The sequence below is a fragment of the Dermacentor variabilis genome, chromosome 5 (genome assembly GCF_050947875.1).
Source record: "Dermacentor variabilis isolate Ectoservices chromosome 5, ASM5094787v1, whole genome shotgun sequence".
NCBI classification, from domain to species: domain Eukaryota; kingdom Metazoa; phylum Arthropoda; class Arachnida; order Ixodida; family Ixodidae; genus Dermacentor; species Dermacentor variabilis.
The window spans coordinates 14,727,656-14,871,834 of record NC_134572.1 but is presented as its reverse complement, the minus strand read 5'-3'; the positions used below and the strand labels follow the sequence as shown (position 1 = coordinate 14,871,834).

Genomic DNA, 144,179 nt, shown 5'->3' with positions numbered 1-144,179 from the left:
AATGGAATGAAGAAATTAAAGTGGATGAAAAAACAACATGCCGCAAGTGGGAACCGAACCCACAACCTCCGCATTTCGCGTATATATATATATATATATGCGCTGATAAGGTATAGTAGTACTTTAAACTTGAGGTGGCCATTCGAGAAATGAATTCTGCTCATAGTTAGTGATACGGCATTGCGGTACTAATCGTTTGGCTTTGTGCGAGCTTATTCCTGCATAGGTGAATCACAGACGCCTTTTAACACAGTCAAATTGTGTGGACTCGACATCCAGTGCATTTGCTGTTTTGCATGTAACAGATAACTCACCGTCATTGGCATTCACTCTGTGATTCGTTCTTGAAAAAAAGAAAAAGAAAGGCTGAAAATTGAATGCATGGAACACTTTGAATAAAACGGTGTTACCAAGCAAATGGCTTCATGCTCGTTGTAAGGGTTTAAGATACTCGTGCGAGTGGCGAAGCACAGCAGTACCTTTGTTTATCAATTAATGGGGTGATCAATGCTGCCATAAAGAAAAAAAAGATGCATTGAGTAAGTCTCAGCCGGAACTGATGATTTAGAATTGTCATAAGATTGCGTCGCTTCGAATTTTCTTTTAAGTTATTCCACCACACGCACACACAAAAAGCTTATAAGCGCCAAGGGCCTCTGTAAAATAAAAAAAAGGTAAGTATAACATATTTAAAAGAAAGAGGTGAAACGTGTTTAAAATAAATTTATGTTAAGCTTATAACTTTAAACTCGAAATAACTTTGTGGAAAGCTCCGCAGAAGAGGGCTTGAGTGTCACGCCACACTCGGAGCTGTAAGAAAATAAAATTAACTTAAATTTAATTTCTGCAACAGAGATGTATCATATTATTCGTTTTGAGTTAAAGTGCGGCACTCCTTGATGTACATACGAAGCCCTACTAGGGTCAGCATATTGGAACACTTACGTTTTCCAAAAGTTTCCCTCTCGGCTAACGCACACGTAATAATTTTTCGTGTCTCGCTGTCGAATGGCAAACTTCTCGCTGGCTCGAAGACAGCCCGAGCAGTTCCTGTTTTCAAAAAAGGGCACTGTCTAATTCTTAGTAATTACCCCCCAATTTTATTGTTATCATCATGTTGTAAAGTATTGGAGTACACAGTATCAAAGAAAATAATGAGTTCCTGGACGAGCATTCCTCCCTGACAAAATTACAGCACGAATTCCGAAAAGGCCACTCAGCAGTTATTTAGTTAATCACAATTGTCCACATACTAGCATCATCTCTTGATAACAATGTCCAGATGGATATGACCTCCTTAGATTTTAGCAAAGTATTCGACCTTGTGCCTCATGACCGCTTAATATTTAAATTAAGACATTTTGGCTTCTCAGAAACATTAATATCATGAATAGCTGCATGCGTAACCAACAGAAAATAGTTTGTGGAAATAGATGGGCAACACTAAGTTTAATTCTGGGGTCTTAGGTGCCAGAACCACGATTTGATTATGAGACACGCTGTAGTGAGGAACTCCGGATTAATTTTGACCACCTGGGGTTCTTTAACGTGCACCAAATGCACGGTATGCGGGCGTTTTTGCATTTCACCCCCGTCGAAATGCGGTCGCCGCGGCCGGGATTCGATCCCGCGACCTCGTGCTCAGTAGCGCAACGCCTTATAGCCACTATGCCACCGTGGCGGGTCGAATGGGCAACACTCAGAGTGTCTTCCAGAAACGTCTGAGGTACCTCAGGGGAGTGTCCTGGGTCCCCTACTGTTCTTGTTGCATATTAACGACACTGTAACAACTGTAGACTGTCGTATTAACATATGTTTATTTGCTGACGACCGTGTTTTGTACCGCGAGACCTGTACTAGCGATGATCAAGTTGAACTTAACACTTGCCTTAACAACATACCGGTTGGTGGAAAACATGGGGAATGTTTATTAACGAGGAAAAAACTGGTCCTTCTTGTCACGAGTAAAAAAACTACCATGTCTTAACGCTTACACTCTCGGTTCTTCCTTCTTACAAGAAATTTCAAGCCACATATACCTGGGCTTTACTATCACTAATATCCTGTCTTGGAGCATGCACAGTCATTAAGTGTGCATGTTGGTCTTTTGAAAACTATGCTTACAAAGACACATGCTACACAACGTACGCCTCTTCATGCACTGGACTAATCAGTTACACTGCTATGATCAGACCCACACTTGAATACGCATGTGTTGTTTGCGATCTGTATACCAATGACAGTATTAACAAAATTGAACCAATTCAGAGAAAAGCCTTCAGATTCATTTACTTCAAAGTACTCTCGGCATGATTTCCCGTCCCAAATAATGAAAGATAACGCTATCTAACCCGTCTACTTACGCAGAAATTTTCAGCGAACTCAACTCATATCCTTCCTACAGTCTACAAAGCTTGCTGTATATGGACCCTAATGAGAACCCGTCACCACAACTAGAATAACACGACATGTCGAGACGCATTCCTTAACACCGTACTTCGCAAGAGGCGATACGTTTAAGAATTCCTTTTTTCCCAGAACTATAACCGAGAGGAACAGTATAAAATATGTACCAAATATCCACATTGAGTAACCTACTTGAAATATTAGGTATGTGTTCTTTGTGTTGTCTATCCTGCGGCATAGTTATACTTTCTTTTTTCTTGCCGACCCTGCTTGGGCCCGTTCAAAGCCTGCAGTATGTAATAAATAAGAAAAATTTAACGAAGTAGAGTAGCTGATGGTTTACCTGTGTTCCGAGCAAACCTCACGTCAGTTGGAAGCCAAGAAGTTAACAGTGAATTAAACAAAAACAAGGAAGTCTTGGGGAAGACAGCTTTTGCCGCAGAACTATTGAAGGTAAATCAGATTAACGGGCAAAATATTTGAATAAAATGGTGTCCTCTCAAATCTAGAGAATTCTAGGGACTGTTCGGAAGAAATTCAGGAATGCTACGGCATTGGAGGTCAACAACACCGCTGTACCCATTGGTAATGCTTGGGTATTAAGCACGTGACGTACTTAGTAAATAATAATAATAATAAAAACTAATAAAATTGAGGCATTGGTTGGGCAGAGCTTTGTGCTGGCTAAAGAAATTGTAGTCTGATGGCTAAATGAGGGTGGAAACGCAGGACAAATGTCGTTTCCAGTGAGATTATGGTAGTCAGGAGTTGAGCGTAGTATGAGAAAGACGCGTGTATTTTAATCCTCACTCAGCGAGAACGGGTCGTTATGTGGCGCACGGAATTGTCGCGGCCTCGGATGGCGTTATTGCGACGTGTGTGGCGACGCAAGATTCCTGGCTTGTTTCGCAGCCTAAGCGCTTCTGCAAATGATCAATCGTGAAAAGAAATAAATGTAAAGTGATTTCCGGTCTGGAGCTAATAAGCGTCATTACGCGGGGAGAGAGCGTCGCGGTTTGAGTGTATTCGTTACTACAAGGAAATTTTTTTATCGTAAATTGATTCAACTTTTCCGTGTAGCGTCGAGAACCGCCATTCTACATAGGCTTACGGCAGGCTGAATGTGTGTGGTTTAGTGGCGCAAGGGCCATATATGGCCAAAGAGCGCCGACGGCAGGCTGCTGGCGGCCGTCGTATTTCTACGCCGCAAGCATTATGTCGCGCATGCACTCGCGTGGCTGAGATATCAACGAACGTGTTCGTCGGTGTACTTTGAGGTGCTCCTCAAATAAGATGTAAATTATTGCACCGAGGTTTTGTTATTGCACCGTGAAAGGAAATGATGATGATTGATTAGAAAGATTTGCTATCCTAATCGGTAACACTACTAATGGTGCGAGGAGAGGAGGGGTAGCCCATTATACGGTCTCATTATAGGATTGAAGCCTGAGCTATTTAGTACGACGTTAGGAACGCTAAACCGACGCGAAAAGCACGCACGGGCAGCGAGACGTCCCGTCCCTACATCTCGCTGTTGGGCTTATTGGTGTTGCATCATAATTAGGCCCCCGTCTTTGCCTACGTTGTTCTTTTGTGTCCGTCTATTAACTTGCGCTAAATTATCATAATTATAATCTCGCTTTCTGTCCGTTCACTTGCCGTTGCTTTACGAGCGCTAACATTCTGATCGATTTGTAGGTGTTGATAGAAGAGTACTATGTTAAAAGCCAATGAACGGGCTAAGATGTAAAAGGCCTCACAAGCACCCGCATATGCTTGAAAAGGAGCTCTCCGAGAAAACGTGTCGGTGCCTTTCTAGAGAGACCATGTTTGATACGGTCACTTCGAGTTCGCCGGGATAGCCGTGCAGCGTTGATTTTATCTGCATCGATCATTTTTTCCAGCATTCGTTTTCATTTTAAAATTTATATGCAAATATTACAAACAATCATTTAAAGAGCAGTCTTGAGCGACAACATAGCGATGACTGGCCTTAGCATGTGCCTTTTTACTTGGACACTGGGCTACTCGAGTGAAAGCTCTTAGGCGCCGCCCTAAAAAAAAAAAAACACAATTTGACAATTGCCAAAAATTGACGTTTTGCAGAAGGGAAGCAACGTATACGAATGCGTAACTGTTCGCTAAAGCCAGATACCGCCGTTACATAAACTGAATCAGTTAGAGCATCTGAAGGGGACGAATGTGCTATATAAGTGTACATCGCACGTGAAGTTGTTACAAAGCTCACGAGTCTTTTTCAAAAGTCCTGCTCATAAATTAGTGGTACACTTCAGAGCGCAGTTTCCTTGAGATGTCTCAATGGATAAAACTTACAGAACTGTGTTGTCATTTTTAGTTGCCGAGTTACAGACTCGTAAAGTGATACTTGAATTTCCTGAAGAACCTTTAAAAACAAATGGACAGCTCTGATCAAAAATTTCCCTCCTACAGTCGGTATATTAAAAAAAAATTACAGCAGCAAATCTCATCCAATCCAGTGCAGTGGGTTCCGAGCCAAGCGATTTCTCCGTTCTCACATATTTACTCTGTAGATAAGAGCTTCTCATGGCAAAGCTACCTCTTAATAAACCACAGCAAGACAAAAGCGAAGCGGAAGAGGTGCAGTTTACCCGTGGCTGCCGCGCAGAGAGAGAGAAAAAAATGAACTTTTATTTTCTGAAACAGTAATGCGAGTCAGGACCCGGTTCACCCAATAGATGGGAGGATTCCAGGAACCCTCTGGCTTGGGTTGCCTCCTTGGCCCTGGCGACGAGACTGCGCTGGTCGCCCAGGTCGTCAGAGGGAAGCCTCGCCTGCCACGTTTCAGCGCTGATAAAAGCTTTATTCTTGCAAAAAACTGTAGGGAAGCGTCGGCTCGAGAAACCCCACCTACAGCACTTCGCGATACTATGGGTACAAACCTGCGACGTTGTCGGCCCAGAACATTTCGGTATATCCATTTAATCGCTGTGTCATCACTGCAGTCTGCGGCATAACAGCATTTCGTGGTCGGTGATTATGTATAGCTCCTGAAAGTTGCGCAGATATGCCAGATATTTAAAGAATAATAATAATATTTGGGGTTTTACGTGCCAAAACCACTTTCTGATTATGAGGCACGCCGTAGTGGAGGACTCCGGAAATTTTGACCACCTGGGGTTCTTTAGCGTGCACATAAATCTAAGCACACGGGTGTTTTCGCATTTCGCCCCCATCGAAATGCGGCCGCCGTGGCCGGGATTCGATCCCGCGACCTCGTGCTCAGCAGCCCAACACCATAGCCACTGAGCAACCACGGCGGGTAGATATTTAAAGAATCCGTTCGAAGTTCAAATGAGAAATTTGTGCGGCAAGCTTATTCATGCTACTGCACTTGGGAAACGTAAACAATAGAGCGCGTGTTTGCTATAGAAGTTCTTGCGCTCGGAACGTTCGTGAGGAGCGAAGTGTGACGCTGGACGTATTCGCGAAAACGGCTGGCCGATAGCAAGCATCACTTGCAAACGAAAGTCTTTTGACTCTGGCCCGAGATGTTGGAGGAATCTTTCCGTGCCACATTATTCAGGCAGACGGCCGTCAGTGGCGTCTGTGTATTTCACGAACATTGGCAAAGAAAAGCTGCCTTTCATGTCAAGGTTGTGGCACAGAGCAGCGATTATGCGCAAAGAGGAAATGCTTGTTTCAACGTGTGGCGTTTGCAATCGTCACGAAAGTTTTCCACTCTCTACCTTAATGGCTTCAAACTTGGGAAATTCCAGCGCATCCCTTTTCAGAGGAGGTGCCGATAAGTTGCGCACACCGTCCGCACGTGGACCAAATAGCGCAGCTGCATTATATGGCAGCCAGGCACTCTGCTATGAACCTGGCGTGTCTATCTCGTGGCCTAGGTGTGCGTGGCCATTCATTGGTGTCTGTGGGTCGGCGAGGCGTAGCTTGAATTGGGCACTGACGCTACGGTTAGGAACCGCAGCTGTCGCTTTTGTTGTTTACTTTAGAGCGACAGCTGTTGCAGAGTGTGTTGACTCCCTTCCGCATTAAGGGCGTGCGTCTTGCGATTTAAGAGAAAATGCAACCGTCAGTATTAGTCAAACACGGTAGTCAAACATCGCAGGAGGACTAGGAGGCATTTTATTTACGCCATAAACAGCATTATCAATGCGAAAATAAGAACCGCTGTGCGCGGTTTTCTAAGTGGGCAAGTTTCTCTTTTCTGGAAAACAGATGAGTACATACTACATTGCAGTCCAAAGACAGCACCTTTTGTCACACCTATGGTATATGTCACTTCTGGTATCCATCCAGGAATTCTGTCATTAAGACAGTTCTCCAAGATGGCCATTCTGCGTGCTTGTTTTCTTTGTTTCTTGTTCCTTTGAGCCAGATTTGCGATAGACGCGCCGAAAAGATGCTTCACCGCAGTATGAGGGTATGGCAATTGACAACTGTGTGAATATGGTACGTGAACAGTACCTAGAGAGAAGCGTGACCTAAATATGAAGGGAATAACACAGGAAGGCACCAAGGGCGTATACAGCATTGAGTCGGTGTACTTGTGATCCGAAGCCTACACAAGGCGCAGAAAACTACCTACGTCACATGCTTTTCCCTTTTCAGAACAAAGGGCTTCTCAGACAGAACCACGCGTCTAACTCGCGAAACCCGGGCGTCTTTTACTATGCCCTTTCCTGATAATGTACGAGATCCGTACGTGCGTATAAGCCTGTTGTGCGCATATCACACAGGGCACACTCCAAAATTCTTATCACCGTGTATTCTCTTTGAATCTCCGTGACGTATCTCGCTCAGCTCGCACTATCTTTGAGTAAATATTGTCGCGAGATATCGCACTCAGGTTAACGGTGTACATATCGCACCACTCACCTACTTGCCCGTTCTCGATTGTTTTCTTTTTTTTTATATGGCTATCAAAGCTCAGTTCACTACAGGAGCACTCGTGTCGCCACGACGCGGTTTCGCCTCCTGCAAAAGCTCTCTGCAACGGAAAGTCCACGTTCGTGAAAAGGCGAGAGCCCGCGATAGTGGGTCTTGGACATATTCTCGCGTGCGCAGAAAAATGCACGACGGAGCGCGAGCGGCGAGCCACATGCGCCCTCATCAGCATGTGTTTCCCCGCTAGCACGTTACCGCCTCGCCTGATGGTCGGCCACTGCAGCGTATAACGAAGCGAGGCTCCTCCACGGACTTTCCATGGGGATTCCGAGAGCCGCGGAGGAAGCGCATTAGGTGTCCCAAAGCATTGCGCTTTCGTGGTTCGCGGTGTTGCCGACCTCTTAAATTGCATGTTTAACAGCTCCTTCTTGCGGACAAAATTGGGAGATGAGACTTAATCATGCATTTGCACTTGCAACTACAAAGGTAATTCTGAGATTTGCAGATCGCTAGTGGAACCTAAGTGGAACCACGCGTATTTCACGTGTCCGGTGTTGCTGAAGTAAATAGTTATCAAGCATTCTCAGTGACGTTCATTTTGAAGACTCGCAGGATTGCTTCATTGCTACCTTTGGCTCTAAAGACAATGCACCTTTCTAAGCGGAGATGGTGGGGTGCATATACAAGCATAGTATATGCGATGGCGTTGTGCCTCCGTGTATATTTCTGCACGTTAAACCTAAAGACGTACACATTTTGTCAGCAGAAAAGAGCTCTGCAATGATTCGAAAAATTCTAGGCTTTGCCATGCATCTCTTCGTTTGATTCAGCGCGATACTAAGGTTTCTCCTGCAAAGCAAGCACGGCCAAGAAAATCAGCGCACTTCAGCGATTCCTTTGGCGCTTTGGTTTCAAACGGACATCATTTGGTCTCAAACGGACATCAAACAAACATCAACGAAGCCACTGTCAGACTTCCTTTGGAAGACTAGTGCTTGTCCTGAACTCTATTGATGCTGGTTATACCGTGTATGGTTGTGGTTGTTAGTTGGGCAGGGTGCATGCGTCTGCACTATGTAAGCATCACTTACCCTTAGCACGCTGAGCGAATGTCCAGGTAACCATCTCTGTCACCCATTAAAGAATCTCTCTTTCTCAAACCGAGTCTGAAAAGTTTGAAAGCAATTAATAAGGCGTACACTAGTTCCGAAGTTTTGCTTACTGGTTCTTACATGAGGATAAACTTCCCAAGACAACACTCCATGGGACAATGAGAGACGCGCTAATGACCACCTGGAGTCCTCTAATATGCACCTAAATCTAAACGAGCGTTTTTGCATTACGCGCCTACTGGAATGCGGCCGTTCAGACTGGGCATGGAGATCGCGACCTCGCGCTCAGAAGCAGGACATCATAGCCATTGAGCATCGCGATAGGTGTTTCTGCATTTGCGAAGACCTTTCTGTGGCTATGCACGTAATGCTATATGAGGGCTCAGTTTCTGCAGCCAACGCCAGGCAGCCCGGGAAATCGACTTCGCGGCCATTGATATCGTTTCGGATTGGTTGCTTCCATCACTATCGTTGCCGAAAAGAAAAGCATTTAGCTAAAACGGTGAGAAATTACTACAACAAACAAACAAACAAACAAACAAAAACATAAAATAACCAGATTACACGTAACTTTCTTCTTCGGCCTGGTTTTGAGATTTAAAAAGAAATCTTAAACATTTAGACATGGCGCCCTCTCGTTCTGACGTCATGTTTTCGTAATTGCGTATGCCACTAGGCTAGGGATGATGAAAGTCACAACGCAGCCTTAGAAACAAAAGCGTCTTATCACTCAAACTTTGCCATCCAGGTAATCCCGGAAACAAGTGAAAGCCTTTTGCACCATTCATTTGCTGTGAACGTGACGCCTAGCCAGAGAGTGACAGTCCTTTCACAATTGTGTGCGTGATGATGATTATTATTATTATTACAACACCTGTTTGGCTCCGTCCATTTACAGAAAGCTCATCACTAATCGAACGGCCAACTAGGTCTGCCGAAAATGTTGCCGTGAATAGGACTGCATGGGTGCTGCCACGTGCCTTGAGGCTTGTTTATAAGCGTGCCTCGGATTTACCTCAGATGGTGACGCTACCACTAGCGTACAATTTTTGCGCAAATACTAAACATGATGAGCTGAAACGAGATCAGGCAGTCATTTCGCTCAACGAGGTTATCATATTTGCCTCTAGGCGTGCTCAACAGGGCTATTATACGCGCACTTCGGTCTCAGAAAGTTCTCCGTGATTTGCACGTGTGCTGCCTTCACAACATGCCATTGCGGTTTTACCACCGGCGTATAGTCTCAGCCTGTAAACGAACGGTGCGCAGTAACGGATAATACGGCGCTCGAATGCACCCTTCCTTGCACCGTGCCCCGTTCCGGTATGTCACCCAAGGCGCGCTCGACGTGTGTCAGAAGAGAAGGGCACTTAAGCGAACGACGACACGAATCGCTAGCAGGGCGCATTACTTATGCATTCCGGAAGGGCGCCTCGTTGACGCGTTTGCACCGAGTAGAATGTGTGTCAAACATGTCGAAAACAGCCTCGGGTTTTCTCACGTGTCGGAGGAGCCGCCAGCCACGCGATCCCCCCGTCAGCAATCCAGTAGGCGACGTCAAGCGTTTGTGAATGTTGATAGCTTCTCCCTGGGATGTCGCCTCCCCTCCTCCGCTCCTCCTCCCCCGTGTGCACTGCAGTTGACAAACAATGAGGGAACAATTTGTTGCAGATCATATTTTGTGTTCCAAGGTTATTCGCAAGTTTAATTTGGCTGGTACTCAGAAGTGCATGGGAAGCCGATGTTTTACACATCGCGTGGATAGATCGGATAGCATATGAGGGAATGAAACGATACAAAGTTGTGATTGCAAGTATGCAGATTCATACAACACAGGGAACCATCCTTTACTATGTGCCACCCTGCGCGCTGCTTTTCGTCAGTTTACATTCGTATCTTGGGTCTCAAAAAATGCCATATTTTGTCGATATTTCATAAATATATCACATACATCGTCTCATCGGGGAAATTATTATGCTATAGTGTAGCATAATTTACCTCTGGAGGCTGTGCTTATAGACTTGCCCTTTTCTGCAATTTGACGTGAATGGTATTGTCGGGTTTCTCTTTGCTTGAGCGTGTCGCCTGGGCAAAAAAAGAAAAAAAAAACGAAAAACAGGGTTCGCCGTCTCTCCTGAGCATCCGGACGCTCTTCTGCTTTAGCGGAGCTGATACTTGATAATGTGCTCTGCCGAACAACAAAAATAAGGTCTGCGTGGCGTTTCGAGGGCAGATACGTTATCAGTCTCCCCAAACACTGCTTACGTCACAGCCCACTTGACCGCAAAGCTGCTTTCCCGAACGCGACTGCCGTATTGTGCACACTTGACGTAGCCGATACTATATCCTCTGTAGTATTATCCTCGGTAGCCTTGATTAGCCGAATACTTCTAGTTTCAGCTACCAGCGTCAGAAGTTGTCCGTACCATTTAAACCCGCAAAACTTGACCGTCACTTTAACATACGCCAAGGATGGTGAAGGCGAAAGCCTGCGCGCTCAAGAGACATTAATTAAATTACTTGACATTCTCAATCGAATGCGCTGTTACGTCTTATTACTTGTTATCTCCCTCCAAATGTCGTGCGTTTGAGTGTCTTAATTGACGGCACCTTAATCAACTTACCTTAATTAACATTGCCCTAATTAACACAAACGGTCGTGGGTTCGACTCCCACCGAAGGTCGTGAATTCGAGTGCCTAAATTAACTACGTCTTAATTAACTTTGTCTTTTCTTTTCGGCATGGCGAGCGGCATCGAAGCTAGTTGTGGCACAAGACGACCAATGCGCGAGCAGTGGCACGAGCGCGTGTCTGCGCGAGGCGTGCTCACGTGACTCTCTGTGCAGCACGCCGCGTCATCCAGACCATCGGGGCTATGAGTCACTCAAGGCTTTCGCCTTAATAAATCGCGTACTTGCGTCCGCACAATGTCAGCGTGAAGATGGAAGTGGCCGAACGGACATATATGCATGTCGGGCTTTCCCGCGATACCGGCGGCGTCGGCCGCAGCCTGCCATTGACGACGCTGGAATGAAGTTTACACGGACAGGTCAGCATACCGGAGCTGCACATGCACGGACTGACGAACTACGAATACTGGCGCCTGTGATGGTGTCTCCTATAAGATTAAGGACTGGTTAGTCTGACACTCGTGCCGTGTTGTTGTTGGGAGGGTCTTTAGTGCTTCACTCACGGCCGAGCACCATTGCTTGCTTACATAAGCTGGTGCTGCTGATGAGTGGGACCCTGGAACGTCGCGGCCATTTTTAATCGCATGTGGCAGTGCAGCTTGTAGCAAGCTGGAGGAGCATCCTCACGAAAGCTCCGACTTCGCGCTGCTCCGCAGGAGCAACGTCGAATCTCGTGGACATGTAAGACAGCGAACACAAGTTGGCTTTCCGAAAGTACTACGTTTTGAACTACAAATATCTCTTTTGTTCAAAATGCAGCCTGTAGGGGTCTTTGCTCATTAGCCGCATATAGCGGCCGTATTATGCCTTTCCTTTCAACGTATGTTGTAAATTGGTCAGACATCGGTAAGAGATTGGCGGCTTCTGAGGCCGCTAGTATGCGCTCGGAGTTTGATATATTCAGCGTATAACGTTCTACGTATACATGGGTTATAGCGGTTTATAATGCTCACAGTTCCGATATTATGCGATAAAATGCTTAATTTTATGCATACGAACTACAGTGATACGCTGGTCTTCTTCGCAGTCAATTATCTCGTATATCTTAAGTCAATGGTTGATGTCTGCCTCTATTCTGTGCCTTCCGTTACTGGTGCGGAACTTTACGTGCGCTCTTAGGTTTCCTACAGCGTTCTCCAGTGCCTTCGTTTTGTTTTTGTTTTCTCCCTGTGACGAAGAGTATCCGGCACCGGCCTACACCGCCAACGTATCCTTTAAATTGAAGTCATTAAAAAGGAAATAGTCAATGAACTACACAACAGTTGAACAATTGCCCTTCAGCTGCTAAAGAAAGAGAGAGAGGAAAGGCAGCGGGCTTAAGCACATGCAAGCTTTTGGTTTGCTGCTCTCACTGGGGTGGCGGGAATATTAGTTTAAAGGAGGACCGAGATGGAGAGCAAAGACAATTATAATAATAAGAAAGGTAGCAGGAAGGGGGTTCCAATTGCAGTTGTTCCCACATCCCGGTAAATCACTTATCAAGAAGCGCAGTTGCGCCTGCACGGCCTTCCGATGCGATGTCAAGTCCCGTCGATGTTGTAGAAGAATTCTTTCTCTAGTGAGAAAGTATTCTCACTAGTGAGAAACTTCACTAGTGAAGATTGTTAACCGGCCTATCTGTCGGAGGAAAGAATATATATATATATATATATATATATATATATGATTTATTTCTGCTTCATCACATTATAATTTGCATTTACACCACATAAAAGCAGCCCATGTTTCCGGCAACTGTCAGACACATTTCAAGCAGAACGTGTCCTATCCGTGAGATTCTACGTATAATTTAAACAGCGCCGTGGCACCGCGGTCACGATTTTTTTTTTTACTTGCGCACAAGGTATAATGACTGCTGCGTTCCAATTGGGATAGATTGATATTATGAGACTTCACCTCACTGCGTTATGTTGCTGAACACGAGGTGGTGGGTTCGATCCTCGACCGCAGCGGCTGCTTTCAGACGTAGGGGCAGCGCAAGAACGCTCGCGTACTTGGATTAGGTGCACGTTAACCAAAACCTATCGTCAAAATTAATCCTCGAGACCCCTACTGCGGCGTCTTTCAAACCAGCTTCGTCTATTTGTTGATTTACGATGTTAGGCTTTGTCAGTCAATTGATGAATAAATCAATAATTCTGTTTCTTGTCCCAACTCCAATCGCGTTTCCTTCCTTTTGTTTTATTTTCCCCATTCGCCTTCATTAAGGATTTAAATGTAGTTTTTCCTTTTGGTTCCCGAACTCTGTCAGCTTATTTTACTCACTTTTGTGTACTGCACAATAATCTCTCCTTGTCTACTACATAAAGCTCCCTCTTTCAGCGTTACTTTGCGTTATTATTGTCATTATGCAGATATTATATGATTTTGTTCTGATATTTTTGGATTAGAAAGCATTATTTCAGAAAACGTAGTGCAGATTTTCTGTTTTAAATGTCCGGCCTCACTCTCCACGATAGCTGCTGTCGACATCATAGATGTTCCGCGCAACAGGATATCGTCCAATTCCAAATCAACATGGCACCTAATGATAATGTCTCATCTGTTTGAGCACCGTTGTTGTTTTTTCTGTCTGTTTTCACATCTCCCCCAGTCGTCACGTGGAAACCAAGACAAAGCAAGCGCCGCACGACGCGCCTGTTCGTCGGCGTGGTCGAGGAAGCAACGGTGGGCGTCGTCTGCGCGGACGTGACGGCCGCGCATTCCGGACTCTGCGCGTAAAACACGCGGTTTTGGCGGCTCTGCAGTCCACACACACAGCTCCCGCTGTGGTCGCTTACGCTCGCCGCACGGATATGTTAACCGCGTTACCGCTCGGGCCATCGGGTACGGCCCCGGCGAAGACGAGGATATTTAGTTCGGGGTTCCCCTCAGGGCTGCGCTGGTGGGAAAAGAATGTGAAGGTCCGTCCTCATGAGCAAGCGCTGTGGAAATCACCTTTCGCAGTTGGCGAACGTCCCGTGAGAGACTTCCGTGCAGATATGTCCGTGCTGTCGTGGCCGTTGCCAATGGCATACGTAATATCCACACGTGAAAGACGAGGTGTACTTTGTCTTGCAAGTAAGATCGTGAAAAACTGAACCTGCGATGGTTTCATAAACGTCATCTTTCATCCTTGCCCGCTTTGAATTCGTCCGTGGATGAAATGATCGTCTTTCGTCATAAAGCCTAGTCAAGCGAACCACTTGAGGTGCCAATGTGAGGTGCCCTACAACTTTGTAATTGATATGTTTGCGATTCAAGCAATAATTAAAAGGTTCACTAATTAAAAGTAATTAATTAAGTAATACTTCGTGATGAAAAAAATACTGGCCGTAGGTACATACGACTACGGCTACTATGCAGTCGGTACGATTTCTCTAGAGCTCTTGGCTATATCTTTAAAATCTTGGTCCAAGTTAGCTGGGACACCCTGTATGTATGTATGTATGTATGTATGTATGTATGTATGTATGTATGTATGTATGTATGTATGTATGTATGTATGGATCCTGTGATACTATGCTTCAATATATATATATATATATATATATATATATATATATATATATATATATATATATATATATATATATATATATATATATATATATATATGGAAGCATACAATCACAGGATCCGGCGCAGAAATAATTCCAGGGATAGAAGCAAGTAGGAAAAATAACAGGAATTTACTGAAATTTCGACCAGGGTCCGGTCTTCATCAAGAGTGCGGGTGCAAGCACACAGAGAGTTCTATTTATACATTTTATCAGTACCAAGAAAGAGAAGCGAGCGAGAGGAAACAAAAACGTGAATACAAATTTTACGAACTTGCGTTTGCATTCATGGGTGCTTTCGTTGACTTTTTACGGTTTTCGCTCACTGACATGAGCCATTGCACGTGCTGGTATTATTGAAACCACTACACTTTTCTTTATTTACACGCGCAAGTTCGTAAAGTTTGTATTCAAGTTAAACAAAATAAATTATAGGATTTTACATGCCAAAACCACGATCTGATTCTGAGGCACGCCGTAGTTGGGACTTCGGAAATTTGGACCACCTGAGGCGTATGCTTTGCGACGAGTTTCGCGGAAAGCGGTCTTTCTCCCATAAGTGCTCAGAAGCATGCGGTAAATTCCTCGTTGGCGTCACCTATTCTCCTTGCATAGGCGCGGTACATCAGACACATTTTCTCGCGCCTGCGGCGCTCGTGCTGTATCAGTCATGCCGGATTATACCATTCTCGCGCCTTCCGGCGCTCTAGTTTCAAAATAGCCTCACTGATTTCCCCGGGGGAGCAGTAGGGGCCGTCGTAGAGACAGAGCCTGCTCTCCTGGAACAGTATCTTCGCTCGTGCCGATATTTTCGTTTTGTGCTCTCCGTGACTTTTCAAAGGCATTTTTTAATGGTCCCCTTTGAGCTAAAATGTTTTGAAAGCATGCAATTGCCGAGCATCACCTGCGATACTCACTCGTGCATGCTTACTGAGTTGTTAGTTCTTCCTATTCACTGCAGCTATCCACCGGTGGCGCAGAGCTTGGCGTTCTTCGTTGCGGATGGAAATCGGTGCAAGCTGAAAACACCGCACCGACACGATTCCCTACGTGTGTTGTGTTCTTTGCAAACAGCGCTAAGTAACCTGCTCCTTTTGCGCTGGTTGTTATGGCATCCAAACACGACGCAATGCCGCCCAGATGCCTTCTTGTACTTCGGATCCGCGTGAACGGGCGCATTTCCGCAGTTTGGAGTCCTAGAGCTGGCGCTTGCCATGTCTGCTGGTCGCCGACGAACACACTTTGGCAGCCCAGTACAAAATGGTGCTGGCCGACCGGGCAACCCGGGTGCGAGAGTATGCGTTCGGTTAGTCTGAGGCCGAATCTTATAACGGTTCGGTTGGGGAACCGTTCTTTTGGCCTCACCTGATTGGCCAAAATTTTGATTACGTCACAGGTCGTCAGAGGCAGCGGGGCGGTATCGCAATTTTCGAATACGTCGCGCATCTGTCGATCATCTTCAAAGCGAACCGGTCGTAGGAACCGGAGAAGGGGTAGTCCGCTTTGGGTTCCGTTGCTGTGGCTTGGCTGTTGGCTTGTGACCCTGGCCGCGCGCGCCGGTCGCGCGTCCCCGGAGACGTGCGGGCGTCGCGCGCGCGTGCGTTGGTTGCTTCGGAGGCTATTGCTTGCCTTCGTCGTCTGCTTGGCGTGGCTCTTTCAGTGTCGACCACGGCTGGAAATGCGATGCGCTTTCGAAGAAGTGACGGATAATGAGTTGCACCGCCCTTTCTGGCTTTCTAAGTAGACCTTTTGCAGGCTGCGCTATCAAATGGAGGAGACTCGAGTGCAAGCGTACGAGTGGCCATTCCACGCAGAGGAAGGGATATTGCGCGCTGCGGTTCATCGGCACCGGCCTGCAGCTCCCAGAGCTCAGTCGGACGCGAAGCATTAATCGGAATTGCCTAGATCTCTGCTGCCGGCATTGTCCACAAAGTTGCTCTCGCAATTACTGTGTTGGCCGGTTGAAGGGCTGAGTCAGCTTTGCCGTGACTTCAGCTTCAAAGTCAATGCCAAGGAGATATTTGCATGGTGAGATCGAATTACCAGTGCTATCGCCAGTGCGAATAGCTCGCAGATCGCCGTTCAGCAGTCAGAAGGGTTCAACCTAGGCTGGTTCAGCGCTTCCTTCGTTCGGCTGATAAAACTATACAGTCAGGACGGGAAGGTATTGTGGAGCTCTCTTATTTGGCTGCCCTTTTTTCTCTAGTTCGGGAGTGCTGTTTCTCAATTTCACGGCACAGCGCGCACCGTCAGCACCACACTCTTCGATTTGACTTCGCGCAGGCAATGCAGGGCCCGTATACCGTAATGTTCGATTTAAGTTCCACTGCTTCTATCACGCGACGCGCCGTGGGCTCGCAGGGATAGCGGCAGCGCGGCGGCGAGCGAGTCATGTCCGAGCCGATGACGAAGGGCGAAAAAAGAAGGAAAATTGATATAGTCGGCTAGTAAAGGTGTCCCTAAGAACCAGTTCACGGTTTTGTCGTGCTAGCTACTTGAGAAGTGCTGGTAGTGCGTTCCTGTTGCATGCATCGTGCGAGCTCCTGGTAGCAGACGACATAGCCCTGCGCTCTGCCAACTCCGTGGCCAACTCACTTACGCTTACGATACCGCCTGTGGGCTGAGAATGAAAAAGAATGACATTAATAAATTACTTCTGCATTGCGTAAACGCCCGACACCACAAGTTTATACTTCAAAACTTGGCGTATAATATTTAATTTATATTTTACATTCATTTAGCAAGCAGAAACATTCTGCGATTCCTCGATTAGCTCGTCATATAACGACGTACACTTCAGAGGTGGCACCCTCTCATCTATTGGTCGCGTACTCCCCTTCTTTCACCGCCGGCTTGGGAGGAAGCCTCAGTGCAAAGGTCTGACCAGAACACGATAGCCTCGCAGCCAGGGGCCGAATCTTATAACGGTTCGGAATACGAACCGTCCGCTTCGCCGCTTACGTCATTAGATGTGCCACGTACGAACCGTCCGCTTCGCCGCTTACGTCATTAGATGTGCCACGTACGTGGCACATCTAATGACGTAAGCGGCGAAGCGGACGGTTCGTATTCCGAACCGTTATAAGATTCGGCCCCTGGCTGCGAGGCTATCGTGTTCTGGTCAGACCTTTGCACTGAGGCTTCCACGGGTGCCACCATATTTGGACTACTGGCGCCGCCTAGCGTCTGCTTGGCGGCGACGCCATACTGGACTGTCGTTGCTCAGCCTCAGCGCGCTGCTGTTGCTATCAACAAACAGATCTAAAAACGTTGGTTGCTATCTACGTCTGTGTATCTCCGTATCTTCGGCCTTCACAGAGTCGTCTTGCCACTTTCGTGCTATTCTCACCAGTGTCGAGAGGCATCGGCTACGCATCGAGACGGAAACTTTCCTGCTGGCGGCGAACGTACGACTGCACGCGACTGCCGGATGGCGCCGGGAAGCGTCAGCTCAGCGCTGCAGCTGCTTTCACCCATGATTCTCTATATCTTAAGTCTCCTCAGCGTCGTTTTGGACCTTTAGTGCAAGTATCACCAGTGTTGAGAGGTTTTGCTTTACGCATTACGGCGAATGCTTTCCTGTTTTGAGCGCCAGTGGCTGCGAATTAGTCCGTGCGATTGCGGAAAGGCGTCGATGTCAGCCACTGTGGGCTTGCCGCCGTGAGCCGACATCGCATCAAACGGGCTCCTTCCCCGGCTTGCTCCTGTGGCCACGACGATGAGGATGTTCGCCATCTACTCCTCGAATGCCCCATATACGAGATACAAAGACAGCAGCTAGAACAAGAGCTACACTTCAGCGATCCTCACCGGCCTTTCTCACTCGCAAAATTGCTGGGCCCATGGCCATCGAAAATAGCACAGCGAAAAGCATTGAACGCAACTGAACATTTTTATGCAGACACAGGCGTCCTCAACAAATACTAGGCATTGCATTGAATAATCACACGAAGTCACTAAAACATTCTTCTATTATTTGTAATTATTAGTGCTTGTATATTACGTGTGATACATTTCTTGTAGTTGTGCATGAATTATTTTAACACTGTAATTCTTCATCTGTTTATATGCTCATCGAAGTCTACATCATGGCCGTTTGTGTGTGTTTGTGACTGCTTACGAACTCATTGTGGTGCAACTTGCAATTGACTTTTACACTGTGATGTTCATAGGCGTATATGTGCTGTGGCTTTCTCAGCCTATGAAGTGATTTTTTTTTCATAATTTTTTTTTCATTTTTCTACATTATGTTTTTTATATTGTTGTTTCTGCTATGAGAAAAGGAGTAGCCATCACCATCGTAAGGTGACTACGTCTCTTTCTTTTATATTCATTTCAATAAAATAAAAAGACCCAACAAGGCCAAAACTTAATTGACCTTGTTGGTTCATATTTGCATATTTATAGCCCATCTAAACATTAGGGGCTGACGATGGAGACACAAACAGCGCATCTTACCTACCTCGCGTATCCGAGCTGAAGCATCAGCTCTGGTTTATCAGATGTCCGCTTCCCGTCGATAAAATGAATCGAGCAGACGCGCGACGACTCCGCAGGGAGGAATCCCTTACGATTTACAGAGCTAATCCAGCGATGCTTCAGTACCGCGTCGCAAAGAAACCGATACAGCAAGCACATGATGCAGCCGCAGACCTCTTGCAGAACATTGTGCGTGCTGCACTGCACTTGCTGCATTGCGTTTCTTCTGGCTGTTCGAACAACCGTACACAGTGCAGTGCTGCCCGGACGTTCGCATAGCCTGTGCGGATAAGCATAAAATCGCGAAAACGTCGTGCAGCCAATGCGGGAACTGCGTGCGTTACAGTCCAGCAAGAGATGGCAACTATGAGGCGCTAGCTACTCTCGCTACCGGGGGCCTGATATCCGTTTCCCACTCTCTGGTTCGAGGCTTCCGGTGCAAAGGTCTTATGGTCTTACCGTTTTTTCGTAGGCGCCGCCATATTGTGAGCGCAGTGGCGCCGCCTATGAGCAGCGTCATACTGGTTTGGGTGAAAGCGGTCTTTTGCATGGCAGGTATACGCTCGGCGGTAGGTTCTGGCGTTTGTTTTCGCGGTCGTGCGGTCTGTTTAGCATGACATGCGTCTTCTACGTGGCAAACGGTTCTGTGAGACGTGCTGAAGGGGCTTAAGGCGTCATGGCCGGAATTTCTGCTGGCGTTGAGGGGGATGGAACGCGCAGCGCGATGTGTGTGCGCATATTCGAGTCTACAATCAGCCTCAGAGATCAATTGTGTATTTCTTAATGTTCCAATCATTAATGTGACCTTATTGCAGTATTATCCTCTATTTCTAAGCTGCGGTTTAGGATCCATGAAACATACGCGACGATCGTAACAGCGTGAGCGTGGGTACCGTTCTGCTGCGATAGGAGCTGTGATGTTATACTTTGACAAGCGTTCAAACTGTTCGCTGCAGGTTACATTGCGTGACTACTTGGTTCGACGGATGAGGTTTCCGCCCCTGAATAACATAGTTTTGGCAAGTAATAGCAGCATACCTTACAGTCTGAATTAAGCTTGTCCAGCAAAGGGACTGTTTATGAACTGCGCGAGCGTCCTAGGCAGTGGTAGGTGCTGGATTACATTTATCTTTGTTCTATATACTGCATGGTCCAAGCATACGGCATCAGCGGTTATATAATTATAAACGTTGTGCGGCGTGACTATGCGAGGCCCTATTGCGGCGTTAGCCCGTTTTCTCTTGCTTTTTCGAGAAAGAGGATGATAACCGATTTTTTTTTTTCGGTTGTGTTCGAATTCCGTTCTCTACGAGGCACTCACACGTATTACAGAAATGTTGTCCTCAAAAATAAGCATCGCATTCTTTTTATGCGATCTCATATATTATGTCTGTATGCAGGCCAAAAAGGCAATGCCGAAGCGTACAGCTCACATATGTACCGTGCTAGTTCACCAACCGCAGTTATCGCGTTGTTGAGCAGCGCCATCAGCCTCATGCAGGAAGGCTAGCGTAGACATATGGTAATTTGAAGCCTACTAGACTTGAAATGGGCGAAACGATGCCGGTGCATCACAAATATTTGATAGCGCCTGCCGCTTAGGCGTTCGTGGTTGCCTTAGGTTGGCCGTGCACGAGGATCCGCTCTTATGCTTTATGTTTTACTCCCTATGCCAAGCGATCAGATATTGAGCAGATTTACCATTTCATGCTGCTAATACAGAGACACCGGTTTTCTTTGTTGAATTAAAGCCGATATAAGCAAAATAGTTCACAACACATACACACACAGCGACTGATAATGTGCGTACACCGCGGCTGATAAAACGCGTCACATTTTTGCACCCCCAAGTGATATTTCCGCCTACTGTAGTTACTGATGCACCAAAAGGCTTCCCTGACGACCTTATATGAACGGGCATGGCGTAAATTTCACTAAGTCCCATCTAAAAGATCTCGAAATCGTTCCGCAGCACGCGACAGCAATACTTTCAAGCCGCGCCGCGCCGGATCACCTAAGCCAGAGAGGAGGAAAGGCTCTCCGCGCGTCCTATCCTCCTCGCCCGATGAAACGGTCTATATTCATCAGTTTTTTAAGATCCTGCCGGTGGTTTACCACTCAACGGAAAAGAATTTTTTGAGGTTCCGCTTCGTAATCTCGGGTTCATTTCATGTAGCAGTGCTGTACTTTCACTTGGAAAAACGCTGCTGGATTAAAGGGAAGCTGAAAGGAGCCTGGGGGTGGTCTCGTGCGGACGATGCCCTCTCGGTGAGCGCATATTTCTCCCCTCATCCTTTAAGAGATTCAATACATACAAGCATTTGTCTCGCAAACCAGATTTATTTCAAGGGAATTTTCCACGTCTCAATTATTTCTCTCGTCGTATTCGAGTGCTCATTGCCGTGTTATAGTTTGTTAACGAAGCTTCCCCTCAAGTCTAAATATTGTAAGGCAGTTTGTCGTGTGCGTATCATGGCCACGCATGCTTATATCGCCTTTCCGTTTCTCTACCACGGTTGCGCCTTAAAACCACGGCGCTGCAAGTTTGCTTTCTTTTCCTTCCCTCTTCTCCGCCCTTAAACTGACTCTCTTAACTACTACACGCAGAGGCAAGAAACAGCGCGCGCTTTAGATACTATAGATGAGACGAATATTTACAATTATTATTAGGGTTATAATTATATTCGAGTGCTGATTGCCGTGTTATAGTTTGTTAACGAAACTACCCCTCAATTCTAAATATTGTAAGGCAGTTTGTCGTGTGCGTATCATGGCCACGCATGCTTATATCGCCTTTCCGTTTCTCTACCACGGTTGCGCTTTAAAAACCACGGCGCTGCAAGTTTGCTTTCCTTTCCTTCCCTCTTCTCCGCCCTTAAACTGACTCTCTTAACTACTACACGCAGAGACAAAGAAACAGCACGCGCATGCGATCGCATAGATGAGATGAATACATATATATAGAAAAGCATCAGTCATAGCTCTCGAAGTATAATATAATATAATATAGAATAGCCCTCGAAGATAGCTATTCCGGCGGCTAGCTTCCCACGCTATGCGTGCCGTATTCGCACCTGTTAAAACTTTTCCTAGACGCTAGAACTATACTATTCTTACGCAACCTTGAGCGATCGGAAAGCGCGTTTTCCACGCCTGGCCGGCGGAGAGGGGGGGCTTCGTTCCGGCCGCGAAGCTCTCCACATCCCCGTAAGGAGCCTGGGGGTGGTCTCGTGCGGACGATGCCCTCTCGGTGAGCGCATATTTCTCCCCTCATCTTTTAAGAGATTCAATACATACAAGCATTTGTCTCGCAAACCAGATTTATTTCAAGGGAATTTTCCACGTCTCAATTATTTCTCTCGTCGTATTCGAGTGCTCATTGCCGTGTTATAGTTTGTTAACGAAGCTTCCCCTCAAGTCTAAATATTGTAAGGCAGTTTGTCGTGTGCGTATCATGGCCACGCATGCTTATATCGCCTTTCCGTTTCTCTACCACGGTTGCGCCTTAAAACCACGGCGCTGCAAGTTTGCTTTCTTTTCCTTCCCTCTTCTCCGCCCTTAAACTGGCTCTCTTAACTACTACACGCAGAGGCAAGAAACAGCGCGCGCTTTAGATACTATAGATGAGACGAATATTTACAATTATTATTAGGGTTATAATTATATTCGAGTGCTGATTGCCGTGTTATAGTTTGTTAACGAAACTACCCCTCAATTCTAAATACTTTAAGGCAGTTGTCCTAGTCTCTAAAGCCGCTCGAGTTCACGCTGCTCCTCTGGCGGCCATTTTTCCAAGAAATTATGCCTTCCAACCACTCGACTGTCGCGGACAACACCAGCCCCTTTCCACATAAGTATGAGGCTCGGAGCAGGAGCTATGGCGCTTGAAAGTAACCGCTGGCTTGACGAACCAACCGACTGAGCTACCTTTCCGGGCAACATTGAAGGATCACGAGTTCAAATCACATGTTATGTTCCTTTTTTTTTTTAAAGGTATTTTCCTTCCTTTTATCACTGTACGGAAACCCTCCTAAAAAAAAAAAAATTATATATCCTCAATTATGTGTGGCCACACATGTGCAGGTCATAAATACCAGGTTCTCTAGCCGAGTGCCATCCATGCGGTATAACCGAGCTCAGATTGGTCCACCTTGACTGATCAAATAGGGCACCACTGTAGGTTAAATGAGGCGTACAACTCCTGCGGGACCCGCCGTGGTTGCTCAGTGGTCATGGTGTTAGACTGCTGAGCACGAGGTCGCGGGATCGGACCCCGGCCACGGCGGCCGCATTTCGATGGGGGCGAAATGCGAAAACACCCGTGTACTTAGAATTAGGTGCACGTTAAAGAACCCCAGGTGGTCGAAATTTTCGGTGTCCTCCACTACGGCGTGCATAATCAGAAAGTGGTTTTTGTCACGCAAAACACCATAATTCAATTTTTAATTTAACTCCTGCGGGGACGGTAGAGTATCCGTCTCCAGTGCAAGAGGACCGTGATTCAAATCCCGGTGCCGCGCAATTCTCCTCCGGGAAATACAAAAGAAAAAAAAGAAAAAAAAACTGTGTGTTGAGAAATTGCACAAACAGGCCTGGAGTGCGGCCTGATCCCGGTGACCAGAACCGGTAACGCACTCTCTCACCAGAGCAGGATTGGCCACCCTGGTGCAGTATTTGGCCACAACCTCCTATATGAATACAACAATCAAACCCCGGCCCTCAGTCCCCAGCAGCCGCGAAGCAACTGACCACGGCGGCGGTCAGATCTGTAACGCTGCAGAGGGTGCTAAGAATACCTGGCTCCGGACAGGCCGCCATTGGAATCTGAACCTGGCAACGTTTAACGTTAGAACGCTATCTAGTGAGGCGAGTCTAGCAGTATTATTGGAGGAATTAGAGGGTAGTAAATGGGATATAATAGGGCTCAGTGAGGTTAGGAGGACAAAAGAAGCATATACAGTGCTAAAAAGCGGGCATGTACTGTGTTACCGGGGCTTAGCGGAGAGGCGAGAACTAGGACTCGGATTCCTGATTAATAAGGAAATAGCTGGTAACATACAGGAATTCTATAGCATTAACGAGAGGGTGGCAGGTCTTGTTGTGAAACTTAATAAGAGGTACAAATTGAAGGTAGTACAAGTCTATGCCCCTACATGCAGTCATGATGATCAGGAAGTCGAAAGCTTTTATGAAGACGTGGAATCGGCGATGGGTAAAGTCAAAACAAAATACACTATACTGATGGGCGACTTCAATGCCAGGGTAGGCAAGAAGCAGGCTGGAGACAAGTCAGTGGGGGAATATGGCATAGGCTCTAGGAATAGCAGAGGAGAATTATTAGTAGAGTTTGCAGAACAGAAAAATATGCGGATAATGAACACCTTTTTCCGCAAGCGGGTTAGTCGAAAGTGGACGTGGAGGAGCCCGAATGGTGAGACTAGAAATGAAATCGACTTCATACTCTGCGCGAACCCTGGCATCATACAAGATGTAGACGTACTCGGCAAGGTACGCTGCAGTGACCATAGGATGGTAAGAACTCGAATTAGCCTAGACTTGAGGAGGGAACGGAAGAAACTGGTACACAAGAAGCCAATCAATGAATTAGCGGTAAGAGGGAAACTAGAGGAATTCCGGATCAAGCTACAGAACAGGTATTCGGCTTTAACTCAGGAAGAGGACCTTAGTGTTGAAGCAATGAACGACTATCTCATGGGAACCATTAAGGAGTGCGCAATAGAAGTCGGTGGTAACAACGTTAGACAGGAAACCAGTAAGCTATCGCAGGAGACGAAAGATCTGATCAAGAAACGCCAATGTATGAAAGCCTCTAACCCTACAGCTAGAATAGAACTGGCAGAACTTTCTAAGTTAATCAACAAGCGTAAGACAGCGGACATCAGGAACTATAATATGGATAGAATTGAACAGGCTCTCAGGAACGGAGGAAGCCTAAAAACAGTGAAGAAGAAACTAGGAATAGGCAAGAATCAGATGTGTGCGTTAAGAGACAAAGCCGGCAATATCGTTACTAATATGGATGAGATAGTTCAAGTGGCTGAGGAGTTCTATAGAGATTTATACAGTACCAGTGGCACCCACGACGATAGTGGAAGAGAGAATAGCCTAGAGGAATTCGAAATCCCACAGGTAACGCCAGAAGAAGTAGAGAAAGCCTTAGGAGCTATGCAAAGGGGGAAGGCAGCCGGGGAGGATCAGGTAACAGCAGATTTGCTGAAGGATGGTGGTCAGATTGTTCTAGAGAAACTGGCCACCCTGTATACGCAATGCCTCATAACCTCGAGCGTACCGGAATCTTGGAAGAACGCTAACATAATCCTAATCCATAAGAAAGGGGACGCCAAAGACTTGAAAAATTATAGACCGATCAGCTTACTCTCCGTTGCCTACAAAGTATTTACTAAGGTAATCGCAAATAGAATCAGGAACACCTTAGACTTCTGTCAACCAAAGGACCAGGCAGGATTCCGTAAAGGCTACTCAACAATAGACCATATTCACACTATCAATCAAGTGATAGAGAAATGTGCAGAATATAACCAACCGTTATATATAGCTTTCATTGATTACGAGAAAGCGTTTGATTCAGTCGAAACCTCAGCAGTCATGGAGGCATTACGGAATCAGGGTGTAGATGAGCCATATGTAAAGATACTGGAAGATATCTATAGCGGCTCCACAGCCACCGTAGTCCTCCACAAAGAAAGCAACAAAATCCCTATAAAGAAAGGCGTCAGACAGGGAGATACGATATCTCCAATGCTATTCACAGCATGTTTACAGGAGGTATTCAGAGGCCTGGAGTGGGAAGAATTGGGGATAAAAGTTGATGGAGAATACCTTAGCAACTTGCGATTCGCTGATGATATTGCCTTGCTTAGTAACTCAGGAGACCAATTGCAATGCATGCTCACTGACCTGGAGAGGCAAAGCAGAAGGGTGGGTCTGAAAATTAATCTGCAGAAAACTAAAGTAATGTTTAACAGGCTCGGAAGAGAACAGCAGTTTACGATAGGTAGCGAAGCACTGGAAGGGGTAAGGGACTACATCTACTTAGGGCAGGTAGTGACCACGGATCCGGATCATGAGACTGAAATAACCAGAAGAATAAGAATGGGCTGGGGTGCGTTTGGCAGTGTTTGGATAGCACCGCTGGCGCGATCGGTTGTTGGGAACTCGGCGCTGACGCCCGTGGCTGTACCTGGGTCGCAAGCCCCAAGGGTAGCGTTGGCCTGGCGGCCTGGGGTACAACTGGAAGCATCCGAAGGTCCCGGCAAAGCAAGAGTCGACTGGTAACAACAAAACAACTTGTTTATTTTAACATTGCAAAGAGTTGGTGGTCAGGTTGACCGAAGTAGAGAGACGGGAGAGCACTTTACTCAACAGAAGAAATCGGAGCCCTCCCTTTGGCGTCCGGGGGCAGCTGTTTTTATACTCTCGCAGTTGAGGGCAAGAAGGAACCCCTCAATAGACGAGCACGTGAATGTACAATGGGCTAATGGTGACGCACACTGTCGTAGCGCTGCCGTAGCACAATGTCGTAGCACAATGTCGTAGCACAATGTCGTAGCACACTGTCGTAGCGCTGCCGGTCGGGCACAATGACTGTAATGAGAGGATGATCCCTGCTTTCGCATCGCCTGGTTCGGGCACAATGACTGGAAGGAGAGGGTGCCCCTGCTGTCGCATCGCCTGGTTCAGGCACAATGACTGGAAGGAGAGGGTGATCCTTTGCGGTCGCATCGCCGCAGTCGCGCCTGGAAACACCTGGCGATGAGCGTTGCGGCGACGACGATCGGGCCAAAATGTCTGCCGCCCCGCCGCAGTCGCGCCGGCAAAACCACGTGTCGCAGGCGAAACGCAACAGACCGCCCCGCCGGGGAAAGGAGATCCCGATGGACAGGGGACTGCATCCGCTGTCCGGAGGGATGTCGCTCGATGATGCTCATAACCGAAGTCGGGCGTCCCTCGACGTTTCTTGAGCGCAGCGCACAGAGAAGGCCTCGTTCTCTTGTTCAGGTTCGCACGGGACACTGCAAAGTGACTTCGGGAGAGTTCACATTTTTGTTCTCGTTCCCGGCAAGCGTTAGAACTACGCTGAAACTCAACCGCTCAGTCAGCAAGCACGGCACAACCCTCACTAAGCCCTGCCAGGCTCTTTCCCCTTTTTATACCACTGCCTAGTTCCTTACAGTAGTCTAGCATCACTCAGAACGCGTCCACAAATTGGAAAATTGCACTAGAAAGCATATCATCACTTTGAAACACTAAACAAAAGCAATATGTTAAAAAAAATCCTGCCTCAGGAAGAAAAACATCAGTAACAAACAATTTTGAGGCTGATTCCTACGTTAGGGGCTTCGACTTAAGCCATCGGCGTTACCGTTGAGACTCCCCTTTTTGTAACGCACCTCAAAGGAATATTGTTGTAAAGCGAGGCTCCAGCGCAGGAGGCGGCCATTTTTGGGAGAGATGGTCTGCAGCCATTGGAGAGGGCAGTGATCCGTCTCAATGATAAACCTCGAGCCGGCTAGATAGCATGACAATTTCTGAACGGCCCACACGAGACATGCACACTCTTTCTCGGTGGCGCTATACGCCTGCTCACGACTGGTCAGCTTACGACTAGCATACAGGACGGGGTGTTCTACTTCTCCATTTTCCCGTTGGCACAGTACAACGCCCATGCCTCGCTCACTAGCATCGCATTGAACAACGAACCCTTTTGTATAGTCTGGCGATCGTAGCACAGGCTGGCTTGTTAGGGCACTCTTTAGGGCGCTAAACGCTCTTTCCTTTGTCTCGTCCCAGACGACTGTTTGAGGCTCTGTCTTTCTTAGAGCATCCGTCAGGGGAGCCGCGATATCAGAGTACCTAGGGATGTACCTCTGATAGTAGCCGGCGACACCTAAGAACGACCGAATATCGGTCTTTGTGCGCGGTTGCGGGAAGTCTCGCACAGCGGCCACTTTTATTTCAGAGGGGCGGCGACGACCCTGACCAATCACGTGACCGAGGTAGACAACCTCGGCCTGTGCTAACTGGCACTTAGGAGCCTTGACTGTCAAGCCCGCTTCGCGCAGGCGGGTTAGCACTGCCCGCAAGTGTGTCATATGCTCAGACCAGGATGCGGAGAATATCGCTACGTCGTCTAGATACGGTAAAGCGAATTCTTGCTGTCCCCGCAACACTTTATCCATGAGGCTTGAAAAACAGTATGGCGCGTTCTTCAAACCAAAACTCAACACTTTAGGACGAAATGCTCCCATTGGTGAAATGAACGCCGCATACCTACTAGCCTCTTCTGTAAGTGGAACCTGCCAATAACCCCTGACAAGATCTAGGGTGGAAATAAACTGAGCGCTACTAACTTTCTCAAGGCGCTCCTCGATGTTAGGGATCGGATAAATTTGATCCTTAGTGATGGAATTAAGCCTGCGGTAGTCGACGCAAGGACGAGGTTCCTTGCCCGGTACCTCAACTAAAATCAAAGGGGAGGTATAATCACTCTCACCTGCCTCAATAACACCGAGCTGTAGCATTTTCTTTACCTCAGCCTCCATAATATCGCTCTGGCGGGGTGACACCCGATACGCCTTGGATCGTACTGGCTCTGGGGAGGTAAGTTCTATATCATGAGTAAGCACAGAAGTCCTACCAGGCCTCTCAGAGAACAGACCTTGAAACTCTTGTAATAGCTGGTGTAGTTCGGTTTTCTGCTCGGGCGACAGCGGTGCTTTACTGATAAGGTCACTAATGACTTGACCGGTGTCTTCCCTGTTCGTCACTGAGCCTAGTCCCGGAAGCTCGACCGGAAGCTCTTCAGGAACGTTTACCATCATGCACACCACTGCTTCCCTTTGTCTATAAGGTTTGAGCAGATTACAGTGGTAAACTTGCTGTGCTTTCCGCTTTCCTGGCAGACTTACCACGTAGTTAACGTCCGACAGTTTCTGAACAATTCGTGCTGGGCCCTCCCACTGCACGTCTAGTTTGTTGTTTAGCGATGTGCGCAATATCATGACCTCATCGCCCACCTCAAAACGACGGGCCCTGGCTGTCCGATCATAATAAACCTTGGCCCTCTGCTGGGCCTTTGTCATTGCTTCACCTGACAACTCCTGTGCCCTTCTTAAGCGTTCGAGGAGCTTAAGTACGTACTCCACCACGACTGGGTCGTCGCCCCTACCTTCCCATGATTCTCGAAGCATGCGAAGCGGAGATCGAAGCGAGCGACCGTACACCAGTTCAGCTGGCGAAAACCCCGTAGCCGCATGCGGCGCGGTTCTTAATGCAAACATCACCCCAGGCAGACACAGCTCCCAGTCAGTTTGATGTTCAAAACACAAGGCTCTCAACACGCGCTTCATGACGGAGTGGAGCTTCTCAACGGAATTCGACTGTGGGTGGTACACTGAGCTGTGTAGCAGCTTTACCCCACACCTTTCGAGAAAAGTTGTTGTCAAAGCGCTAGTAAACACTGTGCCCTGATCTGATTGAATTTATGCAGGGAAACCAACTCGCGCAAATATGGACAGTAGTGCATTAACTATCTCAACTGAGCTGAGTTCTTTAAGCGGCACTGCTTCAGGGAACTTTGTCGCTGGGCAGATCACAGTCAAAATGTGTCTGTACCCCGTGGCTGTTACCGGCAGAGGTCCCACTGTATCAATAACGAGCCGTCTAAAAGGCTCCGTTATGATAGGTACCAATTTCAACGGCGCCCTTGATTTGTCCCCTGGTTTGCCCACCCGCTGACAAGTGTCACATGTCCTCACGAAATGGTCTGCGTCCCGAAAACACCCTGGCCAATAGTACTCTTGCAAGAGACGGTCCTTAGTTTTCTTAACTCCAAGGTGTCCGGACCACGAACCCCCGTGTGACAAGCGCAACAGATCCTGACGATAGCATTGAGGCACGATCAGCTGATCGAACTCCACTCCTCGGCGGTCTAGATACTTCCGGTACAGGACTCCACCTCTTTCCACAAAACGCGCAGTTTTCCTGGCGATACCTTCTTTGACATTGCAGCGTATGTTTTCTAGGCTACCATCCTTCTTTTGCTCGGCTATCAAAGCCGACCGGCTGACTTTTAGCAACCTATCAAGTCCGTCTGACGTAGGCGCGATGAGCAAATCAGTAGATAGCTCTTCCAACTTTCCCGTGTCGGGCGTTTCCTCTCCAGTATCTGGCGCCTTTAACGTTACAGACTCAAGTTTATTCAGTTCGGGCGTGCTCTGAATATCAGCTTGCTGCGCCTCTGACCCTTTTTCGTTGTTTGATAACGTCGGCCCCGCAACTACCGCCTTTGCAGCGAGCTCCCGAACCTTCGATCTGGTTGAGGCCTGAACACTAGCTTCACCAAACAAAAGCCCCTTCTCGCGCAGGAGGTGATCGGACCTGTTTGAAAATAGGTACGGGTACTGGGGGGGCAGCATAGATGACACTGCCGCCTCCGTCTCAAGCGCTCCGAAAGGTCCTTCAATAAGCACCTTTGCTACTGGCAGACACACGCTATGAGCTTCCACGGCTTGCTTGATCCACGCGCACTCGCCCGTGAACATATGGGGTTCTACGTAAGACGGGTGAACTACATCCATCGTAGCTGCGGAATCGCGAAGCACTCGGCACTCTTTCCCGTTCACGAGGAGGTCTCGCATGTAAGGCTCGAGAAGCTTCATGTTCTCGTCAGTGCTGCCTATTGAAAAAAACACAACTTTTGGTGTTGTTTCCGGACACTGCGCCGAAAAGTGACCCGGCTTCTGGCACGTATAACAAACGCCCGCTCGCCTCATCTCGAACCGCTTTCTGCGTTTGGCTGCCGCCGTCTCTTTACGTCTGGTCGGACTGCTTTCACTCGCATCCGCACTACGCGTGTCCCCCTTTGCTCTCATGGGTGTGAACTTCGGCCTCTCAAAGTTCGAGCCAAATTCACCCTTTTGACCGTCCTTAGCTCCGCGAGCCCGACGCGTCACAAACTCCTCGGCTAGCTCAGCGGCTTTAGCCACCGTACAAACGTCTGGCCTATCCAAGACCCAGTATCGCACGTTCTCCGGTAACCGACTATAAAACTGTTCTAGCTCGAAGCACTGCAGAACTTTATCGTGGTCACCAAACGCTTTCTCTTCTTTGAGCCACTCCTGCATGTTCGACATAAGCCTATACGCAAACTCTGTATATGACTCACTTTTGCCTTTCTCATTTTCCCGAAACTTCCGACGGAACGCCTCCGCAGACAGCGGGTACTTTTTTAGAAGACTCGATTTCACTGTGTCGAAGTCCTCTGCCTCCTCTCTATCCAAGCGAGCGACTACGTCGGCCGCCTCGCCGGGTAACAAAGTGAGCAAGCGCTGTGGCCACGTTTCCCGAGAGAACCCCTGCTTCTCGCACGTTCGCTCAAAGTTAACCAGGAACAAACCAATGTCCTCTCCAAGCTTAAACGGCCGCATCAGGTCAGTCATTTTGAACAATACTCGTTCTCCTGCACCGTGTGCCTGACTTCCATTACGAGCGCGTTCCATCTCTACCTCGAGACGCTTCATTTCCAAAGCGTGTTCGCGCTCTTCTTTTTTTCTCTTGTTGCTCTCGCTCTTTCTGTTCTTTACGTTCACGCTCTTCTTTTTCTTTCTGTTCTTTAAGTTCGCGCTCCTGTCTCTCTTTTTGCTCTTTAAGTTCGCGCTCCTGTCTTTTTGACCTCTCCTCAATAGTCTCAAGGCATTCCGACAGCTCGTCATCCTCAGCCTCTAACTCAAGAATAGCCTTTAGCAGTTCTGGTTTTCTGAGTTTGTCCGAGACATCCAGACCCAACTCTCTTGCAAGCTCCAACAATTTCGGTTTGCGCAACGACTTCAAATCCATGGCTGCTCTGAATGCTGCTTTCTCTACTGCTTACTATTGTCTTGCCGCAAACTAACCCGGCAGCAACGACAACCACAATTACCAGCTCTGTTTCTGACACTAACAAAAGCCTGGCAAAGCTCAGAAGAAGAAAGTCCCGCACTCACCAAACCTCGCAGGCAGGAATTCCGCGCAGTCGTTCCGCTGCAGGCAACCAGTCGTCACACAGGGCTCGTTGCACTGCTCCCGGATCGTTGTTGAGCTGTTCAGCCTACAGTCAACTGCATCTCTTCGCTGCTGGCCTCCGTTGTCGCGATCTCACCGCTGGCAGACAGTTGTTTGAAGTCGGAGGCGATCTCACCGCTGGCAACCAGATGTTTGGATCGCACCGCTGGCGCGATCGGTTGTTGGGAACTCGGCGCTGACGCCCGTGGCTGTACCTGGGTCGCAAGCCCCAAGGGTAGCGTTGGCCTGGCGGCCTGGGGTACAACTGGAAGCATCCGAAGGTCCCGGCAAAGCAAGAGTCGACTGGTAACAACAAAACGACTTGTTTATTTTAACATTGCAAAGAGTTGGCGGTCAGGTTGACCGAAGTAGAGAGACGGGAGAGCACTTTACTCAACAGAAGAAATCGGAGCCCTCCCTTTGGCGTCCGGGGGCAGCTGTTTTTATACTCTCGCAGTTGAGGGCAAGAAGGAACCCCTCAATAGACGAGCACGTGAATGTACAATGGGCTAATGGTGACGCACACTGTCGTAGCGCTGCCGTAGCACAATGTCGTAGCACAATGTCGTAGCACAATGTCGTAGCACACTGTCGTAGCGCTGCCGGTCGGGCACAATGACTGTAATGAGAGGATGATCCCTGCTTTCGCATCGCCTGGTTCGGGCACAATGACTGGAAGGAGAGGGTGCCCCTGCTGTCGCATCGCCTGGTTCAGGCACAATGACTGGAAGGAGAGGGTGATCCTTTGCGGTCGCATCGCCGCAGTCGCGCCTGGAAACACCTGGCGATGAGCGTTGCGGCGACGACGATCGGGCCAAAATGTCTGCCGCCCCGCCGCAGTCGCGCCGGCAAAACCACGTGTCGCAGGCGAAACGCAACAGCAGGCATTCTCAAATCATGAACAGCAGGTTGCCACTATCCCTCAAAAGGAAAGTGTATAACAGCTGTGTGTTACCAGTACTCACATATGGGGCAGAAACCTGGAGACTTACGAAAAGGGTTCTGCTGAAATTGAGGACGAAGCAACGAGCTATGGAAAGAAGAATGATGGGTGTGACGTTAAGGGATAAGAAAAGAGCACATTGGGTGAGGCAACAAACGCGGGTAAACGACATCTTAGTTGAAGTCAAGAAAAAGAAATGGGCATGGGCCGGACATGTAATGAGGAGGGAAGATAACCGATGGTCACTAAGGGTTACCGACTGGATTACAAGGGAAGGGATGCGTAGCAGGGGGCGGCAGAAAGTTAGGTGGGCGGATGACATTAAGACGTTTGCAGGGACAACATGGCCACAATTAGTACATGACCGGGGTAGTTGGAGAAGTATGGGAGAGGCCTTTGCCCTGCAGTGGGCGTAACTAGGCTGATGATGATGATGATGATGAAAGCTTTTCCAGAAAAAATGAGTGAAGAGCAGTACGCCATGGTTTTCAACCCTCTGAATTCGAATATCCCATCGAAATTGAGCGAAAGAAAGCGCAAACATATTTAATTTCGACGAAAAGTGCAGCAGCAGACACGCCCAGCTCGCGCGCCTCGTTTCCGCCTGTGATTGGTCGGGCGCCTCTTGACGTCAACAATGGTGTTCGTCCGGACCGACTGCTGCCGCTACACACGAAGCACGGTGCAAAGTAGTTCGGTGGTGTTTTGCTGAGACGGTCATGGAAATTTTCGAGAGCTTGCGTTTCTCTGAGGAGTTCAGCGTTAAGTCCAAACTCTACGAGAGCGATCTTGCGCGCGACAGTGACGGGCGACGGCTTCGAGCGACAAAACGGGCCGTCGCTTGAACAAATCGCTCGGTGTTGTCGCTCGATCGCTCGTTTCTAGAAATCTAGAACTAGTCGCCCGGAAATGCTGTGACCGCCTAGCCAATTGTGCGAAGCCGAAACTGGATGTACTTAACTCAAATACTGCTGTTTGTCGCACGGAACGAGCAAACTATTGAATTTTACACATGCAAGAATAAGAACCTAGTGGAAGACCTTCAGAAATATTTTATGCTCCTTCTTCAGTAAAATACATCAACTTAAATTGATAAAGCATGCGTCACGCTAGTTTCGGCGCGTATATTGCTGCCCTCATACCGGGAAGTCGTCGCTCAAAGCCGTCGCTCGCGTGGAGTTCGGCTTGCAGACGACGAGCGAACGCGACAGCCATCGCCTCGCTTGTAGCGCTGTCGCTGTCGCGTGCAAGATCACTTGTAAGGGGTTTATACTTGTACATACTACACGTACGTACATACTTGTACATACTGCATGTACGAGCCGATTGCGAAGAGCCGGCCTCTCCAAGAAGCAAAAAAATGCTGGTGCAAGCACTGCTTTCCACGCGAACAGGGCGAAGTGTTAGCATCTCCTTGTGTTGGAAATGTTCTTTGGCGAGTATGTTTTTTGCTAAGCTGCATTCAGCGTTCCAGTGAGTACGTTTCCGGGCAAACAACTGTAGTGTTATGCTCCTGCATGCCTCCTCGTAGAACGTAAGCGGTGATGCGATCTTCAGCATTTGTGCGCTGCCCCAAAGCTGTCGGCAATCTACACAGACGGTTTAAACGCGGGAAAAGTTTACCGGCTGTTGTAGCACGTGTAGTATAGAACCTTCATCAGCGCGCCATCCGCACTCTACTCGTAACCGGCCAATTCCGTCGGCTACGTGAGATGGTCGGTTTCTTATGTGTGCGAGAGAAGGGGGAGCGCAGCGTCTTGGCGTGAGCAGGCTTTCCAACACATGCAAACTTTACGCTTGCACTGCGTTATGGTAGCTGCATGCAGGCTGTTTCACAACACACGTGCGAATAGAAAATTCGCGGCGCTTGGCGATGAAACCTGCGTCAAGGGTGGGCGACAAACACGCACCTTCCGTTCAGCGTGCTAACTATATTTTTTGGAGAACCCAAAACACGCATTATCGGTAAACTCCGGTAGTAATCGTCACGGAAGTGGTTAGAGCACAACACTTGTTCTTGAGCGCTTGAAGTTGTTTCGCTTCACAGCAGCCTCCCACTTAGCTGAAAGCGTCTTGTCTTGCAGGAACTAATGGAACATCGGAACATCGTCGCGGCCGCTGGTGTTCGTGCAAGCGTAGGCTGCACAGAACGCCGGCATGATCGGCCTACAAGTTCAATTGATGCTGCGCACGTCAACTACCACTCCTATATACACACAAATAAAGGAATGTAGGGTCAAGCGAAGTAGATTAGGACGGCACGCACGCAGAAATAAGCCCGGTCAGGCACGGTCGCGGAGACTGCGAAGGACCGGAACACCAGTGTTGACGTCACTAAGTGGCGGTTTCCGGTCTCCGCTCGCATCGTCAGCGTCAGCAGGAGAGCGCGGCGCTCGACGGGGGGCGGAGCTACAGCGCAATTTTAACCGACGATTGCGTCACTCCTAAGGGAAAAATACCCCCCCCCCCCCAAGTTTTACCTTCATGGTTTATGAGGTTGCCGCATCCGTATATGAGCGTCTTATTGAATTCGACAGACTCTTCAGCTTCCCTTTAAAGCCGCAGAAACATTTGAAGAGCCATCTGTGATTATTTCTGCGAAACAGAACGATTAAATTGTTAACGTAATCGCCGGGTAGGACGCTGCTACTGGTTCCAAATATATATAGTATGCAGAAGCGCTATGCATTTTGCTATGGATAGGCTTTTTTACGTTCTAAAAAGAAATTTCCATATGTAGGCTCATTTCGAAAGAAACAGAAATAAAGGCAAAGAGAAAGATAAATGAGACGCTAAGTTAGTATATATAAATAGCAAAATTCGTATTAAATTAATGTTTTTTTTCTCCAAAGCAATGAAGCTTATACCAACTTTGGCGGATTAACCGAAGAACGGGCTGAATGCGATTACTAGAATAAGAGCTGAAATCTGATATGTGTCCTGAATTATATGATATAGTGAATAATATCTCAACTAAATGAATACTTATAATCTTCATCAAATATCGTGTCTATACCTTTATTTTCTCTTGTTTTCTCTACTCTGACTTGGAATAAAGAAGTTACCGCCATCACACTGCAGCAACGCAACAGCATACGTGTGATACCTGGACGACAACGTTGGCGACCCAGTTACGGTGGTTGCACGAAATTCGGGAACATGGCCGAGGGGTGCAGAGAACGACCAGTATGAGAGAAAGAGGGAGGCGTATTCCGCAGGCGCGTGAGACAGGACGGGCGGCGCGCGTCTCCTTCGTGGATTCGGGTGAAAAGCGGCAGGTGCGTTTCGATACCCGCAGAAGAAACGAAATATGGAAGACCTGGAAAGGCGTCGGCGATGCATCACGGGCGGCCGCGGCGCTTCGCCAAACATTCCGGCAGTACGTACAGGGCAGTTTCAACCGAGCCGAGAAGCGTGTAGGCAGGGGGAAATACGAAAAAAAAAAAAAGAAAAACACGCCGCTTGCGCCATCGAGTGGCCGGAAATGTGTGTGGACATATCTTTCTCTTTTTTGCTTTTGTTTTTCGGTTTTTCAATGACTTCGGTTGGGCGGATCAAAAAGTCATATTGAAAAAAAATGTTCTGGTTGTTGTTCGTTTCACCTTGTCTGCTCTTCCAAAGAATTGCGCTGCTATCAGTAAACTCTGGTGGCTGTTTCGTAATCAATATATAGGCCCGCCTGCATAGGCGACTCAGCGGCTATGGCGTCCTGCTGCTGCCGAGAACGAGGTAACGGGTTCGCTTACCAGACCAGGCGGCCGCATTTCGATGAGGGCGAAATGGCAAAACGCTCGTGCGCTTAGATTTAAGTGTATGTTGAAGAACCCTAGGCGCTCATAATTATTCCGGGGTCCTCTCCTATACGGCGCCCGTAGTAAAACGTTACGAAGTTTCCAGACGTTAAACTCCACAATTTACTTTAATTTCTAACTTAAGGAAGTTGCGTTGTCCGTTAAAAATACTTTCCTGTGTGCAAGGGCAAGCGATATTTTGTACGGACAGTAAATGCGTGCACGTAAACCGTGTAAAGGCGCAAACTTCAGGTGAGCGTAAACACGGATTGGATCCCTCCGGAAAGGTACATTCGTAAAATAAGCCCGCGTGGAAACGCCGAGTACCACATTCCGCACCGCCACACGTCTGACTCACGGCTTGTTTTCAAACAGCGTGCTGTTTTCAGTGGGAAAGTGCCTCCGCAGAGGGAAAGAAATAATAAGGCGCCCACGATTGTAAACAGCACCGCGGGACATCGGGCCGGGAATGTTGCCAATCGTATATAGCACTTGATAGGCGAGTTGAAGAAAAATGGTGGAGAGTGCTTGACCTTAGTGCCGAGGTATCGTGTTTACATTTCCTTTTTTTTCTCCTTCATTTCATCACTGCATCATAGGAGTTATAACGGGTGTGACGCTGGACTGGCCATACGTTACCACCTAGAATTTACGACGTATTCTGTGGACCTTGCCGTTCCCACTTTCCGTTTGTGTGCCTGGAGTGCCGCGCCACTTCTTGCGACAACGTCAGGAAAGCACAAGACCAGCTGCCGCAGACCTTTTTAAATTCGACCTCACGTGCGAATCGGTGCGAAGGCGGTGGAATACTTGCGGAAACTTTCCACAGGGGCGGCGGTGCTCTTCCTAAACTAGGAGAGCGCGGAGACGCCGCGAAGCCTTTCCTTTGTGCTTGTTAACTGAACCTGTAGTACCGTATTTACTCGATTGTGCGCCCTAGCTAGTCCTAGCTAGTCCGGGGAATTGAAAAACATTATTTGGCCAGCAGTTTATATCACACGTAAATTTAATAGACGTTATGTGCTGATGCGTTTAGCGATATCTCACGCATCAGTCAGTAGCACATATTCATAAGAAGGTGACACGTTATCAGCAGCAGCTCATCGTAGCCAGCTGATGTGAAGAAGTATGCGGCGGACACCTCACCCTACATGCTAAATGTAGATATCTTGTCATGAATATCTGCGATACTTTTCGCATCAATGTTTTAAGACGACAAACGAAAAATGCCACGCGCGAACAGCGAGGCAGTGACAGAGATGTCTGGCGCAATGTTACACAAAGTGAGATTAGCAGCAATGCATGCACTGTCAGCAGCAGTAAACATTCGCCGTGTCGCGCGAAGTACCTGCTTACCACTGTCAGCCCGGAATCAGCCTTTGTGCAGCCGGCCCATCAGCCATAACGATATTCTGGTCCGTGTGCATAACAAAGTAGGGTTAGTGGTTCGTGCCTGTACTGAGTAAAAGGTCCGGGCCGAGTCGGGGCTGTCTTGTAAATCCGAAATCGTGCAAAGGGGCGCAGTACAGAAGTGAAAATTAATAGTAGCTTCCACGTAATGCACTTTAGGGTCATCTTATTGCGCCGCTGTCTCCCATCCAGAATGACCGTGGAGATTGCGTGGCTATCCCGATGTCGAGGACAGACGCAGCGGGTAAGCTCCGTGCGCTTGCTCGCGAGCTTGTACGTTGGCCCAATGGAATTTGGCAGGCTTTAAAGAACTGCGCCTTTGTTCCCTGGATCCTCATGTGAAGCTCTGCCTTCCATATGGCTTACCACGACGAGAGGTAACTGTCATTTGACGCCTATGGCTTGGAGTAGTCTTCACTAATGCGTACTCTAACCTCATCGGAATGGCCACAAGTACAGAATGTGAAGTTTGCGGGTGCAAAGAGGAATAGCGCACCTCTGCGTTATTGTTGTTGTTTCAATGCACAAGGGAGAGCCCTCAGCGCCATGCTCGACAAGCTTAACAACCGTCCCCTTACGGAAGACAGAATTCTTGGACCCTGGTCCGACGTCGGCCCGAACTGCTTTAAAAGCGCTAATGTGTTCTTTAAGAGAAACGGGACTCATCGAAAAACTATAATGTGTGCGAACTGATGCTTTTTTTAATGCTCTTTTGTTTTCTTATGTTTTATGCCCTCACCCCATCCCCATGTGCAGAGTAGCCAACCGGACACCTATTCTGGTTAAACTCTCTGCCTTTCACCTCTTGTTTTTCCTCTCTCTCAGAGCTGTGTGCCTATGTAACCATCTTGCTCTAGTCATTTGTTCTTGTCACTTGGTTCACTTCGTGCTCCTGGCATTTCGAGCTCGTACACCGCAGGGCACGCAGCAACAACTATATACTTTGAAAGCCAATGTCGATGTTAGCACTCGCGCTTCACTGGTTTTCTCTAAGCATGTTCTGGACATATCATCGCGGTTACCTTTATTGTAAAGCAATGCCTGCGTCTTTGTGACTGCACATATCGTGCGTAGTATTAAAACAAAATCCTTGTGGTAACTTGGTTGGGACGCCAGTTAGCAAAGCGGCAAATTCTATTGGTTCAAGATCGCTTGAGATCAGCTTACCACACTGCTGCGACTCCGCGAATGGAGCGGAAAAGTGTACAGCTGTGGCTTGAAAAGACAGCTATATGCCAAGCCATTTGTGGAGACTGTTCTCATGCACAGTAGTAACGTTTACGGACCCGAATCACTCCGAAAACCTTGATAAAATGTTTTTCTCCTTGCCGAAGCGGACGTAAAATCCGATTTCCTTACCAACTGACAAGCACGCGGAAACAAAAAGTGAGCCACGCCTATAACTCCCATTGTTCATTGTAACAACAAGGCTGAACATCCCTGCTGTGATGCTTTGTTGGCATACTTGATATATGCAGTTGCTAGGTCTACGTAGTCTAGTTGTGTGTGAACGCTAAGATAAAGCCACTGTGTCGAGACGGATGTAAAATGAGCATGCGCACTTAAGCAAATGTTCCAGTCATCTGTAAACAGAGAGAATTCGAGTGCAAAAGCCTTGCCGCACTTTGTCAGACTACTTTGTCGATGTGCGAAATAGCACCGGGTTGTGACGAATTTTTGACACGAGCCATACTAAGTGAATATTGAACGAATGAAATAAATAAGGAAAGCAAGTCGCCTCAGCGTAACCGGCAATTAACAAGTGCATCTTCAGTGAAATGTCAAACATTGTGACATTTCAATACTGTTAGTTGAAGTGCAAGCGCACCAGCTGTGCATGCTTGTACAGTTGGTGCACTTCTGCGAAAGTGGCCTTGATATGTTCTGTGTTGTTAACAACGTCTTTGACCCTGAAACATATATCTGGTTTGTTGCATTCGTTGGTGTTATAAGCTCATCCCATTGTCTGTTCGGACTTTCACGCCGTCGTTCTCACGCGCGGACACGTGACGCGTGCGATTACGAGATTGTCGACGCGTTTCCAGAAAATAATGACGCTTTTCTCTAGCGTGCGCATTGTCTTAGCTTGGTGCGATAGCACTCAGCTAACATGAAGGATCGGAGAAGGTTCCATTAATGCGAAAAGCAAACGACCAGAGGCCGACTCGTTTTTCTGTTGTGTCTACTTCCATGACCCGCGTGCGTGCGCAAGTGTGTGTCCTACGTGAGGCAGTCGTACGCAAGATGCAGCTATAGCAGCGCTACAGGGTTGCCCCCTCTAAGTCACGCCGCTGACGACATCAGTAGTGATGTGACGCTGTTTTGGGAAATGCGGTTTCTGTCGCAAGCACTGTCATAATTAGGCTTCATTGGCGTCTATCTATACATAAGTCTTGCTTTGTGAGTTGTTTATTGCATCAGAAGTAATAGTTCTCAATGGGAAATACTGGTTTGTTGACCAGTGTTGCCGTTAGCCAGCAAACATGGCGTCAGTTGTGACATGTCAGTTGTATGTGAGTTGTGAGATTAGCCGCAACGGCTACAACCGTACAGCGCCTTATCAGTGGACGCCTAAGAATTGAAAGCAGGAAATATTAAGGGACCGTACGTTTTCAGTCGAGCTTGATCTTATGCTGTACGGAACTAATGACTTATAAGGAATGATGAACCGTGATCGCTGACCTAAAAACGAGGGAGTCAGAGAACACGAACGCTGAAAAAACAACTCGCGATCAGATGGAATACAATAATCATTTTTAACAGCTACATCAAGAATATTAACTGCCACTTTACCACTTCTCTCAATCTATATTTAGGTGCTTTCAATTTAAAATCACTTTCCTTGATTATATACAGTCAGCCAAAATTGAAACGTCATCATATCAGCACAGAGTAACTTGCTCAACGTGAGATCGCTAAGGCCTTAGGCGATGATGACATTTGTGACGCCTTGTTTTGATCGTAGTAAGAAGTAACAAGCCCCTGCCAATAATACTGCTGTTGGTCTGTAAACGCCGATTTTGGCACAAAACGAAATGTAATCACAGGGCTGCAGGAGCCGCAGGACTCAAACTCCTATGGCATATGTGACTTCAGTACTATGATTACGTGTTGATTAGCGTCAATGAAGTGTCACTAATCAACCTTCTGCTTTCTGTATTTTTATGCGAGTATTATCACTGGCATTGAGGTTATGTCCACCTGTCCACATAACAACACCATAGATAGACAATTGGCTTACTAGAAAGGTCAAACTTATTAAAGTCCGTTAAATATAAAAAAGAAACATTTGATAGAATTATCTGGTGTGCAGTTACGACTTAACCTTCCTTTCTAATGGCAACTGGTTTGAACGGAGTTGTATCAGTTATTCAAGCTACTGCAAAACCATATTCCATGTCAAAATATTCTTTAAACCGAAGCCTTGTCTGTCCCTTCCCCTGACTTTGCGCGGACGGCTGTCTGACCGCTAAATTGGGCCTCTCTCAGGAACTCTGTAATCAAAGGTGGTGACCTTGATGGGCCGACACTAGCGCATGTGTGCTGTCATTGCAAGAGTTTTAACGTGCTTTGTAACGTTTCCCGGTCATGGAGGGCATGGAATGCCACAGAATCCTTGCGTATGGTTGCATTAACCAACCGAGCTAACCAATATAAGAGTCCCGTGCTGCGTATATTTGCACGTCTACTGGGAACTATCGCTTGACCTAGACAATCATCCTCGGATGGTTCGCACTCATTTTTTTTAATATGCCCTGACACTCTTGCCAACCTCACGGGTCTGGAACTTTATAATTCCTCAAGGACCGAAAACTCTAACATAGCACATTGACGTGCCTCCCCAAGCAAATCCCAGAAACACTACGAACTTATCAACGGGCAGCACAACGAACTAACAACGGGCAGCACAATTCGTTGCACCGCCGCATCGAAGTTGATTTATTGACAACGTGCGAAGTCTCAAGCTAACACGGAGCCTGTGAGAGACGCCGTAATGGAGAGAGGGAAACAGTCTCAGTTTCTTTAGCATGTAAGCACCGAAATCGCATTGGCTGCAATGACGCTGTCGGAATCGCTTGTGCCATGTAGCCGGCCAATTCACTCTATCGTCTACGTCATCTAATGCCTTGACCCCACAACTCTCCTCCGTCACCACCATACATTTCTTCGCCCTTATGAAGACGTCTTGTCTATTTTGCCCTCTAACTCGTTTATTCTCTTGCAGTACGTTTCACGTTACTGTTCAGTCGTGTGAAGTAGAGGAGGAAATAAAAAGAAAAGTAAACGTAAGCAAATAAATTTATTTATAAATAAACACATAAATTTATTTATTTTCATAAATAATTAAACACGAAAATGTGCATGGCATCACCTCGCACGTGTTGTCACTCGACAGTGTGATGCAGCATTGGTGCATTGGGTTTCTAAACATTCAATGCACCAGTACATAACACTCGAGCTTGAATCATGCCAGTGTCGCGCTGGAGATGACGCAGTTTATTCCCAATTGTTATCGTTTTAACTACCACATCGCTGTTTCTGTTATGTGTTGCACAACATGGCAGACCATATTGCTGTAGAGGACGACACGCAGTGTAGCTACGTTTCTCGTACATCACGCCAATTCTAACAGGACTGCGCTTGCACGGAAGAAGGTTGCCGACCACCAGAGGTGCCTAGGCATTAAGTCTTTTGTATCCTACTTAACACACTGTCTTGAAAGTCCCTTTCGTAAGTACAATATAGGTTTGTTTGGTTACACAACACATTTTCCGAACCATTGTAAGAAGTGCGAAACCGCGTGTACATAAGGTGTACGCGTCGTCATCCTGCAAGTCGCATGCGTGTTCGATAAATCGCCTGCTCCGTCATCGCGTTTGCAAACTGTGTGGTCAGAAAGCTGCCCTTAGAATAGGATGCAGAAGGCCTACTGAGGCTTAATGTCTGCACTTGCATCAGCGATCCCTGCTCACCCGCGAACCTCAGTAGGCCGAAATTCACTCCGAGCTTGCGACAAAATAATTGTTTTTCAGCTACCATGTCTCATAAATTCTAGTAGTCTGTACGAGCATTGTAGAAAGTTGAACAATTTCGGCATCACTTCTGTTGCTGATTGCTGACGGAAAAGTGGATTAATTGTAAATTCAATTGCGATTCGGCGAGGTAGCAAAATTCGGTCTTTTTCTTTTTTCTCTTCTAGTTTGCTTACACAAAGTTAACCAGCTGGTTAAGATCAGAAGTATTACCGTGGAAGGTCATCGGTCGAAATTCCCACTCCAAACCTCATTGTTACACGACTGCCAGTCCGCGTCTCGCGAGATATTCCCCAAGCTTCCTCTGCACCAAGCTGTGGTCGACGGACTCCCGCGCTTTTGGACAGAATTAAAAAAGGCTAGGGTTATTCGCTCTTTGACGCCATTGATGAGCCTTGTCTATATCGACTGTCAAAGGCGCCTGGCTATGCAATTGCGACGATTTAGGCATGATTTCGGCCTGATCCACACAGCCGTCAAGCGTCCCATCCGTCACCGTCATGGCACCGACGTTCATCATGAGAAAACGTCTCATCACCGGTTTCTCCCCGAAAATGGCACGCAAACGACGTTGACCGGTGCTCTTAACGTCGCCGGCGTCCCATCTTTTCATCAGGAACCGGCGAGGAAACGCTGGCTCATTACGGACGCTGGTGCCATGAGTGTGAAGGGATGGCCCGTTTGACGGCTGTGTGGATCAGACCTTTCCTGCGAGGAGACGAGCTTCATAATGCGCCAAATGAAATATGATGCAGTAAAGATGTTTGAATATAAAGTGACATTGCGACTGCATTCAGTCGAACCCGAAGTGAGAACCATCGTCTACGTTACGCAGCGTCACTTTTCTCACTGATCGTTGACTAAAAGAGCAATATATGCCACCTAGAACGTAATCCTAAAATTATGTAACATAACACGTTCATCGTCATTCAACTCTGAATTTGATGCTTATATTACTGTGAATGTTTCTGCACATCAGGAAAGAAAGGCCTCCGTCACGTATATGTGATTGAGAATAACCACTGTTCTACATGTCGTGGTTGTTTCATCTACTATAGCCGTTCCGTGTCTCGAAGGAAGCCATGCTGTCCGTGGCTGGCTGCCGTGCAGAGGCCGCGGCCATGGCGAGCTGCCGCTGCGCCTGCTGGCACTGGGCGAGGGACGGGATGGAGTTCTTCTTGGGGCGGCCTTTGGGCTTCGTCGGCGGCACCGCGCACCCGCCCTGCATCACCTGCGCGCAGGAAGAGCTCACATTGCGGCGCCTCACTCCGCAAATATCGGGGCCGTGGTCGACAACAGAACGGCAACAGCATGCCGTTAGCGCCTTCGAACAATTCCTTAAATGCTCAAGAATTGCTTAGAGAGAGACGAGAAGAGGAAGAAAGGCAGCTAGGGAGGCTTAACGAGGAAAAAAAAATCATGAGCCGTTTCACTCTGTGATGGCGGATGACCAGCGAAGCTGTTCAGCGCACGACAAAGATGTGACAGAATTTTGAACAAAGGTACGAACACATCTATTGTCTCCATCGGTGGTCATCACGACGAGGTGTGCGCGAACACATTAGGCATGTATATATATATATATATATATATATTCTTTGCATTACAAGAGGAATGAACCACTGCATTTTTTGCTTGCTTAGGGGTTATGAGCCATTGCTGATTATAGTTTTTGTTGACGCAGCACAAAAATTCACGGAAGCCTGGCCATAAACAGCATCGCTGTAAAAAATTGCGGTTTGCTTCTTGGAGAGAGACAGACCATGCACAGTACCATGTTGGGCGAGTTGGCGCATAGGAAATCTGAGGTACTGCGGCGCAAAGTATAAAACCCGTCAATAAGGAGGAGACTGAAAAGAACGCCAAGGAACGGCGTTCTTTTCTTTCGCCTTCTTTTGTCACTGGTTTTATATTTTGCGCCGCAGTACGTCGGGTTTCCTATGCGCATGATCACAAGGCCGTGATTGCGTAGCCATGCCTTCCGCTCGTTTCTATACCCTTATCATTCACCATTCGGTACCGACTGATTTCATCGATAACGCAGGTGGAGCGTCGCTCTGACCACTGATGAAACGCGAAAAGTCCGAGAATGAAGAGGATCGGAAAAGGAATCGCTACAATATCGTGACCTAGCTGTTAATTGAAAGCTCAAGATAACAATCAAAACTAGCGAGTGCTAAAATCACTTGTGCAGGTTTGTTGACCTTCTAATTGTAATAGTGCATCCGTAACCCTATTGGATACTGCGACGTCTTGTGAGGTCAGTATTTCAATATGATCTACTCTGACAATTGCTGCGAATTGTTACAGAGCGATGCACGCTGCGTATGATCTGCGTGCATTATGTTTACGTGAATGCTCCTTTGATGCAATGTTGCTTACTCGAACTGGAAGTGAACTGACAGTGACCTGTGCTTCAATATAATTTTTATTTGACCTCGGTTTTTGCAACTGCCATTGCTTGCTGCATAATTTGTATTTGTTGTGACGTACAATTCGCCTGCTTGAGCTTTCCGCGAGCTATACCTGAGCGCGATGCGAACTTTTCTTTAAATTTTCTTTTAATGTTCTTTGCCTTATTTCTTTTTTGTCGTCTTCATATTTAAACGTTTCTTTAATTTTTTCTGTCATCATGAAAACTCGACGACTTTTATTGACAGAAGCTACTACAGTCCCCGGAACTGACGATGACCAACGATGATGGCAAACTGCTACAAATGCTGCTGAAGGGTCCTGTAATATCAGTCATTGTTAAATGGTACAGTGCGGTTAAACGTGGCAGCGTGAGCACTGTCTATGCGCTGCACGTTCTGTACCAGGAATCGCCTCTGAACCTACCAGAACGTCGGTAATGACGGAGCATGAAAAGGAGCTTGAAAAATACTTTATGAACAGTCTCTTGCGTGCGGAAAAAAGTGCATCTGCCGCTTCTTCAGTCTGCATACGCAGCTCAAGTTACGTCAATATATCGTCAGGCCACTGCATTGCCTCTGCATTCATCGCTGTGCGGGCGTACGCGAGGAATCTCTCGAATATATGCTCGGCCGCCTGGGTTTCCTTGCAGATGGGGCTGCATACACTAATTGAATTCGGGGTTTTTCTTAGGAAAAGAGTAGCTGCACCCGGTACTCTTTTTCTCCGGCCTCCGGAGAGGCGAGGTAGAGTTATGTAGCTTTGACAGCGGATCTGCGGCAAACACGGCCGCGGCGCTGAGCGCAAGTTGCGGAGAGACTCGCTCAATCTCTGAAATTTGCAGCCGCGCACGCCCTGTGACCTTGGGTGACGTACAGCGCGGGAGGATACGTCGTCACATTTTTACGCATACTTGCGGGCCACGATTGCTATGCGAGATTTCTCACGCTGACCCGCGCCCGTACTTTCGCGCGTCCTCAGCCGCCATCGGGGTCACTTCCTTCCTCGAACGCAGAGGCGGCCTAAAGGTCGCCCATCCAGAAAACAGAACCGTGCTGTCGCCTATCGAGACCCGGCTTTGTGCGCTCTGGTGGGACGGAGTCAATTACGCGACGTTGGCGTTGACTCCTGAACTCCGAGTGTTGACCATGCGGCCGGAGCACGCGTACGCATGCCTGGCCTTACATGTGGCCTCAGATGAAAAACCCACGGCTTCTATAGTGCGAGCTTGGCTAATAGAGCGGTCGTGCCATGCACGGCCGAGGCTCTGTAGTCGCTCGAGGGTGAGTCCTTGTTTGTAAACAAACCCGCGGGAAACGCGGAAACTTGACCCCTTCGACCGACTGTGATGTCGTACGCATGCCTACGACCCTTGCGTGGCGTGGTCGTCGCGCGGTGCATAATGGCATTACGTGGCTAAGCCGGCATACGTGCACGAACTTGGAGATAGGTGACTCATGCGGATTGGATAAGACACGCGCTGTTCTTTTTCACCGCGAGCTGAACTGTCCGTGTAAGGAATATCCCCTTCCTGTTGCTAAATGTTTTCCTGTGCGCGATTGCGCTAGCGGTAATTCTGCCGGCTGTAGTTTTCTTATTTGTGCTGTTATTCTCTTTGTGTGACTCATGCAGTGCCTTGGAGCATCACAATACTTGGAGTGATGGCGTCTTACTCGCTGCGTAGGGGCGAACACACGTGACCAAATGACCGTCCGTGGAACATTTCGTAATGCTCGTGAACGGTGAACTCATATTTCATTGCGAGAAAACGGAATACCCCCTTTTTTAATTATGGGGTTTTACGTGCCAAAACCACTTTCTCATTATGAGACACGCCTTAGTGGAGGACTCCGGAAATTTCGACCACCTGGGGTTCTTTAACGTGCACCTAAATCTAAGTACACGGGTGTTTTTTGCATTTCGCCCCCATCGAAATGCGGCCGCCGTGGCCGGGATTCGATCCCGCGACCTCGTGCTCAGCAGCCCAACACATCTGAAATGTGTTGGGCTCATTTGAATCATTGGAACACCATTTGAAATTAATTATGCCTAGAACTTATAAATGTGCACGTCTCTGGTAGAGGCACCTTAGCATGCATGCTACTGTTCTAAGCATTTTCTACATTGCTTTCTTTGCACGTTGCAATCGTTTATAACGTTTATGAAAAGTTGTTGTGCATCACCGAATGCAGAAAACAGGGAAGCATGACAAGACGAATTGATAAAACCTGCCTACGCAAGAGGGGCAAAGGGTAGTACAGTTAGTAAAGCGACCAATTGTCATTATAACAACATGTTTACACCCTATCGAAAAAGGGCCTTCCTGTGAGATTCGTCATGGTAATTAAACTATCTCGCAGTTTCGTGTGACCGGTTGCGGTTTTCACATATGTAATGGTCTATGTGCGCACATTCAATTTACTTGTCCTTCCTTTCTTCCCTCGTACTACCCTCCTTTGGCAGGCTTTCATCGATTGTGGAATGAGTATAGCTGGAAACTACTTAACTTGTATCTTGCAAAGGGGGAGCGCAGCAAGAGTTGTGAAGAGAACGGAGATCAAGGCAGGATGGACGCTCGCTTTCAGCTGAGTTTATTGTGAGAGACAGGGGCGTTATTGCGCATGCGTTGACATCTAATATTCTGAACCAAAACTAAAATTTAAAAAGATCGCCTGACACACGAACAGACATCACTACATAGAAAATGACAAACTAGTGTGGGTTACAGCTACATCGGCAAGTGCACATGGCTCGAAAGAAACCATTTCAAAAAAACTTAGGAGCGTTATTGCATAAGCAATAATGTACTTGGTGGCCTGTTTCTCAAGATAAACGCTGTTGCAAGTGAACATCTTTCCTGTTTTGGTCCCCTTTCTTCCGCAACACATCTGCGCTCCCCTTTGCTGGATATAATGTCAAACCAACTAACCCAGCTAGCCCAACAAATTACTGTTGTAATACTTAACCACTCCTTAATTTCATCCTACATAACCAAAGCACAACGCCTAACGCTCGCATGAGCGGCTAGCGTGCCACAGAAGCTCTGATTGATCGGTTACGCGTCCACAACCGGACACAGTAAAAATGATAACCCTAGACGAAAACAATGTAGTATTTAAAAAATGAAGTGCAGAGAAACCCTTATGCTAGCTTTTCCGCCAGGCATGCAGTACGCGGGCGAAGCCGTGCGTTTTTTATACCAGCACGTTTGAGGGGAGTGACCACGGAGTGACTGAGCGCTGTAACCGAGGCAAAACATGCAACCTGCATCGCTGAGAGGCCTTCGCGAAAGAGGCTCGGTTATGTGCCATAAACTGGTGACATGTAACGTTTCCTGGTGCACACGCAAATATGTCTCTGCTTACAGAATATTTCGCCGCACGCATGAGCGCAGGTACGCATTCACGAAATATACAAGCATAAACAAGCGCACACGTGCACACAAATGCAGACAGATTCCTTCCAAGCACATACAGAAATGAACTATTCCGAAAGTGCACATGGGATTGTCGTTCACACTTATCTAGGTACTACGATTGCATTACTATAAACTATATTACTATATATTACTATATTACTATATTACTATATAGTACATATATAGTATATAGTATAGTATATAGCATATACTATAGTACTATATACTATACTATACTATACTATATACTATATACTATATACTATATACTACATATATATACTATATATACTATATACTATATACTATATACTATACTACTATATACTATAGCATATACTATACTATATATACTACATATACTATACTATACTAGCGTATAGTATATAGCATATAGTATATATACTATATACTAAACATTACTATATATTTTTACTAATAAATAAATAAATAAATAAATATAGTCATCGCGTGCGTCAGGGCTCACACACACACACACACACACACACACACACACACACACACACACACACACACACACACACACACACACACACACACACACACACACACACACACACACACACACACACACACACACACACACACACACACACACACACACACACACACACACGCACGCACGCACACACGCACGCACACACACACACACACACGCGCGCGCGCGCGCGCACGCACGCACGCATACGCGCACGCACTGTTTCTGTTATATACATACAACAGAAAGTTCACTACATTGCTTGAAGGCGGTTTTTTCAGCGCCAACGAAGTATTTTTTCTATGTGTTTCTATTGTTTTACCTGTTTCACTGCCGGATCCTGTGATTCACCACTTAGCTGGTATACAACTGCCTATATTTATTTCAGTGAAGAATAGAAGTATGTAGGAAAAATACTTTATTGGCGCTGAAAAAGCCAACTTCAGGCAGAATGTAGTGAGCTTTCTCTGGAAGTCAACAATATTTTATGGGTGTTCTGCAAATAAATACATTACACTGAGTGTATTTGGGTATTTTTTAATGTGCCGAATCAGTCAAGCTCTTAGAAAAAAATTGACATTTTGGAAATGGTTCATTTCTTTTCAAACTCAGGAGTTAAAAGGGTTAAATATATGCGAACTCAAAGCAAGGAAGTCTAGCTGCAATACAAATGATTCGTTGCCTTGCTTCATACATGGACAATCTCAGGCACTTCAATAATATATATTATGGTTTCACGCCTACTTACCTATAAAGGTGGACAAAATGCACGCTTCTTAGGTATAACACAGCACTCATAGTGCACAACTAAACGAATGAAAATTAACTGGTAACCTAGAGAAATCAAGGTGAACTTTCACTAAATCACGAGCATGTATCTTAACGTTCGGATGACTCATGAAACAGTACGCGGTGCAAAGAATCTTAGTCGAAGAAGGGTGGTAGTCATCATGTGCAGTGCCTCGGAGAAATGCATGCAGCAGTATGACAGTACATGCTTTCCTGTTTTTGCTAATGCCACATCATGATTGCGAATAAATCATTAATAGGAAAATTTGAAAGTTACAATTTCCCCACGCAAAGGCACTACTGGTAATAAGATCCCTTCCAGCGCTGGTCCAATGGGTGGCGCTTTGCTACAGTCGACCTGCCGAGAAGGGGGTCCAGCCAATTCTGAAAAAAAAAAAAAATGTAGGGTGGGGGGGGGGGGAGGTGGCGGGCCCCCCGGACGCCCATGACTTTAAGCACTGGTGTGCGGACTCGTTGTTTACAACATCTTCGAATAGTCGTTCTAGAGCGCCCCGCCAGAGCCACTAATTCGTTTGAGACAGCATACAAGCTCTATTGCGATAATAAGTGAGCTCTGAATTTATTGATAACCAGGCTTCGTTATCTATGCTGAAGCCAAGTTATTCTTGTACCAGAGCGTTGCAGTCGCTTTGCCCGATATCGGTATTCTTTAGACGCTTCTGAAGAAGTTGCGAAGTTAAACGGCAGTTACTAACTCCAATAGTTGCTAACTCCAACCACCACGTCAACACTCCTAAAGTGGTCTGCTTCTGCGGAAACCGCAACCTAAATGTCGCCAGCAATGAAACATGCTTACATTTAATTTCACCTTAAAGTTAATGCGGCCATGGCAATCCATGCGAATAAAAAAAAAACGAAACTGGTTCTCGCTATGTTGAGGACAACAGCTGATGACGGTTGGGCAGCTTCATACTACGTTACCGACGAATTTCTGCGAGAGGACATCGATAATGGGGGGCCTGCTAGAACTGAATTACGCAATGATGAGTGTTGAATATGCTGTCACCCAGTCATAACTTGACGTACGGCTGCAGAATGCAGTATGGCGCAGCGGGAAGTGTATGCGGTGGCGCAACCGCCTTTTGACTGCGTGGGTAAGGCACGCACTTGGGCAACGCCGACACGTATTATTAATGGTGGCGCTCAGTTGGTCGGTGGTTTGCTTGTAACAAGGATTATTTTCTTGAGCTTCGCCCACAAGACCCCTTTTATATTTTTCGTGACAGGTGGACTTAAGCACCCCTTATCAGCCGTTCAGTGGTTACTCTCTACTTAAAGTGAAAACTTTCCTCTCGCGCGATCGGCGAGTGGCATTGGCGCAATCAAGCGGCTCCAGGCCACCCCTCTTAAGATCGGCATAGCGCGTTGCTCTATCGAGTTGATCATTCGGTAAGTATCTAGAATAAAGAAGACGTTCTGATTGGACCACCAGCTATTGCGATTGATTGCGTAATCGGCGACCTACAGATGCCCTGTATTCACGAAGGTAGCGCAGACTACAGAATAGAAAATTGGCAGCGAATAGGCAGATACGTGCGGAGCCGGACGCTGCTGTGAGCAGTGCCGACAATACGGCTACGATAAATACCCAGTTGCAAAAGCGCGCGCGAATCCTGAAAAAAAAAAGAAGATTCTTCTCAGGGTCAAGCAATTATGCAATTTTATTGAAAATCCTGTGAGCGCCCGCTGCGGTAGCCCATGCAGTGCTTATGGAGGTCGCGCTGCTGAGCTCATGGTCGCGGGTTCGATCCCGGCCATGGCGGCCTCATTTCGATGGGGGGCAAAATACGTACAAAAAAAGCTCGCACACTTACATTTCGATGTACGTTAAAGGATACCAGGGGGCCAAATTAATCCGGTGCTCTCCACTACGGCGTGCCTCATGATCAGAGGGTGCTTTTGGCTCGCAAAACCGCGGAAATTAATTTTAATCCTGCAAGAATGATTGCCTAACAGTATATATCTTAATCAGGAACATATGATTGGCCTGCAGGCTACGCTTGGTCATAATTTGGAATTGCACTGTCGCTATTCCTGTTATTGGTGCATTCCCTAGCATCCTTCTTTGGCACGTGGAATATTTTATCACTGCCTAAATAGAGGCAAGCCCATCACGGTGTCCACAAATTGAGTGAGCTACGTGAAAACTTTGTCAACGAATGCATTTGGTGAGACACAAAAGGACTTATTTAGACATGAGTAGCTCAAGACTGATCTTTACAATACTTATTGCAAACGGGGAGGAGGTGCCTGAATTATTCACAATCAGAAAAAAAGAAAGAAGGTTACGCAGCAAAATTATCAACGAATAAGCATAAGCTGGATAAATAATATGGTTCTTACGATGTGGCGCACTATAGAAGCGTGGTGCAGGTCATAATGATGCTGGATTCCCGGACCAGATGTATGCGCATACGCGCGGCTGGGAGAAGTTGTTACGTGAGGGGGGAGCACCTCGTTTCACTCTCGTACCTTGCATCAGTATACCGGTTGCACGCTCTCTGCATTTTCGGTTTTTCGAATTTTTGCCATTTCAATTCAATAATTAGCAATTACTATCGTCATTTTCTCTTCTCATAAGCTACCTATATTACCGAGAAATGTAAGGAAATAGAGTTTAGAAATAATACTTTATCGCTATTAGCTCATCCGCCGCTGGGGCTGGATTACCGAAAGGGATTGATGTAGCTCGCGGGCAATAATCGATAATCAGAGTTTGAGCTAACCAACTTGGTGGGGCTCTTTTTAACATTACTGTAGTTAAGTATATAAAGAAATGGTACATATTGAAACTGGGATATTGAAGCTAGTGCTCGAAAAAAGTCTAGAAGAGTTGCTAGGCTCCTCGCACAGATATCCCAATATATCAGTATACGCACGCGTAGAAAACGAAAGAGAGTGAAAGGAAGGGAAGGAGACGCCATCTCAAGGTGCAGCTAAGGCAGGCGCAAAAGGGTTGTCTCCTCAAGTGTTGTACCGCATCGCGCAGGCGTAGCCGGCGAAGCGCGCCCATCAGTGCACTCGCTGTGCATACAGTAGGGCGGTAGTTGTCATGCTGTTTCCTTGCAGTCACTGCCGGAGGCAAGTGCTTTGCCTGAACGCCGCCGTACAGAACACAGAGCGCACAACCACTCGTCGATGTGCTCGCATGCGCAAGGAAATCCTCCTCTCTCAGACTCGTCTCTTTCTCTCCGCATTGAAACACTGGCATCGGTAATATCGGTAATTTCCACGGTAACGAGGTAACGCCACTCTAGCGCTTTCAACACCTCTCCCTGGAATTGGTCTGGGGACGTACAAGACTGCTTCGTCGGCGTATGATTTAAAATTATGGGCTAACACGGTGTCTATAGCTCTGGTTTTATAAAGCATATGAAGGTCATATATGGCTCGCCATGGTGGCGTAGTGGATTTGGCGTTGCGGTTCAAACTCCAGCCGTGACTGCCTCATTTCGGTGGCAGCGAAATGCAATAACGCCTGTGTACCATGCATTGGGTGAACGTTAACGAACCCCAGGCGGTCAAAATTAATCCGGAGTCCACCACTACGGCGCTTGATCTTGGGGAGCCGAAGGCTCTCCAAGATCAAGTTGGTAGCTCTGCCTACGATGGGACCGGGAGACGAAGTCCCGCCGCAATGTCGTATACGCGCTGTGGACAGCCTGGAGTTGAATGTGGAGATCGGTGCTCTTGAGGGATTTTTCCCATTGTTCTTTCGTGATGGAGGGAGAGGCGTTAAGGCCTGGGCATAGCTAAAGCCCCTCCATCCACGCGTCGACGCCGCTAGGCACAGCCAGAGCGTATGTTCAAAAGAGCATGAGTCATGACCACATTTGGGACACGACTGCGAGTTTTCAGGGACCGAGGAGTGGGATACGAACGGGTTTGCAGAAGTCTGAGTGTGCTAGCCTGAGGTTTGTTCACTTTGGGGTGGGAGGGCGGAAATGTCCTTCTGCCCAGTCGATAATGGGAAACAATTTCCTGCAAAGCACCTAATGGATCTTTGTGGATGTTGACCTCGTTCCAAGCCTGGCTACCCGCGACAGCGCGGTACGCGAAATCGCGCGCTCTTCTATATGCCTGCTTGTTGGGATTACATCCTAGCGGGTTAACTGAGCCATTTAAATGTGCTGGGAACCACGAGATGTAGTATCCTCCTTCGCTGCCCTCCTGATTTCCTTGAAGTTCTTTGTTCACAATACTGTTCACCAGTTCCGACACGAGGGCGGACGAGAAGGATCTAACCACCGTGCGCGAGTCCGAGAAGTCGATAGGGGGAACTTTTGAGCTGTGAAAAGCCAGAGCGATTGCCGCTTCCTCCGCCGCATGGGCAAACTTCGTATAGACAGAGGCTGCATTAACCAGGTTGCCCCCCGCGTCTACAACTGAGACAGCGAACTCATTCCCATTGTCATATCTGGCAGGATCGATAAAAAGGGCATCTAGTTTCTGCTGATTGATCTTTTTTAAGGATGAACTTGGCTCTCGCGAATCTTCTACCCTCGTTATGCACTAGGTTAATGTTTTGCGGGGCGGGGTCAACCATGATGCGAGTTCTGGTTTCCCGGGTCAAGCTAACTTTGGTCGCCGGTTCATGTCTGGGTTAGATACCCCCTTCTTCTAAAATCTTTATCCCTGGCTTAGCGGATGATAGTCTCATTATTTGAGCCGCTCTGTGAGCTTCTATTAGCTCATCAATGGTGTTGTGGAGTCCTAGCTCTTGCAGCTTCTCGGTGCTCATGGACTGTGGAAATTCGAGCACGCGCTTTAGGCCGGTTCTGATTAGGAAGTAGAGTTTGACCTTTTCCGCCTGACCCCAGTTAAGGTACGGTGCGATGTAGATAACGTGGCTCAGGAAGAACGCCTGATAAGCTCTGAGCAGATTGTCCTCTTTGAGACCACCTCTTCGATTTGAGATGCAGGCTACAAGTCTTAGAACATTACTAGTCTGTCCAGTTAGACTGTTAAGGGCCGTCGAGTTACAGCCCTTGGCATCAATAAGGAGACCTAGAATCTTGACCGAGTCCATCCTTGGTATGGGATTTCTATTCTTAGCTCAAATTTCTATCGACAGAGTTTCGAGAGGCGCAACGTTTCTGAACCCTTGTCTGGACTTTCGGTATAACAGTAACTCTGATTTAGCGAGGGAGAGTTCAAGGCCCGTGTTTGAAAGAAAGTCTTCCGTAGCCTCCAGCGCGCTTAGTAACGAGAGTTCGAGCATGGCTAGCGAGCCACCCGGCGCCCAGATCGTGATGTCCGCATGAATGGCGTGACCTAAGTTCAGGATTGCAGCGAGGCGAGTGGAGAGCTTGTGCATCGCTATATTGAATAAGAATGGGGAGAGGACCGATCCCTGCGGGTGCCGCAGGTGCCTAGCTCGTAGTGTCCTCCCGAGACCGTGCCTAGTCGGAGGTGTGCCTTGCGATCCGCGGGGAAAGAGTTGGTGTAGTCATGAAAGCGCTGGCCGAGATTAAGAGAGGAAATCTCCGTCAGGATGTGTTTATGCGCGATCCTGTCAAAGGTCTTCGAGAGGTCCAGTGCGAAGATCCCTCTCTCGTCGCGAGTAGGGTTATCAAAGATTTCTCTCTTAGCGTCATGTGTGGACAACGCCTGTCTAAACCCGATTAGGTTGTGCTTAAAGAACTCCTTGTTTTCAATCTGTTTAGTGATCCTGTTACGTATCGCGTGCTCCGCAACCTTGGCGATGTATGGTGTAAGGGAAATAGGCCGCAGGTTATTTATATGTGGGGGTTTTCCTGGTTTGGGTACAAGTGCCACTTTTGCGGTACGCCAGTCTACCGGGACCTGTCCAGTTTTCCATACTTCATTGATTTCGGCCGTGACTATCTCGATTGCCCTGTCGTCTAGGTTCCTGAGGAGTTTGTTCGTGACTCCGTCGGTTCCCGGGGCTGATCTTCCATGTATATTCAAGAGAACATGTCTGATCTCTGACACGTTGAAGGGTTCGTCTAGATCAGGAGTCGAGAGTCCCATGTAGTTTACAAGCTCTACCGGGCGATGCCCGTCTTTGGCGAGGGGGAAATAAGTATGTGCAAAGTTGTTGGCTAATTCCCTTTTCCCTTTCCCTCTACCTTTCTCTCTCCTACCATCTCTATCTCTTTTAACCCCATCCCCACCACCCTGCTGGCGCTGAGCCGTGCTCCCGCATGGGTTGCAGAAAATAGCGCTAGCCTTTTCTCCTTCCCCACAAGAACCAATTCTCTCTCTTCCCTTTTTGTGAGACCGATTGCGATTTGCTTCTTTATGAACCTATTCGTCGCAAAGTTAAGGGTTCCATTAGGCTGTTTATTGTTGAGGAGAGTTTTCAATACGCTCCATTTGCTACCGCTTTGCATACGTCCGTTCGTTTCGGTACACTTCTCATCTCATTGCTGCAGGGCGAGCTCGGCCGAATAGGACTCAGTCTCCTTGTTATGAAGCGCAATTATCGCTCTGAGTCTAAGATTAAGCTTCTGGGTCTTCTACCTGGTGTGGAGGGCTTGTTTTGCCTCCAGAAGGTGAGCGAGTCTCGAGTCCATCTTAGGAACCTCCAGATCCGTAATGATTTCTTTGGTTGCGCCGTTAACTGCCATGTTGAGGTTCCCTAGCAGATCTGCGTACGCCTCGTCTGGCGGGACTGTTTCATTTCTGATTTTTCGAAGAAGGGCCTAGTCCACATATTCATATTTAGCGGGCCATCTGGGTTTGACAGGCAACAGAATTTCTAGTATGTGATGGTCATTGCCTAGCCCCTCCTGTCCTACGTGTCTTCGATACCTCGGAGGAAGGTGAGATCGGGGGTCGTATCTCAACTGACCGAATTACCGCATCTGGTGGGGAACCTTTGATCTGTGACAAGTATGAAGCCGAGCTCTGCAGCGTTGAAGGCCAAGTTCGTCCCTTTTGCACTTTTTTAACCGTGCCCCCATTCTGTATTGGGGCCATTAAAGCCACCCGCAACAACGAAAGGCGTGTTTCTCGCCGCCCTAGAAGCGGTGCCTAGTAATGTTTTGAAAGCTCTTTTCCTATCCGATGGTGCGCTGTACACGTTAAGAATGAAAATTTTAGCATTGGTTGTTCTGTTGGGTATGATCTCTATTAGCTGGGCCTCGAGGCCCGCTTTGTACGCGGGGACCACGTGCTCAAGGAAAGAGATGTTCGTTATAGTTAAGGTAGCGATATACCTCTGCCCTCTTCTCCCCTGTATGCAGCCGTGCGGTACTCCGAAAGAGAAATTTCTGCTCTAAATAGCGTTTATTGTAACAATATAACCTGCCCAGAAGTTACATTTTTTTTTTCAGGACCAAATATGAAGGCTGGTGCCAAAGAGTGTCTGTCCATATATTTCTCAGTTTCATGCTCTTCAATTCGCTTTATGACTGCACGGCAGTACTAGGTGTTCGTGACAACAAGGTGCTAACACATTTAACGAACAATAAATGTGTATAAGAGGATGTTGCCGCCTCTTATAGGGCCAGCTATACTCTGCCCCGACGCTTGACAATAAGAAAAGAAACAGGTAGCGAACAATAAAATCAACGCGGCATAAATTGTCATCGTTTTATAGCCGCAGATATTCGCAGTTTGCTCTTTCATTATTTCATAATTCTGGCAGTTTCTTGATTTGCAGCATCAGCTCTCAGTACGGTGGCGCGTAGGCTTACGCAGAACCCCCTGCCCCTCCTTTTTTTTTTCTTTTCTCCCTTGGAGTTCTTTTTCTGTGTGCGTGCCTGCGTGCGTGCTATTGCTGGCTAACTTGTGGAAAAGCCTGCGACAAAGTAGTTGCCCGCATGTATTTCCACATCCATCTAAATAAATAATTCATTCATCGTTACTTTTTTCGAACGTGCACAGAGTGGCAAGAGACCTGCACTTTTCAGACCGGGCAGCGAGCACCGCGGTATTAAGTTTGTAAACTTAGCTCAAGCGCGACTCTGCAGTCCAGAAGGCCCGCATTTTTCGTTCTTGCTCTTAGTTTTTCATTCTTTTAGTAGAGCTGTGTTAAGTCAAATTCTTTCACCGGGATGTTATCGAACTGCCTCCGGTTTGCCGTCTGCACCGTGGCAGTACCACGCAATATGATCCCACAAGCGAATAACAGCCTGTTTTTCTCGAACAGGCACTGGTTTCTTGGAAAGGCTAGCTGTTTGAGCGATAGCGGTCACGCTTCGCGTTGTGCGACGACCCGGCGCTGCAGAAGAGGGTGTTTTTTTGGAAAGCACAGCTCCGACAGGTCGTCTCGGCGCTCGGTCATGTGGTGAGGGCGGAGGAGGACCGGAGAAGGAAGCAGAAGCCGAGGCAAATGAAAACCGTGTTTTCAAGTGGGACCTCGGCTTAGCGGCCGCATGCGGAAAAGAGAATGAAATGGGGAAAGGGGGGCGCACACGCCAGATGCTGTAGGAAAACCAGCTATTCGCCCAATCTCTCTTCTCACTTTTGTCAGTTTGCGCGTAATGTTAAGCCGCAGCTATGTGTGGGCAGATCTCTGTGCATTTCTGGACGTATCTTGTGTGCTCACGGTTATGAAGTAAACACGGTTGCGCGTTTTTATGAGCAAAATTCCCGGCACCGCATAGAACCGTTCTACTAAAAAAAAAACTAAAAAAGAACATTAACGATGCTAAAATATGTGTTTCATAGCGACGGAGTCATGATTCATATTTATGACAGAGAGTTCCCTCTAGCGAACTCAAAGCTATAATATTCAAACTAACCGCTTTAAATTTAAGCGCAAGCTATCGAAGTTTTCTCGTGTCCTGCAAGAACGTCAGCAGCGCTTTGGTGGCGTGTAGCGCACAGGTGGTGCTTTGCAATGCGCCGAGAATTTGTGAATATCTCTACAGTGTGCGTGTGTGACTGTATGCGATTCTAAGTGTTTATCACTGTATATATCGTAATCATCACCCAGCACCTGGAGTAGCATGTCAGACGAAACGCCAGGCTAACATCTCGAGCGTCTCACTAAAGCCTCTTTCTCTCTCTGTTGAAGTTTGCCGGTGGTTTAACAGTATTCCATTACAGACGTTTAGTGTTATGTGAGCTTAGTGCATGGGCTACAGCTAAGCATATATAAAGCCTGAGCCTGTACCAATAATTCAGACTATGAAATGATGGAGATATTGTGCATACATAAAACTGCGTTATACATTGCTAGTAAACTAGGACAGCATTTTTGTTTTGATCAGTCTGTCACTGCCTAGTTTCATTCATTTTTCCTCACTATACGCTCGGCTGATTCGTAGATCTTAGCTTTAGGTATCAGATTTAGATGAAGCAGGCTCTATAGTGGGAAGTGTGCCACATTTTTGCAGGTAATGAACAGCAACATCATCAGAAGCAGGTTCAACAGCCTGACTTCTGCTAGAAACAAAATAAGTCAAGAGCGAACTGACACGTTCTCCGTGATACCTGGCCCGGTATTTCTAGAAACTAAAAAGGCGGATGAAGCTGCCCGAAATGATCATCAGTACTGAAATTATAGAAGAATATTTTTTACAAAAGTCGACACTTTGAACATGGCAAAAAGTGCCCATGAAGAAAGGGATATGCTCTGGAGTCTACCGCTACACCAAAATAACTTCCTACAATCCGTTGTCCCGGGAGTAAGATCAAGAATTCCACGGCTGCTTCCTCATCAATCAGAAGCATTATACCATCGGCTTCCACTGAACGTTGCATTCACGAACAGCTATCTGTGTCGCATAGAGTGTGCCTCCGATTCCTGCTATAGTAACTTTGGCAGCTCAGAGATAGTGGAACACATATAACTTTTTTAATGCTGGCGTATCGCCATGAGGGATTTTATTTTGAACGCCAAATGTACATGATTTGTTACGCTCCGCTAACGTAACTTGGCACCTTAAATAAGCTCGGCCTTACAAAACAGCGGCAGGCTTCGGAGTTATTGTTCCGGTACCTTTCAGAAATTGGCCTCTCGGAATGCTTTAAAGAAGGTTTGCTTTATGATATAGACAGGCTTAAGGATTTAAATAATAAACTTGATGGTATCATCATGTTTACTCGCTTATTTTATATTTTCTTTTTTTCCACTCTGAAATCTTCTAATTCCATTCCATTTCCATATGCAGAGTAGCATGTCAGTGGTCCTATGCACACCGGCTAAAATCTCTGCCTTCGGATACGGAGCGCCTCTCTCTCTCCGCGATAACGCTTTGGAGGTGCGCGTATTCGATTACTTCTTTCCAACGGAAGCTCCACGGTTGTTGCCATGGGGCCCTCTGGACTGTCGCGAACCAGCGTGCCCCTAGCTCAAAAGCGCTGCAGAAACAGCATAGCAGTGCCCCTTGTGCTCACGCACAGCAGTCTCGAGAGGAGATGGTCCTTTCCCTCATAGAATGGTCCATATTCAAGACAGCGATGACCCTGCCCAAACACGTTTAGGAAACCACCTGGACTATAACTCTTCCACGATGTGATATTGGTGCGTAATGCAACGGTTCATTCACCTCAGATTCAATAACAGTCAATTCGCCTGCTTGTCTAGAGCTCTATCTCCGTCGTCATCGCTATCGAGCTGCGGTCTGGTTTCTGCTTCGAGGAAGTCGATGGCCCCAGTTCGGGCCTATCAGAGGAGACAACATTCCACAGCATCCAGAACAGCACTCCGTAGTTCCATAGAAGCGCTTTGTAATTCTGGCTTGATAGCTGTTCTGTGCAAGCTTGGACTGCAGCTCCAACTGTCGATGTTATCTAGGTTAAGAACGGCGCCGATACTGACGTTTCACATACAAGCTGCTGTTTATATAAAGAGCCGAGGACTTCCGAGTTGCGTTGGTCTCGCAGCACCTTCTCAATACAGTTGGTAAAAACAAGAAAAATACAGAAATGAGACCCACGTATTCAATTCTAGGAAGGCTCGCAAGGGTCCGAAAACAAGGAAAACCGCCTTGTGGAGATTATTGAATACGAAGCACCGCTTTCATGGTCGTCGAACTAAAGCGAGCTTGCCTGGTCAGCTTCCTTCTAATTAAAACTATTTTCTCGTGTCTTTATTTTTACTATCTTAACATTTTGAATATGCGAACACCACGTGGATCAGGTGTCGCAAACTACTTAGCGTTTCGCAAATTAAGATGTTCGCAACAGCGATGTGATTGTTTTAGGCTTTTCCTACGTGCCAGAGTTTGCCTAGTCGCAAAGACGTGTTATATGCGAATTCTGAAACCTCCAGAACCATCATTTCCCGGTTTCATTTCTATCCCTCAACAAATTAAGAGCCCATTGATTATATGGTGTGATCTAACACTATATAATAAGGGTCATGATGTAGTTGAACCTATTGCACCATTGGTTTGGTATTTGTACACTTACGAAAAAAATGAGAACCATTCCACTCTGAAGATGGAATGGCAGCAAAAGCACTTTGCCTTTCTTTTGAGAGCTTTGGGTGTCGTCAGCATTCGCTGCGAGTCTGGCGTCGTTGCTCGTTCGGAGGTACCCGGGCTCGCGGTTGTCGTTATCGTTCAGCATCGCGGGAACGTTCTTCGTCTGTGGTCGTTTCGCGCCGGCGCCTTTTACATTATCGTTGTTTTTCCAACGGCGCTCCTCGTACGCATGTTGTTCAGCGGGTGTACGAACTATACGTGTCCGCCCCATCGATAACGCAGCTGTTTTTAGCACCGATACCTCTCCTGCTTTTATACTGCGATAACCTTGACGTCACGCAATTGTTCACGGCGAGCTTTCTAATCTGTTCCACATTTTGACGTCTGCTCCGCACTGCGCCCGCATGGGTTTGTTAGAAATCGCTAAGTCCGTTTCTGTTGCCGAACGCCGAAGAAACTATGGATGATTAGTCACGCACAGCTTTCGCTGTAAAAGAAATATGGTTGTTTCTGTGTCTAAGCGCGTGACGCAGTGAGTTTGGTGAGGTATTTTTCTACAGTATGGCAAGAAGAAGAAGAAAAAGAAGAAGAAGAAGATATAGAATTTATCGACAGGAAAGACAAAGATGTCGACCTGAGCTAGTCCGCTCGAGTCTGCTACTCTGCACTGGGGAAGAGGGAAGGAGAGTGAAAGGGACAGCCTTGGCCTAATGCATGCGGCTGATGACAAAATAAATCTTCGGATAAATCGCTACTGCTTACACCGCGCGTACATTTTATGGCTCATGATATCAGGCGTTTGTACAAATAATTTTGGAGAGAGAGAGAGAGGAAAGGGGAAAGGCAGGGAGGTTAACCAGAGGGGAAGATCCGGTTTGCTACTCTACGCTTGGGAAAGAGGGCAGGCGGAGGTAAAGTGATAACAAAGTAGAGATAAAGAAAGGAGCATAGACACACAATCACAATCGGTCACTGTCACCGCATAGTGTCACTGCACAGCACAGTAACACTTGCAGCACTATAAACATCTGTTCAGGCTATAGCCGCTTGCCCAATTCTGTTGCCCTTAAAAACTGCAACAGTGCCCTCGTCGCCCTCTGCAGCGATGGCTTGTGATGACGGCATGTTAAAATAAGTTCCTCTGTTAGAGGTCTTCTGTCAAAGCGCGCTCTCGTGGTTGCGAGCGATCGTCTCTGTAAATTATAGCGAGGACAGTCACAGAGAAGGTGCTGAAGAGTCTCCTCGTTACCACAGTCATCACACGAGGCGTCGTCGGCCCATCCGATTCGGAAAGCGAAAGACTTGGAGAACGCCACCCCAAGCCATATTCGACAAAGCAGGGTAGCTTCGCGGCGGCAGAGCCTAGCTGGAATGCAAAGACGTAGAGAAGAGTCTAGGTTGTGCAGCCGGTTGTTGTGAAAACTTCCTGCGTTCCACAAGGAGAACGTGATATCACGGCTGAGCATTCGAAGTTTTCTAGCAGCATCTGTCCTTGATAATGGTATCGGCTCCTCTTCGTCGCCTTGTAGAGCCGACCGAGCAGCGTTATCGGCGTGTTCGTTCCCTATGACGCCGCAGTGACTCGGAAGGCGCTGAAACGTCACCTGGTGTCTTTTCTCAGTCAAGGTATGGATTAGTTCTCTAATCTCGAATACCAGTTGATCGTGTGGTCCATGTCGCAGGGCTGGTAGCAAAGACTGCAGCGCTGTCTTTGAGTCACTGAATATTGACCATCTTCGACGTTGTTTTTGGCTGACTAGACGAAGTGCAGCGCGAAGAGCTGCAAGTTCCGCAGCCATCGGTGTCGTTGGGTGACATGTCTTGAAACTGATGGTGGTGCTTTTCGCTGGGAAAACACGGCTCCAGAGGAACACTGGAGAGTTGCCGATCCACCGGTATAAATATGTACGTGGTCGGCGTACCTCTCGTGCAAAAGGAGCAGATTTAGTTGTTTAAGAGCAGGTGACCCCGCCGTGGTTGCTCAGTGGCTATGGTGTTGGGCTGCTGAGCACGAGGTCGCGGGATCGAATCCCGGCCACGGCGGTCTTATTTCGATGGGGGCGAAATGCGAAAACACCCGTGTGCTTAGATTTAGGTGTACGTTAAAGAACCCCAGGTGGTCGAAATTTCCGGAGTCCTCCACTACGGCGTGCCTCATAATCAGAAAGTGGTTTTGACACGTAAAACCCCAAATATTATTATTATTATTATTAAGAGCAGGTGATGACAGCTCTGATTTTTTCCTGATTCCTGGTACGGTGAGGTGCACTGCCGGTCGAGCCAGACACCATGGAGGAATTGATGGCTTAGTTGCGGGGGTGAAGCCTGATGAAAGGCAGGTGTAATAATTCGAAATCGTAGCACAAAACGATGCCTGTGGCCTTTCTGACGGTAGTGTTGCCAGATGATGGGAACGGGCATGGGCAACGTGCCTAATGTGCACGCTCAACACTTCCACCGAAATGTGTGTTTGTATGGGTTGGTCCCGGGCGATCGCAATAGTCGCTACTGTAGATGTGCATTTTGGCAAACCAGGACAAACCCTGGGAGCCCGAGCTTGAATAGCCTGTAGAGCACGAAGATTTGTCTGGCAAGTGTCGGTCAGTGCGGCCAAACTGTATCTCAAGAAGCCCAGAAAAAAGCCCTGTACAATTCCAGCATTGCATGCACTGACATTCCCCAAGTCTTTCCGCCAAGAAACTTGAAGAGCTTGGAGATTGCTGTCAGACGTTGTTTCAAGTAGGTCACGTGTGGGCTCCATGACAGATCTCTATCATTGATTATGCCGAGAAATCTGTGCGTCTTCTCATAAAAAATTATCTGGCCATTTATTGAGATGGCGTAGGATGTCATTGGTTTGCGAGTGCCATCAGTGCACATTTGTCTGACGAGATTTCAAGTCCTTGGTTGCGGAGGTGTATAGCTGTCAGAGTAGCAGCTTTTTGAAGTCTTGCACGTATCTGAGGACGTGTCACACCTGAAGTCTATATACATATGTCATCTGCGTACACTGATATCTTTATCGCTGCTGGCAGATGATCAAAGAGACCAATGAGTGCTAGGTTAAATAAGGTAGGGTTTAGTACACCGCCTTGAGGAACACCTCGGGAGGTGTAGTGTCGTGCGGTTTTACCATCGCCGGTACACACGAAGAAAAATCTCATAAAAAAGTAATAAGAAATCCATTGGAAAACTCGACCACCTAGGCCAACCATCTCAAGAGTATCGAGAATAGCCTCGTGAGATACGTTATCGTATGCCCCCTTGACATCCAAGAACAAAGCTGCAGATAACCTTTTGCGTGACTTCTGGTGCTGGACATACGTAGCGACATCAACACTGTCTACTTATGAGCGATATCGACGAAAACCAGCCATGCAATTTGGTAACATGTTGTAGTCTTCCAGGTACCACCTCCAAGCCGGCGAGGATCATCTTTTCCATTATCTTTCCCACACAGCTGGCCAGCGCTATTGGGCGGTATTAGGTGAGTTCAAGTGGGGACTTGCCTTGCTTCAGGAGAGGGACCAAGCGGCTTGTCTTCCATTCTTCGGGTACCATGCCATCTTTCCAAGATACGTTGTATAGATGTAACAGTTCTCTCCGTGCACCATCACTCTGGTTGTTCAAGGCGGGGTAGGATATTCCATCTGGTCCCGGGGATGAAGAGCGCCTGCATAGAGCAAGAGCCGCTTCTAGTTCCTCCATTATGCAAGGAAGATCCATGCGGAAGTCACGTGGAACAGGGATGAGAGTGGGGGCTGGAAAGCCTGGAGCGGTTGCTTGGCCAGCGATCCTTGCACAAACGTCTTCTGCAACATAAGCCTCTGGTCGCCCCTGGAAGAGCGCCAGCGCTTTGAAAGGGAAGCGTTGTTTAGGGAGGGAACGTAGACCACGTATGGTTCTCCAGATGTGGGAAAGTGGCTTTCGAGGGTGTAGTGACTGGTAAAACGTTGTCCAACGTCGAGATGCCAATCTATCCATGCAACGTTGAATTTTCTTTTGTAGTCGTCTGATTGTCCTAAGGTCTTCGATGGATTTTGTACACCGGTAACGCCGCTCCGCACGACGACGGAGTGCACGAAGTCGCTCCAACTCTATATCCAATTCCGTGTGCTTCGGCGAAACCGTAACCGTGCGCGCGGCGTCTCGCATTGCAGACTTGTTTCCTCTAATCCAGAGGACAAGCCCTCTTGACAAGCATCTTTCATGGTGGAACTAAAATTAGTCCAGTTAATCGAATGGTGCTCCATGGAAAGGACCTGGACATCCCTTTGATGACTAGGTACCTGGGAATATGATCACTCAATCCCGCGTGTCTCAATATCCGAAAACCATTTAACGCATCTTGTGAAATAGCTGGAGACGAAAGCTAGGTCAAGACAGCTGCCACAATTCACGCCCCGTATAAGCGTTGGGCTACCATCATTCAGGAGTGAAAGGCCGTGGTTGCAGGCGAAGTTTGAAAGTCTTTGCCCTTTTGTATTTGTCCTTGTGCTTCCCCATGCCATATGGTGCGCATTAAAATCTCCAATGATGACATATGGGGCAGGGCACACCGACAAATGTTCGTTAATCTCTTGAGATCAAAATTACTTGAAGGCGATATATAAACGCCTACAAGTGCAAACCTGAGTTTGCCCTTTTTAATTGTTAGGCAAACATATTGATTGTTATCATGAGGCGGAATCGGCTGGCGAACATAGGTCAGTCCTCGACGAATAAAAACGACGACTTTGCTGCATGCCTCAGTTGTTGCGGCTATAACAGCTTAGTATCCCGATAATCTGACTGGGTTTGACACATCAGGCTCACATATGACAATGATTGGGAAAAAATTATTATATGTATACTGACGAAAGTCTGAAAGGCGTGCCTTTAGTCCTCTTGCGTTCCATTGGATGATTGACGCTGCCTTGACTTCTCGAAAGTATGGGCGATGGTTGGCCATGTCTCTATTCGAGAGACTCAAGCACTGGGCTTAAGGCGTCCAGTACTTTCAGTGCACTTCGAGCAGACGTGCTTACAAGGTTCGACAGAGTCAGTCGAATGGCATCTATGAGGGGAAGCAGCATTGAAATGACTTGACGATCTGCTTTGGGCGTGTCATCAGCGGCAGGAGTAGACCAGGTAGGCTCCCGAGCGGGCTTGACGATCTTTGGTTCTGTGGGAAGTTGCTGGCTCGGAAGCGCAAACCATTCTTCCTGAGAAAGATTCCTTTCAGCTGACTTTCTTGTGCTGTTCAGCCCCTTTTTGGCCTGATTGGAGAATGTGGGTGCTACAATGGAAGGGCCCCTCTCCTTTCGTGTCTCTGCCTTTTTTGAGGAGGTTCGGTGACGCCGATGCCGATGCCGGATCGTTTCACCTGCCTTCCTGTGTGTCTAATTGTCCCGAACCATTTGCTTGAGAACAGCGACCTCTTTCTAGATGGGAGGGCAGTCCCTAGACGAGGCAGCATGGCAACCATTACAGTTGCCGCACTTTAGGACAGTAGCCAGGCACGTGTCCTCCGCGAGAGGTTCAGCACACTGTGGACACAGTAACGAGTTTGGACAGACCTCCACGACATGTCCAAGCCTAAATCACTGATGACATTGAAGAGGCTTTTGTACGAAGGGCCGAACAGGGTGTCGGAAGTGACCGACTTTGACGTGAGATGGTAGGCATTCTCCCTTGAAAATCAGTTTGACGCAACTCGAAGTTCCAAGGCGGCTCACACGCGTGATGACAACCTCACTTGCTGGTTTGACGAGGATAGGCAAGTCCGCGTTGGGAATGGCGACATCAATATCATAAATTACACCTGCTGTGGATGCATCATCCATCGGGATATAGGAACGCACTCTGATGCGCCCTAGCTCCGAGATTTGCTTCAGTTTTTCGGGCGCACTCCCGTTGGAAACGTTGATTGCGAGGACATTTTCTCGCGTATTTATCGGAATGTCCTTAATTTCACTTGGCACGACCCCTTCCAAGAAAACAGATAGTTCTTGCCTGTTCAGCAGTCGGACGTTGCTTGAGGGCTCCTCGGGTACGAACACGAAGGTGTGAAGCCAGCATTCAGGCCTTGACTTCAGAGTTGCCTTGCTCGCTTGAGTTGGCGTATTCGCGTTGATAGACCTCCTTGTGGCCCTCTTTCTGCGGACAGTGATGAAGCTATCATCCGACACGGAGTACAGCTCAGTGTCCTTGGTGTCACTGAGCACGCTTCCTCTCTTCCTCGTGAAGGACGGCCTTGATGACCTTTGGGTAGGAGGGCCTCTGGATGGCTCCGCGTCCATGGCCAAAAGACCGGGAGCCGAGGCACCAGGAAATTCCGAAGATTTTGCCAGAAACCAGAGAACACAGAAAGAAGCGTTCTACCAAGAATACACTTCGTCGTCGTTCCTCGGTTTTGAATGCGTATTCCGCTATAAGCATCACAGCAGAGGGAGAGGAAGGCGCTTATGCACTTCTGAAGGTCAACCGGCTTTAACATCAAGCTAGTATCGATAGACTTGTGTTGACGTCTCTGCACGTGCATAGTGTGTTTATCCTTCTACGTCCTCTTCCTTCAAATTTTGTGTAACGTAGGACTGAGGTATTTCTAGTCCCTGCATTTTCCTTTTCAAGTCTATCTCTGTCTCTCACCAGATCAACTTTCTTCTCGTTTTTGTGATATTTATGATGTAACTAGCCCAGTCGCCAAACGATGGTGTTGATTGGGGTTAGTAACGTGTCCCCAATACTGAAGGCATGTCCCGAGCACCGAGTCAGGCGCATTTATTCTATAATTAAAAAGATTATATTAGTACGCGTCCTGCCAATATGACGAACTAAACACAGAGCTCATGGTTTTGCGAGAAAAAGCTTCGAATACTCTCTCACACCTTTGTGTTTGCAACGCAATCTACCACGTTGTCTCAGGGACATGATCTAAACGTTTGCATATTTGAGGGTTCTCATTATAGGCCCCAAAATCAAAACAAGTTAAATCCAAGCGAAGCTGTTCGTAGAAGCATAAAAGTGGTATGCCTTTTTGTCCACTCCATTCCGTGCAGTGTGATTTTTTCCGTCATAGTTGTGACGTGAGCTCCAAACATGTTTTCCTGTTTTGGTCCTGTACAACAGGTATTGTCCTTCTTTTTCCCCCTTTTCTTCTTCGTCTTTACGCTTCTTGCTAGATTTGGTCATCCGGTGCGCACTTTGGAACGGAAGGCAACATGTGAAGCGGACTTTATTGACCTTGCAGGCGTAGGTATAGCAGATTCGCGAAGGGTGCTGTCTGCAATTGGGAAGTAGACTTTCGCATTAAGGCCCTCTCCGTATATACAGCAAATGCTAGTATTTGCTTCGTTATAACTACTTGTTTCTGCTCCACTTTAATGTGTAGGCGCCTCCGGCGCGTAACAAGTATTTTTTCGCAGTGAATTAGTACTCTTCAAGTGCCACTCTCGTACACGGTGCATACACCAACGTGACTTTTCTTATCCGCCTGTCCGTATGTTTATTTTTTGTGAGCTGCAACATTAATTTTTGTTAGGTATTTAGAGGGAAAATTTGAAATCTTTGGATTACCATAAAAAAGGTAATTTTTAAGATAATACTTGAAATGGAATTCGCACACTTCTCCAGGCATTGAACATTGCTTCGACGCTTTCGCCAACTGCCGAGAAGTTGTTCAAGCGTTTCTGTGGGGTCAAGTGTTTCTGTGTGTCCTGCGTGCTTAAAATATTAATTTTTATGCTTGGTACTGCAAAATTTGTATTGTTAAAATCGCATTACGTTAGTGGTAATGCATTTATAGCGTATGTAATCGGATAGAATAGCATACCCACATACACATTTTATGTCATAAAAGTAATGAACACGCGCTCCTAGAGTATTCTCCCGATAAGAAGAATCCATTTAGTTTAATCAATATTGCAATTACAATACCCATGTAATTCAAATGCAGTGCGCTCGAAGATATTATCATACCGTAGTATTGAACACTATGCTTTGTTTTGACATTTTTATTTCTTGCTGAGCAAGGACGTGCACGTGTGATGGCAGCCAAATTAATTACCATTCGAGTCAGCTTAGTGACAGTTCTTGCTGTTGTTGAGTTTTTTGTTTTTTGTTTGTTTTGTTTGTCATATATGTTCCTAGCGGGACGCTGCTTAGCTTTAACTAAGCACCGTATTTGTGTTTCGTTCTTTTACCTTCGTATGTCTCTACATGCATAAGAAAATACTTTACTTTGAATGAGCATTTTCCGTTGCACATTCCGTTGTATAACGGTTATATTGATACCTCCTTCAAAGTTTTATTTATTATGGTAAGGTTGTAGCATACAAAAATAAGCACATATCCGACAGCGGTAGGGAAGAAAAACAATATAATTTCGTGCTTATGTAAGTTGACTGAAAATTAAGTACGATCAAGCAGCGGGCGACCAGAAGGATGGCATGCGCTGCTTTTGGACCGTCGATGTGGTTTTGTTCATGATTCTGCGGGTCCATTGCGTTTACGTTTTATGGAATTTTTAAAAATCGGCCGTTGAAGATAATATAGTTCTAATACTTGAGCTGGATAAATTGAGGGAGGTGACATTACTTGCATGAGAAATATAAAAAGAACGTATTAAACGAATTAACAAAAAGTCATCAATGAACTTAATTAATTCCTTACGGCACATATTGCAATTTACGAATTGTAGGCGGTGTGTTTACAAAGCGTATCCACTTTGAATTAATTCTAAGGATGACACCAGCTGCGAGATATGCACCATCAAACTCGTCGTAAATATGCACTGTTGTTCCATTTAGATTTTTAAACAAACCGCTATTTTATGCACTGAAGCACGAAAGTAACTGGAACGCCCATGTATTTCGTCCCACATCTTAGGAAAGAACATCTAGAAACTGGCGTTATCCTGGAAATTCGAGTGGGTACTTCTTGCAAACTCACCGGCTACAATTTCTGAATTGCAATATGTGCCGCAATGTAATTAATCATGAAGAAATAAGTGTTTTTGTTAATTAGTTGAATATGTGTTTCGATTTCTCGTGCTAGTAATGTCCACTTTTTCGGATAATCCAACTTAAGAACAATAATTATGCTATCTGCTACAGGTGATTTCTAAAACTTCCGTAAACTTGTTGTTTGTTATTCAACACTGCAAACCTTGTACATGTTCAAGCAGGGTTGGCTAAATGGCAACAAAACAATAATAAGAAAATTAAAAACATCAAAGTGTGGCGAAAGGCAATAAAGAATCATTACAGTCGGTTACAGTGCGAAGAAAAAATGAAAACTTGAATAAATCTGTTCGCGCAAAATACGGCGTCAAGGAATTAGGATGATGGTGGCGGGTATGACTCGAAGTTGAAAGCGACAGATATGGAGAAGGGTTGATAGCTAGATCTTGATTCCAAAGGAAGAAAAGAAATTGCAAACGTAAATTTTGACATTGGATACCGTTACACTCAAGACATTGGATGCCGTTAATCTGCATTAATTCAGAGGGGGAGTCATACGGGGAAAATTTAGAGTAAATAAACCTTACAGCTCTTTTCTGTACCTTTTCTAGGTTGGTGATATTGTGTCTATTAAACGGGTCCCAGACACCGCATGCATATTCAAGTTTCGGTCTAACTAGTGAATTGTAAGCAAGTAATTTTACGCTGGGGGGAGAGTTTCTAAGCTTATGTCTTAAAAAGTACAGTTTACGGAATGCGGAAGAGCATGTTACCTATATATAAATTCCATGATAAAGTATTAGTAAGTGTGACACCCAAATACTTATATTTAGTCTTCCAGCAACGGTGACGAACCTAGCATGTAATTAAAAGAAAGTGGAGCTTTTTTTGCGAGAGAAGCGAAGAAAGACAGTCTTATCAGTGTTAAGTTTCATGTCCCACGTTTCACACCATTAAAAAATCTTAGCAAGAGAGGAGTTATGATGGATTTGGTCGTTAATTGAAGTTATTTCTTGAAAAAGCACACAATCATCCGCAAACAACCTGATTTGGACATTCGGATCAGGTTCAGTAGTAATGTCATTAATATGTAATAAGAACAATAATAGCCCCAGCACACTTCCTTGGGGCACGCCAGAGCCGACCAAGAGGCAACCTGATTGTTGCTCATTAACTGCTACAAATTGGTAGCGATTGGTTAAATAGTTTGATATCCATATGATTAAAATTTCCGGGAGGCCAATGCGCCTGAATTTTAATATTAGTTTGTCATGGGGAACTCTATCGAAGCTTTATTGAAGTCAAGAAATATTGCATCGATTTGACCGTTCTTATCAAGACATGAAGCGAGTGAATGTGTTACTGTCACTAGTTGTGTAATTGTTGAGTATCCTTTTCTAAACCCGTGCTGGCAATTGGAGAGGACTGCGTGCGAATCTAAAGATCAATTAATCTGGTTGGCAATAATATGTTCGATTAGTTTACAACATGACGATGTAAGTGATATTGGACGGTAATTTTGTAATAATGTGCAGCCACCTACCTTGTGTATTGGCACAACCCTGGCTATCTTCCAGTCGCTCGGTAATTGTCCATGAAGTAATGAAATACGAAATAGAATAACTATAAACTTTGCAACAGATTCAGCATATCTCTTCAGAAACACGTTAGGAAGGTTGCCGGGACCACATGATGATGTAGTTTTTAAATTTAGTAACATAGAAACTACGCCAGGGTATGAAATAAAATTTACATCACAGGGGTCACCCCGTATAAAGCACAGCAGGAGGCTCAGGGCTCGTATTCACACATAGAAAAATTTATTGCGCTGAAACTGTTCCTAAGAGTGGCTGCGAGCCAATCGTAATTCATGTTATTAGCATATGCAGCTGGTCGATAAGAAACAGCTGTTACGAGCGAAATTTTTTGTAAATTCGACCTTACGTGTTTACACGTTGACACCATAATCGCGTGGACACATGGCAGCGCATACTGTGCGAGCCGCCAACACGCCGCAGTGACTCGATCTCATTTTTGACTAAATGTGCCTGCTTAGCTGAAGCAAGCATTTGTGCAGCGAAATAAGGACGCTCGTCTACGTTCGTGAAAAATCGCCGGTTGGCATCGAGCTAGCCCTGTTCATACATTTGAAGGGTCTGGGTGCGAGCCATTGGTACGGGTCATTCATTTTAAACGGGCCAAAAAACACACGGACAAGGAAGAGCACAGGACCAGCTCTGCCCATTGCAATTCAGAAATTGAATGACAATAAAACAGTAACTCTGTTTTCACTGGCTTAGATTTACTGAGCCTTGCTGGCATGGATTCGCATCCAAAGATATGCCCTGTTGCTGCCTTTCAGGTCACTTCCTCTAGGCATTCCAATCGACATCCCTGGAAATGCGTCCGGCTTCCGTCGGGCCGCCGTATCGCAGGCTTTGGGGAAAACCCAGCCACTCCTCGTCGAGCATGCACGTGAGGCGCGCAGCAGCCTTGATCATCGCCATGCTCTCAAATGTAGTATCCGTCGCGTCCGCACGTTCTACGATGCCAGCGATCCGATCAAAGCGAAGAAAAGAAAATTGCAGATATTTTTGGTTGATGATTTTTTTGCAATAAAACACGACGAGACGGCAGCAAAATGGAGAGGGCTCATCCTCCGTGTCGTGCTCTTCGATAATCCGCCCATCAAAATGCACCAAAAGAATTCACTGGAGAAGTGGCGTTAAAAGTACACATCAGTAAAGAGCCGATCAAGACCGAGAATCACATAAAGATAGAATATTGAAGTCATTCAGTTTCCCATAGAAAACTCACCAGAGGACTGGCACTCTGGCGCTAGGGCATACGAGAGTTGCAAGCATGGCGGTTGCGCCAGCGCGGGAATGATGGGTGGGGTGCCATTCTGGGCATTGTCGAATTGCGCCATACTGTTGAACTCGACATGCATGTCAGCTCTGATTGGTCCAGAGGGCTGCTACGGCCTCTGTGACTGGCTTGAACTGGTGCCATTGCATAATTGGACAACGTGACGGGTTTCGACTATGTCCAAAATAGTGCCCCTGGTTAGTACATGACTTTGCCTAAATTTCTTCCTTCTGGCTTCAAGCGGCTGTGAGACTTCGTGAACTGGCCATCTTCAACGAAATGTTTTGTTATAAATGCAACAATTTGCGTTGATTACACATGTGCGCAGAGTCTGACTGCCTTTTGTATTTACAAAAATGAGAGTACTTTGAAATTTGGGCCAGTAAAGACAGATGAAGCTGGATAAATAAAGCTACAGGAACGTCTGAAGCCGCAAGCACGAAGATCAGACAAATCCATGTACTGACTATCATTCCCATGGCAGCTGAACGAAGTGCCAGAGTTTTCTGTGTCAGTTTGGCGGGAACCTGAATGTTTGAAGTGGTAACCTGTGTGGTTGTACAAGGGATGTCAAAACTTTATCTCCAGTGGCATTCCATGTTTGATAACTATTGGCCATCGTAAATAGTGACGCTTGAAAATGAACGCTCGGCATTAATCTAGCGCGCCAGCAAGGTAGCACTGTTTGTGGGTTAACGTTTATGCATGGTCGCAATACTTTTGCCCATCTTATCGCAGCGCAGAGACAGAATAAGCGTTGTGTTTTGTCTTTTACCTTTCTTTTCGGAACACTGTATTTTCTAGATCTCATGACAACAACCTAAACGTTCCCTTCACCACAGTGGCTTCTAGTTTCAGTTTTTCTCGTGAGCCAAGGAATAACCCTGCCCCGTCTCTTAAGTGTCAGCACCTTGTTTAGTGATGACAATAAAAAAAAATAGACCTCTAAGAGTGCTCCAATGTTATGCTGAATAAATTGGAGGATGCTTATATAAGCTTCGCCTTTAACGCGTTAGCATTCCGAGATCCATTACCGCTTATCACGCTTGCCGGCAGCTGCAGCTTATGTAACCTTAATCTTTGCCGGGAAACGCTGGCGGCGAACGCTGTGCACGAAAGCGAGCTTTCTGGTAAAAACGCGCCCTTTCGTGTGCTCTGATTCCGTAGGTTAGTGCATAGCCGCGCCAAAAAAATGATGTAATTTTCTGGTTTCTGCTATTGTTTCGCACTTCTTTCATGACATTTGTTTGTGGGCTGTCATTCTCATAATTCCGAGAGATAACTTTGTCAAGGATGTAAGACAAGGTATGAGCGACTTCAGTGATAGAATGGTGTGGAAGTATAGCCCGCGTATACTGCATGTCATATAGCAAGGTCATATACAGATACCTAAATATATACGGGAAATTTCGCTCAGAGGGACGCCGGCTCCGGATGCCGACGCCGACATGGCGACACAGGACCCTCAACGCTATCGCGTTAATACAGGGTGTACGCTTCCACGAGCAACTTCCACGAGTGCACGCACGCACAAGCACGCACTGTCGGTACGTGTTCGTGTATGTCCTGCCCCATGTTCTCTCACACTGCCTCATTGAGCTGAGCGACATTCACCCGCGATCGCCATGCACAAGCAAGAGTTGCTAGTGCGTAACCAGCCATATAGACGCGTGTCCATGGACATGAATTTTGTCCTGCAATTCTGGACTTAATCATAAGTGCAAGTTTGAATTTGCGGCCAATTCCAATTTTGCTTTTCGAATTCAAGTGGAACGCAGAAGTTGTCTTCCTGAGCAATAAGTGGCACACGCGAAGAATATTTTAAGTATGATGGGTAAATACGCATAGAGGATAACAGAAAGCTCACCGTGCATGAGAGGAGGCTTTAAAACCGAGAAACACAGCATAACAAAAGAAGAGCGGTGACGACACCTTTAAGTTATCACACTTGCTACCGTTTACGTCATGAATTTTGACAGCGTCTGGACTGTTCAATTACTTATCAATGCCGAAGGATTGCATTGCATCGTAAACGATTCGAGGACTCGACCTAGCAAGTTCAGAAGCCTTTTTCAACACTGTAAGCGGCGCAAACATGGCAAAATGCTTCTAAATCTGCGATGGTGCTCTGACGTAACCGTGCTGCAGTTTTTAACGCGAAATTTAAAAGTGCAGACGTGGACTTTCATCTTCTCCGCCATTAATCACATAATTTTGAGGCAAATATATGGAAGTGAAACACCTGAAGTATTGGTTCACCAGTTTCCATCTATTCGATGATTTCCTTAAGGGCACAACACTGCTTCAGAGCGGCGCTCATGCGAGTGTTTCGCAGCACGGGTTCAGCCTACCCGCCACGCGTAAATGTTATACCCGACGAAGGGTGAGGGGTCGCGCTTCGGCCGCAGCGAAAAAAACGACCGGTGCGCGCACCTGTTTCTTCCACTTCATGCGCCTGTTCTGGTACCAGGTCTTGACCTGCAGCTGCGTGAGTCCCAGCACCCGCGCCAAGTCGGCGCGGTCCGGGGTGGACAGGTACTTCTGCGAGTCGAAGCGCCGCTCGAGGCCCATCAGCTGGCCCTCGGTGAACACGGTCCGGTTGCGCCGCGCCTTGCGCAGCTCGCGGCCCGCCTGCAGGGCGTCGCTGGCCGCCGAGGGGCTCAGGGCGGGCGCCGAGTGCTGCTGCGCGGCGAAAGCAGGGCCAGCCAGGGCGTCCAGCGAGGGCGCCGCCGGACTGAGCGGGAACGCGGACGAAGGCCACGAGGCGCCTCCGCCTGACAGGTACGCGGCGCTCACGTCTGGGTAGCCGGCTGCAGGAAAGGCACAGATCCGTTGCAGGGGGGGTGCGAATAGTAGTTTTGGAGTCCGAATCGAATACTACAGGTGGAATAGTTACAGAAGCCAACGGAATCGAATAGTGTCAGGAGTGAATCGAATATCGAGTAGCGAATACTGTGTAGTTTTCTCACACAGTTAATATCCAACAATTTCCACGTCCGAGTATTCACAACATCAGCAAATTTCGCTGTGTACACTGCAGAATATAAAGCATGCTTTATTTAAAGTACAAAGGGAGCACAGGGAAGTTGGAACACTTAGTTCAAGGATAACATCTTCGTTTTCAACAATAAAATATCCAATAACTTACCACAGTCACATAAACAATCATCATATTTGAATACATTCAAACATGAAATATTATATCTTTCGCATATAGTTTCATGCCTAATAATATGTTATGCTGCGTAGCTATGACTTTCGATATATGTACTACATTGCTTATTGTCACTTACCAATATATTGCATATCGCGCGTTCAATTGTTTTCCCTGTACTTTTTTAAACTGTGCTGCGTTAACCAACGTCTTGTGTACATTTTCAACGCGAATAAAATATATGATCCATTAAGCGAAAATCCGGCGTTGTAGTTGGCGACGTGTTCGATTGATAATACCAAAAGTGGCCGACGGCTAAAAATAAAATCATATCAGAAAATACTCGAATCGTCGTCAAATTGCTCAGGGAGGTTCCTTTAAAAAAATTATTGCCCGTTGAAAAGAATATTACGTAAATTGCGGTCTGGGTGGGAATCGAACATGTGCCACCTCGTTGCGAGACTAGCGCGCTTCCCTGACACTTTTCTTTTGCGACTTCCTTTTTCTTCTTTACTTTTTAAAACATAGCTGGTACCATGCGCGGAAGCGTTCTTATTTTACTGCTTTTCTAACACACACACACATGCACAGAGAATCGTACATCTATATAAGTACTCGTCCTTGCTGCAGGCGCTTCTGCCACACCTGCCATCTCTTGCTAAACTCATCCTCGCCGCCCAGCAGCGAACTTGTATACGCAAAAGCATCACAAAAGTGCGTCCACGCAGGTTTCGCGTTTTCAAGAGCTAGGACGTAGTCAGTTCGTGATCTCCAAATTGCATACAAACCTTCGCTGACACCACGGCGGCTCACGGTTCTTGTTGACTAAATGTGTGCCTAATGCGTGCGTCATTCCGCACATCACGTCGCAGCCATCTTGCTGACCAGACCTGTGGCCTAGAGCGTGCGTCGTTGGGCACGTGATGGCGCAGCCAGTGGGTATAGGAGGTGGCACCACGTCGTGAGTGTATAGAATGAGTGTATAAAGTAAAAAAAAATCGCCGCCCAAGCGCTCCGTATATATGGTTAACCGGCGAAGCTGAATCGTGCGGCGCCAGTGTTTATCACTGGCTTAATCCTGACGGTTCATTAAACAACGGCTTGGTAGGCTGCCGGATCCTGCAGTTGCTGCTGGCGCTTGGCTGCACGAGCCTCTTCTTGTGCCCGGGCTGCGGCATCGGCACGGCGTGTACGAGGTCGTTCCGGGTTCTGCTCGTGGCGTTGCTGATCGAAAGCTGCCTGCTCCTCAGGAGCACGTATGACGCGTGGTCCACCCATTTCGGAGCCGGAGAGAAACTGCAGCTAGCGCGCTCGGCTGCGACGGAGAACAACGACGTCACTACTGGCGCTGCCAATCGCAGGTCTCGCTTTCTTTCTTTTTTCTCGCACGCGCGTGGGATTGCGCAGGAGGAGTTTTCGGTGTGCAGACGACGGACTGATGGATCAATCGGTTAGCCATATACACCTTCGCTGTAAAAACATTAATGTCCAATTGAAGGCCACTAAGCGGTCCTTCGAGTTATAAGCTTCTTGCGGGCAAGCGAATGCAGTAAGACGCTTGGCCCGTTTTCATTTGGCGTTACCGAGGCGTAGTTAAAACGCAGGCAAGAGCTTGCGCGCTCAAGGAACGCGCAGAAAAGAAAAACATTTCACCAAAGCGACTATAATGCTTTCTCAGCAGTCTCTCAGCCGAATTTTTTTTTTTTTTTTTTGAACCGAAGGTCCCGTTGCAGTCGTTGACTTTGGGACCTTCGTCTGCATACTATCTGTACATAATCATTGCTTGTTGAATTAATAATAAACTGAAACTGCAAAAAAAGAACGCTGTCTTTTGGCAACCTCGGCGCTCTTCGAAGCATAATATATACGTGGTAATGCATTATCATATAACGTTTCGAAAGCGGACCTTCGCAACCAGTTTATAAATGTGTGCTGTCTGCGGGGGTACCAGAGCGAAAAACCAACTTTTCTATAGCCCGCATGGTCACGGCAAATGGTGCCGCTATCGCATACATCATGTTACAAAGAAACGCATTCATATAGTTTATCCGATGAGAGAACGCAGGTCTTGCATCTATAAATAGTACCAGACAATACCCAATGCCGAATGGCGTGCCCAAACAATATTTTATGGCGAGTAATTGTGTTTAGCCGGGAAACTGTGGCTGCAGCGGCCCCGCAGTGACACAGCGGGGCCGTCCACTGTGACGTCATGTCCACTGTGAACGGAATGAGAGTTATCGTACTTTTTCGTCAATTTTATGCTCGATCGTGTACAGTCGACTACTAAAGCATTCACAAAGTGTTCGGAAATATTCGAGTTTCTGAACAGAGACTATTCGATTCGAGGGTCGAATCAAGCAAGACAATATCTGATTCGCGTTTCGAAAGCTGCTAATATTCACACACCTATAGATTATTCGCACACCCCTTTGTACAACCGGGTGCGCTAAGCACGGTGGAGCTTGCAATTAACGCTCGATTAACACGATGGAAGCCTTCGTAAGAGTTAGTATACTGTAGTAGCACTACTTTCGAATTACCGGACTAATGTGTACTGACGACTCGGTAAAGCGAAAGCGGTATAAATAGCCCACTTTTTCACTCTTTCTATCTACCGGCTAGTGTATAACAACCGCCCCATCCGAGCTGTCCCAATTGGCTGTTCTATTTCTCGATTTCTCGCAACTTTCGATTAGCTTGCTCCGCATGGCACATAAAGGCGAGCAGCCCATCAACGGCAGATTCCGACGTGGGCACAGTATCAAACGTTCACATCTGCTGCGCAGAATCCTTGGCCTGTATTGTTACAAGCAGCTCCTGCACACTGAAGGAGGGCCTCAGCAAGGCGATGAAGAGTAAGGTCGGCAATGTCTTTGTGGTTGTTGATCAGCCACTAAGAAAAAGCCAATTAAGCGATGAGCGCTGTGGAGATCCGCTGTATGAAGTTTTTACCTCGCAGTTTCACCAAAGTGAGACAGATATAAGGAGCACATTGCCATAACGCGAAAAGTATATATATATATATAATTGGAACTGCGGCATTGGAGCCACCGGCGGAGATGAGGAGGAAAAGACACTTCGCGTCCACGCCGGACCTGCAATAAAGTTTCTTCACTCCCTTACTCAAAACACTCGTGGGTGCGAGCGGTGGTTCCAGGCTCGGCTGGGCGCTCTAGGGCGCGGCCGGCCAGGACTGGGGCCTGCTGGCGTGAACTGAGGGATTGCGCCGTTCCCACATTGGCGCCCAACGTATGGCCCCGCTGCATTCCCGTACGGACCATGATAGTGGGGAAGACGGGTGGCGTCCGTTCCACGGCCAGTAGCGACGCGTGCCTAGCCTGGCGCCTGACCATCTCAGCGTTGCGAGCTGCAGCTCTGGCGTTCGCTGAGGAGCGTTTCCGCCGGCTCCTCTTCTGTCACGGCCATCGGGTCTGGCATGGGACACGGGGGTAGAGCAATCTCCTACGTGCTGCTGACGATCCCAGAGTCATCGTTGGGGAAGGGACCTACCGGCGCGGTTATTGCATCAATGCGATCCAGTACTGCACCAACGCGACAAATTGTAGTAGCTCAGAGACCACTTGTGGTTCCAAACACAGCAGTTCGGCCGCGTCCAGCGATTCGAAGACGTCTCAGGGCGACGACGGCTGGACCGTTGACGGCAAGGGCGCCGCCAAGGCACGCCAGGACAAGTTGTCGAAGAAAATGGCTCGGAAGAACCGCTCGTCAAGTAGCGAAGGGTAGCGAAGCTGAGAACAAGAGCGGCGCGTCGTCCTCATCCGAGACCGAGGAGGGGCGAAGTCTCGGACTCTGGCGGTGGTTCTTCGGCGTCGGCCGGCGGCAGCGGCAGCGAAGACGACGATGACGACGATTCCGAAGAGGAGGAGTTCTACGATGGCTACGACAAGAACCTCATGGGCGCTTGAGGTCAGTTGCCAACGGTAGTGGAAGCGGCACCGTTCGACCGACTATCATCGTCATCCTCATCTGCGATCTTCCCCTCCTGTTAACTGCGTGCTGCGATGCGGTGTCGTCTCTGTGCGGTGGAATGGCAGCGAGCGGCGGCTGCTACTTCTGGCGACCTGCTGCGTGCACTCGTCAGAACGAGGTCGAAGGAAGACCGGAGCAGGTGTGCCTCCGGGAATGGTTTAGGGCCTTCTGGTTCCTGCAAGACCTCGACAACTCGGAGGTTCCACCACCTGGTCTGCCGCATCTTCGCGAAGTGTATAGCTTATGTCAGGGTAGCCAACCAGGTTTAGGGCCTTCGGATTCCTGGAAGACCTTGGTGACTCAGACGTTGTGTGCTCCGCCGATCCTCGTTCGGTGCAGCAGTCTGCAAGGTTTGCCCGCCGCCTGGGGTGCGGTTCCGTCGCTGTAAGCCGCCGTGGGCCAGTGCCATCACCGCCTTCGCAGAGGTAGCGGCAGTATGGGTGCTGCGGCATTGGAGCCAGTAGTCGAAGAAGGGGAGGAAAATCGCTCGTGGGCGCGAACGGTGGTTCGAGGCTCGGCTGCGCGCTCTTAGGCGCGGCCGGCCAGGACTGGGGTGGGCTGGCGTGGACTGAGTGGTTGCGCAGTTCCCACAATATGCGAGCCTCTGCTAGGGTAGCTAGTTTAGCAGCAGCGCCAGACGAAGCACTTTCACCGGTTACGTCGCTTATGGTTCCGAAAGAAAGCGTGATCACGGGGACGCGTGGCTCACGCGGCGCGCATTCTCTAGCGGCGGCGGCGCATGCGAAGAAGCGTATGCATAGTGAGTCTATCAGGAGCCCATGGTAGCGCTTTGTTTCCATATATGGTATCAGTGGACGCGGTAGCCGCATGCCTTGGTAATGACGTTATCAACGACCAAGTACCACGCATGCTACTATGGCACCATCTCGTAGCTGGTCGCCGCCGCGGAGCCCGTCTCGTACGGCACTCCGGTTTCCTCCTCACCCTTTCGCCATACTTCGCCATACGGGGCTTGAGCTTCCTCCAAAGTTTAGCGGGGTGGGGGGCAGAGCCCCCGCCCGGCGATGCCGAAGCCCTCTCCCCCCATACACACACACGCACACACACCTAAAGTGCCATTACCAGAGCTTTGTCACCCACATCATTTGAGGTTTCTTTTGGCTTTCCTCGATCTTTTCACTTTAAATTTTATTGGGGCTAATAGCTTACTGCATCATTGTTGGCGCGGACGTGCACGGCTTCTAATTCGTACTTTCGCCTTATTTTTACAAATTATGACAATAGGAGGACAAGCGCATTAGAAGCACTAGCGACAGCTGCCTCATCCGTATTTTCTAACTTCAACATTGTTTAAAATTTCCACTGCAAACACCATGCACATACACAGTATATTTAAGTATACACACTGGACAAAGTTCATGATATTTTTGAAAGAGATACAGATACCCGATTAAATGTTACTTCTAAAGGTGGGGATAGCCCATGCCTAGAGAATGATCTTGCTGTATGTTCACCTCGCTTATAACCTATAAACTTCAGTGACCCTTTCGAGAGAGTCTTTTATCAGTGGCGTGTGAAATGCACGTGAATGATATATCTGTCTCAGTATCGCTTCTCTTTCCAGTAAGCAAAGCTAACGACTCGTTAAAAAACACTTCTAATAATTTGAACATTTATTAGAAATGGAAACATCGTCACTTGCATGTAAAGGTTACAAATATATACAGGGTGTACCAGTTAACTATCATGCACCAAGGTTTAAAGAAGACCCGAAGAAAATCTAGTGCATATTGTTTCCAGTATGGTGGAGTAGCTGCCAGTAATCTTTTCGTTACTGAGATTTAATTTGGTAATTGTAATTAATTATCTAACTTGAGACCTACTACCATAATTATCAAAGCATCAAGGTAGCGCACTCGCGTGGTATTTTTCATAGTTCCTGAGGTTTCCTTGCCAGTCGCAAAAGATTGTACACAATTAGTACGTCGCTGAAAACACCGCAGTTAGATGTGATTTGGGGGCGCCTACAAATGCTTTATTGACACTTTGAAAATTAGGACAGTACTTCGCGAGTTAGACAATTGATTGTAATTACTGAATTAAATCTCACTAACGAAATAATTACTGGCGACTACTCCACTGTATTGGAAACAATATGCACTAGGTTTTCTTCGAGTAACGCAACTGCTCCTTTTTAACTCTCGGCGCACGACAGTTGGGAAACACTGTATAGTTCACTCAGTAACCGAAATGAGACCAAACCGGATTCACTCGAAATAAGAATCAATAGCAGTTATGCTGTTGGAAAAAGAGAGAGGAGGCTGCAGTTTCGCCGGAAAGCCGAATCAGTATTAGTGATAACCAAGTATGCGACAATTACACGAAGGAAGATTACACCAACGAGAGGACTCATGCTGGGAAATTGAAATGTATCCTAATACGAGGTCTTGTATATACTCATATAACGCCGGCAAACGAAAGAAGGGAACGATAAATTAATAGAAATGAAAGTGGATGAAGAAACAACCTGCCGCAGGTGGCGAACGAACCCATAACCTTCGCATTTCGCACATTTCACGTAAGGTTGTGGGTACGGCTCCCACCTGCGGCAAGTTGTTTTTTCATCCACTTTAATTTCCAACCCGCCGTGGTTGCTCAGTGGCTATGGTGTTGGGCTGCTGAGCACGTGGTCGCGGGATCGAATCCCGGCCACGGCGGCCGCATTTCGATGGGGGCGAAATGCGAAAACACCCGTGTGCTTAGATTTAGGTGCACGTTAAAGAACCCCAGGTGGTCAAAATTTCCGGAGTCCTCCACTACGGCGTGCCTCATAATCAGAAAGTGGTTTTGGCACGTAAAACCCCAAATATTATTATTTAATTTCCATTAATTTATCGTTTCTTTCGTTTCTTTATTTCATTTATTAAGCACAAGTAATTTCCCCTATGTTGTCCTTGGTGTCAGTGTTTGCTGGCTTCTTATGATATGACCATGTATATATATATATATATATATATATATATATATATATATATATATATATATATATATATATATATATATATATATATATATATGGTGTTCGGAAAGAGCTGGTCGGGCCCCAGCGCCCCCTCCCCCCCCACCCCTCCGGCAAAATGAAAACTCACAGATACGAACTGCTGCCGATAAGATAAGAAATCGCAAAGCCAGAAAAATGTTAATGAGGCAATCCTAAAAACAGTTAATTTAGCTATTAGGGTGACAGTGAGCATCTCTGTCAAAAGCTTTTGCATAGTAAAGAAAGAAGCAGTCAATAAATTTGCTACTACTCATAGCTGAGTGTCACAAGACAACGCTTTACGGAAGCCGTGTTGATTTTGAAAGAAAAAGTTATTAGATTCAAGTTGGTTAGATATATGGGAGGCAATGATGTGCTCGAAAAGCTTACAACAAATGCATGTTAGCGAAATGGGATGGTAGTTACCAGGTGAGTGTCTGTTTCTATCTTTGAATATCGCAAAAACTTTGGCTATTTTCCGGTCTTCCGGAAGAAGACCAGTTGATAAAGACTGCTGAAAATGCGGTATAAAATATGACTGGACATAGCTGACGTGCTTTTTTTTAAATTTTAGAATGAATATTGTCAATGCTCCGATGTAGACACCTTTGCATCGCGTATTAGTTTTGAAATGCCTTCAGCACTAATATTTATAGGGGACATGAAGCTATAATCAAGGTCGGAGACACAGGCCGTATAATCTGTCGTGTAATTGCAGTAAATATTTGCTTGATAATTTGCAAGCGTGGTGTCACGCGCGCATTGGCAAACGCGAAGAAACCTCACTCATTGACTGCGAACACACGTTGTCACAACGCTGGGGTGATGACAAGTGCAGGAAAAGAGAGGCGAACGCTTCTTTTTCCTCTCCCATCCACGCGTCTCCGAAACTTGACATTAAGCGACATCAAAAATCAGGCGCGCGCGAAGACAGCACACATGCACCTTTCAGCCATCTCGACTCGCCCACACTTTGCGCCCACCGGACTTTACCTTCAAAACAGGGCGCCGGCGGTGCCCGTCGTCGCTGATGGCTAATTTACCAAGGCCGGTCAAGGAGCTATTCCTAACGTATATCGAAATGGTTTGTGAGTTCGGCCACCGATTATCCGACGGCACCATTCCAAGACGTGCGGCACAGTGTTAATTGGACGATCGGGTTGGTCTGACCGCGGTAACCAGCAGTACCTAATGAGCATTGCCTTTCCGATAAGACGCCGTTCTCGGAACCCATTCTACACGTATCATTTGCCATCTTTCTCGCGTCAAAATATGCAGCAAAAAAAAAAAGAGAGAGAGAGCGGGGGGAAGGGGGAGAGGAGGGGAGTGGGGAGGCTTGCTGCATGACTAGTACTGCGAGTACTAAAGTTCGAGCACTGCCCCAATTTGGCGATCATCTGAAACCACGATCAAGCCACTTTGAGCAGATGTTATCACATTAGTCTGCGCTTTCCCTGGGTACAATAGAAGCCTAAAAAGAGTAGTTGGAGAGGTTGACGTCAACATGCGTACTACTTTTTCTTGCTCCTTTTTTTTCATTAGTGTGTAATGGACATGTTAGCGACGTTAAGTGGCGCCGACAGCTTTTCTTTCTGCACAAAAGAAATTAGCAAAGCGTAACGCCGTAAGTTCTTACTACCGTTAATACCGGCGTTCATTTTGCACTTGGTGTCTCGACACAATAGCTGGAACAAATGACAATACTTAACGTACAGGTTACGTGTGTTGCTTTCTTACAAAAATTTTGTAATTTCTTTTATATGACAAAGAAAAAAGCGGCTTTGGGGAAAATGCGGCGGGCGTTTGCCATCATGGATCACTCTTGCTTTTAAAGCGAAGCTTTCTTTGTGACAAAGTCGGATGGATTTTAATGCTGTGGTCTATATGACTGTGCAGAGGAGTAATGCGTATAATTCGGAGAACATGACGGTCCAGCGCACATTCTAGTTCACGTTCCAGCCAGGCCGTCCACTACAAAATAATATGCACAGATGCATTCGTGCCAATCCGAGCAACTCATACATCAAAGACAGCGAAGCTGCGCAACACGGGTTTCTCGCACCCTTCGGAAGTATACAACCGGTCTGCCTCCATTGTCCGAAACCTACCCAATACTTTGCAAACGCTCTATGCACGGCGCAATTCCGTAGTTATACCCGAGCCTTCCCAAGTGCTTCGCTATATAAAAGGTTTCGTACTTCGGCCCCTCGTAACATATAACACCCGAACTCTCTCTCTCTCAAGTGCGGCTAGGTTAGCAGGACTCTTTTAGGAGCTATGAGGCGTTGTTTGGGATATCATTGGCCTTAGCGAGGTTAGAAGAACTCGTGAGGCTTATACAGTGCTGACAAATGGTTACATCCTCTACTATAGAGGGTTCCCAGATAAAAAGCAATGTGGGGTAGGACTCCTAATCCATAAGGACATAGCGGGCAACACTGACGTATTATACAGCATAAATGAGCGGGTATAGGGAAATAAAACTTAATAAGACGTATACAATAAAGGTAGTACAAGCCTACGCTCCAACCTCCAGTCACGATGATGATGAAATAGATCAGTTTTATTAAACTGTTCAATTAGAAATGTGCAACCTCAGTATACTGTAGTCATGGGCGACTTCAATGCAAAAGTGGGGAACAAGCAGGCTGGTGAACAATCAATTGGCAACTACGGCGTCGGTTCTAGGAACACTAGAGAAGAGCTGCTGGTAGATTTCGCGGAAAGGCAGCTTCTTCGGAAAGCGTAGCTACAGAAAGTGGACCCGGAAAAGCCCTAATGGTGAAGCAAGAAATTAAATAGATTTCATAGTTTCTGCTGATCCCAGCATAGTGCCGGATGTAGAAGTGTTAGATAGGGTAAAGTGCAGTGATCATAGGTTAGCGAAGTCTAGGATTCACCTCAATTTGAAGAGAGAAAGAGTAAAATTGGTCAGGAAGAGACAGACCAACCTAGACGCAGTAAGGGTACAAGCAGACCAATTCGGGCTGGTACTTGCCAACAAATATGCAGCCTTAGAATAGAGAGATGAAGATGACATAGAGGTAATGAATGAAACCGTAGCTTGGCTGGCTTCAGAGGCAGCAATTGAAGTGAGAGCCAAGGCACCAAGACAACCAGTAGGCAAGCTTCCCCAAATAACAAAGGACCTAATACAGAAACGACAGAGAATGAAAGTGTCCAACCCAAGAGATAAGGTAGAATTCGCGGAACTGTCAAAACTGATCAGCAAAGCGAAAATAATTGATATTAGAAATTATAACTAGAGAACGACTGCAGAAGCCGTAAGAAAATGGACGCAGCATGAAATCAGTGAGATGGAAATTTGGCATAGGACTAACCAAGATGTATGCACTGAAAGATAAGCTGGGTAATATCATCAGCAATCTTGAAGATATAATAAAAGCAGCAGAATAATTCTATACTGACCTGTACAGTACCCAGAGCGGCCACGATACCTACATTCAAAGTAGTAATTAACAGGCCACAAATGCTCCTTCTGTAACTAGCGATCAAGTTAGAAGGACTTGCAAGACATGATACGGGGAAAAGCGCCAAGAGAAGATGGAATCGCATTTGACTTAATCAAAGATGAAAGAGACATAATGCTTGAAAAACTGGCGGCCCTTTATACGAACTGTCTGTCGATTTCAAGAGTCCCAGAGAACTAGAGGAATGCCAACGTTATACTAATCCACAAAAAGGGAGTCATTAAAAAATGAAAAATTATAGGCCCATTAGTGTACTCCCAGTATGATATAAAAATTTCGCCAAGATAATTTCCAATAGAGTAAGGGTAACGCTGGACTTTAGTCAACCAAGGGTACAGGATGGCTTAAGGAAGGAATAGTCTTCAATCAGGTAATCGAGAAATCCGCAGAGTACAATCAGCCTCTGTATATGGCTTTCATAGATTACGAAAAGGCATTTGATTCAGTAGAGACACCAGCAGTCATAGAGCCGTTTTGTAATAAAGGAGTACAGAAGGCTTACGTAAATATCTTGAATATCTTGGAAAATATCTACCGAAATTCCACAGCTACCTTAATTCTCCACAAGAAAAGTAGGAAGATACCTATCAAGGAAGTGATCAGGCAATGAGACACAATATCTCAATTGCTATTCGCTGCATGCTTAGAAGTATTCAAGCTGAGAAGGTTTTGGTGTGAGGATCAATGGCGAATGTCTAAACAACCTTTGGTTGGCAGATGACATTGTCCTGTTGAGAAACACTGGGGATGAATTGCAACGTATGACTGAGGTATTTAACGGAGAAAGTCTAAGAGTAGGGTTGTAGATTAGTATGCAGTAGACAAAGACAAGGATCAATGGCCTGGAAGGGAACAAGAGTTCAAGGTCACCAGTAAGACTGTAATGTCTCCGTAGGAGTACGTTTACCTAGACTTACTCACGGGGGATCCTGATCATGAGAAGGAAACTTACAGAAGAATAAAAAGGGGTTAGAGCGCATATGGCAGTCACTACAGCACGACTGGCCACTCGAGACACTTTGCGTGTATTCGAGGGCTTCTTTCACTTTCGCAAAAACACTTCTATGGAGTAGGTGCCGAGCTACAGAAACCTGTATCGGGAGCTATTCATGTTGCTCAACAATTTTCATCTAAGTCATCAATTTAGTGTTTGTTGGCCTCTTATGATATGACTAATAAAAATCGGGTCCCTCGGTTAGCCGCCTTTCTTCTCGTTTATTACATACGAGGGTCTCGAATCCGGCTGCATTGATGCCTTCAGGTAGCATATGGGGGTTTATTGACCAGTTGCCTTCACACAAAAAGATCACGTCCTCGTGACGCCTGCGGCAAAAAGGATGTTCCACGTCCGCGCCAAAGTCTGCGAGTGGTGGTGCTGGCTAACACTCCCAGGGTTATACTACAGGACACATAAATACCCAAGAAAATGGATGGGGAAACAGCGCCGCGGTAGCTCAATTGGTAGAGCATCGCACGCGGAAGGCGAAGGTTGTGGGTTCGGTTCCCACCTGCGGCAAGTTGTTTTTTCATCCACTTCATTTTCCATTAATTTATCGTTTCTTTATTTAATTTATTAAGCACAAGTAATTTCCCCTACGTTGTCCTTGGTATCAGTGTTTGTTGGCCTCTTATGATATGACTAATAAAAATCGGGCCCCTCGGTTAACCGCCTTTCTTCTCGTTTATATATATATATATATATATATATATATATATATATATATATATATATATATATATATATATATATATATATATATATTAGGACGCTGTTGATATAAAACGAATTGCAAGAACGTTGTTAATGAAAATGCCACTATTTATCGAAGCTAGAGAAGAGACCAACGGCTTCCTGCGGGCTCTTCCTCGATCGATGTGTCGGCATCGCGATAGCATGGAAGCGCAAGAGCGGTGGCTCCCTTGTTCGCGGCCACCGCGGAGAGACCTACCGCTTCGACCCCACCCGAGTGGTCTTTTCAGGGCGGTCATCGATCTACCTGGGGCCATCGCGATTCTTGAACCCGGTTGCATACCGCAGTCCGGCTTTTCCCGGCCGAAGAGCGCACCGCTGTTCGGCGCCTGCATATCCAAGCCACTCCAGAGGAAAGACGCCGCAGCGCCCCCCGGCGGCACAGGTAACACATGTGCGCGTCGAACGCTGCGGGGCTTTAAGAAGAAATAAGACAGGGGAGTGACCAGAAAGTGGCTTCGAGGAGCTAAGAGCCGAGCGTCGCTTGGCTGTGCGCGAAGGGGACGTCCGTTTTAACTCGAAGAAGCGTGGTTATTGGGCGGTGATTGGTATCTCAGACGGAGCGTGCGACCGTGGACAAGTACACACAGTTTGCGCAGCGTTCGGGAAGCAGGTGGTAAAAGTATGATGAAAGGGCTTCACGACTGGAGGTACAGCGAGGCTTGCTGCATGCACCGTCAGCCGCAATCGCGTCAAGGGGATCCCCCGTGCCAGGCAGGCGCTTACGCGAGGTCCGTGATTCTCGGGACCACCTCCCGGTCACTGGCAAAGCACGCGGACAGAGCTCGAAAGAGTTTAACACGAAGGGGCCAGAGCGTAGCGTTTGCTTTTCCAGGGTAATCGCACGGGACGTCACGCGAAGGCCGCGGTCGGTCAGCGGACGACGATGCGCGGACGTGCTGGCCTAGTGTCTTCCTGGTACACGAGTGACACCGCACAATCTACCTCCTGTGGACAGCCTCTTCTCTAAAGGCATTGACGTCACGATGACTCTATAGGCACCTGCTTCTGACGCGCTATAGCTGTTGCCGCGTTGCGACACCAAGGGAGTCCACCGGGCCGGCCATTAGTGGACGTGCACGCATGTTTCAGCGATGCGTAAGCTCGCAGAAACTCAGGTAGTGTTCCGAATAAATTAAATATAACGTTCCTCCTTTGGCTGGTGTGTTCGACCAAGTGTTCATATCAATATACACCGTTGGATTTCATTAAACTCTCTTTGTGTCGCTTTTTATAAGTATGCGCATCGGCATATGTCCTTCACATCTACACGCTTTTACAACGTAGATATATATTGCGTTCGTATATTGTATGCCGGGTGTACCACGTAAATTGAGCCAAACTTTAAAAAGATGCAAATGCCACGTAGCCGGACCGAACTAAGGTAAGGTTGTCTGCCCTCGCTTGGAGATACTCAGATTATTATTTTTTTCATTCCACCTAATTATATGATTAATCCTAACTTATTGATCAACTTCCTAATTATTCTAATTAGATGAAAATAGTCAATGAGAAAATTCTACAGTAATATGAAAAACTCCCTATACAGCTTTCTGTAGCTCCATACGTGCAACATTAAATTGTTTTCCGAGTGTGAAAGAAGCCCGCTAATACTTGCAGAGTACCTCGAGCAGCCAGTCGCTCGGCAGTCTTGACGCCGAGCAACGATGACCACACAAGTAACCCGCGAGAACTCATAGCCCCGATGGGCGGTATGGATGACGTCGTTATCAACACACGTGGCATATAACTGTTGCTTTTAAAACTGAATGCTGCTAAAGGCGGAGGACCCGATGGCTTAACTTGTAGCGCATTACTACGTGCCACAATAGTCCGGTCGCACAAAGACGATGGCGACACGCCTAGCATGCGGACGGTGCGGGAGCCGTTTAATCGGCGGAATCAGGCTGGCTGAACGGGCTCGGCTAAAATGTAATTTGTGGGCACCAGGGACCAGCGTCTGTCTGGTTTCTTTTTTCACCCACGAATTGGTGACTCCGGACTTCCGGACCCCAACCAGTAAGCGGCATCGACTCGGCCGCGAACTATCGCTCATGCTTGACGTATGCGCTCGGTCACCCGCCTCAGGCGTTTGCCTTCTTCCGAGGAAACGCTGGTGCGCTGGCGCAAGCATTTCTTTTTTCTAAGTATGTTACAAATATGAGCACAAAGCTCGGTCGGGGACCTGTAGGTCGATCTACAGCCGATATGCCGAGCGAAGCGCCTGCTTGAACGCATCCGTGTATGCATCTATTCTCGCTTCTTTTCTGCTGGGCTCGTATATTCGCTTTGTTCTCTGTGATTTCCACTCGTCGTTGAGCAACGGCGCAGCCGTCTTTCCCAGCCGTTGTTCTGCACGTGCGTGCTGAGATTTATTCCCCTCTCAGGAAAACCCTGAGTGGCGCCACCACTGCCGGGCTGCATTGCTGCTGGTCCCTACAACCATCCGCTGATTCTCGCGCGAGCTGCGTACAATTACACGCGCGATGTAAACGTGAAAACGTAATACCCGCGGTAGAACGAGCGTGCACACGCAAGGTTGACGGGGGGGGGGGGGAAGCTGCTCTTTTTTCTCGCGCATTCTCTGTTTCTTTGCGGCTGTAAAGTCCCGACTCTTGAGTGGAAAGCTTCTTTGTAGACTAACATCACTGCGTCACTCGCACAACGAATTTGAACCAAGCGCAAAATTTGGCCTTCACATTAACTTGGGCGAGGTTCCCGTTTGCGATTGCACGAAAGCCTTGCGGAGTGTGAGCCAGGGCTACAAATTAGGGGGTATGCTGTGCGCCTGCGATTATCTTGCCATTTGCGTGATAAATGTAACCAAACTTCGCTGGTATAATGTAACGATGCTGTTCTGATCATCTTATTTTTCGTGCCGCGCTATGTGTATACGCTATCACCAGGGTCGGTTCGCGGTGGATAATACTAAATGAATAGAATCAAAATAAAGGAACCCTTACAATATTCTGGAACCGAACAAAGCGTGCTACGCTTAGCTAAGGATTGTGTTGAAGACATAGTATAAAAATTATTTAAAGAAAGATAAGAGGCTGCTTGGGCTGGTTGGTGAAATATTAATTTAGACAAGGAAAAGATCCCTTTTTGACTTGCACCCTAATATTCTAGCATAAATTAAAGAATTTCCAACTAACCACTCTCAGTTCGTTTCTATCAACCATCACAGCTCCAGCTCAGGTTTAAAGACACAGGTTTCAGTATTGGCGAAGATTTTTCTCGACCCGTTCGAAATGCACGAAAGCACCATGTGGCTTTGGCCAGGACCAAGTCTGCGCCTTTTTTCCGTCTGATGTAAAACGCTGCACATGGGACCTAAACAGTACATTTTTGACCAAGAAACACGCTCAGTCAAATAAATCGCCTAGGAATCATTTCGCCGTCGGAACACGCGCAAGCAGCCGCGGACTTACCGTCGAGTTAATCTTGCCTTTTCCATAATTGCCAATGTACGCAGTTTCGTTCCTGAGCGCGAAGACTTCTCTAATCTCCTCTCGTCGTCTGGCAGCAACTTAATCTTAACTGAAACGTGGCTAACAAGCGACATATATCAGATAATGAGGTTTTGGATGACTTACCCAATTTTACCGTTTACCGTAATGATCGTCAAGGCACATGTGTGGGAGATGTTCTTATTGCTATTAACAAGAAATTTCATGTTCATTTGTTATCATTATTTCATACCTAGAAATATTATGGTTAAAATGCAGCGCCCCACTGGAAACCGTTCTTTTTGGCGTCTGCTACAGGGCTCCTAACAGTAACCCGAAAATTCGCGCATAAACTTAACGACGTACTCCTCCAGATTACTGGCAAACACCCCAATGCTCAAATTCTTTTCTAGGGAAATTTTACCTACCCAAGTATAAACTAGCAAACCGCAGGCCCTCTAACTGCTGGTAACTCTGAAGCAAGGGACTTTGTTGACGTGTGTTTGAACTTTAAACTGAGGCAAATGGTGCTCGAACCAACTCGCGTTACGCACGGATCATCAAACACTTTGGATTTAATTCTAACCAACAACCCCGAAAGTTTGCCATCGATTACTTGCCTGCGTGAAATAGCGATCATAAGGTTATTCACGCCATCTTCAAGTTTAACCTCACTCCCCGCCAAACGTTGCCTCATCAACTCATCATTGCCCACTCGTCCTAGCGTAACACTTTCGGCAGTGATATCAATCGAATTCACTGCACAAGGCATCATGAACCTTATCGACACAATTAAACTCTCATCAGCGGCTGGAGTCGACGAAATCAACTAAAAATATTTAAAAACGCAAAACATATTTCATCCATATATATTTCATTACTGTTTTCTCAGTCGCTTTCAACAGGAGCCATACTGGACGACTGGAAGGTGGGGAGGGTCATTCCGGCTCACAAATCAGGTATAAAAGATTACCCGTTAAACTATCGTCCCATCTCCTTAACCAGCGTGCCTTGCAAACTATAATGGAACATGTCATTTATTCACATATCATCACCTTTCTAGATTTCAACAAGTCCCTTCATCCGACTCAGCACGGGTTTCCTTGAGGACTCTCCTGCGAAACACAAGTGGCAATCTTCACCTTCAACCTGCATTCTAACCTTGACCGTAACCGGCAGACCGATGCATTGTTTTTAGATTTCGCGAAAGCATTTCACAAGGTACCACAGCAACCCCTATTAGTAAAACTCGCCGTTTTAAATTTGCACCCTAATATTCTAGCATGGAATAAAGAATTCCTAACTAACTGCTTTTTCGGTTCTTTTCTATCAACAATCACAGCTCCAGCACTCTGCCTGTAACATCGGGCGTATACCGCAGGGATCTCTTCCCGGATCGCTTTTGTTGCTCATATATTTGAATGATCTAGCACTCCAAGTATCGTGTAAAATCCGTACCTTCGCCGACGGCTGTGTAACTTATCGTACTATAACTAGTACTTCGGATCAAGCTACCCTTCAAGGCGACCTTAACCGCGTACATGAATGGTGTGGCCTCTGGTTAATGACGCTCAGCGCTAACAAATGCAAACTGGTCTTACTTCATTGTGAACACAACCCCTTTATTTTTTCCAATGCAGTTGCGAACTCACATATAGAGAGCATCCATTCATTCAAATATCTTGGTATCATCTTCTGCAGTGACCTTTCTTGGCAAACAGACATTACCGCAATCATTCATCTGCCAACAGATCTCTAGGATTCATAAAACGTCATGTTCGTCATGCGCCTCAACACGTGAAACTGCTGGCATACAAAACACTCATGAGACCTAAACTTGAGTATGCCCGTCCGACCTGGAACCCGCACCAAATATACCTAAAAAATTCACTCGAATCTGGTTAAAATCGCGCCAATCGCTTCGTCCATTCTTCATATTGGTATAACATCAGCGTTTCATCCCTGAAGACAAACTCCGGTCTGGAAAGCCTCGAAGCTCGCAGCCGCATCGACAGCCTCTGTTTGCTCCACAAGTTTCACGATAGCACTCTAAATCAAACACCTTACATTACTCATCCGACCCGCGTATCTCACCGCACTGCACATCCGTTTCAGATTGCCCGGCCCCTTTCTCGAACTACGACTTTTTCAGGTTCCTTTTTTCCCTGCACTGTTGTGGACTGTGACGCCCTCCCCGCCGACGTCGTCGCCATTACGTGCCCACTGTCACACACAAATGCCGCAACCGCTTATATTATAAGGCTGTGACTTGTATTTATTTGTTGAATATATTAACCCACCCCTTATGTAATAACCCCCCTCCTCCCCCCCCCCCAAGGGGCTCCTTAAGGTGAATAAAGTGAAGTGAAAATGCGGAAGGAAAGAAGAATGCAACAGGATAGAGTGTACTGTCCGTCTAAAAAAATGTCTGTCTAGTGCGCTCTGTCCTGTCGCCTTCGAACTTCTTTCCACGTCTTGCGCACTAAAAAGGATTTTTCCTTGTCTAAAGTAAACAAAAGGGATGTGGATTGGGACTTCAGGCTACCCCTGAGAAAATTGGCCTGAGCCCACTCACACGCTTTCGCGCTTAGGTTCCACAGCGTTGCGCGCAGAATATAATGACACAAGGCAACAACGTCGCGTTGCGAGACACTAACGGATAAAAAAAAAAATAAAGCCTCGCCATCCTGGCCCTGCTAATGTGTATGTCCACCGAACCTGTTGAAAACCACCACTGCAACTGCTGAGGAGGGTACCAATGCTTTATGGCTTTAGAGTAATGTTTAGTAGTAGTATTGTAAAGTACTAGTAGCAATGGCAATAATGGTAATTTTGACAGCACGCCGCCTTGTACAGCGGGGCTGTAACAACATTGAAATCAGTTGCTGGTAATATTATATACGAAAGGGTGGGGACGTCACACTCCACGTCGCAAGCTGGCACCACCGCGGCAGTGTGCGCAACGGTGAGCTTAATTTTTGGTGTTTTACGTGCCAAAACCACGACGTGATTATGAGGTACGCCGTAGAGGGAGGCTCCGGAACACCTGGGGTTCTTTAAAGTGCACCTAAACCTAAGTACACGGGTGTTTTCGCATTTCGCCCCCATCGAAATGCGGCCACCGTGGCAAGGATTCGATTCTGCGACCTCGTGCTTAGAAGCCCAACACCATAGCCACTAAGCAACTACGGCGGATCACAGTAATCTTTACCGGGAAACGTATGCAGAGAACACTACGTGCTTCGCATTGCTATCACGAATGCTTTATCATCAATTTGTGGTTCGGATGCTTGTTTTGAGCTTGTTATTAACTGAAACGTATGATGGGGCGCGATCGGAGATCGTTGTTCGAAACGCAGGGCCGCAATCTTGTACGCGTTCGAAAAGCCAACGTTAGGCTTCGTCTCACACAATTGTCCTATAGGCCGCGCCGATATCGCGACCCAGGACAGCCTATGCCAATCGCGGGAGGCGAAACTGAAGGCAAACTGAACGTGCGTTTCGAACAACGATCTCCGATCGCGCCCCTGTACTGCATGTTGTATATGAGATTCCAAAGAATGTATGTACTGTTCGTTTCACTTTGCTGAGTGTTTGTAGCCTCTACCTTACAGGGGTATGAGCCATTGCATTTGTTGCTTGCTTAGGGAAGTATGAATGCTTAGCTCTTACGAGGGTATGAACCATTGTTGATGATAGTTTTCTGTCGATGGACACCAAAAAATCCCAGCATCCTAGGCGCATACAGCCTCGCTGCAAAAAGAAATGAATTCTAATAAACTCTATAAACTTACGTAGAACACACGCTACAAAGAAATGGATAATTAACGCATATTTTCAGGGCCACTACGCACATTAAGTGATCATGCTTGAGCACCACTTAAGATCAGAACACAACGCCGTGGTATTAGAATTAGCTAACCTGTTCCAGGCGATTCTCGCTACTTGCGATAAACGTAGAAGAAATGTGACGGGTCATTTTTGCTCGTGGAAGTTATCGATGCTGTGTTACCGAAATGAATTTTCATCTTTCAAGCATTGCTCTAAAATAAAAGAAAGAAAGCATTGTTTAATACTCGCTCGTCACCTGTGTCATAATCGTCTCATTAGAGAACGTAGTCGTCGGAATGAAAGCGATGTAGAGTTTGCTACGATTTCATCAATATTGTAAACAAGACATAAAAGTGACCCTTAAAACAATCCCTGGGCTACAGTTGACGTTAGCTGGACAGGTGATGACAATGTATGGTTAATTGTGACGGCTGTAGTTTGAAAGAAGGACACGGAGGGCATGCTGGTAGGCGGGAAGCAGAAAGCATATACAGACGCTATCGGCAAAAAGAAAAGTATGTGAATCGAAAAGTCTGTGAAGTAGCCGGCGAAAAAATTGCCCGCATTTCTCAATGAACATCGAAATAAGTCAATCAAAAAAGGCTTGTAGTTTGCCTGTGCATGCTTCTGGGAAGTCTGCCGAACAAAATTTCGTTCAGAGGACTTGTTTCTTTGGTAGAAACCATGTGAAGTGCCTTCAGTATTGTTTCAACTACTGAGCTGGACATAGTCAACGAGAAGACAAATGTAACAGCCAAGGTGACGCGCAAAACCGAAGCACGTTCGTACTGTGCAGTAGAAGCGGTGTGTGAACGTTAGTTTTGCAAAATGCCGAATATATTCGGGGAACCGAATATACCGAACGAATTTGGGCATTTCAGTTCGTATTTTTATATGCAAAACAGAAGAGTTATGATCAACATCACTGTGTATATTTGTAGCTGTGCTGGTACAGATAGATAAGTAGAATAGTACACGTGTATGACAGATACGATAAGATAGATGCTGTCTCAAAAAAAAAAGAGAGAGAGAAGTGATAAGGAGCACAAGGTAAACAAAAGTAAATAAGTAGACAGATAAATAAATGGAATAAATAAAAAGAAGAAACGTAGAGATACAGAATGAGGTAAGGAAAAAGAGTGTGTCGTGGAAGGTTTATGGCGAGTTCAATGTTAACCGTCCGGGAAACGGTCTTGACGCCTCGTATGAACTGTGATTATTCCTGTAGGATACGTATCCTCGGAAGCAAGTGCTACAAATACTCAGACACACGAGAGACAGTGAAAGAAAAAAGTAAGGAAAAGCGCTAGCAGGTTCATCGAAGCGGTTGTATCACACTATAAGGAAACCGGGAAATCACCTTTGGGCTCGGCATGAACCTTCGCGTCTGGCTCGTTCAAAGCCGATTGCGCCTTCCTTCGCTCACCGTTGTGATGAGCGGAGCGTCCGGACAGGGAGGGTATCCCCGTGAAGGGGCCACTCGTGGGGCATACGGGGCGAGTGCACTTTCCTTTTGTTGCTCTTCTCGACTTCATCTTTGCCAGAGGCTTCCTCATCGCCTGTTACATGAAAATGCGGCGTTTCTTTCACGTCTGCACTTGGATACTACGTATATAGAAAAAGGAACTGCCTCGCAGTTGCCTTCGGGATACCCCGCGCTGGTAACGCGTGCGGGAAACATCTGCGCAGACGAGAGTAGGCAATGCAGTAAATGGAAGTGGTGACGTGGTCAAGGGCACACTCATGGTATATTCTCAGTTGCCAAGCGAACACTAGAGCAATATTAAAAAAAAAATACTTGTACGTAAGAGCGTCTCCTCATTGGCCGGTGCTCGAACACCCGTCATTCAGTATAGCGACCGGCGGGATAGCGATGTCTTCGCAGTGACGGCCAATGGCCGACGTGTCTTATGGAAGAGACGCTTTCTGGGCTTCTGAGGCAAAAGAAACCTTGTGACTCAGAGAGAGAGAGAGAGAGAGAGAGAGAGAGAGAGAGAAAAGAGATGAAAATGAAGTTACCCTGAGTAGCTGTTCCATTTGCTACTCTACAATATGGGAAAGAGAAAGGCTAGAAAATTTGAGGAGAAAAGATGAAAAGAATATGTCCCGACAAACACAGTGGAAGAAACTAACGGTGATTACAGTCTTTTATATAGAAAGTGTTTACCTGAGCCCGGCATAAACAGCTATAGCCGACTTGTCGGGCTGATGTTCACCTCTTGCAGTTTTTCTTAATGTACGGTCGGCATCCGTCGCACACCACCGACTCAATTCTACCATATCGGCCTTATACATCTAAATGTTAGCCCCTTTCTGCCACGGAAAGACATGCTGAAGAGTACCACGATCTCGCACGGGTTTTTATCTCCTATGACCAAGAGCACCAGAAGATCACTCGCGGTGACACTATACTTCTGCGCCCACGTTCCTTCCCAGAGCGCTTGTGTGGCTTTCAGTTCCTTCCGCTGCACCTGGTCTCTCTTCAAAGCTACTGCCCGAGTACAAAGGGCCCTACCATATCTTCGAACACGCATTCCCCGTCAACTACGTGATCGAACCTGTTGAACCATTTTCGGGCATGCGCCGCCGTGGACGAGACATTGCCAACGTCGTCGCCTCAAGCCGTACTATGATGCACTCATAGTGAGGAGCTGTTAGATTCCCTTTATATTCCTGCATGGGGGTAATTGTAGCGAAGAAGTAGAGTGAGCCTCCTCTCCAGTGCTTTTTAGTGGGTTAATCTCTCCAGCCCTTTTGGTCGGGGAATGCCACTCGTGCTGAGAGTCCGTGCCTTGCTCTGAGGGTTGACCCAAACGCTGGTGACTAATAAACACCTTTACGTGTGTTACTTATGTCTTCACAGTTGTCTAATCTGTGAAAGAAAATGCTCTTCGCTCATTAATACATTCTTTACTCTCAATATGGTCGCATAAATTTATCTCGCCACATTGCACGCCAGTTGTCAACGTACGATACTCATTCTACATATAGAATACATGCCCTAACAGGAGGTATCCTGATAGTTATAGTTTATACTTTGGAAGCTCCTTCTGTGTTACGTAATACTCAGTGCGTTCCGTGTAACAGAATAATACTTGAATAAACTTGAACAGTCGCAAATACGCGCACTCCGCGCAACCAATGGCGTTGCAAGGAGAAAGCAGATTCGCGATTGCTTGCGCAACCCGTATTGCGACCACCACATGCATGAAGGAATGAAGACAGTCAGGGCCGCCCTGCGATCATGCATTGTGTCAGTGACATTCAAGCATGGACACGGGCACAGTGACAAATGAATACACAACGGGTTTCTTTGCACACGCGAGTTGTTTCGTCACTACTTCAGTCAACTCGTTCGGGTTGCCTCTTGCGGGAGTAGAGTTCTGCCTCTCCATACACTTGCCGCTCTCTTCACTCTCGGACGCGGCGCTCGGTTGCCATCCTCTATCGGTGAGGCACGCTAAGCTTAAAAGACCAAAGGGGGTAGGGGGGGGGATGCTGCGGGGGGGGGGGGGCCCGCCCCTTGACAATTCTATTTACAATACTCCTACTAAATCTGTGCGGCTGTAGGGCGGCGCTCATGACGATGACATTGCGGTACGCGACGGCGGCGCTGGAGTACAGTTACTTCCACGCAAAGGGATTATTACGCAACTGGGACAAGAAAGAAAAATCGAAAGGCAACGAAAGTCCTCAATAGGAGCGCATCGCTTGTGCCACATGACACCGCGCTGCACCGAGGCTTGTATTACGCGCCATACGTTTTCTTTTTTCGCTGTGCTTTCTGTCGTCGTTCATTAGCTTAAGTGGCTGCTTGACTGCGCCCCTAACGTTTCACGTGCCTGAAAGACGTAAGCGGGGAAGGGAACTAGTGCTCTGCGGCCTATTTTAGCTCTATTGTTGGGAAAATGCAAGAGGAGTAATTGCCCTGTCTAACTCGACGGCACAAACGAGGGACGGAGACAAGTCCTTCGAGTCAAGAGCAGCCTGTTATTAATTTCCTGGTTCGTCGGGCAAATGTGCCGGTTATAAGACGCCTATTATTCCACCTCAGCAAGAAGGATGCGTTGTTGATAAATCAAGCTTCAGGCTTCGGTTGCTTCCTCGTTCTGCTTGACGTGGCACGTGTACTAAGGAACTAAGACATCGGCAGACGTTTGTCGTGCATATCTATATATGCCTCGACAACGCATAGTCTTCATTGTTGAAATTTGTTACATTCTGCCACTAGATGAAGTACTTTTTACGCCGCATATTTCCATACACATTGTAAGCTATATTGCCAGCTAAATGAAACTCTGGAACTTGTTCTCTTTTCGCACTGGTTTTAAGCAGTGATGCTTATTAACATTGTACTGCTTGTGAGGACGCACTATGTTTTTCTTGTACTTTCTCGAAAGCGTTTTCTTTCTTTTATTCTCTGCCCTTATAGTTCGTTCGTTCTTTCTCTTTCTTTCCTTCTTTCTTTCTTTCTTTCTGTCTTTCTTTCTTTCTTAACAGAGTGGAAAGTAAACACTGTGCTCAGACAGATGAACGCTATGTAATAAATAACAAACTTTCTTTATTATTGCGTTCATTGTACTTGTCTGCGTTAGCCACTAGAACCCTGCAGGAGCGAACGCGGTGATCCTACTGCGGAACATCGGCTATGGCAACGGCATAGGGAACTCTACCCCCGAGATAACGACATGTTATTAAAATATCTTCAGTTGCCGGGTCGAAAATCAGCTTTCTTGTCTGAGGTAGCCACGATGTTCAAGTATCGGGGCTCATAATTAAAAAGATCATCCGCTTGAGCAACTCAACATGGCCCCACCCATCGTTCTTGCGAACTTATGGCCACGAAGTAATCAGCCCGCACCATATTTCAACCATACGGAGGAAAACAAATGTTGTGAACTCGACCTCAGTTTTCGGAGTCACTTATTAGCAATGCTTAAGCAAAGAACGATGCATATACAAGCTGGAAAGCACATTTGTTTCATAACAAGAAAGTTGTTTGTTTCGTCGATATGCGAAGCAAGGACGTGATAGCTGGCGCAATATTTTGTGTATGCATTACGTTTTGCGCTGTTTATTGCGGTAACAGTGAGAGTAACCGTTTGCAAATGTGCACGAGCAATCTTTTTTCAAGAAAAAGAAGAAAACTGGTCACTGATGCTAGTGATGGTCCGAGTCGTCTTAGTTTCTGTGGGCGGCGCTCTCCGGTGCAGAAGCGGAGAAGCACGACTCTTCCCATCCCCTGTTTCCCTGTCCTGCCTTTCGTTTTCTGCCCACTCGCTTCGTTTATATAATTTCACCTTGGCGCTGATTTTTGGGTAAGTCGCAGAGCATGCATGTAGTTAGCCCTTCATCGTAATGAGCGATCAAGAGGCCAGGCGTAGTATGCTCAAGGCGCACTGTTCTTCACTGCACCATCGGCAGGTTGTCTGAGAGGTAAAAGTTCTGACTCATGTGCGCTCTGTGGGTCCAGAGTTCCGGTCTTCACAGGGCGCGGTGCCAGTTTTATTGCGAAGCTTTCTTTGCCTACCATCTCATGGTTTTGGCTGGGCCGGGTTCTTGGCAACTTAAGACAGAAAGGCAATACCCAACACATATCGAGATCTCCTGGAATGCCACCTGGAGGAAGGCTAGCAATGCCAGGCACCACACGGCAAGCTCGACCGCGAACATGTTACTACCTGGCGCCTCTTACAGACCAACAGCACGGCCCTCTACTACATGCAATACATCCCGGAGTCTACCAAGCGGCATTGTCTATATTGTCTAGATCAGCCGAATATATTTTGGCTCGTGGTACTGAACGATTCTCACACGCCCAGACCAGTGTCTTGCCCTCTACCATATCATCTCTACCACCCTGGTAGGTCTTGCTGTCCAAACCGACCCTGGAGGTACAGCTCTGGCGGACCGTCAGGGTGGCGAGGGTATCTGACAACTACGACTTCCTGGAATGACGAAGTCCGCCAAAAGAAACGCAATAACCGCTTCAATAAACGTTTATACAATCAATCAATTCGAACTCAAGCTCCCAGTGCGGCAGCCCTATGCTTTGACCATTGGGCCACAACCGCACATACGCTTCTCTTATGCCAGCGCCAACTAGCTCCTTGCGATGATCGCCCACACCATGACATATACACACAGCGGGTGGTGGTGGTGGTAACAACTTTATTGAGATTCTGCTCAGGTAGGATCTGGCAGGCCCGAGTCCTAGGATGGCCCCTCAAGAGGATCGACCCTTTCGACACACAGCGGGTAATCGGCATAGGAGCGTGTCCGCGTGCTGATAATGATGACGACGATGATTTTCATGCAATGGCACATGCCCACAATGGGAGATTGGCCAAGAAGCGGGAGGAACATTTAAAATAATTAAGAAGAAATGAAGAAATATAAGCATATAGAACGTTTGTCACATTACGTAGCACTGGTACGTGAGAGCACATGTACGTGCAGGTCTCCTTTACGCCAAAAACACAGGAATACAATGGGCAAATTTATAGCGTTTCCTTAACCGCTGCACAAAAGCTTCACTTCATATAGCTTCCAACATGTGCGTTGTATCTGCACATGTTGCTTGCGGCATCGGTGGTGGACATCAAGACTACTAGGAGGGTCAGCTCATAGCAGTCATCGCTGTACAAGCGAATGCATTCCCAGGCCCGCAACTCTCGAAATCACTTGGCCGAGGGAACTCAATTGCACGGCCAAGGATTGAAGTGCGAAGAAATGAGGTAAGTGTGAACCTCCTTGATAGGATTTTGTCTCTTCAGCCATACCGTCTTCTGTATTTTCCGCACCACGACCACCGAATCTTTCCTAGTGACCATGGAGCAGGAATGCACTCCTCTCAGTTGTTCGAGCCCTTCTGCGATTGTAGAGCGGAAGGCTCTTGGAAAAAGGTCCGCGCAGGACACCTATCTGTGTAGGTGTTGCACAGAGATAACCCGTAGTAAAGGGTGTAGTATGGCCATGTAACAGTATGCCCACGTCTGTAACAACAACAACAACAACAACAACAACAACAACAACAACAACAACAACAACAACAACAATAATAATAATAATACTAATAATAATAATAATAGTGTGCCCTATTTCAAACTGTCTGTTTTGTTTCTTGCGCCCATTGCTTAAGCAGGCGATCAATCAGTTCGTGCTTCTATTCTCCTTGTCGAGTAGTCATACCAAGTTTGGGTAGCGCGCTGTGAGGGAGTTTTCGAAGGTCGGGCGCTGGGCCCCGAAACTACTGCGATAACTGATGAGAATGCTTTGATGCGTAGATACAATCGTTAAATTGTAAAAATGGCGCAAGCTTTCAGTTCACACACTTGAATGAAACTCTAGCGCTTTGCGCAGAGCAGCAGGTAGAATCTGACAAATAGCTAGGTCCATCAAAATGGCTAAAAACATCCTTACTTCTCTACTTCTGGCTCAACCGGTCATCAAGGTATTGTCAGCTCAAAATTTCGTAGCGTGCATAATTTGCATAACACGAGGACCATAAGAAACAATGAGCCGCGCAATAAGCACTCCTGAGCAACAAAGTGCCAAATGACGTTCACGGCATGCTTCTGCTAGACGTACGGTTCATCCGTATAAAGCCGAGTTATTTTGGTGCCGTGGCCTCTGCTTGGCAAACATTCTACCTTATCCTGCTGCACCGTGCAATTGAAACCTGTGTACGAGCGTTTTCAGAATGCGTAATGTCACGGGAAACAGGCAGCCGAGTGCACTTTGCGAAGCGAGCGCCCAAGTAAGTGCAGCGTCTGTACGTGCTCTACTCTTCACAAAATTTTAGGCATCACCTTTTTCACAGTGCATGAACCGGTAGTTTACAGCCACGATGAACGCACAATATCGCGAATCTCGGGAAGCTTCATCAGGCACCCCTAGTCACCGGTTCCTAAGTTGCAAAACAAAGCACATGCAATTAAAAAAAAAGTCGATCACTTTGTCGAACAGGCAACTTAAAGCAGAGATCCCGAGACCAGCGTTCTGTGGGTCAAGTATGAGCACCGAGTACCAACTGTCAGCCCATCGTAGGCCACAATGCAAAAGGCGGCGCTATAACGTAAAGCCGTTCAAAACTGTTCTATTCAAATTCTGCAATCAGCTCTCCACGATTAGTCAAAAACTTTTTTTGACCACCCTTATTTCGCTTGTCTGTCACGCGACGTCACGAAAACCACGATAGCTCCCCATCTGATATGACATGCACACAGTGATTATGCATGATTGGACCAAACAAAAGAAAATAGTTATTTCTCATTCAACGCTTTTTTTCTATTAGCCCTCGCCTATTGGTCAAAAGTTTTCGGGCTGCACCCATTTCACCTGCCTGTCACGCTACTTCACAAAACCGCGAAAACTCACCGCGTCAAAGTGACGTATAAGCGTTAAAGATGCATTACTATGCCGAACAAAACTGATTTATTTTCTGAATAGCAGCAGGCTGCCCCGTTCCGAAAGGAATAAAAGATGACTGCCGCTGATCGCTCAGGCACTGGCTACTTGCACCTGCCGGAGAGCATGGGTTTATTTGCGTATAATAAAGCTTCTTGCGGGGCCTTGTAAAGTTTTTGAGCACTTTCAGCACGTTTACGACCCCGCTCTGCCAACTCTTCCTTGCTGAGGATCCGTTTTAGCAGCATTCTTAAGCTTCCGTTGCACGCCACCGCGGCTTTCGACCAACCACCGCAAGCTAAGTAAGGGGAAGCGGACCAATCGCAAACGCCGGCACCACCATCTTCATGCAGCTACGGATTTTCAGTGCAGTGGATCGGCCCCATCGGCCCCATCGAAACCCTCTCCACTTGAGCGTGCTCTTCGCCTCCTGGCAACCGATTACAAACGAAAAACCGTTCAATGTAGCCAATGTTATTTGTTTTGGAAGTAAAGTGACTTCCTATAAACTAAGAAAGCGTTTGATTGGGCTGTTGAGGCAATGCTGTGATTCACCGCTCGATGCTTGCGTCGGCGGTTGCGCAAATTTGATGTCAGGAGATTGGAATAAAATATATTGGAATAGTTTTATGTTATAAGGCCCAGGGTTGAGAACAAGACAGCACTAGTTAGTTGCGAATCAGCACCACCTACAGATCAGCTTACCATGGCCGATGAACTACCATAACCGAAGCGTGTCTCCACATCTTCGCTCGAAATGCTGTTTCTTTAGAAGGTCGGTGTGTGTGTGTGTGTGTGTGTGTGTGTGTGTGTGTGTGTGTGTGTGTGTGTGTGTGTGTGTGTGTGTGTGTGTGTGTGTGTGTGTGTGTGTGTGTGTGTGCGCGTTTCCCCCAACAACCGAGAGAAAGCGCACGTCTGTCGAACAGTACGACAGAAGAATAGCGGGAAATACGGTAATGTGGCATGCTGGATATAAGAAGTGGATGACACCTGTTCTGCAGCAGGGAGCAAGAGACGATCATAGCAGCGAATACCTTTGTAACGCACAGTTGTTGTGCAAGCGAGGTTGGCACAAGTGGCTGACGACAGATATTGCAATACACGGCGGACAGGTCATGAATACGTCGATAACGATAGTGCCGGGCCGTTCCCTACTCTTGAGCTGTAATTGTGATCGGTAGTTATCATTTTGCCTACTGCATTAGAAAGCCGGTCATTCGTCATAAGGAGAAAAAAAAGAAGATTCCAGGAAGACTGAAGATAGAAACTGCGGAGTACATTCTCGTCATCCGCGTGTTCTTCACCTGCAGCTGGCGTAAGTTACTTATTTATTTATTTATTTCAATAAGCAACCTACTACTACTATATAATATTGCAGTTCCTGCTCCTCACAAGTGTTAATCTCATTTTACTCTGCAGCCACAACAGCAGCAGCACCAGCAAAAAACTACATTTTAAAGGTCACGTAACAGGGTTGATAATAAAGGAACAAGATGTACACGTGGTTGCACGATCAAGGTTTTCTTAGAAAAACAAATAGAACATTGATAAAATTAGTGACTTGGAAGAATTTCTGCCGTGCGGTTCCTTTGTTTCTCCTCCTCGCATACGTTTCTGCCGCGGGTGGCGTTTTGCGCACTGCAAGCAGCGCTCGGTGGCGTCTGCTAAGTCGAGTACGTCGGGTGTGGTGGCTCAGCCGCACGCATAGCATCTACAATCGCGCATGCAAGGCGGAAGCACAACGCGGCAGAGACAATTTTTAATGGTCGGCCTGTTGTGTACATACAAGCGCATAGACTACGGCTTAGCCGATGTGCGCAACTTTCTAGCGTAGTGAAACGAGACATGTAAGCAGGCACTTACGCAGGATTTTTTTTTCGGGAGGGGGGGGGGGGCAACCCAAGGTAACAACTTTTCTGTGCAAATAAGGGGGGAGGGAGGGGGGCTGCCTTTACTAGTGTGATCATCATCATCAGCCTGTTTTATGTCCACCGCAGGACGAAGGCCCTCTCCCTGCGATCTCCAATTATCCCTGTCCTGCGCCAACTGATTTCTAATTTCTTATTTCTAACCATTTCTAATAGCGTTTCTTTTTTAATTAGCTCTGGAAGAAATACAGAGAAATATGTATTTCAGGAACAATCACAGTTGTTTTGGATCCCTCGTTTACTGCTTACCAAGTTAAATGCCAAAACCGACTCGTATTGTTATATGGGAAGTAGCGTAACGATGCGTGGTCGCTAGTCCTGCACAACCGCGTAGAGTGCAGGACGCTGCCGTTCTAGACGTACTCAGCCCACCACGGAATGTTAGAGAAACACACACATAAGCATAGCAGAGAAGCGGCTCCGTCTGGCGGTTAGACTGATAACGGTAGAAGCGTCATTCAAAACACACAGAATCCTTCGCCATTTCCGGCGGCGTTTCCGCTACTTCCTTCTTAAATAAAAGGGTATTGATCCAAAAATAGTTTCACAAGCAACAGGTAAATTTGTTAATTTTCGCTTTTTCCTTCCTGTTTGGGTGTCGCCTCGGCTGTCTCTTTAGTAGTTCGCTTAGTTTCTCAACTCTTTGTGGCTCTTGTTTCCAGTTGACAATTTTTCATTAAATATGCTGTACAAATAAGGAAAACCCAGACGAGGTAACGGGTGACATTCATGTATTGCTTATGGGTTTAAATGTTATTTCAGGGTTTCATCATGCAACCTGTTTCACATGATTTTATGTTCCACCTTAGCTAACCTATATCACGGGTATATGGTTCCGAGGATATGCCAGCGTCGCGGCGAGTCGTCACTCGAAGAAATAATGAAGCAAAAGGAAAAGTTAAACGCAACTAGCATTAGACAGTTTTAGAATAGCGTTTGTCGCCTTGCGTACGTTGAACGCAATCACGTTTTCGGGACGTTACGGTGAGCGTCCTTTCGAGACTTTTCGTTCACCGTACGGGAACGCAAACGTAAGGGAGGCGTTATAAAACAGGGCGCCGTTTGGTGCCTCGTGCCAAACTTATCCAAGCCAAGACAATCCATTAACAATCATCCTGTCGTTGTTATGCCGACGCGTCTCGGGTGCAGGAATCGCTGAACGATCTCGTAAATTGGACGCGCTATGCGCTCATAACTAACTTTCCAGACGAGTTTAGAGAAAGCGAAAGCTCAATTCAATAGTTACTGGCGATCAACGCGAGTCAGAGCGCAGCCATCACGAGCGGGTGCCATGGGTGCCGCCTGGTTCGACAAACGCTATTTCTTAGCGTACGTTAACATTCGAACGTTACATTTTCCAAATAATGTACGTTATCATAGCGCACGTAAACTGCACAAACCCAATAACGTCCAGAGCATGCGCAGGGATGACAACGCTATTTCATTACGTGCGTACTGCGTTTACGTTTGGTTGCAAACGCTAAACTAAAACTGACTCCGGCTGTAACTCGTTACACGAGCATACGGATTAGCTGACAACGAATTGAGTCCCTTTCCTGGTCACTGGATCAGTCTAAACAAAGAAGGTTGAACAAAAGAAGCAACAGCGTGACTGTTACAATAGATAGTGACAACTGAATGCATCTTGAGTTAATCGCGCGGGCACCGAATCGATGAGGAAACTGGCCCACACACCCCAGGAGATGCCGATAACTGCAGCCATCCTACAGAGGTGAAAAAGGCAGCAAAATGTTCACCGCCGAATAGCTGTCAAGTCTCAAGTTTGATTTGGCAGCGCTTTAGGAATGTGAGGAGTGGTGGCGCGTGAGAGGGGGGGGGGGGTATGCCGCTTAGTTTCGGGGGGGGGGGCAGGGCCCCCCGGGCCCTGCCCCCCCCCCCCCTGGGTACGTGCCTGCATGAGAGGGTTGTTCATTCCGGTTTGGAAGAAAGACTTCAAGAGCTGGTAAATCTCTAGGCCGTACTGTCGCACGGCACTGCAATGAAATTGCCGAATTTGCTAATTTTAAGTTTTCCCTAAAGATTTTCTGCCCGTAACTTGAAAATTTGGTTCACTTGACAGCGAACTAAATACTCTCCTGTCATAATATGCTATGCACTCTAAACCTTGCTTGCAACTGTGCGACGTCTTCCGAACGCTGAGAAGGAGCAGCAGAAAAGAAAAAAGAAAATGCAGATATTTTGACCAGAAAAGCCTGTGGTTTGCTTCCCTATGCGCTGGGGAAGGGAACAGGAAAACAGAAAGATGAGAGAGAGAGAGAGAGAGAGAGAGAGAGAGAGAGAGAGAGAGAGAGAGAGAGAGAGAGAGAGAGAGAGTGGAAGGGGCTCCGAGGAAAGAGGAAAGAGGAAGAAAACAAATTGCTGCGCGTGACACCAGCGCGTATAGCTGAGACGAGATACACCACTGACGAGGAAATCTGCACCGTGGCTTTAGAAACAGCACGCAGCGAAGATTGAAAATACTGGCGCATATAAACTGAAGTCAGTTTCGGTGTCCTTTCCTTTAGTATAGAGGGTGTGTAAATTTTGATCGGTTATTTCGCCTAGGCCCCACGTTCCTCGTGCGAGGGCGTAATTGCGTACGGTATGTGAAAATCCGAGAATGGTTCGGCCCTGCTTTGCCTGTATCGCAAGGAGACACTCGAACTCTTATTTCCTTTTCTTTCTTTCTGGAACAAAAGTTGTAAAGTACACAAAAACAAATTAACTTCGGCTCTCCAGCGGCTTACTATGCGTGCTCCACAACAGGCGCCAGGTCTCAGCCATCTGTTCTTTCTTTCTGCGCCACCACTTGCTGCGGTCGAACTGGCACTCGTGGCGTTGCGTCAGCATTCTTCACAGGAAACCCTGAGGCATGGATCTCAAATGTAACACGTTAGACCGCTGCCGGCACAGCTTGCAGCTAAAGCACACCTGTGCCTGCATCACCTGTTTCATTCCATTGGCGCAGCGCTAAGGTGCAATTCTATACCCTGTGTTTCCCTTGTGGACTTATTGGATTTTTGAAGAAGCAACGAAAAGTAGCGACGTCTCCGGAACGTAGAAATCTGCTTAGATTTCACTCACGCCAAGCACTATACGCGACACCACTGCAGCGCAGCCACATATACGCTACAACCAATTCTGCGTTCTTTCGTTTGATCTCAATGCCAATAGGTTTGCATTTTAACGCATTCACTCCAGCTTATAGCAACTCCTGTAATGTAAAGCTTATAGAACTTATTCTTTTCCGTGGAGCGTTCGTGCTAAATGTGTCGAATGAACATAAACGCACATCTGTAAAAGCAGCGCGAAACATTCGTCACACGTCTTGAGCGTTGTTCGAACTCTCCGACGCTCGCACCTTCTGCAAGATGTATAGCATCGCTGGCACCCGCGGTCTCGGCGTGTAGGTCGGCTCGTCCCGTCTCTTTTCGTCAAGCGGAAGGCGAGGAGAGTGTCTGCCTTGTCAGTGCTTCGGGAAACACGGAGGTCGAGAAGGCGCCTGTCCCTTTGTCTTTGCGCGCACCTCTGAACACCGCAACGAGAACGTGGCGAAGCCAGTCTTCGCTTGTTTCTTTGTTGTGAAATGCAGCGGAGAGTCCTGGACGTGGGCGCCTCTCTGCTCCCCCGCGTACATCCTCGCGACCTGTGATTGCCTCCTACGGACATTAAGCAGAACAATAATAGTGAGAAAATGAAACCAACAAGAGTGTGATGCCAGCTGGCCGCGGGCGCGTCGTTTTGTGCGGGCTCGCTTGAGGTGCCGGCGTATGGCGGCGGCCTCCAGCACATTTGGGAATCCCAGTAGTCGGATATTCTCGACCGTCGCAACGCATGGACACGACTCTTGCGTCACCCTCGTCTGTGCGCAGCCGCCCTGAGCGACGTGCACGTTAATACGTCCGCATATTCACCGTCGGGATACCTAAAAGGGTGTTATTAAAGTCCAGCGCGTGCGACGTGTAGGTGTAACGCAATTATGTTATTTGGTAGCTCCTTGAGCTACCAGCTGTTCTGTACGCATTATTTGCGCATTTTGTCTATATAGCTAGATGGCCAAACAGCGACCCTAACGTGCCGGCCCGAAATCATAGTGTTGTTATTATGAATGTTATGCCAAAACAGCGTGTTGCAACACACCGTGCCTACTCAACACTGCGCTATTGAGCTCTGCGTTTCGTTAGCTGAGTGTGCCCTCAGTTCATTGCTATACGCACTTCTTCTGCATTCCGGGCGCCAAGCCCAGGCACGCTTGTACGCACGCCGCACACTCTCGCGCACGTACACCTATACACTGACATATGTGTGTAGGTACACGCGCTCACTAGGTAGATGTAAATCACCGGACATATAAATTTGCGCTCTTTGAAATGCAGCAGCAAGGCAGAACGGGCAGCGTGATACAGCGCTGTCCCACGTTTTTTCTCCGCATTCAGATGCCATTCTCTTGAAGCAAGGCCATCAAAGCTTAAACATCTAGCTTCTACAATCCGTGGTCGTCGCGTAACACTCACAGCGCAGGCCATTTGATTTATGACTATTATTACGTACGTGTTTTCTCTGCGTGCTCAATTGTTGTCGCAAATGCTCAAACAGAAACGCGGCATTTACCATCTGTACCCCTTCCGATCACTACCGCGAATGCTGCATCGCCTGAGTAGAAACTCAGCCTCTTGCGTGGGCCGATCTCAGATGCAGTGCATAGCCGCGCAAAAAGTAATTACATCACTTTGAAGTTTCTGTTATTGCTTCGCACTTTTAATATCTAAGTCTGCGAAGATTTAACGTAAACGGCATGCGCTGTCGGTGTTTTGTTTCATGACATTCGTTTGTGGGCTGTAATTCTCAAAATTCTGAGCAATATGTTTGTCAAAAATTCACGGAAAACATGGGGAAGTCGGGAGATGGAAATTCAAGACGATGAGCAAAACTACAACAAGGTAAACGCGGGAGCCAACACTGGGGAAGTGGACTTATCTTTTTCAAGGCCTTGAAAAAGACAAGTCCACTTGACGAAACGTTGGCTCCCACTTTTACCGTGTTCTCGTTTTGCTCACCGTTTTGTCAAGAATGTAGGGCAAGGTATGAGCAACTATAATGATAGAACTGTCTGGCAATGTCATCTAGCAAGTAACTCCGCCCGCGCCGGCGCAGGATTTTCTGCGACACGGGGCCCTAAACGCTATCGCGTTGAAACCGCAGGTAACATTGCTTCCAAACGAAATAATAATTGCGGAGTACAAGAGCACATGAAAGACAAGGCGCTAATTTTTCTTGATGACAATCGCTGACCCTTGTGGCGCAACACTGAATGTGAAAACAGTCCACCGTGCGCGCGAGAATGAACCGCTTCAAGCAGAATCGTGCTTCATGAAGCCTCCTCACGTATAAGAGGATTTGATTGCTTCAGCTTTGTGATAGCTTGATGTCAATTAAGCACATTACGCATGCGGTTTGAATTGCGCATGCGTATACTGTGACTCTTCCGTTGGACAACACTGTAAACAAAATGATACCACGGATGAGCTGCGGTAGGATGCGCGTGCTCATCCTTTTTTGTATATAACTTGCCAAGATTAATCTGCGCGCCTGCTTAGGCAATGACATTTCGTAACTAAAATAATAATAAATATTATCGTATGCATGACGATGACCGTTTCTAGGCTATGTTCGTTTATATATTACTTTCGCCAATGGCTTCTCGAAACAGGGTTGGCTTTTCACAAGGATTAATGTTCCAATATGCCTGAACATGCAGAGAAGCAGGCCGTGTGGCCGAAGTGTGCAGTGACGCGTAAATTGCGCCATCACCCTTTGCTGAGGACATCGTTTGCATGGCACGAGCTCGTGCACGCCGCAAAGTTTTGAAGGCTCAAATGAAAAACAGCCACTCGTGATGGGAGGTCTGCGTGACTCTCGGAATGGAAGGACCTCGCGCGGTCCATCCGGAAGGTCGTCAGACGCAAATTTGGTGCGTAATAACCCGTCCCGCCGCACCTGTCGCGCTTGCGGTGTGAGTCGAATAGTCCCGAGGACGTCTCCCATTGTGCCCGTTCCTCGTGCGGCTGCTTATTTCTACCCTACTTTCGGCCTTGTTACCTCACCTGCATTTTCCTGTTATTGTGCTGGGCTCTCTTAGCTGCGAGTTTCTTTCATTGTTGTTGTTGTTTTTGAGGTTTTATCTCTCCATCTCTCCATTACATTTGCCTGAGAGCAAAAGATATCGCGCCTGAAACCACCCGGCCACAGGTTTCGGGACGTGATTTTTCTGGTTCTTTTCTGCTTGCATTTTTCCCCCTTTTTAACAAACAACACACAGTAACTTCCTCTTATCAATTTGTGTTTTCCGCGTCGTCTGTCGGGCGTGTTGCTGGAGTGCAATCGATTTCGGCGTGCGGCGAGAAAACGAGTCTTGCCAATCAAGGACACGCGCCAAGGAAAAAGGAAAGAACGCTCCGCACACGTGTTCGTGCCTGGCGTCACGCTTCGCTGGACGCGATGCTCATGCCTCAGGCTCTGGCGCTCACTCGCACACGTCGCTGATCTTGTTTTCTTTTTTTCATCGCTGCTGCTGTGATAATAGAATGAGTTTGACTAGAAGAAGCTCCGCAAGACGATAAAGTTTCACAATTCGATACAGCACGTGTGCTTTTTTAGTAATTTTTAATACGCTGTCGCTGATAAAGCACGTCCGTGTAGATTCCGTTCTCCTAATTCTACGTGCATTTATTTGGAGAGAATTTTCACTGCGCACAGCAGGACAATTTATTTCATTTCTACGAACGAGAAGAAAGGGAAGACGCCAACGACAACATAGGGGAAGTTATTTGTACTTATTCATTGAATTAAACAAATGATAAATTAATGGAAATGAAAGTGGATGAAAAGACAACTAGCCAGTTTTTTTTTCAATCCCGCCTGCTGCCAGTTGTTTTTTTCATCCATTTTCATTTCCATTAACTTATCACTTCTCCTATTCAATTACTAAGTACAAGTAATTTCCCCTATGTTGTCCTTTGTGTCTTTGGTTGTTGGCTTCTCATGATTTGATTTCTACGAGACACTTATAGCTACGATTGCGTCAATAGCGAAAGTATTGTGAAAGATAAATGCGAACGGCTAAGCTGAAGCCTCGGCGCAATCTGTCGTCGCGATCGAATGCTTGTGAGAAGTTTTCTCCGGAGACCAATGCACGACTGCTTTGTCAGGCGCGCTACTGTTAGATTCGCGTTTGTAAGGGATAAAAAGAAAGTGTCAAAACCAAAATGAAAAGACGTAACAATGCTAACACATACAAAGGGGAGATTACGCTGTGCCCAGTAATCTCCTCGACAACAGAGGCCGCGTTCGTCCAGGGCTTGACGGGCTCTATTACATTTAACTTGGCAATCTGTGGAAGCTTCGGGTATAGAGCGAGCCAGTGGCATCGCACGTACAAGAATCTTTCTCTGCAGTCTTGAAATATTAGGTAAACTAGATAAAAAAATGGGGGGATTGAAACATTCACACTCACAAAACGGGATCGCAGCGACGACCCTATCGCAAACAGCGCTTGGTTGTTTTTCAAACGCGTGTTATTATCTACAAGTCCTTCTATATCAGGGGCGCCGCGAGACGGGAAGCAGAAAAGGATACGTAAAGCCTGTGAGGCATTGTGCGCCCCGTCGTATGGAAGCCCTTCAAATACGACACATGGATAGGAGAAATGCATACGGTAGTCAGCGTGTTCTGCCGCAATACTAAAAAAGGCTTTCGAAGCATGTATGTGACTTAAACATTAAGCATTAAATAGACTTCCGCCGTCACAATTGGCTCCGTATTTCTGAGATTGAGAGAACTGACAGACAGACAAAGAACTTTAATGAGGTCCTGAAAAGCGCCGCACTTACAGCAGCACCGCGGGCCGCTCCCACGTGGGGACGGGAAGGCCTAGCCTCACCGCCACATCGTGGTCTCTCTGGACAGCCCGGAGTTGTGGAAGACAGAAGCACAAAAACATTTACTGAACCATTCAGAGCGCAGAAAAGCGTGAATTGGCACGTCAGTAAGTGCACTAGCAAAGTGGGACATGTTCTGTTTGACTATTGCTTCTCATTCATTTTCACACATGAGATATTTTGGTCGAAACAGCGAGGGAAAATATCAGCAGACTTCAGTGCAATTCCTCTGGCGCAGAGCTCACTCACTGCGACAGCAGCAGATTCTCACAGCGTACACTGCTATCTTCGGTGTGTACTGCGTTGCCTTGCTCCACTGTGACCTCCGAAATACATGCACCTACGCCGCCACTCACTACATATAGTCCACGTGGCCCCGCAAGCTCCAAAAGCTGTATGTTAGCGCAGTTAGTGCCTGGCGGCTCCATACTTCACATTGGAGGAGAGGCACGAGTTCGACACCCGTTGGTGGTGATAACTATGTTGTTTTTCTTCGCCAGATGCCATGCGCGAAGCAGAGGACGAGTGACTACACGGTGACGTCGATGACGACGTCGGGACGGACGGACACGTAGCAAACTCACTTTCAAACTTTTGACTGTGGTCGCAGTAAATATTCACAATGCTCAACCGTGTCTCTGATCCGCGCTGCCTAGAGCGGAATCCATTAACAAGCTGCAATGGTCGCTCAGAAAGAGCTTGCACAATTAGTAGCCCAAGTTACCCACCCAGCGACGACCCTATCGCAAACAGCGCTTGGTTGTTTTTCAAACGCGTGTTATTATCTACAAGTCCTTCTATATCAGGGGCGCCGCGAGACGGGAAGCAGAAAAGGATACGTAAAGCCTGTGAGGCATTGTGCGCCCCGTCGTATGGAAGCCCTTCAAATACGACACATGGATAGGAGAAATGCATACGGCGAAGACCAGAGCTCACAACAGAAATATGAGCCGTGATGTCGGCAAGTGCAGAGATGGTCACGCGTTTCGGCACTTGCTTGATGTGAGTGTTTCTCTGTTTCGCGTGCGTGCGAAAATCTGACGCAAACGAACAACTGATGATTCCTCTATATGCGTCTGTAACGCTCATATAGTGCGCGCTTGCTCTGTGAACAAAGGACACGTTACAGAACCTCGAAGCGAACAGGTATACCGACTGCTACTCGTATAACCACTGCCCTCTGACACGTATTGTGGACTGTCAGTCTCACGAGTATTCAATAGCTCTCCGCGAACGTGGCTTTATTCTTCACCGTCGCGGACGAGCTGAGAAGCTTGGCTTTCTCGGCGCCGCTGGGTGCCAGTTATGTGCACGCGCGCACATCTTGCCTTGCTTGAGACGCCTATTCGAACGCTGGGCTATGCGAATCTGCTCATTTTGACGCTGTCTGACTATCAAGGAGTGGTTCCCTTCAAGTCCTTGCACTTATCCCATCATTTACGTGCCAAATTAGTGTCAGAACAAGCACCGGATTATCGGGTCTTTGGCTATATGTGACAGTATATTTACACGCTGTCGGAATAAGCGCATTCCATCTCTTACCCTTTTGGTCCCCCATACCATCGGCTGTAGCTGCCGCGCTATGGGGCTGGTGATGTTAAGGTCCCTGGATAATTTCAGCGCGTCCGACGCTTTGTCATTTCCTCACCTGCATTCCACGAAGACGTTGCGCAGCTCAGGCAGGGAACCGTGACACAACCCAGAAGGAAGCCTCCGCAGCAAGATGGTGGTTGTTCGACCTGTGGCTCAGCGGTTCTAGCGACCGAGGTCCAGCTGGGTCCAGCTGCCGCGCCGCGGAGAGCCACCAGGGCTGCGATTCCCGCCGCAGTCGCAGCGCTGGCCGCGTCTGTACCGCCCGCTGCCGTGGACGTCGTGCAGTCGAAAAGCGAGTTGTACGTCGTCGTCGTGGAATTTGAGCCGGCTCCCAGAATGTCGCGTATGAGGAAGGACGTTTTGCTGGGAGCCATCAAGTTCATCCGCGGAGAGGCGTACATGAGGTCTTCCTTTGAGAACATGATGTCTACGTTTCCCGTGTCATTCGTCATTCTTCGAGGTGGATCGGACATGGACCATTATGTGCGCCGCGCGAGAGCTGGCTATGAGTGTCCGACTAGCTCAGTTTGACGGGATGTACCGCGGGCCTCGAAAGACGCGCGGGCAGCGAGTGTACTTCGAGCGCATCCGCTTGCTGTCGAGCCTCGAAAGCTTCTTGGTGAAATCAGATTGAAACGGACCCGAACAAGAACGTCAAGCACGGGCATGTTCTTGTTCCTGCTCAGCACCAATCCTTAGTCAAGCTCGCGTAACTTCTCGCGCATGATCGCCGCTCAAAGCGCTGCTCGACGTGCGGAGTCATACAGTCCTCGACTGATGTCTGCTATGTTCAAGCTAACACACTGCTTGACATCATATCTAGGAACGTTGAAGACATTTGGTTCTTCCGATTCTATTCGCGCTAGCTTTAAGTACTGCTACTGCGGAACGCTTTACTAATATTTTCTTAACTGGCACTCTCGGGGAGTAGGCCTCGCATCGAATGTAAGCCTGCTACTCGTAGGGAACTCGGAGAACCGACCAATCCCGTTCGCGAATACTTCTCGTCACTCCCTCCTCTAAAGGGGGCGTTGACTAGAGAGTCATTTTTCCATTCAGCAGGGCGAAATGAGTACCACTGGTCCATATCTCCTTTTCGGTAGACCGTTTTATTCAATAGTCCATGCCACTACACCGGAGAAATCAGTTCCTTTTTGCACAAATATTTCCGTTTCCCTCAGCTTTGGAACCATAGTGTAAAGGAGGGTTTTCCAAGTCGTCAAAGGCGGCGCTCAGCGACATTTTATTCTTCCAGAGTCGAAGTCTTCATTTTAAGGACGCAACAAACAAACACAAACTTCTTGCGTATAAAAAAGGAAAATAAACTCCTCAGCGATCAATGTATGCGGACTATAGACAGCCCTCCGCCCACATTTATCGCGTTTTCAAAGAGGCTTTCATCGTTCCAAATGCGGTCGAAATCTAAAAAGAGGAGGGGTATATATATTTTTTAAAAGCGACGAAAATGTCGAGATTCCGTGGAAGTGCAACACCAATAGTCCTAAGTGCCACGAGATGATGACGGTGGGGTGCCCGCGGGTATTCGTGTGAGGCGCGCGCATGCGAGGTTTCCCAGATAGTACACGCATATACCGTGGCGCCTTAAGCACGCGTTATGCGACCCAGACGATGACATTACGGAGCCTGTTACCATGAAGAACAAGGAGACGGCCAGGACATGCGATAGGACTTAGAGAACTTTGGGTGTTGTGAACGCCCCTTTCTCCCTCCCCTCACGACATACACTACCCCTTACTCCTCTCGCAAATGTAGCTGAAGGCACCGAGGACAGCTCGGGAGTGTCTCTCCGCCGCTTCGGTACACACACCGGCGCCTCTAGATTGCGTGTAGGGGCAAACATTAACGTCCAAACGAACGATATAAAAATAAGGTTCACAAAATAGCTTTGCGCGTTTCCTTTTCGTTTTAACAATTTTCTTTTTTTTTTCTATAGCATTCTTGAATGTTCAGAAAGGGACGGAAATCGAGGTCTCGTGGTGCATACAGCGCTTTTGGGGGGAAGCTTAGAGATGAAGGGATGCGCGAGGTTTTATCAACAACTTCCACCGCGCGTCGCGTGAACTGCACCGCTTCGCGCGCTGCGAATGCATTATTGATTAAGTATCAATTCGTCATCAATGAGCACCCGCTGAAAGGAGGCGGTGCCCTGTCCGCACCGTCGTCCCGATAGTATTGGAACCTGACACAAAGAGCAGTGCGGTGCACGGAGCTCATTTACCACCTCCCGGGCCAGTTTCAACCGCGCGCGACGCCGCGCTCGGCAGCCACCCACCCACCGGCGACCGCGAGCCGTTCTGGTTGGCTGCTCCGATTCCCGCCTAAATGCCACCTCCAAACGATGCGCGTTCTTGTTGTGCGCACGTTATATAAATTCTTCCGCGGGGATATTTTAAAGCAGTTTCCTCCAAAAAGAATAAATAGAAAGCGCGACGGAGTAGATGGCGCTGAAAGTCGTGCGCGCTATCGCATGCTTCAGGAAAGTTGCGTGCGTCGACATATTTTTGTCTTTCTTTCTCTAATTTTTTCGTGACCGCTTTGGGGTGAAAAGAAGTTGTCGCTTCGGGGAGTGGTTTCATTTCGCATGTTATTTGTTTGTTTGCCGTTGGCCCGGCCGAAAAACACGAGTTTCTAAAACGTTTGCATCACTGAGCGTGCACCGACTCTGACCCCCGACTATGATAGCGGGTTGCAATTAAAGGAGCCAACCGGAAGAACCAACAATAGGATAACCGTCTATACTGAGCAATAATATCATTGTAAGTTTTCGCTTTTGTTTACCCGAGTCCCTGTTTAGGCTAGAAGGTCGTTATCATGAAAGCAAAAAAAAAAAAATCCTTGAACGCTAACAATAATAAAACCACATCGCACGGCCGCCTAGTATTTAGGCATAGTGAGCTGGGTTATTGTGGGTGGAGAGAGAAATGCGGCAGGCATGCAGATGAAGGACGGCTGCGCGTCGTCGCCGTATCTTCGCGCAATGCAGCGTACATTTTCAGGTCATTCGGATGACTCCGCAGCGCTCTCTGAGCTCATTTCATGGTACCGCTAAACGCGAACATCGAGTCAAATTTTTTGTTTGATTTCTCTCGTTTTGTTTCTTGCGAATGTATCGTCCTGCAGCCGTTCAATTCGGAGAATTTTTATTTCACTGCCAACGTCCTGCATTGTCGTTCGGTCGCATCTGATAAACACAAACTCACGTAAATGTCGCGTGAAGTGTATATTCCGCATCTGAATATTGCTGTCGTTCCGGGTCGGTAACACGCCTTAAATTTGAGGGGGTTCGCTGATGTGCTTGTGCAAAGCGTCGTAAAGCTTAACGTTGCATCGCACTGCGTAATTTGTCTTCTTTCGTTTGGAAAGCTGTGACTGCGAGATTTGCACCGATTCGTGTCCGTGGTTTGTCTAACGGCCGGCATTTAGTCCAGTGAAATTCAATGCTGTTGTTTTTTTTCTTCATCCATTGTTTCTTCTCATTCATTTGTACATTGGCATATCCATTCAGTCGGTCATAGCCACATGATTAATGAGATAATGAGCCGGAAAACGAACCGAATATTTTCGACGATTTACTTTCAAGATGACGTCCTGTCCTCGAAAAAGGTCACAGGCCTGTGCGGCACACGGAGCACATTCACAGCGTAAGCTGGAGGAGCGGCTCTATGGGTGTTCCATGTTCAGCAGGACGCACTACAGCTATAGGCTCTTCGCGGCGAAGACTCTTCGCGTTGCATTCACGAGAACGATCTGAACTATCCGCCCGGCGTCGACGGCGAGCTGCGGCTTGTGCTGCTCTGTGCACAGAGGTCTGCTGAGCCCGACGTTGCCTGGTTGCAGCCGCGCGCGCAGCTCTACTATTCGCTTCTTCAGCAATAGCTCCTACCATGCGAGGAGGCACCATAACGTGTGCTGAAGAGTAAACAGAGGTATCGAGACTACGCGGCGCACATATCACATCCCTTGAACCGTGACACTATACGGTGTTAGTTGTTGATGATGATGATGATGATGATTTATTAGCATCCCCTTGCAAACGGAGCAGTGACAAGTAGACATCTAGCCTGCTTGAGTTAATCAGGCATGCTATTCACGTTTCTTATTCTAGCGTTTTTGTGTGCATCTCCTTAATCTTCTTTTCTTCCTTGGACATTTTCTATCTTCCTTGCACTACTACCTATGCAACTGCTACATGGCGTGCCACCTGGTATAATAATATGCAACTGCAATGCAGTGTTATGCTATGCGGCGCGCATCTCACATCGCAGGATACGAGGATAATGATGATGATTTGTTGGCATTCCCTTTGAAACGGGGCGGTGACATAGTCTCCTAGCCACCATGATTTAATGAAGCGTGCAATACATGTTTGTTTATATTTTTTTCATTCTAGCATTTTTCATGCAACTGCAATGCAAAGTGTGCACGTATTGACGCTACGCGGCGCGCATGTGACATCGCCTGTAGAGTAACTTCGTAAAGTAGCGACACTCTCCTCGTCCGCCTTCACTTCTCCTTGTTTCTCCTCTCTTTCACGCTCCCTCCTCGACCGTGGCGCCACGTACACTGCTCGAGCGTAGCGACGGCGCCAGCATACGCTTTTCGCTAAAACCCCTTAAACTTCGTAAAGTAGTGCCACGCTTTGAAGAATGCCGCCTCCTCCTCGCGCGCTCTGGCCGAGGCCACCACCGCGTCGCTATTGGCCTAATAGCATCACGTGGACCCTCGCGCCTTCCTTCAGCGCCATTTTTGCTCGAGAAGCGTCTACGGAGTGGCGAGGAGCGCATGTTGGCGCCGTTGCTGCGCTCGAACAGTGTAGGTGGAGCCACGGTCGAGGAGGGAGCGTGAAAGAGATGAGAAACGAAGAGGAGTGAAGGCGGAGGAGGAGAGTGTCACTACTTTACGAAGTTTAAGGGGCTTAACTCTTCGCCACTCCGTAGACGCTTCTCGAGCAAAAAGGCGCTGAAGCAAGGCGCGAGGGTCCACATGATGCTATTAGGCCAATAGCGACGCGGCGTCGGCCTCGTCCAGAGCGCGAGAGGACGAGGCGGCATTCTTCAAAGCGTGGCGCTACTTTACGAAGTTTAAGGGTCTTTAATCGCGTGCCTCCTCGCGTGCTTCTGCTGCACGCCAGCAAGCGCTGGTGTGACTCAGTGGCAGAGTATAGCTGACTCCCGCGCAGCTAGCCCGGGTTCGATCCCGGCGTGAACTGGCTATTCTTTTTCTCATTCCCGGCGATAGCTACGACAGACACCGGCGGTGGCGGCGACGGATTACATTGCCAATCGAAACGGCTATTGGAATGAGCCCGTAACAGCTTACGCTGTAAAAGAAGCGCAGTATACAACTATCGCCCCTCGCGACGCCGCTATGCACGAGGCAGTCTTCAACGAGCGGCTAGATGAAATTAGTTTAAACAATAAGCTACCGTCAATGGTCAGGCGGTCAGGCGGATGGGTGGATGGATGGATGGATGGATGGATGCTATGAGCGTCCCCTTCGGAACGGGGTGGTGGTTTGCCCCACCAAGCTCTTATTATTATATTGCCTATAATGTCCTACCTATGTTTTAAAAAAGAGTAAAAGAACGCGCACGATGAATTCCCATAACCAAATTTTCTGACCCCCTATTGTGAACTTTGCTTTGCAAGTCTCCGTTATTTGTCGTTTCCCTATTTTCTTCCACCATTCTTCCAGTCACCTCTTACTAATCTCTATTACGAACAAGTTTACTTTCCCCCTGCTCTCGCTGAACCCAAAGGCTTCAAGGAGTCCAGTGGTGCCTAAATCGACCGCTGAGCAGATATCTCGACGTTCTATAGTAATACATGCTCCATCGTTTTCCTAGTTTTACCGCAGTAAGCACATGCTTCTTCTTCGTTCTTATATCTCATTATATAGGTGCGTGTTCTAAGGCATCCTGATCTCGCTTCGAAAACTAATGAGCTTTCCTTTGAGTGATCATAAATTGTTTCTTTCCTGATTTCGTTTTTTCCTCTTAAGTAGTTACTCGTGGCACGTTCCTTTTCCATTGCCGCCACCCATGAGGTTATTTCAGCCTCTCTGACTTTCCGCTTGACGTTCTTTGTTGCTCACCCTACAGGCAGCATACTTGCTGGTGAGCTTCCTAGTTCTTTTCCTGCACTATGAATCAATCTTTTTTTCTGTACAAATACCTCAACACTATCCCAGCCCATTTACTTTCTTCCATGTTCCTCAGTCGTTCTTTATAATCAATTTATTGTGAGCTTGCCTCACTTTAAAACTTGTACAACCCCTATCACCCTGCACAGCTTCATTTGTAGTTTTCCCGTGAGTGCCCAATGCAAGGCATCCATGTACCCCTGATTTCAAGCAAACAACCGCATTTCCAAATGTAAGTGATGGAACCATTACACATTTCCACAAACCCGGAGCACCTCGTACCTATTCTTTCCCTATGTTTCAATATGACCGCCTTTCTCTTCCCATTTGCTGTTACTGTTTTGACCCGACAGCGTTAAGGAGCTCGTGTCGCCGAAAAGCCGGTGTCGTCGGTGTCGTCGGCGTTGGCCGTGAGCAAAAATCCCGGAAGACAATTCATAAATAAAAACAAATTGCAAGATGGGCTGGGTGGGAATCGAACCACGGTCTTCGGAGTGTGAGACGGAGACGCTACCACTCAGCCATGAGTTTTTTTTCTTTCATGGTATTTATTACAGTAGCAACAACCCGATATTCACCAGTTGTACATAGAGAATGGAGAGCACAATGATAGTCACTCACAGAAAAGGCATCGTTCATACTGTGGGTAGAAATGTGGTTTCACTTTAGAAGGGTGGTAAGGATAGGCACCTCACCAAAATGGGGTACCAGACCGGCTGGGTATCAAGTCCATCATAAACCTGCTTTAGGTGTAGGGTCATTTGGATGAAATTCACCCTTGTAGGTACAACCGTTTCGGCGTTTCGGTCGATCATTCGCGTTTTCCACAAACTGTGCATTCCGACGAGAAAAAACATACCGAAAGGGGCACTATTGTCAGCGGTCGGCAGCAGGTATCGCACATTATGAGCGTTGATGTCAAAGTCTTTTTTTAAAGTCCGTTGGAGGACATCCCAAAATAGTATGGCGTCGGTGCAGCTAATAAAACAATGTTCAATCGTCTCTGGCACGTCACAAAGGCGACAGTTAACAGAAGAGACAAAGATACCCTTTTTCTGTAGCCATGTTTTAACCGGTATGGTTTCACTATGAAGTTTATAAAAGAATGTTTTGCAGCAAGGGGATATATACATTTTACGAACTCGCTTTAGAACATCGTGACCTGGCCATTGAATGTATAGTGATCGGTAAAATGGAGGCGGAAAAAGCATGGGCAATAGATCTTTGTATAACGTTTTACGCGACACAAAGTACAAGTATTCAGTGGAAAACCGAACTGTCAGGAAACGAATCGCCAAGTAAAGTTCTTGCATGAATCCCCACAAGCGTAAACGCGAAGAAAAATTCGAAGAAAGAATTAAGTCGGGTAACGCATTAACAAGTGTGACTTGCATGAGTGACCGAAGTATAGGATGCGATGTATCGCGAAAAAAGAAGAAACGAGACACTATTTTCCGCACATAAAGATGTACTAAACCCAGCCCACCTTCACTAACGGGCCTGAAAATATTGTCTCGCCTCATGGGCTCAAAAGTTGAAGACCATACGAAGGTTGCAAAGATTCGGTGAAAGCGTTGGATGTAGAGCCTGGCACAATGTATAACTTGCAATACATAGTAAATTTTTGTTGCCAAGAACTTATTGCAGGCCTCGGCTTTCCCAAAAATAGAAAGTCCGTGTGGAACGAATGTCTGGGCGTAACTTTGCAGGGCCGAAACTTGTTCTTTCCAATAGTGTGCGCTTAATTTATATGCGCCTAGCGGCACGCCGAGATACTTTGGCGGGACACTGGTCCAATTAACGCCTGCAAACTGTTCTGGTGTATAGCACCATGAGCCAAACCATAAGCCTAAGCTTTTTGCGGAGTTCATTCGTGCTCCTGATACGCTGCCGAATTCCTCTATTGTTGATACTACCTTTTCAACACTGGACTTACCCGTGCAGAAGAACGCTAAATCATCTGCATAAGCTAAGACTTTTACTTAATTACCCAGTATATTGAAGCCATGGATGCAACTCGACTGAATTACGCTTAAGCATAGCGGTTCCAGATAAAGGGCGAATAGTAATGGGGACATAGGGCATCCTTGTTTTACCGAAGAGCAAATGGAAACGGGTTTAGAGAGTTGGCCATTAATAACTAAACGAGTAGTACAACACGTATAGCAAAGCTTAACGCCTTTAAGCACAACAGAGCCAACATTAGCATGCTCCAGAAGTGTAAATAAATAGGAGTGACTGACACGATCAAAAGCTTTAGCAAGGTCTACCTGGAGCATTGCAAGCTGTTCAGTGGAACCGTAACAGTATTGAAGGAGTGTACGGGCGATATGTATGTTGGTTTGAATGGATATGCCCCTAATTCCACACATCTGATGTGAACCAATTAGAATCGACATCGCAAATTGCAATCTATTCGATAAAACTTTTGCAAAAATTTTATAATCCACGTTTGACAATGTGATTGGTCGGTAGCTTTCAACAGAACGCAGTTTCTCCTTATCTGAACTTTTGGAATGAAAACTGTGTGGGTTTTGCAAAAATATTGCGGAAGGGCGTCTACCTCTAAACTTGTAATAAAAATGTCCAATAATATGGGACTGATAATTAATTTGAAAGCTTTGTAAAATTCACAGGAAAGTCCATCAGGGCCGGGTGTTTTCGACAGAGGCAGCTGATCAATAGCTGCTCAATTTCTTGTATCGTAAGGGTATCACTAATGAATGCAGAGTCATCATCCTGTAAAGGTTTTACAAGAGACACAAAACTCTCTACGATTTTTGCATCGTTATTATCGGGCCGGGCACTAAACAAAACACTGTAGTAAGTTTCGAACTTAGAAATTGTCATTCGTATTTGTTAGGAGAGTACCTTCGGAGTATATTTCAGGAATTACTTTGGAAATAGCGTGACGTCGCTCGTCAAGTAAAGCTTGACGTGTTGGTTGTTCAGACTGCAGAGCACGCCTATTTCGAGATCGAACTCGCGCACCTCTGTAACGCAGTGCATCGTACTTTTGCAAGTCACGTTTAAGATTTTCTATGTCAACAATGTAAGTGCCTGGCATTTCGCATTCCATCTGATAAAGGTTGTGTAGGCTCTTAAGAAGTATTGTTTCTTCATTCTTTCTACAGAATGCTTTCAGCGATCCAATTTTTATAGCCACTGTACGAACCTCTTGCTTGAAGAGTTCCCAAGCTGCAAATAACGGCAAGTCAGTAGAAAGAGAATTTTTTAGGGTCATGCGCACGCGATTAATAAATTTCTGATCATTTAGGAGATCAGAGTTAGCTTCCAGAGTGCCCACTGTGGTCGGAAATTGGTTACAGATTTCTCACCAATCTTTGCGATAACCATGCAATGATCAGAGAACGAAACTGGGATAGTAGTGCAGGACAGTTCCCGGGAGAGGAGGGATGAAGAAACATAGATACGATCAAGGCGGGCATAAGAGCGACCTTGAATTTGTGTATAAGAGCGAGCTCCCTGTCCCGGCACTCCTATATCAATGAGCCCTGCATTTTCTATTAGGTTAGATAAAACTTCACCACTCCTGTCCTGCTGAGTGTTAATGCCGCTTCTATCGCACGGATCACCACACACAATTGAAATCTCCCAATAACACAATGCAACGATCACAGTCCATTAGACTACGCACAGTATCAAATACGACAATTCGTTTTGCAGCGTCATTAAATGCATAGACGTTGACTAATCGCCGTGGCACACCCTGCAACACAAAATCACAACATATATATCGACCTTCAGTGTATACATGGTTACTAAGTGCTGAACAAAATAGACACTTTTTCAGAAACAGGAAACAGCCCGCGGATAAACCAAGAGCGTGTGAAACGCAGACATTATATTCAGACAGAAAAGGTCGCAAAGCCCTTTCTGTCTCGTCATCACTCTCAATCTTCGTCTCCTGCACGGCGACGAAGTCGAGGCGCTTCCTAGACAACAGCCGGCTAAGCTGCGCCTGTTTCTGCAAAGACCTAAGGCCTCGCACGTTCAAAGTTGCGAAGAGAAGTTGCTGGGACAGGGCCATGATGACTACCCACTATTTAGACTTAATTCTCTGTGCGGTCGGTCCTAGAGGGTAACGGTGAGGCTCCCTCCGAACTCTCACCAGGCCTCCTGGGCCGTGATCGCCGGCAATTTCCTGAATGTGTCGATGTTTTGCGGCGACGTGCTTTTCTTGTGGCACTGGCCGTCTCGCTGTCCGTGCTTGATTCTGATCTGTTACTCGCACGGCGCTTCGGAATTGACGTATCCGCGGTACTTGGTTTGTCCTCTGCCAGCATAGCGCACGTGTTGAGATGCTTCGGTGTAGCAGATGAGTCATCAGCGGCTGTCTCATTCGCTGCTTGGGCGGCAACTGGCTGCGTAGTAGCGGGCGCTTCTTTCTCTTCGCTACTTTCCTTTTCCACGGAAGTTCTGCGATGTCATTCTCTTTAACATGTAAAGGGGCCTTACTGGCACAGCTGGTATCCGCAGAAGAGGGAACGCCTCCGTTGCATCGAGAACCTCTGTAACATCCATTATGTGTTCCTGCAAGCTTTCTTCCGGAGGCCTTGTCCTGTGTCGTAACTTGTCGGCGTATGTCACAACACATGCTTCATCTGTGTGGCCAAAGCGTCGGCAGGCTTCACACGTGGGGTTCTGCAGTTTCGACGAATGTGCCCAACCTTGCTACAGCGGAGACAAAGCGGGGGCCGGCCTGGGATCAATACAAGGCTCTGCACTCCACAAACGTGTAGCAGATGTGGAACGTCGCCCACGCCGACTCCATCGGCAAGAGTCAACACCACGTCACGATTGAGGGTGCGCATTTGCTCCATTTCCTATACTCTCCAGCTTTCTGCTTATATGGACTTCACTTTCCCGTAAGCCTGAAGCGCATCTCGAATGTAATCGTCTTCCAAACGCTCAGGAAGCCATAAAAGCTTCATTTTTACTTCCGTGGGCTCGGGGTCAATAACGAGGCAGCGTCTACCTTTTACGGATAATTCTCCGCACGCGACTAGCTTTGATTTTGTAATTGATGATTTGCACGTCACCATCCACACGTGCGACGTCTGAAATTGACCGATGGAACTTATTTCCTTCAGGTCAATAACGTTCCGAAGGGCGTCTCTGAAGTCTTGGGCTCTGTACGGTCGACCACTTAAGTCAGCATGCAGAAAAGCGGAGTCCACAACCAGCTTACCGGTAGGAAGACGAGGTATCACAACACGGTAGTCATTGCTGCTGGCTGAAGCCTGAGCAGCACCTCGGCCAGGGGCCGATAAATCCTTTGGGGCGGAGAACATGAAAAAAGCGACCGTTCGGAACGCCGTCTTCTGCTTTCTCCTCCCACTCAGCCATGAGTTCGATGGTTCAAAGCGGGCAAAAGCGCCTCTAGTGAATGCGGTGTTGCCTTAGAAACGTGCCGTAGAAAGTTATACTGCGGTGTATATCGGTATTTATGAGCATGTAAATTACAGAAGCCGCAGTTAAACGAGTAGCGAAGTACGTTTCCGCTACGTTTCTTCTGCGCTTGGCGCACACGCAGAGCCATCTTGCGGCAAACACAGAAGACCCCCTCCTCGCAATGTACGGCGCTGCCCCGACAGCTGGCACGCCACTCGCCCGCTTCTCCCCTTCGTCTCGTTTGAGCGCATTGGGGCCGTGCGAGGACCGGTGCAAGGATGCCTCAATACCCTTGCGTTTAATAAGTTTTCTTGCTCTCTCCCTTTCCACCTTCCAGCGCGCGTCACTCGAACCCTCGTGTTTATGCGACGCGGCTCCTCTTTCCGCTCACAGCGCGATTCCTAGGTGCAGCGTCCGATGCGGGACGCCTCTGGCGTGATCGCTGCGCCGTAGCGCGTCTGGCGGGAAAGCGTCCTCTGCGATTTGTGCCATGTTGCTGGCGAGGAGTCATGCGTCTGCGTGGTGCTTCCAAGCGAGATAGAGGACGATCCCATCGAGGCGTCAGCCCCATGATCGCGTCCGCCTTCATGGCGCGTCGCGGCCAGGCTGTCCGTGTCGATCCCGACGTTTGGCTCGCGGAGATCGTTTCTCCTTCCGAGACAACGAGTTCTTTGGTTCGTTCCGCTTGCTCAGGCGCACTTTCGTTGCCGCGCCGAACGCAGCGTTGCTCGGCGTTTACCGCGTGATTGGTGCGAGTCCGATGCGCGCGGCGCCTCGTAAGTGATCGCTACGCCGTAGCGCATTGTCTTACACCCCTTGGCGGGTCGACGGGAAAGCTATCGCGTTCCACTCTTGAAGGCGAAGCTTAAGCGTCCTCGAGTTTTTTTTTCCTGTGTCTCCATATATCGTCTTTTATCCATAAACCAAGCTATTTATATTCTTTTACGATATCTTCGATCGCCCACCGACTCCTCAAACAAGCCTCCCAATTCCCGGACGTTGAATTAGTATGGACTCCAGGGCACGAGTCCCTCCGTGGAAATCAGCGTGCGCACGCTGTAGCCCGAGCTCATGCCTCCCGGGCGCCACATGAGAGGGATACGGCCGCATCTATGGAGCCCGTACCTATACAAAACAACGTCATACTTCAACACCACAGATTGAACAGACGACAATAACCACCTCCACACAATACCCTCTCATGTGAAGACGCCGTAACATGGCGACAATTACAAACCCATAGATACCCCCATTTAAGCAGACTACACGCAATACACTCTACACTATACTCATACAAATGGTCCCTTTGTAACAACTACGCTTCCCTATATCACACCACATGTGCGTGCCCCAACGTCAAGGCAGCCACGCAAATACCCAACCCCACACCCGGGCAATGGGAGGCCGTGCTGACTACTTCGGACCCTCGTAACCAGCAGCAACTGGTGCGGCGGGCCCGGGAGACAGCAAGAGCCGCAGGAGCCTTGGACTAAGGGCGCTTCCCGCACAAGCAGAAAGACACCTGCTTGTCCTTTCTTATTTTTCAATAAATCTTTTTCCTCCTCCTCCTTGCGGTATTTCCTGGTCCTAAATTGACACTGTCTGTTCACGATCGGCTTTAGATCGGCTCAAACGACAGCGCCACCGTGTCAGTTACGCGATACACCGAGGCGGCCACTGCTACGGAGGCATGTTTTTACGGCGCTCGTTTTAAACGTGTCAGTCGTTCTAAATTGTGGTTTTAAGGCAATCTAAGACATCGAGGCCCATTTTGGACCACCGACGCTTGAGAAAGGACATCAGATTTACGACTTCAACCATGTATATCGTGTCAAAGAAGTAAACAGCGCGGACATCCCAGCGAAGTGCTTCAATGAAAATAAATTATGGGGTCTTAGGTCCCAGAACCATGATTTGATATTGAGGCACGCCGTAGAGGGGGGTGCAAATCAGAACCATGATTTGCAAGCGCGTCTTGGTCTTGGCACAGGAAGAAGCTGCACGTTGGCTTATAAGTGCACAACAAAAAGCGCAGCAGGGAGCGCTTACAAAGCTAGGTTTGACACATAACAACCACTGCGCGTTTGTTTTGGAGCGAGACGAGCTAAACAACTATCTAAACCAATTTACAACAATGGGAATCAGTTCACATGATGTTATGCAGTTGTCGCTTTATTGTGCGTTATTACGGATGCCGCTACTGTTTCCTTTTTTTTTTTGCATTTACCTCTTATGCATTGTAACAAACATTCGCAAGAGCGACACGAACCGCGACGATCCACTTCCGCCGCCGGGTCGCTTCCCACGGTTTTGAAGGGAAGCAGCACAATTTGATGCCGACATCTCCTTCGCGGATGTGACAATCCTTAACGCAGCAGTATCTGTGCTTCTTTTTGTTCACACTCCTCAGGGAGGAGCTGCCGGCAGGCCGCGTTGAATCCATTGCAAAATTGGAAAAGGAGGCTTTCAGGCGGGCCTGAGCACAGTACGGGCAATGGTGGAATGGTGGAATGGTGGTGAGGACCTACTCGCGGGTGCTCACCGCCGCTGCTAGGGGCGCGACATATACAGCCAAACTAGAGTTACTGTATACATGCAGTAACTCTAGGCCAAACTTCATGGCAGGGTGCCTATACCGGCGCCTCTTCGTTGTCTATGATGATGATGGAAAACATTCCCTAAAGAAGAAGGAAGATAAGAAAAAAAATTGCCAGTATTGCCCGAAGGTAATAAGGTCTAGCGTTGCGCTGAAGACGTTTCGAAAGCTGGCGTGGTGAGGACCACCATCAACTATGCTTTGCAGGCGTTGCCGTCTCGATGGTGGTGGACGAGATGAGACCGATGGGCATTCGTTGGCGCCCAAGAGAAGGATCAGATACAGTTAACTTGAGGTTGTATGCACCACGATGTAGTTGGCGCACAGCTGTTCAGCAGGAAAGCTAGTGTGTGTGTGTGTGTGTGTGTGTGTGTGTGTGTGTGTGTGTGTGTGTGTGTGTGTGTGTGTGTGTGTGTGTGTGTGTGTGTGTGTGTGTGTGTGTGTCTTTTTAGCGCGAGGCCGTTTATGGCTAGGGTTCCGTGAATTTTTGTTCTGCGCGGGCAAAAATGTGGGCCGATGCTGTTGATAGTGCAGAAAGGGTCCAAGCGCAATGACACCCCTGTGGACTCCGGGTGGTGAGCTCCGGGACCTGCAACAGGCCCTTGTACTATATATCCTTGTCACATCTGGGACAGGTCCCATTTTAATATCTTGGGTCCAAATACAATCCGTATCAGATATTAAGCTGATAAGAACAGATACTATTGACGCGCGTCGGAAATGTCTACGTTCACACACCCCTTTCTTTGTCGGCGTTCCAAGCGCTTGCGTATCTACTTTCGTTCCCCTCTCCCGTGGTGGTGGTCCCATCGAAACGTCACGCGTGTCTAGTTTCCTAGAGCTCCGGCTCCTCGGGGCGGCGGTCCCGTCGTGCACGGGAGTGTATATAATAATCACGGTAAATGAGTTCTTACCTTTCTACAAGGTTGCGTATGACCTCTTTGTCGTATGCCAAACAACTTCGCTGGTCATCCACCTTTGCAGGGTGGGATGGTTCATGATATTTTTTTTTGTTCCCCTTTGTAATTCCATGCAACGTTTTATTAACAGCTGAGGAGAAATATCGCAGAGTGACCGCTCGACCTTTACGCGCAGGTCGTTCAGCAAAAAGAACTTTCTCGATCGCCTTCGCGACACGATAGTTCTCCAAAATAACACCATGACATAATAGTCACACGTCTGATGCAACCCATGTCCGACTTGCATAGAGCATGCGTAAAGGGCACAGCAATTGTAGTTCCAACTTGCGCGAGTGCTTTCCATGCATTGTTTACCACGCGGATGGAGTTTTGCTTCGCTTCGGCAGAAAGCTATGAGCCGAGGTGACTCGGCAGACGCCGCCGCATTGCATAGCTCACGCTTCGACCGCTTTAAGCAAGTGCAATCGAGGCTATAGTACAACTCGGCGTCGCGTTTTTGTCTATATGCTCATATTCGGGAGCGCATATGTAGGTTGAGTCCCAAAATCGCTTCGCTTTTGTTTCTGGCGCCGATGGTTTTTCCAGCGGATTGCTGTATAGGAGAGCCCCACGCGCGCGCGTGTGTGTGTGCACAGGTGTGACGAATTCCTGGCAAGCCATGCTAGCTGCAGCGTCGTCCAACACGCGGCTACGCACACGTCGCGCCGCGGGGGCGAGCGTGCTTCCCACGCGCCGACGGAATGACCCACATCGAGCACTGCGTGTCGACCCCGCCTGCAGCGTGCTCCTTCCTGTCTCAAGCGGTGGGTCACCTGACCCCTGGCGTGAAATATCAGGTCGGACGCGCCTTTCCGACGACACAATCAGCATCGCAGCAATTTGATTGATTGATATATTGAGTGAGTGAGTGAGTGAGTGAGTGAGTGAGTGAGTGAGTGAGTGAGTGAGTGAGTGAGTGAGTGAGTGAGTGAGTGAGTGAGTGAGTGAGTGAGTGAGTGAGTGAGTGAGTGAGTGAGTGAGTGAGTGAGTGAGTGAGTGAGTTTTACGTCTAAAAATTAAGTTCAAGGTGTTTACGTGCCAAAACAACGATCCGATAAAAAGGCACGCTGCATTGCGGGGAACTCCGAAATAACTTTTATCGCCCCTGAGTTCTTTAACGTGCACCAAATGCACGGCACACGAGCGTTTTTGCATTCCGCCCGCGTGAATTCCGCCATCGCGGCCGGCATCAAAACGGTAACCTCGCGACCTCGCGATGGCCACTGAGCTAACGCGGCGGGCTACGTCTAAAAGTAACAATAGGGTTATTATATATTACTGAGCGTCTTCGAATTGCATTTGACCGCGTTTTGGGTTATATCGTATACCCAGGACTGAAATCGCAGTAGACGCTTTGTTCTTGCGTATAGCGCCGACGTCGCGATCCCTTCGCCAAAGGTTCGCATTGTTGCGTTTCGCCTGCGACACGTGGTTTTGCCGGCGCGACTGCGGCGGGGCGGCAGACATTTTGGCCCGATCGTCGTCGCCGCAACACTCATCGCCAGGTGTTTCCAGGCGCGACTGCGGCGATGCGACCGCCTAGGGATCATCCTCGCATTCCAGTCATTGTGCCCGAAACAGGCGATGCCAAAGCAGGGATCTCATTCCAGTCATTGTGCCCGAAACAGGCGATGCCAAAGCAGGGATCTCGTTCCAGTCATTGTGCCCGAAACAGGCGATGCCAAAGCAGGGACCATCCTCTCATTACAGTCATTGTGTCCGACCGGCAGCGCCACGACAGGGTGCTACGAGATCGTGCTCGACATGGTGCTACGGCATCGCTACGACAGTGTGCGTCACCATTAGCCCATTGTACATTCACGTGCTCGTCTTTTGAGGGGTTCCTTCTTGCCCTCAACTGCGAGAGTATAAAAACAGCTGCCCCCGGACGCCAAAAGGAGGGCTCCGATTTCTTCTGTTGAGTGAAGTGCTCTCCCGTCTCTCTACTACGGTCAAACCTGACCACCAACTCTTTGCGATGTTAAAATAAACAAGTTGTTTCGTTGTTACCAGTCGACTCATGCTTTGCCGGGACCTTCGGATGCTTCCAGTTGTACCCCAGGCCGCCAGGCCAACGCTACCCTTGGGGCTTGCGACCCAGGTACAACCACGGGCGTCAGCGCCGAGTTCCCAACAGATCGTACCAGCAGTCCGATCCAAACATCTGGTTGGCAGCGGTGGGATCGCCTCCGACTTCAAACAACTGTCTGCCAGCGGTGAGATCGCGACAACGGAGGCCAGCAGCAAAGAGATGCAGTTGACTGTATGCTGAGCAGCTCAACGACGATCCGGGAGCAGTGCAACGAGCCCTGTGTGACGACTGGTTGCCTGCAACGGAACGACTGCGCGGAATTCCTGCCTGCGAGGTTTGGTGAGTGCGGGACTTTCTTCTTCTGAGCTTTGCCAGGCTTTTGTTAGTGTTAGAAACAGAGCTGGTAATTGTGGTTGTCGTTGCTGCCGGGTTAGTTTGCGGCAAGACAATAGTAAGCAGTAGAGAAAGCAGCATTCAGAGCAGCCATGGATTTGAAGTCGTTGCGCAAACCGAAATTGTTGGAGCTTGCAAGAGAGTTGGGTCTGGATGTCTCAGACAAACTAAGAAAACCTGAACTGTTAAGGGCTATTCTTGAGTTAGAGGCTGAGGATGACGAGCTGTCGGAATGCCTTGAGACTATTGAGGAGAGGTCAAAAAGACAGGAGCGCGAACTTAAAGAGCAAAAAGAGAAACAGGAGCGCGAACTTAAAGAACAGAAAGAAAAGGAAGAGCGTGAACGTAAAGAACAGAAAGAGCGAGAGCAACAAGAGAAAAAAGAAGAGCGCGAACACGCTTTGGAAATGAAGCGTCTCGAGGTAGAGATGGAACGCGCTCGTAATGGAAGTCAGGCACACGGTGCAGGAGAACGAGTATTGTTCAAAATGACTGACCTGATGCGGCCGTTTAAGCTTGGAGAGGACATTGGTTTGTTCCTGGTTAACTTTGAGCGAACGTGCGAGAAGCAGGGGTTCTCTCGGGAAACGTGGCCACAGCGCTTGCTCACTTTGTTACCCGGCGAGGCGGCCGACGTAGTCGCTCGCTTGGATAGAGAGGAGGCAGAGGATTTCGACAAAGTAAAATCGAGTCTGCTAAAAAAGTACCGGCTGTCTGCGGAGGCGTTCCGTCGGAAGTTTCGGGAAAATGAGAAAGGCAGAAGTGAGTCATATACAGAGTTTGCGTATAGGCTTATGTCGAACATGCAGGAGTGGCTCAAAGAAGAGAAAGCGTTTGGTGACCACGATAAAGTTCTGCAGTGCTTCGGGCTAGAACAGTTTTATAGTCGGTTACCGGAGAACGTGCGATACTGGGTCTTGGATAGGCCAGACGTTTGTACGGTGGCTAAAGCCGCTGAGCTAGCCGAGGAGTTTGTGACGCGTCGGGCTCGCGGAGCTAAGGACGGTCAAAAGGGTGAATTTGGCTCGAAGTTTGAGAGGCCGAAGTTCACACCCATGAGAGAAAAGGGGAACACGCGTAGTGCGGATGCGAGTGGAAGCAGTCCGACCAGACGTAAAGAGACGGCGGCAGCCAAACGCAGAAAGCGGTTCGAGATGAGGCGAGCGGGCGTTTGTTATACGTGCCAGAAGCCGGGTCACTTTTCGGCGCAGTGTCCGGAAACAACACCAAAAGTTGTGTTTTTTTCAATAGGCAGCACTGACGAGAACATGAAGCTTCTCGAGCCTTACATGCGAGACCTCCTCGTGAACGGGAAAGAGTGCCGAGTGCTTCGCGATTCCGCAGCTACGATGGATGTAGTTCACCCATCTTACGTAGAACCCCATATGTTCACGGGCGAGTGCGCGTGGATCAAGCAAGCCGTGGAAGCTCATAGCGTGTGTCTGCCAGTAGCAAAGGTGCTTATTGAAGGACCTTTCGGAGCGCTTGAGACAGAGGCGGCAGTGTCATCTATGCTGCCACCCCAGTACCCGTACCTATTTTCAAACAGGTCCGATCACCTCCTGCGCGAGAAGGGGCTTTTGTTTGGTGAAGCTAGTGTTCAGGCCTTAACCAGATCGAAGGTTCGGGAGCTCGCTGCAAAGGCGGTAGTTGCGGGGCCGACGTTATCAAACAACGAAAAAGGGTCAGAGGCGCAGCAAGCTGATATTCAGAGCACGCCCGAACTGAATAAAATTGAGTCTGTAGCGTTGAAGGCGCCAGATACTGGAGAGGAAAATCCCGATTCGGGAAAGTTAGAAGAGCTATCTACTGATTTGCTCATCGCGCCTACGTCAGACGGACTTGATAGGTTGCTAAAAGTCAGCCGGTCGGCTTTGATAGCCGAGCAAAAAAAGGATGGCAGCCTGGAAAACGTGCGCTGCAATGTCAAAGAAGGTATCGCCAGGAAAACTGCGCGTTTTGTGGAAAGGGGTGGAGTCCTGTACCGGAAGTATCTAGACCGCAGAGGAGTGGAGTTCGATCAGCTGGTCGTGCCTCAATGCTATCGTCAGGATCTGTTGCGCTTGTCACACGGGGGTTCGTGGTCCGGACACCTAGGAGTTAAGAAAACTAAGGACCGTCTCTTGCAAGAGTACTATTGGCCAGGGTGTTTTCGGGACGCAGACCATTTCGTGAGGACATGTGACACTTGTCAGCGGGTGGGCAAACCAGGGGACAAATCGAGGGCGCCGTTGAAATTGGTACCTATCATTACGGAGCCTTTTAGACGGCTCGTTATTGATACTGTGGGACCTCTGCCGGTAACAGCCACGGGGTACAGACACATTTTGACTGTGATCTGCCCAGCGACAAAGTTCCCTGAAGCAGTGCCGCTTAAAGAACTCAGCTCAGTTGAGATAGTCAATGCACTACTGTCCATATTTGCGCGAGTTGGTTTTCCTGCAGAAATTCAATCAGATCAGGGCACAGTGTTTACTAGCGCTTTGACGACAACTTTTCTCGAAAGGTGTGGGGTAAAGCTGTTACACAGCTCAGTGTACCACCCACAGTCGAATTCCGTTGAGAAGCTCCACTCCGTCATGAAGCGCGTGTTGAGAGCGTTGTGTTTTGAACATCAAACTGACTGGGAGCTGTGTCTGCCTGGGGTGATGTTTGCTTTAAGGACCGCGCCGCATGCGGCTACGGGGTTTTCGCCAGCTGAACTGGTGTACGGTCGCTCGCTTCCATCTCCGCTTCGCATGCTTCGAGAATCATGGGAAGGTAGGGGCGACGACCCAGTCGTGGTGGAGTACGTGCTTAAGCTCCTCGAACGCTTAAGAAGGGCACAGGAGTTGTCAGGTGAAGCAATGACAAAGGCCCAGCAGAGGGCCAAGGTTTATTATGATCGGACAGCCAGGGCCCGTCGTTTTGAGGTGGGCGATGAGGTCATGATATTGCGCACATCGCTAAACAACAAACTAGACGTGCAGTGGGAGGGCCCAGCACGAATTGTTCAGAAACTGTCGGACGTTAACTACGTGGTAAGTCTGCCAGGAAAGCGGAAAGCACAGCAAGTTTACCACTGTAATCTGCTCAAACCTTATAGACAAAGGGAAGCAGTGGTGTGCATGATGGTAAACGTTCCTGAAGAGCTTCCGGTCGAGCTTCCAGGACTAGGCTCAGTGACGAACAGGGAAGACACCGGTCAAGTCATTAGTGACCTTATCAGTAAAGCACCGCTGTCGCCCGAGCAGAAAACCGAACTACACCAGCTATTACAAGAGTTTCAAGGTCTGTTCTCTGAGAGGCCTGGTAGGACTTCTGTACTTACTCATGATATTGAACTTACCTCCCCAGAGCCAGTACGATCCAAGGCGTATCGGGTGTCACCCCGCCAGAGCGATATTATGGAGGCTGAGGTAAAGAAAATGCTACAGCTCGGTGTTATTGAGGCAGGTGAGAGGGATTATACCTCCCCTTTGATTTTAGTTGAGGTACCGGGCAAGGAACCTCGTCCTTGCGTCGACTACCGCAGGCTTAATTCCATCACTAAGGATCAAATTTATCCGATCCCTAACATCGAGGAGCGCCTTGAGAAAGTTAGTAGCGCTCAGTTTATTTCCACCCTAGATCTTGTCAGGGGTTATTGGCAGGTTCCACTTACAGAAGAGGCTAGTAGGTATGCGGCGTTCATTTCACCAATGGGAACATTCCGTCCTAAAGTGTTGAGTTTTGGTTTGAAGAACGCGCCATACTGTTTTTCAAGCCTCATGGATAAAGTGTTACGGGGACAGCAAGAATTCGCTTTACCGTATCTAGACGACGTAGCGATATTCTCCGCATCCTGGTCTGAGCATATGACACACTTGCGGGCAGTGCTAACCCGCCTGCGCGAAGCGGGCTTGACAGTCAAGGCTCCTAAGTGCCAGTTAGCACAGGCCGAGGTTGTCTACCTCGGTCACGTGATTGGTCAGGGTCGTCGCCGCCCCTCTGAAATAAAAGTGGCCGCTGTGCGAGACTTTCCGCAACCGCGCACCAAGACCGATATTCGGTCGTTCTTGGGTGTCGCCGGCTACTATCAGAGGTACATCCCTAGGTACTCTGATATCGCGGCTCCCCTGACGGATGCTCTAAGAAAGACAGAGCCTCAAACAGTCGTCTGGGACGAGACCAAGGAAAGAGCTTTTAGCGCCCTAAAGAGTGCCCTAACAAGCCAGCCTGTGCTACGATCGCCAGACTATACAAAAGGGTTCATTGTTCAGTGCGATGCTAGTGAGCGAGGCATGGGCGTTGTACTGTGCCAACGGGAAAATGGAGAAGTAGAACACCCCGTCCTGTATGCTAGTCGTAAGCTTACCAGTCGTGAGCAGGCGTATAGCGCCACCGAGAAAGAGTGTGCATGTCTCGTGTGGGCCGTTCAGAAATTGTCATGCTATCTAGCCGGCTCGAGGTTTATCATTGAGACGGATCACTGCCCTCTCCAATGGCTGCAGACCATCTCTCCCAAAAATGGCCGCCTCCTGCGCTGGAGCCTCGCTTTACAACAATATTCCTTTGAGGTGCGTTACAAAAAGGGGAGTCTCAACGGTAACGCCGATGGCTTAAGTCGAAGCCCCTAACGTAGGAATCAGCCTCAAAATTGTTTGTTACTGATGTTTTTCTTCCTGAGGCAGGATTTTTTTTAACGTATTGCTTTTGTTTAGTGTTTCAAAGTGATGATATGCTTTCTAGTGCAATTTTTCAATTTGTGAACGCGTTCTGAGTGATGCTAGACTACTGTAAGGAACTAGGCAGTGGTATAAAAAGGGGAAAGAGCCTGGCAGGGCTTAGTGAGGGTTGTGCCGTGCTTGCTGACTGAGCGGTTGAGTTTCAGCGTAGTTCTAACGCTTGCCGGGAACGAGAACAAAAATGTGAACTCTCCCGAAGTCACTTTGCAGTGTCCCGTGCGAACCTGAACAAGAGAACGAGGCCTTCTCTGTGCGCTGCGCTCAAGAAACGTCGAGGGACGCCCGACTTCGGTTATGAGCATCATCGAGCGACATCCCTCCGGACAGCGGATGCAGTCCCCTGTCCATCGGGATCTCCTTCCCCCGGCGGGGCGGTCTGTTGCGTTTCGCCTGCGACACGTGGTTTTGCCGGCGCGACTGCGGCGGGGCGGCAGACATTTTGGCCCGATCGTCGTCGCCGCAACACTCATCGCCAGGTGTTTCCAGGCGCGACTGCGGCGATGCGACCGCCTAGGGATCATCCTCGCATTCCAGTCATTGTGCCCGAAACAGGCGATGCCAAAGCAGGGATCTCATTCCAGTCATTGTGCCCGAAACAGGCGATGCCAAAGCAGGGATCTCGTTCCAGTCATTGTGCCCGAAACAGGCGATGCCAAAGCAGGGACCATCCTCTCATTACAGTCATTGTGTCCGACCGGCAGCGCCACGACAGGGTGCTACGAGATCGTGCTCGACATGGTGCTACGGCATCGCTACGACAGTGTGCGTCACCATTAGCCCATTGTACATTCACGTGCTCGTCTTTTGAGGGGTTCCTTCTTGCCCTCAACTGCGAGAGTATAAAAACAGCTGCCCCCGGACGCCAAAAGGAGGGCTCCGATTTCTTCTGTTGAGTGAAGTGCTCTCCCGTCTCTCTACTACGGTCAAACCTGACCACCAACTCTTTGCGATGTTAAAATAAACAAGTTGTTTCGTTGTTACCAGTCGACTCATGCTTTGCCGGGACCTTCGGATGCTTCCAGTTGTACCCCAGGCCGCCAGGCCAACGCTACCCTTGGGGCTTGCGACCCAGGTACAACCACGGGCGTCAGCGCCGAGTTCCCAACAGATCGTACCAGCAGTCCGATCCAAACAGCATCTTATGCTCGGCATCGCGCATGCTCATTAGGAGAATCGTATAACCATTGTCGTTTGTTCCCACCATATATAACTAAAAGCCTCCGCTAAGGGTGTCTGAGATACACATGAATGTACTATACTCGAGAAAGTCTTGTAAATCTGGTAGCCGGCAAGTTTTGATAGCGTACTACATAAAACGCGATCGTCGGCCAATAAGGAAATTCGCCTGGAGTGTCCATATAATTGTCATCACAATAAAAAGAAAACTTCATATTAACGATGATCATGATCATGTATCTCGCATCTTACAATAAGGTATTGCGTAATCTAAGGGGCCACGGGGTCGATTACCGGACAGGGTTGCTGAAGCAAACAGTGCCGAAATAAATAAATAAATAAATAAATAAATAAATAAATAAATAAATAAATAAATACAGCCATATTTTGGGGGCCCGTTGAAGAACCCCAGCGGGGCTGGCGACTTATCCTGCACCCTCACCGACGTCCTGGCCCAAGTGCCCGGTCAAATCTCAGTCAAATCTCTCTGTGTGCCTTGACAACGGCGTCAACTTTAACCGCAACAGCCGCACTAACTCCTACCTCACCTCCAACGTGTAGCCAGTAAAATGGTACGTGAGTATAAATGACGGGTTAATAGCTGAAAAAAAATCACGCATTTAAGTTTTTCATTCCACTGAGGCAAAGGCACAGCCATGTTACAGCGTTTGACGTTGTAGGGAATTCGTAACAAATGTGGAACAAGCGTTATGCTGTAATATATGCAAGGTAGCCGGATAACAACACTGATGAATTTTTAATAGGCAATGAAGTGTACAAAGGCCAGAGAGGTAGCTAATAAATTCAATAAGCATTTTACTATGCTATATAGTTGAAAGTATACATGATGACGACGCTCTCAACCAACCACCTTCTCCCATACAGAATACTTTATTCACTGTACCAACTGATGAACACTACGTAATCAATATGTTTAAACACTTTAAGTTGAACAAGAGGGAATTGAATTGAAGTGAATTGAAGTGAATATAATTGAATTTAATTGAATTCTGAGTTTTACGTGCCGAAAGCAAGATTGATTATGAGGAACGCTGCAGTGGGGGACTCCGGATTAATTTTCACAGCCAGGGGATCTTCAACGAGCCCCCAATGCACGAGAAACGGGTGTCTTTGAACAAAACTGAGGACATCGACGGCTTAAAACTAGTCTCTAATTTTATTTATCTACCCTCTATGTCCAGTTGCGCTATCTCTCTGAAGCTGCATCTTGCGAATGGCAGATTCCAAGCGCGCGATCCCATGCTGGTGAGATATATCTTATGTGAAAACCCCGGACGAAGAAAGCTTGCCTGCATTTCGCCTCCGTAATGTGTAGGCGATAGCGCTGCATGGCGCCATACAGACAGGCATGTACAATTTCCCCAGTACAGCTCGGTAAGGTAAAGATATCAGCAAGAGACTTTGGCCGTCACGCGGTGTGCTATCACTGGCGTTTTCCGGTGTTGGTTTGCTTTCTGTATCTGTAAGTATGGAGAATAGAAGTCATCGTGGCAGCAGCAAAAAAATCTGCGGATAAAACGAGGTGTATTGAGCGGTCTGAGAAATGCGGCAGAACGCAAGACAGGCAAACGGAGAGCAAGCAGTCTTCGCTGATGCATCCACCCGCAGCCAAACTAGGCTACCGAAGAAGGAAGCCGTTTACAACAAACACAACCGCAATATCGTTTTGTTTTCCCCTTTTTGTGACTTTTCGCGTTTATGAAACGTAAGCAATTGTTCAAGGCTCTTGTATGCTTCAGTAACACGCCCAGAGATTACTTTCTGTTCACAGGGTAGTAATCCCAGGATCATATTACCCAGGATCATATTACTTCTTTTGCGTCATTATTATAACTATATTTAAGAATATACCCTGATTGTTTGATGCAAATTGCTTTGTGATGATATAAACAAAGATCGTCAACATGCGCATTTCATGCCTTGGAAGATTTGTCGTAAACAAAGCGTGCATGAAACAAAATTTACCGGCATTGTCACCACGCATGATTGCATAATATTTTATATCATATATTCCGTTACGCTACGTCTATCGACAAATAAGACCGGTTTAGTAAGTAAGGCACGTACGCCACAGCGAAACAAAACGGGGTCAGATGTCCCGAGTGATGCGGCAATGAAGTTGCTGCGCGCTATTGCTTCAATTTCCGGTATAAGTGTACGCAAACTGAGAGCATCCGCGCACAGCGCCCACGTGCGCTCACACCCAGGAAAGGAGCGCAGAATGCGTGCACACGCAGGGAGCGGCCCTCGTCTTGCGTGCTCGGATTGACGTCGGCTGTAAAAGCCCGCGACTCGGTCCCGCGTCGAGAAACGCGTCATCACATTGTGTGGAGTGCGCATGGCACAAAATGAACGAATATTACTTTGAATATGACAGCAAAACCGTAAAAAAGAAGGAGAAAGAAAAAAAAAAAAGAAAAAATACCAGGTGGAGAATCATGCAGTAACGAAAAGAAAGCATAACGCACACAGGCAAGAATTCGCAAGGCGTATTTCCTGAAAATCAAGTTGATGAAGTTAGCGCATTGTGTTGTCGTCTCCCTTTCGTCCTTGTTTTCTGGCGCTAAATATGCTTTCACTTTACCAACACGCCCAACAAATTGCAATGCTAATAATAATATTTGGGGTTTTACGTGCCAAAACCACTTTCTGATTATGAGGCACGCCGTAGTGGAGGACTCCGGAAATTTTGACCACCTGGGGTTCTTTAACGTCCACCTAAATCTAAGCACACGGGTGTTTTCGCATTTCGCCCCCATCGAAATGCGGCCGCCGTGGCCGGGATTCGATCCCGCGACCTCGTGCTCAGCAGCCCAACACCATAGCCACTGAGCAACCACGGCGGGTTAAATTGCAATGCTATTGCAATGCTAAGCAGAGGCATTTTCTATGGCTGTTGAGGTATACATGTCCTCTAGTGTTCAGGCGTCTGTTGCAGGCACCATCACTGTACATTTATGATCCCTACATTCCTTGGCAGAACGAGGGCTGAAGAAGGCCTTATCAAATAAAACCGTTATTCACAAGTTCGTATTCCTTTCTTATGCATTTTCTTTCTCCTTGTTTTCTTTTTTGCAAGACATACAATGGTATCATGCATTAACCAGCAAATCATCGCTGCATCCACGTTGAATGCCATGAAGCCATGCGAGATTGTACTTGCATTTAAGAAGAAAATGGGATCAATTACGGAAATAAAATAAAACTGCTCACGTAATGTGTCTTTTGTCATGGCATTTAACAGGATAGATTCAAGGAAGTTTCGCTCAACGCACATTCCAACAAGTGCATTGAATGCTTTTGTTTTCGGAATAGCGCTCGATTGTTGCTCTATCTTCCACAGTGGGTTTTCGCTTTTGAGAAAATCATTATCGTCATCGGTGCATGATCCCCGCAGCAGCTTCTGTGGCGCGGTCTGAATTTCCTCAACGTTAGAGGGCCGCAGTTCAGTCGCCGTCTCGCCACTGTCATCGCCGTCATATACCGTGCAGCTACCGACGTTTGTATTGCACTTGGAGCTTTTCCCCTTAAATATAACCCGCTGTAATTTATGAAGCGAAGCCTGCTTTGTCTTCTCTTCCAAGAGTTTCGGGTGTCGTGTGTTTCCAAGATCCTGGAAGCGGTGTAATGAAAACTGGATCGATCGTGGGGACTTGTGTAATCGAATTAGGTGCTGATTTGGTGGGCCGATCCCGACACGTGTGCTCGCAAGGGCTTTAATGCGGTTTGTAAAGCGGGCTGCTCATGGAAGCACAGCAATTAAAGCCATAGTTGGGCCGATCCTGATAAGTCTGTCGATGTCCATCCAGGTTTGGCGTCGGTGCCTCGCTGAGTTGACATACAGCGGGTGTCTCCCGTGTAGTTGAACTGCGAGGACGGACAGCACGAACAACAGCAGTGGCGTCGTCGTAGGGGAGTTTCGAGAGGAAACAGCGTACATACAGCTGCGTCTTTTTTTTTTTTTTTAGCTGCATCAATTTTTTTGAAGATTACCTATATGGTAGACAGCACAATTCTAACCCTTGATCTAGATTACTCGATGAGGCGGCCATTACTACTACGAGAAATCAAAATGTTCCGTAGAATAGTTAATGAAATTACGATAATTGCCTTTTATATTGATTAGCTTACGCCACATATTTCAATCAACGAATTATAGCAGCTGAGTTCGCGCGGCGTATCCACTTGGAGCGAATTCTCTGGCTAGCACCAATTCCGTGATATTAATTTTCAAAGTGTCCGTTGAAATGCATCGGTGTTCCAGTTACTTTTGTGCTTCAATGCATAAAACAGGGGTTTCCCAAAAAAGTAACTGGAACGCCAGTGCATTTCGTCGGGTACTTTGAAAATTAATATCTCGGAACGGGTGCTGTCCAGAGAATTCGTTCCAAGTGGTTATGCCGTGCGAAATCAGCGGCAATAATTCGTAGATTAATATATGTGGCGTAAACTAATTAATTAAAAAGTTAGTTAACGTAATTAGGGTAACTTTTCTATTGAATATTTTGATTT

General features: G+C 47.5%; 2 protein-coding genes and 1 non-coding gene across 3 annotated transcripts; 1 reads left to right on the top strand and 2 right to left on the bottom strand.

Moving 5' to 3' along the window:
* Window positions 1-42,655: 42,655 nt before the first annotated feature.
* LOC142582139 (uncharacterized) lies at window positions 42,656-116,659 on the bottom strand. Its single transcript, XM_075691534.1, has 3 exons — window positions 116,263-116,659; window positions 76,105-76,481; window positions 42,656-44,608 (listed from the first exon to the last, which is right to left on the bottom strand). The coding sequence occupies exons 1-3, from the start codon at window positions 116,657-116,659 to the stop codon at window positions 44,423-44,425; spliced, it is 960 nt and encodes a 319-aa protein (XP_075547649.1). The 3' UTR covers window positions 42,656-44,422.
* Window positions 88,754-88,826, top strand: TRNAP-CGG (transfer RNA proline (anticodon CGG)). Its single transcript has one exon. It is a non-coding gene; the product is annotated as a tRNA-Pro (tRNA).
* A 2,714-nt stretch (window positions 116,660-119,373) lies between the features above and the next one.
* Window positions 119,374-124,048, bottom strand: LOC142582138 (uncharacterized). The gene is made up of 2 exons (XM_075691533.1): window positions 123,065-124,048; window positions 119,374-119,409 (listed from the first exon to the last, which is right to left on the bottom strand). The coding sequence occupies exons 1-2, from the start codon at window positions 123,890-123,892 to the stop codon at window positions 119,374-119,376; spliced, it is 864 nt and encodes a 287-aa protein (XP_075547648.1). The 5' UTR covers window positions 123,893-124,048.
* Between the last annotated feature and the right edge of the window lie 20,131 nt (window positions 124,049-144,179).

What these genes read in the sequence shown, in the direction of transcription:
- LOC142582139 (XM_075691534.1), bottom strand. Translation starts at nt 116,659, where the DNA reads ATGACGAATGACACGGGAAACGTAGACATCATGTTCTCAAAGGAAGAC. An exon ending in AACGTCTTCGTGGAATGCAG is followed by an intron (nt 76,482 to 116,262) that starts GTGAGGAAATGA and finishes CCTTTCCTGCAG; the next exon opens with CCGGCTACCCAGACGTGAGC. An exon ending in GCATGAAGTGGAAGAAACAG is followed by an intron (nt 44,609 to 76,104) that starts GTGCGCGCACCG and finishes TCCTGCGCGCAG; the next exon opens with GTGATGCAGGGCGGGTGCGC.
- LOC142582138 (XM_075691533.1), bottom strand. Translation starts at nt 123,892, where the DNA reads ATGAGGCGAGACAATATTTTCAGGCCCGTTAGTGAAGGTGGGCTGGGT. An exon ending in CGGTCTGGTACCCCATTTTG is followed by an intron (nt 119,410 to 123,064) that starts GTGAGGTGCCTA and finishes TGTGTTTATCAG; the next exon opens with ATGCGACCGAACGACAATGC.